Genomic DNA, 144,179 nt, shown 5'->3' with positions numbered 1-144,179 from the left:
CATAGAATAGTGGATCATGGAATCTACAGTGCAGAAGGAGGCCATTTGGCCCATCGAGCCGGCACCGACAACAATCCCACCCAGATCCTGTCCTATCTCCGTAACCCCACATATTTACTCTCCTAATCTCCCTGACATTAAGATACAATTCATTATGGCCAATCAACCTAACCCACACATCTTTGGACTGTGGGAGGAAACCGGAGCGCCCAGAGGAAACCCATAAGGACACGGGGAGAATGTGCAAACTCCACACAGACAGTCACCTGAAGCCAGAATTGAACCTGGGTCCCTGATGCTGTGAGGCAGCCGCCCCGAGGAAGCAGGAACAAGCAAGACATGTCAGCAACACGACACATGTATCAGATTGACCAAAACAATGGGGCACTGAAGCTGGCATACAGGTTAGCTGTAAGATCACTTTAACCACCTAGTATGGTCCAGGTCAGGGCATCTCCAATTCCTTTGTAATATCAGGCAGGAAGCTTAGGTTAAATGATTCTCAGTTAAACCATCTGGCAATTTGGTGAGACAGGGTCCCACTTCAATAGAATTCTAGGTATTGTGTAATCTGACCCGTATTAAAGGGGAAGATCCTTTAAGGAATTGTGGAACTAAGGGCGGCACGGTAGCACAGTGGTTCGCACTGCTGCTTCACAGCTCCAGGGAGCTGGGTTCGATTCCCGGCTTGGGTCACTGTCTGTGTGGGGTTTGCACATTCTCCTCGTGTCTGCGTGGGTTTCCGCCGGGTGCTCCGGTTTCCTCCCACAGTCCAAAGATGTTCGGGTTAGGTTGATTGGCCATGCTAAAAAATTGCCCTTAGTGTCCTGGGATGCGTAGTTTAGAGGGATTAGTGGGTAAATATGTAGGGATATGGGCGTAGGGCCTGGGTGGGATTGTGGTCGGTGCAGACTCGATGGGCCGAATGGCCTCTTTCTGCGCTGTAGGGTTTCTAAGATTCTAAGAACTTCTTTTGGACATGTGACAGATGGATGAAGAGGGATACATAAGAGCGGGTAGTGGACATCATGTAGTTGGAGCTCACAAGACTATTGGAAGTCCAACATCTATGGAAGCCAAGCTTAAACACATTGGATCTGCAGGGGATCAAATGCGTGAGTCAAGTTATAACTGTAATAGTTATGACAGTGAAGGAGGAATAGCTCGCATTTGGACAATGCTCTCAAGCCTGAGCTATAAGGAATAATTTAATTGAGTTTCACTTGCTGAAAACGTTCTGCCAATTTTATGCCAGATAGTGTCAAAATAATTTTATGAAGTCGACTGGCATTAATGTAGGACAACTTCAAAATATTCTGCCTATTTGCTAAGTGAAATTAACTTCATTTAAGATCTCTATCACAATCTAAGGAGAAACGTTTGTTCTATCAGTTGTGTGGGAATGAAATACTGGTGCCAAACCCTTTGCGTCAATGGCATGTACTAACAATACATTTCCTTGCTCTACACTGCCATTCATTCTTGGTATTAATGTTAAATTTGAGAAAGGAAAATGTTATTCAAATATATTATTCATTCTCCTATGAATATCATTGACAGAAATTTCCATCCCAAGTATATGTTATTAAGAATATAAGGGTAATCACCAAAAAATGGAAGAAAATGTTCAGGCAAGGAGAGTGTGCTAGACACCTAAACAAAAAGACTGAATGTATTTTTTTCAGAGACCTGGGTAGGTCTTTCTGCAGATACCTAATGGTATTTGCTAGCAAATAAACCTGTTGGACTTTTACCTGGTGTTGTTAAAACTGTTACTGTGTTCACCCCAGTCCAATGCCGGCATCTCCATATTAGGTCTTCCTGTACAGCGAACCAAAGGGAAGAAGGACCTGCACACTCCCCTTCGATGGTGGCCTTGCAAGGGGTTCACAAGGCATGCAAAGTTTGGTGAGCCAAAGGTAGGGGAGTCTAAAACTAGAGGGCATAGGTTTAAGGTAAGAGGAGAGAGATACAAAAGGGTCCAGAGAGGCAATTCTGTCACTCGGTGGGTGGTGAGTGTCTGGCACGAGCGGCCAGAGGCAGTAATAGAGGAGGCTACAGTTTTGTCTTTTAAAAAACATTTGGACAGTTTTAAAGTTTAAAGTTTATTTATTCATCACAAATAAGGCTTACATTAACACTGCAATAAAGTTACTGTGAAATTCCCCTAGTCGCCACACTCCGGCACCTGTTCAGGTCAATGCACCGAACCAACACGTCTTTCAGATTGTGGAAGGAAACCGGAGCACCGGAGGAAACCCACGCAGACACAGGGAGAACGTGCAAACTCCACACAGACAGTAACCCAAGCCGGAAATTGAACGCGGGTCGCTGGAGCTGTGAGGCAGCAGTGCTAACCACTGTGCCACCGTGCCGCAAGGGTTAGTTACATGGATGAGATGGGTATAGAGGGATATGGACCAAATGGGGGCAATTGGGACTAGCTTAGTGGTAAAAACTGGGCAGCATGGACAAGTTGGGCCAAAGAGCCTGTTTCCATGCTGTAAACCTCTATGGCTCTAAGTTGGAGGACATTGTAGATTCTCCTCTGTTGAATGGGGCCCACTTGCCTATCCCCGCAACTCAATCCCCAATCCCCAACCCCGGACCCTATGCAATTTACGCCCACTCCCATTGATCACACAAACTACAGTAGAGCCAGTAGAGATGGTTTCAGCATAACCATTGGGATCATAGCCTGGGGACGCTTGGGCACAATCTTTCCTATTAAATTCAGACTGAACAGTGAACCTTTGAAGGTGCCTGACATCAGACAGCTTGTAACAAAATGTAACCGCTGACAGTGTCAGATATATGTTAAAATGAAATGTATGATGACTAAAAGAACCTAATTATCTCAACTAGGCTTCACAATTAACGTGATATCGTCCTAGTTATAAATCAAAGCATGCTCTGAATTCAGGATCTCTTTTATCCAAAGAAATGTCTGTAGCATCATAATTAATAAATGCGATGCAGCATAAGTTATAAATCAGCCACTCAATTTCATTTTTCAGCATCTTGTTGTTCTTTTTTTAAAAAAAGTCAGTGAACATATTTGCTCTTCTGTAAATGTGTTTTGAAAAAATGTATTAAAGGGCATTACTAAAGGCAACGCAATGTTATTTCTTCATAAAGAACAAGAATTTAGGTGCAGCCTGAAGCGACGCTAATAAAAATAGTTTACTTATACAATTGCACGGGATCACTCCTTATCTAATTATGCCACAATTCACTTGACAAGTGGATACCATACTGCAATTAATCCCTAATTAACTGCTCCAAGCTAAATCTGTGTTCTTGCATCCATACACAAGTAGGAGATGGTATTATTGAAACTTATATCTATTCTAGGTAGAGATACTTTAGTCGTGGCATATACTGTTGGATCGCAATCAAGAAGGTTACGGAGTTAGTATTTTGAACCAAGCATAGATGAACACACATAGGGGTGAATTTTACCATCTCGTCTGCCATGGGAATCAGAACATAGGGGCAAAACATGGAAAGTTCCGTTGACATCAGGCGGGATTTTCCGGTTTCGGGACAAGCAAGGCCGGAAAATCCTGCCTATAGTCCTTTTCCCAGGGTAGGGGAATTAAAAACTGGAGGGCATAGGTTGAAGGTGAGAGGAGAAAGATTTAAAAGGGACCTGAGGGGCAACTTCTTCACGCAGAGGGTGGTGCGTATATGGAATGAGCTGCCAGAGAAAGTGGTTGAGGCAGGTACAATAGCAACATTTAAAAAGCATTTTCGATAAGTACACAGATGGGAAAGGTTTAGACTGCAGGGGTCTCCAAACTACGGCCCGCAGGCCACATCCGGCCCGCAGCGGGCCACATCCAGCCCCCAGTTTGGAGACCGCTTCTTTTGTTAAACAACAGTAATCGTTAGTGCGAAATGTTACTTGTCTCTATCCGTGTTGGTCATTTAGGTTTGCTATACGTATCCCAACAAAGTATTCCTGCTCAGTGAGAATCCCGGCATCTTTATGATAAATGTTGTCCAGCAGTAGTTATGGGTTGGAATTCAGAACATGGTAAACGCAATGACGTAATTCAGCGGCCTCCAAACTGTGGGCCGGATGTGGCCCGCGGGCCGTAGTTTGGAGACCCCTGGTTTAGAAGGATATGGGCCAAATGCGGGCAATTGGGACTAGCAAGGAGGGCATCATGGTTAGCATGGACTGGTTGGGCCAAAGGGCCTGTTTCTGTGCTTTATTGCTCTATGACTCTAAGACTCTATAGCATTTGTACTTGGTTGTCGCCTGAGGTATGTTGCATTATAATCTGGCTCCATTGTTAATCCATCCTGGGATGCTAATCTTGATTATCTCACCTTGTTTCCATATTTGGAAATTTTCTGCATTGCTGATACAAGGGTGATTTGGGTGCTTTAGCTGAAAAGTACTTACACAACAGATAACTATGGAGATTTATAACAGAAATTGTAATGTCAGAGCCAGATACAGATAAATTGGACAAGAAGATGTGAAAGTAAAACACTGCGAAAATTGAGTTGATTGACTGTGAAAATGCCATAAGGTCTGCTAACTCTATTAGATTCAATTCTTTGCCTTGATAATCATATTTGCTCTATGCTGGATAAATAATTGGAGAGGGTGGTTGGAAAAACTGCGGTGCGAATCTTCAAGTAGGCACTGTTGTGTGAATCACCATTGCTGATTTCAGAGTCCTGGAAAGCTTATAATCTGTGAGTGCAGGATAGCAATTGACATGTTCGGCAGGGTGGAGGGAAAAATATCTGTCACTTTCATCTTGCACTCAGTACAGTTCCAAGCCAAGCAAGTCAATGGACTTGACGAATACCCACCACATCACATCTACTCATGCCGCATCGTGTAAGAGTGGTTGGCTGTCAGTCCTTTACAAGATTGCACCTTCAGGAGAGCCACAAGGTTTTTAGCACTCAAATCAGACCTCCATGTTTTCAACAGGAGTACAAAGGTTTGTGTAGCTGCAGCTTATAATTTATTCAAATGGTAATCTTAAAATACCGGCAGCAAAGATTCATACATAGAATTACATTGAATACATTGGACAAAACCAGGGCATTCAGCCAGCTAAATCTGTGCTAGCGTTTAGAATGGGACGGCGTGGTGCAACAGTGGTTAGCACTGCTGCCTCACAATGCCAGGGACCTGGGTTCGGTTCCTGGCCTGGGTCACTGTCTGTGCATGTTCTCCCCATATCTGCGTGGGTTTCCTCCCACAGTCTGACAAGACATGCTGGTTAGATGCATTGGCCATGCTAAAGTCTCCCTCAGTGTCCCCAAACAGGCGCCAGATTGTGGCGACTAGGGGATTTTTACAGTAACTTCATTGCAGTGTTAATATAAGCCTACTTATGACACTAAAAAAGCTTTTAAACTTTATAATCCAAATGGGTTTCTTCCCATTCCATCTGTCTCACCTGTTCTCTTTTCTCTCTTGCCCTTGTATAGTTTCTTTTAGAAAGCATCCAAGCTATTTTCCTCAACCACTTCCCGCGGTAGTGACCTCCATATTCTAACCAGCTGGAGCAAAGACATTTCTCCTTCTTTCTCTATCTGAATGAATAGTCGCTATCTTATTTATGAACCCTAGTTTTGGATTAAAACGCAAGTGGAAGCATTCTCTCCATATCTACCCTGCCCAACCTATTTCTAATTTTAAATACCTCTATCAGGTCATTGCTAAGTCTTCTATTTCTTAGAAAAAAATAGCCCAAACCTGTTTAATCTTTCTCAATAGCTGTAATCTCTCACTCCCAGTACCATTCCTATAAATCTTTTTGCCCTTTCTGTGACGCTTCAATGTCCTTTTTTAATTCTATGGAGACCAGAAGTGTGCAGGGTTTTCTAAGTGCAGTCCGACCAGCATCATTTATAAGTTTCACGTGACTTCAAGACTTTTGAATTTTATTTCCCTGAAATAAATCCCAGTGCTCTGTTCGCATCTTTAATTTCTTTGCCCACCTGTAAAGCTGCTTTTACTGATTTGTTCACCCGCATCCCAAAGTCCCTTTGCTTTTCTATCCCAATCCAGGCTCTTATTTTCTAAGGTATGTGTCCCTGCACTGAAAGCTGAGTACCATAAATATTTGAATTATAAGAGAATCGGGGGACATGGCAGCACACAAGCTTTACGCTGCCCACTCACTTACATGATTGAGATGCGCAGCCAGCACTAAGCACGCTGTTGAACGACTGCACACTTGAGTAGGAAATGGAAAAGCTTGAGGGGCCAGGAAGAATTCCAGCTAGCCTGTGCTACTTATAGCAAGCGAACAGTTCTTAAAGGCGCAGAAGCTGGCTTAAGCCGATACTGGAGTTCATTGCAGTAGTGACTTGGATCTGGAAAAGACAAGGGAATGAGACAACTCGGCAGAGAGTGGGCTCCAAGGTTCTCTGATGGAACACTGGTGGTCTTGGTGCAGTTGCTAGACAAGGAAGAACAAAGATCGATACAACGCAGCAACAGGTCCTTTGGCCCACCAAGCCTACACGATTCTTAATCCTTATTTAGACCCACTACTTATTGCCCATACATGGTTTCTATCCCTCTGTTCGCCTCCTGTTCATGTGTCTATCAGTAAGAAGTCTCACAACACCAGGTTAAAGTCCAACAGGTTTATTTGGAATCATGAGCTTTCGGAGGGCTGCCCCTTCAATCAGGATGGTGTTGTGAGACTTCTTACTGTGCCTACCCCAGTCCAATGCCAGCATCTCCACATTGTGTCTATCACGATGAGTCTTGAACATTGCTAACAGGCCTGCTTCCACCACTTACACTGGCAGTGCATTCCAGGCACCCACCACCCTCTGTGTGAAAAACTTTCCCAGCATGTCTCCCCTAAACTTTCCCCTCTCACTTTGAACCTGTGCCCTCTTATAGTTGACCTTTCCATCCTGGGAAACTCCTGGACAGGAGAACAGAGATCGTCTATTTTCGTGGGAGCAAGAATCCCTTCAGACAAACTCCGGGGCGATAATGGGAGCAGATAATCAGCACAAGGTCCAGACCATAGCCCCAAGAATACTGTGCTGAAGGAGTTGTAGTGTCCTCACAAATGATCAAGAATTGTGAATGCTGCTTCAAATGGCATATTCCATGAAGTGCACCACTACCCTCAATGCACCAAACCACAATCACTCACATACCAACAATCTTCATCAATCATGACTCAAATTTCACATTCACATTTTTACCTCATCCAATCACGGCAGCACTGTGGCACAGTGGTTAGTATTGCTGCCTCACAGTGCCAAGGACCCAGGTTCAATTCCGGCCTCGGGTGACTGTCTTTCTCCCGTGTCTGCATAGGTTTGCTCCGGGTGCTCCTGTTTCCTCCCACACTCCAAAGATGTGCAGGTCAGGTGGATTGGCCATACTAAATTGCCCCTTAGTGTCAGGGGGATTAGCAGAGTAAATACGTGGGATTATGGGGATAGGGCCTGGGTGGGATTGGTGTTGGTGGAGGCTCGATGGGCCGAATGGCCTTCTTCTGCACTTTAGAGATTCTATGATTCTATACTCTATGAATCACACTTAGCACTGTGGCAAGCCTTATTACTTATATACTCAGCTAGGTAGTTAACCCATGGCAACGCACCATTGTTATGATCCCAGCTGATATTATTACTGAACAATGTCAGATCCCAGATTGGAACCTGGCTTGACCACTCATATTTCTTTCAAACTGTGGAGGACATTTATTGAACACATTCACAAGAGTCTGCTGCTGACTTATTAACAGAAAGATAAAACATTTACTAAACAAGAAACATTGGCCGAAATCTTCCGTCCTCATTCGCGGCTGGGATGTTCCAGTGTCGCTGAGAATTAATGGAGTTTTGGCTGGAACGCCAAATTTTCCATTCTCGCTCACAACGGATCCCGGCACAGAAGAGACAGGAGAATTCCGCCCGTTAACTATATTACCCCAGACAACAACAAGGTTGGAAAAATTTCAACAGACACCAACAAAATCTTTCACAAACTCACGCTATTCCTTTTATCCCAGCAATATCCTTACAGCCCTCAGTGAAGAGATTTCCACACCAAGAGTGAAATCAGTTCAGTTGCAAAGATTTTAAATTTTAAGTTTATTTATTAGTGTCACAAGTAGGCTTGCATTAACACTGCAATGAAGTTACTGTGAAAATCCCCTAGTCGCCACATTCCGGCGCCTGTTCGGGTACACTGAGGGAAAATTTAGCATGGCCAATGCACTTAACCTGCACATCCTTCAGACTGTGGGAGGAAACTGGAGCACCCAAAGGAAATCTACATAGACATGGGGAGAATGTGCAGACTCCGCACAGACAGTGACCCAAGCTGGGAATCAAACCCGGGTCCCTGGCACTATGAGGCAGCAATGCTAACTACAGTACCACTGTGCATGCAAGTTCAAAGGATAGTTGCAGCAGAGAAATTACTGTTTTAGCACTATTGAGGGATTAACATAGATAAATGTTTTGAAAGTTATTAAGCAAGATACTGAAGCACTGCTCTATAATCTCTTACTTCAGTTCAGCAAAGGAGAGCTCCCAAAGGCAAAACCTCCCTACCTACCTTTGACATTTCAGCTAATAAAATCGGGCTTCCAGTTTGCGACCAGCTGAACGGATTATGGTCTGGGCAGCATATCATCAGGATCAATCAGCTTGATAATAAATCCTTAATTATTTATTTAAATAAGATGGTGGGCTTCCAATTTTGGTGCTTGCTTGTCCCCACCCCGTATTATGAGGATGAGTTCAGGGATGGTGGGAAGTTAGTGGGGTGGATGCCTATCCGATTTATTCTTTTTGTCCTGACCACATCAAACACACCAATTGAGGGTACAGAAAATTCAGTTTCAAACACACCAATTGAGGGTATATAAAATTCAGCTCTATGTTTTCAATCTCTTTGTCTATGCCTATGCACAGTAAAAAGTCTCACAACGCCAGGTAAAAGTCCAACAGGTTTATTTGGAATCACGAGCTTTTGGAGTGCTGCTCCTTCATCATGTGATGTAGGAGCAGCACTCCGAAAGCTTGTGATTCCAAATAGCCCTGTTGCACTTTAACCTGGTGTTGTGAGACTTATTACGGTGCCCACCCCAGTCCAACGCCAACATCTCCACATTATGCCTCTGCAGTACACAGCAAATCTAGTGCTGAACTTACACTTCCGCATTCCCCTGTGACCTTCATGTATCTTCTGGAGAAGTGCATCGCTTTTGGCCATGATAATTCTGGATCCAGCTAGCAGAGCAATGTCTTCGAGTGAGGTCATCTCTGACAGACCAATATTGCCATATTGTTTGCTGTGTTTGCTGTATCTTCAGTAAGAAGTCTCACAACACCAGGTTAAAGTCCAACCGGTTTATTTGGTAGCACAAGCCACAAGCTTTCAGAGCGCTGCTCCTTCATCAGGTGAGTGGGAGTTCTGTTCACAAACAGGGCATATAAAGACACAAACTTAATTTACAAAATAATGGTTGGAATGCGAGTTTTTACAGGTAGCTGATAGCCAAGTTCCGCACACATGAAGACGGCCTCAACTGGGATCTTGGGTTCATGTCACACGATCTGTAACTCCCATGACTTGCCTGGGCTTGCAAAATCTCACTAACTGTCCTGGCTGGAGACAATACACATCTCTTTAACCTGTGCTTAACCCTCTCTCCACTCACATTGTCTGTACCTTTAAGACTTGATTACCCGTAAAGACTCGCATTCCAACTATTATTTTGTAAATTGAGTTTGTGTCTTTATATATCCTGTTTGTGAACAGAACTCCCACTCACCTGATGAAGGAGCAACGCTCCGAAAGCTTGTGGCTTGTGCTACCAAATAAACCTGTTGGACTTTAACCTGGTGTTGTGAGACATCTTACTGTGCTTACCCCAGTCCAATGCTGGCATCTCTACATCTTTGCTGTATCTTACCAGGCCATCCCTGGATTACTTTCTAAAAGAGCATCTGTAACTCCTCAACCTTGCTGGACTCCTCTTTAATTTGACTCATTCACTCGCTGATGGATCTTTATATCTAGATCATCTATCTTGTGTTTCTCCTGCGGCAACAACCAAAATATTTGCCAGCACCATTCCTCTTCCTGACTTGTCTTTTAGTGTGAAATTGTAATTGACAATTAGAAGCCTCAAGAGTAACCTCTGTAGTTTTGCTGCTGCTTTACACAGATTATTTTGTAGATATATGGAACTTTTGATGTCCATACCTGACTGTCAAAATCTCACCTTCTATTAAAGTTTAAATTTTATTTATTAGAGTCACAATTGGCTTACATTAAAATTGCAATGAAGTTACTGTGAAAACGTCTGATTCAGCTGAGGTTAGAGCTTTGGATGCGAAGGCTATTGGCTTGTACCAGGGCAGCTCCGAGTCTACTTGCTGTCATAGCATGACGAGGGGAGATTGTGGCGTAGTGGTATTTTCACTGGACTAGTAATCCAGAGACCCAAGATAATATTCTGGGGACCCAGATTCAGTAAAAATCTAGCGTGGACAGTTCAATGGTGACCCATTAATGTTGTAAAAACCCAGCTGGTGTGCTATGTCTTTTAGGGAAAGAAATCTGCCATCCTTACCTGGTCTGGCCTACATGTGACTCCAGACCCAGAAAATTCTTATATGGCCTAGCATCCATTTAGTTCAAGAGCAATTGGGGATGCGCAATAAATGCGGCCCAACAGGGGACAGGCATAAATAAAACAAACTTGTCTCCTGGCATATCATCATTCTGAGTTTTGGGTTAAAAACCTTATAAAATGGCAGCCATGTTTATTCACAGATCAACAGTGGCTGTAGTTCACTCTTTGTGTTGCAACTTGGAATATACGCAGATCTGACCATCTTCCTTCATCACCTTTTTCTATTCATTCGTGGGACATGGATGTCGCTGCCTGGCCAGCATTTATTGCCCGTCCCTAGTTGCCCTTGGAGGGTAGTTGCTGTGAGTCTGAAGTCACATGTGGACCAGACCAGGTAAGGACAGCAGATTTCCTTCCCTAAAGGACATTAGTGAACCAGATAGGTTTTTCCCGACAATCGACAATGGTTTCATGGTCATCAGCAGATTCTTAATTCCAGATTTTATTTATTGAATTCAAATTCCACTATCTGCCATGACGGGATTCGAACCCGGGTCCCCAGAATATTAATCCAGAGTTTCTGATTAATAATCTAGCAATAATAGCACTAGGCCATTGCCTCCCGCAGGTTTACAGTGTGCTCTGACAAATGCGGTATGAAAGAACTTATATATTGGATTAAAGCAAACTTCTCAACTCTCTCTTTTCTCTTGGGGCTTCCAACTCAGAAATAGCCATGATTCTTTCAGAGGCTGGCTTGATCCCATCATGTGTGTACACCATTGTGAAAGAACTGGCATTCTGTCACTTTCACAATGCATTTGCCTGCATTTAGCTTAATTTTTAATACCTGCCATGTTTGTACAAGAGAAAGACCAGTTTGAATTGATTCTGATACACATGACTCTCTTGTGCAGCATGAAAAATGGTCCCTTGGAAAACTTACACATAGTTAGTTCCTAGCTCTTTACAGATATTAACAGATAATATTCTGCTCACCGCGCTATCAGAAGGACATGGAGAGAGGGCAGAAAAGGTTTACCAGATGTTGACTGGTTTGGAGGGTATTAGCTATGAGGAGAGATTGAACAAACTGGGATTGTTCTCCCTGGAAAGACAGAGGCTGAGGGGCGACCTGATAGAAGTTTATAAAATTATGAGGGGAATGGATAGGGTGAACAGTTGGAAGATTTTTCCCAGGGCAGTAACGACAATTACAAGGGGGCACAAGTTCAAGATAAGGAGGGAAAGGTTTAGTGAAGATGTGTGGGGCAAGTGTTTTACACAGAGGGTGGTGTGGACCTGGAATGCATTGCCAAGTGAGGTGGTTGAGGCAGTTACATTAGCGGCAGTTAACACTTATCTGGATAGACACATGAACAGACGGGGAAGAGAGTGATATAAGTGGTTGGTCCAGATAGGACAACGTGATCGGCACAGGCTTGGAGGGCCGAAGGGCTTGTTCCTGCGCTGTACTGTTCTTTGTTCTTTTTTCTTTGTTCTAATACAACAATATATAACATCTAATATGTAGTGCAAACTTCCAACGCAGAGGCCGAAAACCTCCGACCTAATTCACGGCTGGGATTCTCCGGTGCTGCTAAAAGTGAATAGAATTTTGGCTGGAATGCCAAATTCTCCGTTCTCACTTGCAGTGGGACGGCCATGGATACAATCGGAGAATCCCACCCAAAGTAAATGACGAAGTTAGTATCTATCTAATTGGCCAAATTACGTAAAAGTGTTTCCTTGCACACCGACTCAGCTGACTCAAAATGCTGCTCCCAGATGTTCTGTTGCCACAGCTCAGCCCGAGCTAAAATTTGTTTTAAGATGGATAAAATTTGTCACATATGCGACTGAAGAATTCAATTATCAGTTGGCGCCAGAATTCCGATTTGCAATCATGTAAGTGTGACATTAGAAATCTTATCCACCGCACCACCCTGCATCAAACCCTTTAAATCAGATAGCATTTTATCTCGGCTCCTCACAAAAGCACAATATGAGGCTTTCAGGATCCCAAAGCACATTCCTCACACCATTCAAGCAAAAGTATCGTAATTGGTTGTCCTGAGTGCCTGTCTAAAAATTATTTACACACAGCCCTGAAACTCCCCTATCATTTCTTCAATTATTTATGACATAATTTGATTCATTGATGCCTTCAGAACAAATCCAAACTGTCTCGTACTCATTTTAAAACACAACTGTGCTTCTGCGAGTTATTTGGAGACAGATTTCACAAGGATAGGGAACAAAAGGCCAATCTGTCCTCCTCCAGATGCAATGAGTATTAAAGGTTACGTATTTATTCCCACACCCCTCACGATATAACCATATTTTAATTAATTTAAAAATGACAGGCTGTGCATTCACATCATTCTGCCTTCTTGGCAGCTTCACCAGTTCAAAGTCAACTAATCACACATCTTGCTTACTTGTAATTTTACACCAGATAATTTTTAAATGCCTTTCCTGCCACTGTATCTTTGCAGGACTGATTGTGTTTTCTGCTCCATTTTGTTTTGCTGCTGGGAATTTCTGTGAATGTTTCTCTACACATGTCTCCTTCCTAAACATTGAAACTTTTAAACTGTTTAAGATGAAAATAAGCCCTTGTTTTTGGCATAATCATGAGCTCCAAATTCAGAGGGGATCGTGAAATAAAAAGGTACATTTGACTGACCAGGGCCAATTTTTCACTCACTGCTTGGGGCAAATGTTGATTTTCTTCAATTTGTGACAGCAAGTCAGCAGCCCATTTTACTTCAATTTTACAACAGGTTCAATTCCGGCCTTGGGTCACTGTCTGTGCGGAGTCTGCACATTCTCCCCGTGTCTGCGTGGGTTTCCTCCAGGTGCTCCGGTTTCCTCCCACAGTCCTAAAATGCACGTTTTAGGTTGATTGGCCATGTTAAATTGCCCCTTAGTGTTAGAGGGATTAGAAGGATCAATACATGACATTATGGGGCTAGGGCATGGATGGGATTGTTGTCAATGGCCTCCTTCTGCTCTGTAGGGGTTCTTTGATTCTATGGATGATCTGATACTTCCTTTCCTAATTTGATTTAGTTGGAAATAAAAATTTGGAGAGATATAAAACACGATACTGACCCACTATCAATCATCTTACACAATCACATGTTCAACTCCCTTGCATGGTAAACTACAAAGCGGATTTCATTCCATGATAGAACCTGTCCAATCTTAATTTCCACTGGAAATTATAATGGTGTGCTCGAACAGTTGGGCAAACCATTGTGACAGCTTACTGGCTAATCAGTGAAAGTGAAAATCGCACCCTTCAGTGGTCCTGACTTGATTTGAATTTGATTTGATTTATTATTGTCACATATATTCACATACAGTGCAAAAGTATTATTTCTTGCGCGCTATACGGACAAAGCATACCGTTCATAGAGAAGGAAATGAGAGAGTGCATAATGTAGTGTTACAGTCAGAGCTAGGGTGTAGAGAAAGATCAACTTAATGCAAGGTAAGTCCATTCAAAAGTCTGATGGCAGCAGGGAAGAAGCTGTTTTTGAGTCGGTTGGTACGTGACCTCAGACTTTTGCATCTTTTTCCCGACGGAAGAAGGTGGAAGAAAGAATATCCAGGGTGCGTGGAGTCTTTGATTATGCTGGCTGATTTGCCGAGACAGCGGGGAAGTGTAGATAGAGTCAATGGATGGGAGGCTGGTTTGCATGATGGATTGGGCTATGTTCATGACCTTTTATCGATCCTTGCGTTTTTGGGCAGAGCAGGAGCCATACCAAGCTGTGTTACAATCAGAAAGAATGCTTTCGAGGGTGCATCTGTAAAAGTTGGTGAAAGTCGTAGCTGACATGCCAAATTTCCTTAGTCTTCTGAGAAAGTAGAGGCGTTGGTGGGCTAATGTAACTATAGTGTCGGCATGGGGGGACCAGGACAGGTTGTTGGTGATCTGGACACCTAAACACTTGAAGCTCTCAACCTTTCTACTTCATCCCTGTTGATGTAGACAGGGGCATGTTCTCCTTTACGCTTCCTGAAGTCGATGAGAATCTCCTTAGTTTTGTTGACATTGAGGGAGAGATTATTGTTGCTGCACCAGTTCACCAGATTCTCTATCTCATTCCTGTGCTCTGTCTCACCATTGATTGAGATCCAACCCATTATGGTGGTGTTGTCAGCAAACTTGAAAATCGAGTTGGAGGGGAATTTGGCCACACAGTCATAGGTGTATAAGGAGTATAGTAGGGGGCTGAGAACACAGCCTTGTGGACACAATGCAACAGGTGGAAAATAAAGGTTAAAAAGAAAAGAGTAAAGGTTATTAGAAAAATACATTTTGGAACATGAGATAGATTCCTTCTCTGCTGTATATTTGCTCTAAATGGAAATTTAGCATTAGTTGAACTTCTGCCAATCCCAGATGCCCATCCAGGGAAGATGATGTCTTTCAGAACCATAGAATCCCCTCAGTACAGAAGGAGGCCATTCAGCCCTCGAGTGTCCGAAAGAACATCCTACCCTGGCGCACACATCTCCCCCCTTCCCGTCCTATCCCCGTAACCCCACACATTTACCATGCTTAATCCACCTAACCTACACATCTTTGGATACTAGGGGGCAACTTTACCGTAGACAATCCACCTAACCTGCACATCTTTGGACTGTGGGAGGAAACTGGAGCACCCAGAGGAAACACACGCGGAAATGGGGAAATCGTGCAAATTCGACACAGACAGTCACTCAATGGTTGGAATTGAACCCAGGTCCCTGGCGCTGTGAGGCAGCAGTGCTAATCACTGTGCCACCGTGCCACCGATTTGTTGGTTACTTGCAATGACATTTTAAACAGAAGTAAAAATACACTTACGATTACAGCAATTTACCCAACTGAGAGAGAAAACCCTGTTTATTCTCAATCCAAGTATTCACTGTAATTAAGATATTTCTGTAAATTGTTGATAAGATGAAATGAAGCCTAAAATCTGTAAAGCACAATAAAAAAGTATTTGTTCTTAGAAATATGCTATTGTACTTATATTTTAATCCCTTACATGTACCTTGAGAATTAAGTGACATTGTCAATTCACTATTTATTATAACATAAATCATGCATTACTGCATTACATGGAGGAAATGTTATTTGTGAGAAATCTATAGCGATGAATAATGTATATGTATTTGTGGATTTTTATGATCTGTACCAAATACTACATAAATAGATTAAATCAAGGCCCTCAGGATAGAGATAATACAGATGGGGGCAAACATTCCTAATCAACTGTGAGTCCCAAATTTGAGTTCAAATGCAATTTTTGGATGGGAAGAATAAAGAATTTGGGTCAGCTGAAAAACTCAAAGAATTATCAACACAGAACTTATATTGCAAACAACACTGTCTATAAACCTTCCTTGTGTGTGAGCCATCATTATATGTAGTGATGAAGAAAAAGTAAGATATACAATGCTTTATCACACATCGGTGTATATTCCAAGTCACAACACAAACTGTGAAGTGCAACCACTGTTGATCTATGGATAAACATGGCAGCCATTTTATAAGGTTTTTTCCCCCAAATGTCATAAAATAAACAACCAGTTAATTTATCCTTGATCCTGTGCTGTAGTTTTTTTTGTTCTTTGTTCTTTCTTTGTTCTTTGTTCTTTGGCAGTAGTTTAGGGATGACTTGACTGACAGTCTTTTACATCACCTGATTAGCTTAAAATTCACTTCAAAGGATGAACATGGACATCCCTTCCTCTCGATTGGCTATATTGCATTTCCATTATTTCAATATTTTTTATTTCAAATTTCTAACAATCTTTTCAGGATTCTTTTTCTTTGCTCGAAAATTGATTGAGGCTGCTTATTTTTTTCATTCATGGGATTTGGGCCTCACTGGCTGGTCCAGTATTTACGACCCATCCTTTTTTAAAATTCATTTATGTAACATGGGCGTCACTGGCTGGCCAGCATTTATTGTCCATCCCTTGTTGCCCGAGGGCAATGGAGAGTTAACCACATTGCTGTGGCTCTCCTGTAGGACAGACCAGGTAAGGACAGCAGATTTCCTTCCCTAAAGGAACATTAGCTGAGTTTCTGGATTAATAGTCCAGTGAAAATACCACTAGGCCATCGCTTCCCTCAGTGCAATTAAGAGTCAACCATATTGCTGTGGTCACATGTAGGCCAGACCAGGTAAGAATGGCAGATTTTCTTCCCTCAGGGACATTAGTGAATAAGTTGGGTTTTTATGACAATCGACAATCGTTTCGTGGTCATCAGTAGACATCTAATTCTAGATTTTCATTGAATTCATATTTCACCATCTGCTGTGGCCGGATTCGAACTTTGGTCCCCAGAGTATTACCCTGGGTCTCTAGATTATTAATCCAATGACAATACCACTATGCCACTGCCTCCCTTATGGCACTCGAACAGAAGGTGACCAATCCACCATGGACTGCACCTCTATGAAAAGGCTCTCTGGATTAAATTAAGGCGATTTCACCCCCTTGCCCCCATCATGCTCCTTTATCTTCTGTTAGAAGTGGAGGGCATAATGTGAATTGGAGAATCAATAGCCAAGACCTGAAAATATGCATTGAAAACTTTGTTCAGTGTGAGGCGTGATGTGAAGAATAAACTGCCAGCAGGTTAGCATGCATCTTTTTTTTAATGAGGGTATTATTTGCTGGGATATATTCCTGAGTTAATACTGGTCTCTATAATGGTGTCCTACATTTCATACAAGACTGAAGGAAGTGTTATATCGAACACAAATATTCATGTAAGACACACTTATTTGGATTTCTATTACAACAATATGATTTTGTCACTTGTGTGGCACTTTTATAACCAATTTACTTGTTTTTCTGGATATACAACTGTGCACCCTGGTGACTTTCATTCTTTGTATTTTATTTAAAAATATTCATTTTAATTAGGTAAGCAAGGAGATGCGTGAAGATATTTTTTAACAAGCCAGTGCGTGAGACAGCTTGATTACTTAATTGTATAAACATGCAAAACAAATTCAAGCCATTATATTTTTTTAAACAAATGACTCAGCAATTCTTCAGATTTTTCTGACAAACAAACAGTAAGAAAGATACCTTTGCCAGTGAGCTAATACTCAAAGAATTCACTGCTGTCAAGAAAGAAACTAACATATATAACTCGCACAAGAAATAGCTTCAGAATTAGACCAAATGGCCTATCAAATCTGTTCTGTCACCCAATATGATCATGGCAGATTCTGGACTTCAACTTCATTTTCCCACCATTCTTCCCATATCTTTTAATTCCCTGAGACCAAAAACCTGTCTATCCTAGCCTTAAGTGTATTCAAAGATGGAACATCCACAAATCCCTGGGGTAACGAATTCCAAAAATTCACAACCCTTTGTGTGAAGTAGTTTCTTCTCATCTCAGTCCTAAATAATTGGCCCCTTATCCTGAGACTCTGTCCCCTGTGTGTTAGGTTCCCCGACAAGTAGAAATTACCTCTCAGCATCTACAAATCAAGTCTCCTGTGTAGGTTTCACTGAGATTGCCTCTCGTTCTTCGAAACTCCAGAACGTTTAAACCCAATTTACTCAGCCTCTCGTTAGAGGCCAAACCCCTCATCCCTGTTTCCTCAGAAAGAACTCTTCAAAGTTGCAGATACGAAAATACAACAAAACTTACTCCAACTTATAAATCAAAGAAAAGGTTTAATAAAGAAACATCATTACTCCAAACTTGGGGCCTTGCCCTAGGCCACTTCAAGCTTGCCACAATTCTACACAGGTTCCTATTTACAGTGAATCAGCTGGTCAGCTGACTATTACATCACTCCGTAATTGGTTCCATGGTTTACTCAGTCAGCTGACTCTTACATCTTGTTCCCATTGGTCACATTACATCCAATACAAAGTTGTCACCGGTTACATACTAATAATTCCAGGGGCCAATTTAGTCAACATTCATTGTACTGCTTCCAATGCAAGTACATCCTTTCTTAAATATGGAGACCAAAACTGCACACAGTATTCCAGATGTGGTCTCACCAAAACCCTGTAAAACTGTAAAGATTTATTTATTCTTGTACTTGCTATAAAATAAATAAAATTAAAATAAAAAAATGCTGGAAAAGCTCAGCAGGTCTGACAGCATCTGTGTAGAAAGAAGCAGAGTTAACATTTTGTGCCCAATATGTTCTCTTCGGAACACTCCTTGCAATAAAGACCAACATTCCATTTTCCTTTTTACTTGCTTGCAGCAGTTGCATGCTCACATTCTGCTTTTCTTGCATAAGCACAGCCAAGTCTCTTTGAACATCATCACTTACAAGTTTCGCACCTTTAAATAATATTCGGCTTTTTTATTCTTACGACCAAAGTGAATAACTTCACACTTCACCACATCTCTCTGCCATCTTGTTGCCCACTTATTTAACCTGGCTATATATATATATAATATATATATACATATATCATTGCAGCCCTTGTGTCCTCCCCACAGCTTATCTTTCAACTTAGCTTGGTAACATCAGCAAACTTTGTTACTGTCTCTTCACTTAATTCATTAATATAAATTATAAATTGCAGAGGCTCCAGCACTGATCCTTGCAATACTCCACCATTCACTGCCTGCCAACTTGAAAAAAACCCTGGGTATTCCCACTCTCCGCTTTCTATCCATTAACCAATCCTCTGTCCGTGCTAAAATATTACCCCAATTCCATGAGCCCTTATCGTACCTATTTCCCTTTTGTGTGGCACCTTGTGGAATTTCCTTTGGAAAACTAGGTATAATGCATCGACTAATTTTCCTTTATCTACCCCATCAGTTACATCCTCATAAATCTTTTAAGAAATTTGTAAAACAGGATTTCCCTTTAGTAGCACCATTTTGACTTTTTCTAATCATTCTATGCTTTTCTAAGTGGACTGTTAAGACTTCCTTAATAATAGCTTCCAGCATTTTCCCAACAACTAATGTTAGGCTAAGAGACATGTAGTTCCACTGCTTTCATTCTCTCTCTTCTTGACATTTGCCAACTTCCAACCTATTTGGATTGTCTCCAAATCTAAGGAATTTTGGAAAATCATAGCTGGCGCATTCACTATTGCTGCAGCTTTCCATTTTAAAACCCTAGGGTGCAGGCAATCAGGTGTTGGGGATTTGTCAAATTTTGGTCCAATAAGTTCTTCAATATTTCTTATACGGTGGTGCTACTTTTTTCTTTCCTCACTTTTTTAACTCCCAGGTTACCATCGGGCAGCACAGTGGTTAGCACTGCTGCCTCACAGTGCCAAGGACCCGGGTTCGATTCCCGGCTTGGGCAACTGTCCATGCGGAGTCTGCAGGTTTTCCCCGTGTCTGTGTGGGTTTCCTCTGGGTGCTCCAGTTTCCTCCCACAGTCTGAAAGATGTGCTGGTTAGGTGCATTGGCCGTTGGCCAATTGGCCTAAAGTCTCCCCCAGTGTACCCGAATAGGCTTTGGCGACTAGGGGATTTTCACAGTAACTTCATTGCAGTGTTAATGTAAGCCTGCTTGTGACACCAATAAATAAACAAATATATTTCTGGTATGAAACTTCTGAATTCTACTGTGAAGACAGATGCAAAATATTTGTTCAATGCCTCCGCCATTTCTTCATTCCTCCTGATAATTTCTTCTGTCTCTGCATCTAAGCATCTAACGTTTAATTTAGCTACTCTCTTACTTCTGTGAAAGCTCTTACAATCTGTTTTTATATTTCTGGCGAGTTTCCTCTCATAATCTAAGCTTAAAGAAAACCAATTACATCGGTATGAGGGGAGAGCTGGCTACAGTTAATTGGGTAAACAATTAACGTTTTGGTGGCCTTCTGCTTGTTTCTAAAATTCTCCCAATCCTCAGACTTGCTACTATTCTTTGCAACATTAAAAGCTGTGGCTGGATGGGCAACAGCGATGGCAACAGCGATGGCAACAGCGATGGCAACAGTGACAACAAGAATCAAGCACGCTAGGAATTTTAGCCATGTTGTGTTAAACACAGATGCAGGTCAGAGTAGGCTGCAGCAAGTCGTGACCTGTCCTGTGAGATGTGACCTGACACTTCCTGCGTTGACCAAATAAGGATGGTTGTTTGGATTGATGCTAGACATGCCAGAGCCATTGATTCCATATATGGTGAGGCTATGTAATTCACATGCAGCTTGGTATAAATATTTGGGAGTTGTTTACGAGTAACTCCATTAGCTATAATCGAACATTGTGATCAGTTTCCAGTGGTATCATTGGCTCAGTGCCAGAGAACTATCTGGAAGAACGTGCGATGTTTAGGATAAACAAAGTATTTTCATTCTTTTTCCTCAGCGGAAACTCAAGACTCGCATTCACAACATATGCCCTGAAAAACAAAGGAACCACGAGGAAGATTCATACCCAAAGCAAACCTGGCCAGTTCGCTCAAGCGGGTAATATTTGCTTCAGTCAAAACTTAAAGTTTAAAGAGTTAGGGTTAGAGTTAAATGGGTTAAAAAGGTTGAAGTTAAATGTATTAAAGTGAGTGAGTTGAAGTAGCTGTTGCGATTAATGTGGGTTTATGTTGAGTATTGACACCCAACATTTTAAATAAAGAGAAAGGTTATGCTTAAGTAAAATCTGAGGCGACTCTCCATTCTTTGGTTGGTCACACAAAGGGAAAATATCTAAGGAAAAAGTTTAAGTTTCCAGCTGGATAATAAATCTTTTCTTTTCACCTAATACAATCTGCGTGAACCACTTAAATGCTGAGTTTTTGTCTTTCAGTGGAATGTATTTTTGTTGAATATTTTGGATTATTTCTTTCAATGTTTCCCATTGTTCATTTACCTCCATATCTTTTAGACTGTTTACCCAATTAACCGTAGCCAGCTCTCCCCTCATACCGATGTAATTGGCTTTCTTTAAGCTTAAGATTCTTGTTTGTGATTGGAGATGTCACTTTCAAATTTAACATTGAATTCAGTGGTATTCTGATCACTACGTCCAGTGGATCTTTTACTATGACATTAGTAATTAACCCTGCTTCATTACATAATCTTAGATCTGAGATAGCTTTATCCTCAGTCAGTTCCACAATGGATTGCTCCAAGAAACTGTCACAAAGCTGTCTTCAAACTCATCTTCTAGACTATTGTTACCAAACTGATTGTCATAAGAACATAAGAAATAGGAGCAGGACTAGGCCATCTAGCCCCTCGAGCCTGCCCCGCCATTCAATAAGATCATGGCTGATCTGAAGTGGATCAGTTCCACTTACCCGCCTGATCCCCATAACCCCTAATTCCCTTACCGATCAGGAATCCATCTATCCGTGATTTAAACATATCCAGTCTTTATGAAGATTAAGATCCCCCACAATTATGACATTTCCTTTGCTACAAGCGCCATTAATTTCTTATTGAATGTTCTGCCCAACATACAACTCCATTTAGGAAACCTATAAACTACCACATTCTTTGTTATTCCTAACTTCCACCCATGCTGATTTTACTTCAAGATTTTCTGAGGAAAGATCCTTTCTCACTAATGTCCTAACGTTTTCCTTAATTAGGGCTACCCCTCCTCCTTTGCCATTCTGACCATCTATCCGAAACATTGTGTACACTGGAATATTTATTTCCCAACCTTGATCGCCTTCTTCCCTGCTGCTGTCAGACTTTTGAATGGACCTACCTCGCATTAAGTTGATCTTTCTCTACACCCTAGCTATGACTGTAGCACTACATTCTGCACTCTCTCCTTTCCTTATCTATGAACAGTATGTTTTGCCTGTATAGTGCGCAAGAAACAATACATTTCACTGCATACCAATACATGTGACAATAATAAATCAAATCAAAAATCAAATCAAATCAAATCAAATTAAAAGTGAATTTCTTTCAGCTGGCAGACATCAGATGGGCAGCTGATCACTCGGAGTTATGCAAGGCCTGGTATTGGGGTAACTCTCCCTCCCTGTGTGTGAAGTGTTTGCCTTCCAGTGATCAGATGAGATCGGAAAATCATGAGGCTTTTATAAATGACTCTGCTTTATTCTATACAAACTCAAACCCCAAGTGTACTGTGCCACCCTACTGCTCCTGCGCTAGTTACAATTTCAGAATCAAAACTCATTCTGTTATCATGGATATGTGTGAAAGATAGAACCATTGAGGTACAGTTATCATGGGGACAACTACAGGTTTGATTCAATTATATCACATATTTAAATGTTGTGTGGAATATCTAATTAATTTTGTGATTAACTAAATTTTTGTGGAGCAGTTCAGTTAATTTTAAAGCCTATTTATTAGTGTCACAAGTAGGCTTACATTAACACTGAAGTTTCTGTGAAAATCCCCTAGTCGCCACACTCCGGCACCTGTTCAGGTACACTGAGGGAGAATTTAGCATCACTAATGCACCTAACCAGCACATCTTTGGATTGTGTGAGGAAACCGGAGCACCTGGAGGAAACCCACGCAGACAAGGGGAGAACATGCAGACTCCGCACAGACAGCGACCCAAGCCATTAAATCCCTACAGTGCAGAAGGAGGCCCATTGAGTCTGCACCGACCACAATCTCACCCAGGCCCTATCCCCATAATGCCATGCATTTACCCTAGCTCGTCCCCCTGACATTAACGGGCCAATTTAGCATGGCCAATCCACCTGACCTGCCCATCTTTGGACTGTGGGAGGAAACCGGAGCACCTGGAGGAAACCCACACAAACATGGGGAGAACGTGCAAACTCCGCACAGATAGTGACCCAAACAGGGAATCAAACCTGGGTCCCTGGCACTGTGAAGCAGCAGTGTTAACCATTGTGCCACCGTGCCAATATTTTTTTGGGGTTCTGGCTGCAGTAGAGACAGCCAGAAGTACATCCACAGTTATAACCCAAAAGATTGGTCTCATAACAGATCTAACATGAAATATTTCCTGCATTAATGAAACTGAGTTATTCTTCCTTCAGTTATCCTGAGAGAAGGAAAAGCAGGAAGTGTTTTTGAATGTCAGCTGAACAGCTGATCACTGATTCAGGAGCCTCACATGCCTGGTGTGATTCACATTTTTTTGAGTAAGTGGTTGAAGGGGCGGCACAGTGGCACAGTGGTTAGCACTGCTGCCTCACAGCGCCAGGAACCTGGGTTCGATTCCCGGCTTGGGTCACTGTCCGTGTGGAGTTTGCACATTCTCCCCGTGTCTGCGTGGGTTTCCTCCGGGTGCTCTGATTTCCTCCCACAGTCCAAAGATGTGCAGGTTAGGTTGATTGGCCATGCTAAATTGAGCCTAGTGTCAGGCAATTAGCAAGGTGAATATGTGGGGTTACAGGAATAGGTGGGATTGTGGTCGGTGCAGACTCGATGGGCTGAATGGCCTCCTTCTGCACTGTAGTGAATCATCTCAGTAGAACTGTCGGTGCTGGCGGGAAACACACCGGTTTCCCTGCTGGTAGCAGCACTTGGAATTGATCTGGGAGAATTGCAGCCAATGAGAATATCATAGAAATCCTACAGTACAGAAAGAGGCCATTCGGCCCATCGAGTCTGCACCGACCACAATCCCACCCAGGCCCTACCCCCATATCCCTACATATTTTACCCGCTAGTCCCTCTAATCTACGCATCCCAGGACACTAAGGGGCAATTTTAGCATGGCCAATCAACCTAACCCGCACATCTTTGAACTGTGGGAGGAAACCGGAGCACCCGGAGGAAACCCACACAGACACGAGGAGAATGTGCAAACTCCACACAGACAGTGACCCAAGCCGGGAATCGAACCCAGGTCCCTGGAGCTGTGAAGCAGCAGTGCTAACCACTGTGCTACCGTGCCGCCCACTTAACTAGTTCATCCTCATTGGGTAGTTTATAATGTGATTGTTGAAAACACTGCTTTACTGATATCAGAAGTTTGCATAAACTGAATTGTCTTAATCAATGACACTTTAATTGTGAATTGATGTTGATGAATTTGCAGTAAATGGAAGCAGCTGCTTGGACTGTAGAAATGTTGCCAGTTGATGACTAGACAAAAGGTAGTTTTGTACTAAGAATACCAGACCGTCAGAAACTTAGAGCCATAGAATCCCCACAGTGCAGAAAGAGGCCATCCGGCCCATCGACTCTGTACCAACTCTCCGAGAGAGCATCCCACTCCGGGCAAGACCCGTTCATTTAGCATGGGCAATCCACCTAACCTGCACATCTTTGGACAGTGGGAGGAAACCAGAGCACCCGGAGGAAACCCACACAGACACAGGGAGGATGTGCAAACTCCACACAGACAGTCATCCAAGGCCAGAATCAAATCTGGGTCTATGGCACTGTGAGGCAGCAGTGCTAACCATTGTGGCATCGTGCTGCCGAAATTTATTCAATGTGATTTAAATAAACACTTAATCAGCGCTCCTAATTATTTAGATTGCTATTTTGGAAAAATTAGTAAAATGATTTGCAACTTGTCAAATACTGAACTTTAAGACAAGGTTCTTTTACGTAATGGAAAATCTGTGCAGCAGTGAAGGTATTTTGCATTCATGCTCACCATAATTTTGCTGTGGCTGAAGTACGTAACATTTATTTGAAGAAAATATTTTGTTTATAGAATATCACATTGCTGTTGCCAACAACTCATACACTGTGACACAGTTCAGTGTTGCATGTACTCATGCTTCGGTTAAGATTTAACCATCTGGCCTCACTACGGGGTGTGCGAGAACTATTTGTTAAATGAAATCAATAAGCTGGCTACAAGGCACACTCAGGATACAGGAATCATAGAGATAGAGAGAGGAGGTCATTCGGTCCACTGAGTCCACTCCTGCCCTTTTCAGAATAATCCAGTCAGTCTCATTCCCTCCCACTCTATCCTGTGGGCCTGCAAGTTTATTTCCTACAAGTACCCATCCAATTTCCTTTTGAAATTAATGGTCACTTCTCCTTCCACCATCCTGACAGGTAGTGTGATCCAGGTCTTCAGCACTTGCTGCATAAAGAAAGTCCTCCCAAATTCTCCCCTGCATCCAAGACATAAATCTGTGCCTCTGAGACCATCAGTTAATGGAAACATCTTATGTCTACCATAGCTAAATTGTCATAATCTTGCACATGTCAAATCTCTGCTTAATATCATTTGCTCTAGGGAGAAGAATCCAGCTTCTCCATCCCTGGAACTCTTCTGGTAAGTCTCCCCTGCACCCTCTCAAGGGTTCTAATACCCTATGGCAACTAATCTGAACTTCACATAGGCTCAACGTAACGCCCCTACCTTTGTATTCAATACCTCAATTTATGAAGCCCAAGATTCCATATACTTTGCTAATTACTCTCTTAATATGTCCTACCACCCTCAAACATCCGTGCACATGCACTCCCAGGTCTTTCTGTTCCTGCACATGTTTTGGACAAGTGCCACTGAGTGTCTATTGCCTCTCTCTATCTCTGCTGTCAAAATGCATCATCAAAATGCTGTCTATTCTGATAGCCTATCTTTTGTCCTATTGCAATCAATTAGTGTTATCTTCACTGCTTGCCACATCTTCAAATTTGATATAATCAGCAAATTTTGAAATCATTGTGGTAAATGTTCTGATCTAGCAGGTGGTAAGTGCAAACCAAGTCCCAAGGAGGGAATCTTGACAAGCCACCAGAACTGTTTTCTATTTGTATAGTGCCATGAGAAAATATGTATACTGAAATCAGGAGCCACAAATTCCAATAAATGGTTGGATATTTTAAATATTGAAATCCAAGTATTTATTAACAAATAGAGATGAAAAGCTAAACACACAAGATTACATTTACACAGTTAAAATTAGTCCTGCAGAATATTTCCCCAAAACGTTCTCAATGGTTCGCCTCACAAATAAACACCCTTTCGGCAACAGTCCTTATAGATATTTAATTTATTAAATTCCTGTAATATTACCACAAGGTACAACCACTGTTGCTGTAGGGGAAATATTTCCCTGGACTTTTCTCTGTCTCCCACTTAACTGTTGAAATTCAGGGCATTAAACCAAAACCTTGCTTTCTGGAACAATTAGACACATCTCTGGGGTGGCTGAAGGCTGCTCACTTCACTTCTTCACGGTTCAATCTCAGCACAGAGTGCTGAACTCTGCACTCTTCAGGATATCTTACATAGCCGTGTCTTAACACAGCTTCCAACCTCTCTTTGAATATGTTGTTTTTCTTTTATCTTTTCCCGTTGTCCTTATCCTTCTTTCCCAGGATATAGAATATTTTATGTTCACTTTATGGCCACTACCTTTCGGTAAAATCAAATTTAATAGCTTTGCCTTATTTATTTATGATTGCTTCTAAGTTGTAAATCTCTTCTTGCCTCGCTTTGAAACTCAACAGTTAGAAGCCTCAGTCCTCACATATCTCCTTATGCAAATTTCTATCCACGTTGTGTTTACTTGGAGAACGTCAAACTTGGCCCTTTCACATTTAAAATGCCTGCCTTTCACACGTAGTTCCTTTGATGCCCTCATATTTGTGGATACTCAACCCCCAGTTTAATTAGTCACACACATACGCACACACACATGTACACCCTACAATCCTGCTTCACAGAATAACATTGTAGACCCCGGAAATATAAAAACGTAACTGTTTCTTCACATAAGTATGGATCCAATATTTAGCTTCTCCATTAAAGAGGGAAAGTGTGGTTGACCAGTAAAAATCACAGAAAGAAAATTAAGGAAGTGCTTTGAGGTTATCAGTTAGAACTGAATGCATACCTAAAAATATCTGTGCAAAACCTTTAAATATATTATGCATCTATAGTGAGACATTTCAAGGGCATTGTTGCAGTTTGAGCTTTTCCCCAACTTTTCTCATGTTTATCATTACACCATGGCTTTCATAATTAAACCATATTTCTTATAAATCAAAAGATGCATTTTTGCACTCTGTGCGTAGGTTAGTGTATGCCAGTTCTGACAATAATGATAAATTGCAGTAAGTTGCTTCATGGGGAAATTACATGAGATTGCCCACCACATTATTCCATTAGCTCAATAGTTCGAAAAAAAATCTAGGTTACAGAATACAAACAAAAATTATTTGTTTGGATTTATTTATAAAATAAAGTATAAGATCAAGCTACTAGCATAAGAAGTTTAGTGATTTGAAATGTAAGGATAGTGGGAATGATTCTCCCATCCCGTTGTGCTGATATTTTAATGCAGCAGGCCGGGAGACTTAAGCATGGCCGGATTAGTGCAATTCCCACTGGATGTCGAGCCCCATGCACATCTCCCAGCATAGGATTTCCAGTGCCGTCAGATCCACACCGGGAATAGGTGCAGAGCTGCACTATCTATGCAGGGCTTCATTTAAAAATATTTTAAACATAATCAGCGAGCCCAGGACTTTAGTCTCTGGGCCCATTAGCCTCTCCACCTTCCCCCCAACCCCCCTCCTCCCACCCCTACCCCTCTCCCCCACCAGGAGTATGTCACTCCAGCGAGGTTTACAGTAGCTCCCCACTAACAGGGAGCTGGCTGCCCAACCCCACTGAGGTGAAGTGGAGGCAATCGGGGCCTCTCAGAGAGTCGGGTGCCGGGGAGGTGCCCCTGGGCATTGCCACCCAGGCAGTGCAAGCCTGGGCCCCCTGGCACTGCTCAAAGGGCAAAGTGCCAATGCCCAGGTGATACCTTGGGGGCATGGGGCAGTGCCAAGTGGCAGCGCCTAATGGGGGCAGGGCCTGATGGGGTGCGGCCATTTATTTTTATTCATTCACGGGTCATGGGCATCGCTGGCTGGCCAGCATTTATTGCCCATCCCTAATTGCCTTTAGAGGGCAGTTGAGAGTCAACCACATTGCTGTGGATCTGGAGTCACATGTAGGCCAGACCAGGTAAGTACGGCAGATTTTCTTCCCTAAAGGACATTAGTGAACCAGATGGGATTTTCCAACAAATGACAATGGTTTCATGATCATCAGTAGATTCTTAATTCCAGGTTTTTTTTTATTGAATTTAAATTCCACCATCTAGCGTGGTGGGATTCGACTTCGGATCCCCGGACCATTAGCTGAGTTTCTGGACTAATAATCTAACGAGAATACCACTTGGCCATCGCCACCCCGATCTCTCAGGGCCAGAAGGGATGGGGCCTTATCGGGTGGGGTGGGGGGGGGGGATCCCGCTGCCACTCTGCAGTTGGGATCGGTGGGGGACAGAGGGAGGCCAGTGATTGGGGCTGGCCATTGGGGTGGGGGGTAGCCTGTTGAGGGGGATGTTGCGGGGGGGGGGGGGGGGGGGGTGTTGGCATTGCGGTGGGGTGTCAGAACCACTGGGGGAGGGAATTGGGGAGGGTGGGAGATCAGGGCTGTGGGGATGGAGGGGTCGAGGCTGGGCCTGGACTTGCGTCGGGGGCCAGCGATCAGGCCGTGGGCGTGCCAGAGGGCCGGCATTGCGGAGTCACAGGGCTGGCCAGCAATCGGGAGGTTGGCAGACAGGGGCTACTGCGCATGTACCGATCTCAGCGCTGACAGATCGGCGCATGCGCAGTGGTCCACTCAGCGCTATGCTGCCGTCCTCTCCAGCAGGACCCTGGTTTCTGGAGTGACTTATGATAGTGCACTCAGCAGTGCACAGTGTGTGGGAAATTCTTCTCTGAACTTCCACTGAAAAAAACCAACATGAATTACTCCAATTTTCACGCAAAATTTGACACTTAGAATTCTTTTGGGAGAATCGCCCCCAGTATCTGTAATTCTAACAGCAATTCACTACCTTCTGAGAAACACATGAATGGATCGTAACTATCACAAGGGACCAGCAGAGAGGGCAAGATGGCAAGAGCCCAATAATGCCAATGACACCTTGAATATGCAGTTCGCCATCTCTGATGATCAACTGGCAGCTAAACCGGTTTATGTAAGGAGTGGAACAATCACTCAATGGGTGACAGTGAGCCACATTATTCTTGAGGACCGAGAAGGACAAGGGGGAGGAGGGGGTGTCGGCACTGCGGGGCGGGGGGGGGGGGGGGGGGGGGGGGGAGGCAGCTGAAGTTGGGGTGGGGTGGGATTGGTGGGGGAGGGAGGGACAAAACAAAATCATTTTAGACCAATATTCTCGGTGGGTATGAGGAAGAGACTCCAACCTTCATTGAACAAATTATCTGCAGCACACACACTGCCCAGAAAGCTTCCAAAGCTGTACATGAGGGGTCTTCAATTTTGCATAGCCTGATGAGGCTGAACAGACTAGGAAGTTGATTACTTTGATCAGGTGGCACGGTGGTGCAGTGCTTAGGCTTAAAATGGAGGTGAGAGTAAATTATTTTAACCAGAGAATTATAGAATCCCTACAGTGCAGATGGAGGCCATTTGGCCCATTGAGTTTGCATTCCATTTCCATTCTGTCAAGGCCCCTTCATTATTTTATGTTCCTCAATTAAATCTTCCCTCAGCCTCCTCTATCTCAAAGTTAAAAACCCCATCATATCGAATCTTGAAGCTTGGCAGGGTTTTGAAAAAATAGAGTAAGAGAATAAAGCAGTAATATGAAGCTTATGGGTTCCGTGAGAATCTTTGCAGGCAAGAAGAAAAGCCAGTGGCAAAACAAGCGGTTTTAGAAAGCATTTCTACTTTCTAGGAAAGGTTAGAAACTTGGGGGAAAAGATTCAGTGTCAGAAAATGGGGCCAGACAGAATCGGTGTGGTGAAAGGAGGAAGCACTTAACAGAGCATGAACTGATTATATCAACAATGAACTCTTTGTCTTGGAGCTGTCAGTAAAAAAAAGTTTCTAGCAGCTAATGGACAATCTGTTCCTTGTGTATACAAACCTCAGCTAATCCCCTCTTTGATCTGCTCTAGACCTGTCAATCCAAGCAGGACTAAAATGTGTCAGAGCTGCTGGGGCTCATTCAAGCCAGAAAGGGGGATCTCCCCAGTGAAATTGAATACTCCTGTCAATCAAAAATTTTCAGAAAGTGTTTCAGAGCAGCTGGGGATTATGAGAGAAATCAAATGGATCTCTCTAATGAAATTGACAGTTTCTGTCACTCAAGCATTTCAAAGAGTTTTCAGAGCAGCTGGGACTTATGAGAGTAAGTAAGGGGACCTCCCTATTGAAAGTGAATGCTCCTGTCAATGAAAGCACTTCAAAGAAGTCTGGTAACACCTGAGGATGCTGAAATCAACCAAGGGCAACCCCTACTATAGAATAGAGTGCTGCTGTGATTTTGAAGGCTTCCAGGTGTTCAAAAGGCATTAAGATATGTGAGACTAGGCCACTTCAAAGGTTTTACAGAACACAATCATAAAGAATTTTACCAGAATGGAGCCTGAAATCATCATCCGATGAGGGATTTCCATGTTTTTCAGGGCAACAACATACACGCATGTGCATGTACACGCATGCACACGCACGCGCACGCACACACACACACACACACACACACACACACACACACACACACTCCACACCACTACCTTGGCTCCCTGTCCTGGCAAACGTCACTCCTCCACATATCCACCAACTAGCAACAACCCACAAAATGACAGCAAAAGTTTGCAATGGCCCCCACCTGCCATTTCATGCAAAGTACAGCTCCCATCAAGAAGAGCGATCTGAAAAAATTCTCCCACACAGGACTTCAATACAAATTCTACCTGGAAAAATGAATGGGAATCATTGGACATGACAAAGAAAGATCAGGTCTCAAACCCAACTCAACAACTGCCTGCTTTCAACCTTCCAAGGAAAGAGTGGTCCACCCTCAACAGGTTCAGGATCAGCCACGACCCCTGCTTGGCCAATCTCCACAGATAGGGCATGAATGCCAGCTCCTTACATGCCCATGAGAGAGAGGGCAAACATCATAGAAGAGTGTCCAATCCACAGACACAGCAGTGGCCGAACGGCACTCAACACAGCAGACCGGAAGATAATGCTTGTGATGCGCGATTAAATCACTCGGGAGGCTAGATCATACTCGGGAAATAAAGGCTTTTATTACTAACAAGAATGGAGCATACTATACACAATACAATCCCAGACTAAAGGGTCACCAGGCAGTGCAGTGACCTTTATACTCCTCCAGGTAGGCGGAGCCAACTGGAGTGTACCACAGAACAATATCAACAGGTAGAACACCCCCAACCCTAACCCCAACAGTGACAACAGTAACATATCTACAAGTACCCATAGTGCTGACCATCTATGGTTCAGTACTCATAGTGGTAACCAACTATGGTTCACCACAGCTTGGCTTAGGGACTTTGCATTCGCTAAGTAAATAAATAGATCAAAGACTCCAAGAGCATCTTTAGGTTATACGTGTAGTTTTGCTTTTGTGGTTCAGGCAATTTTTTTGCAGTGTGGCAGTCTTAGGTTTGCTTGACTGCTTCACACATTTCCTCTTACACACTGGGCTTCAGAACTGATTCTGATTCCGTGGAGTTAGGTTCACGATCATCTTCTAATTCCATTGCTTCAGCCATTAAAATAAATTGATCCTGCTTGCTTTTTTGTAGAAGTGGCATTTATCACTTTCCACTGACTGATTGTTTTCTGCGTTCCATTTTGAAATGTAATGAAAACAGAACAGCCTCCATTTTGACCTGTTATTTAACATTATTTAAAGAGAAATGTTGACGTTGATCACATACATCACACCTCAAAATGTACTCAGAAGAAGCAAAAAAATCAGGTGTAGGAAGTTAATGATTGATTGAAGTAGCTCATTAACTGAATGTAATCAAAAAAACAACTCCGATTCACTTGTAGGAAAGACTAACATTAATGAGCTTAAATCAAAAAACTAACCAATCAAATCTTTTTTTAAACTCAGCAATCTGCATCAGCAACCACCATGAAAAGTACCAAAAGAATCACTCAAACAATTTTTTCAAATGGTTATTGTCTATCGTTTTCTAATTCAACTTACTAAATTCAACTAGAAGTGAATGCCTATTATGCAGCAAATGCATAAAAAAATGACTGCTTACTGAAAAGAAAATTATTGAGCTTTCCTCTGTAGCACAGTGGTTAGCATTGCGGCCTCATAGCGCCAGGGACCCGGGTTCGATTCCCAGCTTGGGTCCTTAGAATCCCTACAGTGCAGAAGGAGGCCATTCAGCCCTTCGAACCTACACCAACAACAATCCCAAACAGGCCCCACCCCTGTATTTACCCCTCGCATTTACCCTGCTAATCCAATTGACAATAAGGGGCAATTTAGCATGGCCAATCAACCTAATCCGCACATCTTTGGACTGTGGGTGGAAACCAGAGGACCCGGAGAAAACCCACGCAGATACGGGGAAATGTGCAGATTCCACATAGACAGTCACCCTGAGGCTGGAATCAAACCCGGGTCCCTGGCGCTATGAGGCAGCAGTGCTAACCAATGTGCCACTGTGCCGCCTACTCCTATCTGTGCGGAGTCTGCATGCTGTCCCCATGTCTGCGTGGTTTCCTCCCATAATCCTAAAGACGTGCTGGTTAGGTGCATTGGCCCTGCTAAATTCTCCCTCAGTGTACACGAATAGGTGCCGAGTGTGGCGACGGGGGGACTTTCACAGTAACTTCATTGCAATGTTAATGTAAGCCTACTTGTGACACTACTGAATAAATGAATTACAATACAGTTAAAGACCTTTTGCTCTCAAAGGCCTGCTCCTTCATCTGGTTCTTGGGGTTTGAGTTTTGCTTCTGGCCTGCAGCATACACATTTTCCCTGGCTTTTGATGTTGGGTTGTCCAACAGCAAGTTCTGTCACCGCAAGAGAGAAATGTGCCGTAAGATTTGCAGCTTTTACACTGTTCTCACGCAACTACAAACCCCATTCTGTAGCTTTATTGATTGCTGCCCCACTATACTTCAACATGCTAAAAGATGTGTGCACTTTCATTGCAAGATGTCATTCAGTGTCTTTTCCCAAACTAATTGCCTCACTTGGCTAGCTATTTCAGCAGTGTTCTTTGTGGAAGGGTTGGTGTGGCACAAAGGTTCTGTGGTGCCACCAGTTGATCTGGATAATGTGTTGAGTCGATATCTCAATTGGTTACATTTTGCTGTAAAATCAGCCCTCTGCAGAACCAATTGCAGGTCAGCAATTCAAGACACAAAATGAAGGTAATTTCTAAAACTCACTGCTGCAAAATAAATTCCGTTAACTACCAAGTTAAGGACATTGGTGACTCCAGGACACTAGTGTCCTAACCTTGTGACACAATTCAGCCTTATTTTACTCCTCGTCATGTCACTGAAGCTTCTGCAAAGTTCTGATGAAGTTGAAGCAAAGTTGAAATAATTTAGGGGCGGCACAGTGGCATTTCTGCCTCATAATGCCAGGGACACAGGTTCAATTCCGGCTTGGGTCACTGTCTGTGTGGAGTTTGCATATTCTCCCCCTGTCTGCGTGGGTTTCCTCCGGGTGCTCCGGTTTCCTCTCACACTCCAATGATGTGTGGGTCAGGTGCATTGGCCATGTTGAATTGCCCCTTAGTGTCAGGGGGACTAGCTAGGGTAAATGCACGGGGCTATGCAGATAGGGCCTGGGTGAGATTGTGGTCGGTGCAGACTCGATGGGCCTAATGGCCTCCTTCTGCACTGTATGATTCTATGACATCTATGAACTGGATTCAGCAAGGCAATGTAACAACTAACGGAGGAGATTTTAGGAGTGATTTGCACAGTAGGAGCAAATGATAAAACCTCTGTCTGCTGCTATGATACAGTTTCAGCAACTGTACACAGAGAGACGGCTTAATATTCAGGATCAAACATTACCAGCACAGCAGTTGAACGTCTATCAGACAAAAAGAGCTAGGATTGCCTCAAAAGTGGACGAGTCTGAAATTCTCCTGTTTTCACGCTCGTTCAGCATTTGGACTTTATTTGGTATGTTCGGCCCCCTTAAGCTTTGAGAGCAGGATCACATAGAATGATCTGAGGATATTTGGAATACTTCCAAACCTGAAAGTTACGGATATGAATATCAACAAGAAAGTTAACAAAATCTTCCATACTGAAACAATTATTCATCAGACTGGATAACACATTCAGCATCAAATTCAAAAGTACACTATTTTTAAAACAAAATCATTTTCCTTTTAAGCAGACTAACAATTTTGTTATAATAGCAGACATAGGCACCTATTTTAATCCCCTTTTGTCAAGTGAGAAGGAGAGGCGATGGCCCAGTAGTATTATCACTAGACTATTAATTCAGAAACTCAGGTAATTGTTCTGGGGACCCGGGTTTGAATCCCACCATGGCAGATGACAGAATTTGAATTCAATAAAAAAATATCTGGAATTAAGAATCTACCGATGACAGTGAAACCATTGTCAATTGTCGGAAAAACCCATCTGATTCACGAATGTCCTTTAGGGAAGGAAATCTGCCATCCTTACCTGGTCTGGCCTACATGTGACTCCAGAGCCACAGCAATGTGGTTGACTCTCAACTGCCCTCGGGCAACTTGGGATGGGCAATAAATGCTGGCCAATCAGCGACGCCCATGTCCCGCGAATGAATAAAAAAAATTAGATCTCCCACAGGGCCTTCAAACATCCGGAGGAAATGGCCGAGAAAGATGATGATTTCTCTTTAGAGGCAGTTATTCATTCTGAGGTTGCACTTGTACAGGGTCATTTGACCATGCACCAGCTCAAACTTCATTGGGACTGATAAGGAAGATAGTTTGGTTTTCACCTGATAATTTACACATCACAAGTAAGCAAGAGCAGTTGGAGGAGACAGGGACAGCAATGCACAATCCGTATGGGCTCCAAAATACAGATAATGTCAACCAAAAGCAGTCACAGTAGGGATCTGAGCAGCTTGCCTCTACCTCTGCTGAAACAACAGGGATTGCATCCTGCTGAAGTATTAGGACAAGAAACAGTAAAGATTTGTAGTTGCACAAGATGTTTTAATTTCATCTACCAGTGTCACAAATACCCTTACACTAACACTGTGATTAAATTACTGTGAGAATCCTCTAGCCGCCACACTCCGGCGCCTGTTCGGGTACACTGAGAGACAATTTAGCATGGCCAATGCACCTAACCAGCACGTCTTTTGGACTGTGAGAGGAAACCGGAGCACCCAGAGGAAACACACACAGATACGGGGAGAATGTGCAGCCTCTGCACAGACAGTGACTCAAGCTGGGAATCGAACCTGGCGCAGTGAGGCAGCAGTGCTAACCACTGTGCCGCCGTGTCGCGTATTACACAATGTTAGATTGTTAAGTCTCTGTTTCATTTTTAAGCCACGTCAATAATTGTTTACACCACTTTTCCTTCTTGTCCATTTTTGTCTGCTCCCTGACAAGTGGCCTTTATACTGGTGGTGACTGGTAAGACATGATTTAAAGCCAAGCAGTGCGTCACTGTGAAAGAGGTCCTTGTGTTAGGGGAAAGCTGGATTTAGCATGTTGCTGCCAGATGGATGCACTTAGGCAGGACTCTGCAACCTGTGGCTCTGGAGCTGCACACAGCTCTTTAACATCTTGTGGCCCCACAGTTGGATTGCAATATCATGAAGACAGACCAAGAAAATCAAGACAAGAGCCGTGTTTTTATTAAGAGAATAAAAGGCTTATTATTGTGCTGTGGTTTACAGTTCCAAATGATTATTTAAGCAATAAAACATAATTGTGTTCAAAATTAACCTGTTTGAGTGGCTGAGCTACACCATAGTAATAAATAATACCTTTGGTTCGAGGAACAGATTTTATGATTGCTACCATTATTATTTCTAATATAGCTGAGATAAATTATTCGGAATTTGCTACTGGAAGCATTTTTTTTAATCAAGAGAATCAATAGACACAAAGATTTTCCTGATTCTATGCATCTTAAGTTAAAGTTCGTTTTAAAGGTGGCTCTGCTGGCAATATTATAGAAAAAGACATCAAAAAATGTGATAATTCAGAGTTGGATCCATTTAGAAACATAGAAAATAGGAGCAGGAGTAGGCCATTTGGCCCTTCGAGCCTGCTTTGCCATTTATCTTGATCATGGCTGATCATTGAATCCAATATCTTGACTCCTCCCCCTTTCCCCCATGTCCCTCGATCCTTTTATGCCCCAAGAGCTATATCTGATTTCTTCCTGAAATCAGACAATGTTTTGGCCTCAACTACTTTCTGTGGTAGTGATTTAGGCGGCATGGTGGCACAGTGATTAGCACTGCTGCATCACAGCGCCAGGGGCCCGGGTTCAATTTCAGCCTCGGGTCACTGTCTGTGTGGTGTTTGCAAATTCTCCCCGTGTCTGCATGGGTTTCCTCCCACAATCCAAAGATATGCAGGTTAGGTTGATTGATCTTAGTGTCAGGGGATTAGTAGGGTTAATATGTGGGGTTATGGGAACAGGGCCTGGGTGGGATTGTGGTTGGTGCAGATTCGATGGGCCGAATGGCCTCCTTCTGCACTGTAGGAATTCTATGATTCTATGAATTCTACAGGTTCACCATTCTCTAGGTGAAGAAATTTCTCCTCACATCAGTCCTAAAAGGTTTGCCTCTTATCCTCAAACTATGACCCCCAGTTCTGGACTCCCCCACCATTGGGAACATTCTTTCTCAATCTACCCTGTCTAATCCTGTTAGAATTTTATAAGTTTCTGTGAAATCCTGTCTCACTCTTCTAAACTCCAATGAATATCATCCCAGGAATTAGCCTTGTCAACCTTCGCTGTACTCCCAGTGAGTCCATGTATTTAATTTATCATGTGTGCAATTTCTGCATCCAGAGAAAAATGGCAAGTTGCCACATACTTGGTTCAGAAATACCAAATTTTCATCTTGTACTTTTATTTCAGGCATTGCCTTTAAAAGGTTCATCAGTTTTTTAAAAAGGCTGCCTCTGCTCTGGTGAAGCCTAACTGAACCTTGCTGTTTTACGGAGGCACCCAAGGCTGGTTACTTCCATAGAATATCTGCTAATTGGTATTGATAGGTTAAGTAAGTGAGCAAAAAGTTGGCAAATGAAGTATAATGTGGGAAAACGTCAAGTTGTTCATTTTGGAAAGGAGGACAGAGAATGGAGAACTGGAGAAAAACTGTAGAAAATTGCAACACAAAGGGGGTACTTGTGCACGGAACACAGAAAGTGAGCACACAGGTGTGGCAGGTAATCAGGAAGGTTAATGGAGTGTTGGCCCTTATTTCAAGGGGGTTGGAGTATAACAGTAGGGAAATCTTGCTGCAACTGTACAAGGTACTAGTGAGACCACATCTGGAGAACTGTGAGCAGTTTTGGTCCCTTTATTTAAGGAAAGATATTGTGGGCGATTTTCCCAAAAGAATTCTGTGCCGAATTTCAGGGAGCGGGACCGAGGGAGCATAGACTATTTTCTAAATGGGGAACGGCTTTGGAAATCTGAAGCACAAAGGGACTTGGGAGTCCTGGTTCAGGACTCTCTTAAGGTTAACATGCAGGTTCAGTTGGTAGTTAAGATGGCAAATTCAATGTTAGTGTTCATTTCCAGAGGGCTAGAATACAACAGCAGGATGTACTGCTGAGGCTGTGTAAGACTCTGGTCAGACCCCATTTGGAACATTATGAGCAGTTTTGGGCCCCATACCTAAGGAAGGATGTGCTGGCCTTGGAGGTGGTCCAGAGGAGGTTCACAAGAATGATCCCAGGAATGAAGGGTTTGTCATATGAGGAGCAGTTGAGGAGTCGGAGCCTATACTCAATGGAGTTTAGAAGGATGAGGGGGGGGAATCTAAGTGAAACTTACAGAATACTGAGAGGCCTACATAGGGTGGATGTGGAAAGGATATTTCCACTAGTGGGAGAGACTAGAACTCGAGGGCACTACCTCACAGTGAAGTACACTCCTTTAAAACTGAGATGAGGAGGAATTTCTTCAGCCAGAGGGTGGTGAATCTATGGAACTCATTGCCACAGAAAGCTGTGGAGGCCAGGTCACTGAGTGTCTTTAAGACAGAGATAGATAGGTTCTTGATCAATAAGGGGATCAAGGGTTATGGGGAGAAGGCAAGAAAATGGGGATAAGAATCATATCAGCCATGATTGAATGGCGGAGCAGACTCAATGGGCCAAATGGCCTAATTCTGCTCCTATGTCTTATGATCTTATGATCTATTCTCGCTGGAGAGGCCGACAGCAGAGCACTGTCAGTGCCAAGATCAGTGCATGCGCACTGGCCCCGCACTCTCGGCCTCCCGATCATTGGCCATTCCCACGACCCCTCATCGCTGGCTCTCCGACTCCCCCATGTCCCGATTTCTGGCTCCCCGTACATGTCCGGGCTAGCCTCAACTCCTTCCCCCCCCCCCGGCACCCCTGGCCCGCCTCGATCTCCACCGCCCACCCCCCCCCAACCCGGCAGCCCCGACCTCCTGATCCCCCCTCCATCCCCCCAATCCCCACCAGCAGCCCCGATTCCCCCCCCTTCACGTAGCCTCAATCCCCCCCCAACAGGCCAAGCCTCCCTCCCCACCCTGATGCCCAGCCCTGATTACTGGCCTCCCTCCCTTTGCCCTCTGCTCGCGATCCCAATGCAGAGTGGCAGCGAGATCCCCCACCCCCACCCATCTCCCCCCAGAGGACATACCCTCCCCCATCAGACCCTGACCCATTAGGCCCCTTCCAATTGGCACTGCCCCATACCTGATGGGCAGTGCAAGGTGCCCCCTGAGCATTGGCACTTTGCCCCTTGGGCAGTGCCAGGCTGGCAATGCCCAGGGGGCACCCCCCATTTACCCCTGACCCTCTGGGGGCCTTGATGGCCTCCCTTCACTCCAGCACGGTCAGGCTGCCAGCTCGCTTGAAGCGGGGAGCTGGAGTGAAACACTCCTGGCCGTTGGGGTGGGGGGTTGCTAGCGGGCCCGGAGATTTCAGTCCCGGGCCCGCTAATTGAATGTAGATAACATTTGAATTAGGATTTGAATAATTTATTCAGCTCTGTGCCAATTTCTGGTGTGGAGCTGACGGCACCGGAAATCCGTCTGCCGGAGACTCGTGGAGGCCGTGACGTCCAGCGGAGAGCCCGCTAAATGGCCTCTGCTTGAATCTTCCAGCCTTCTGCGCTACAAAAGTAGCACAGCGGGCTGGGAAAATCGCCCCCATTATTTCACTGGAGGCAATTCACAGAATGTTCACTGGGATGATCCTGGTATGGAGGGATTGTCTTATGATGAAAAGTTGAACAGTTTGGGATTCTCCTCATTGGAATTTAGAAGGTTGAGAGGTGATCTCATTGAAACATACAGGATTCTTCAGGGGCTTGACAGGATAAATGCTGAGAAGATGCTTCCCCCTCATGGGAGAGTCTAGGACCAGAGGACACAGTCTCAGAATAAGGGGGCACCAATTTAAGGATGAGATGAGGAGGAATTTCTTCTCTCAGAGGGTTGTGAGTCTTAGGAATGCCTTCCGACCGAGAGCTGTGGGGGCAGATTCATTGTGCATATTTAAGGCTGAGATAGATAGATTTTTGATCAGTATGGGAATCTAGGGTTACAGGGAAAGGCAGGAAAGCGGACATGAGGAATATTGAATCAGCCATGATCCTAATGAACGACCTACTCCTGTTGCTATTTCTTATGGTCTTACGGTCTAACTCATATTGTGCATCCTTGCATGAATTTAATCCCGATTGGGACCATTATAAGATTGGTTTCCAAAGACCTTTTGTCCAGGGCTCCACTGAGGATTTTTGCGGGATTTCTCAAGCAGCTTCTCACAAATGTATTCAAGAGGCTGCAGACACTCTATTTAGCAAGGTGCACAATTACAGCCAGTTCTCCAAACATGGGGATCAGGCGGGTAAGTGGTACTGATCCACGTCAGATCAGCCATGATCTTATTGAATGGCGGGGCAGGCTCGAGGGGGAAGATGGCCTACTCCTGCTCCTATTTCTTATGTTCTTATGTTCTTATGAAGCAGCCAGGTTGCCAGAGCAGTGGGATTTGCAGCAATCTCTAGATTCCCACAGGTACAGGATGTCAGTGACTGCACTCATGTGTCCTTAAGAGCTCCCTGGGAATAGCTGGTACAATTTGACAACATGAAAGGTTTCCACTCTCCCAATTTTCAGCTGGATTGCAACCACCTGATTTACATAATGCAGGATAAACGCAAAATACTGCGGATGCTGGAATAATGCAGGTATGTGCAACATACTCTGGAAGCTCTGACTCATACATCTTGAGTCACTCGCAGATGCCACAGGTCTTCAAAGGTGCTCAGTACATCCAGAGTTGGCTTATGGTGTCAAAGACTATCCACCAGGTGAGGCTCGTAGACCGACTTCTGCCATAACGGGGGTAAAGGATGTCCTGTCGTGGCCTCTTAGCATCCAAAGGTGCCCCCAGTGCATTGTTGCTGAACCAGGGATAGTAGGTTTCTTTGCTTCCTGGGCCATAACTCACCACAACCAGTCTCAGGCTGCAGAGAGTGAATGATGTGCGCAGGTGTGGTTTATATATAGCACCCGGAAAGATGATCCGATAAGGTCACGGTTGGGCAGACGAGTCCCAGCCTACCCCTCTGCAAGAATTGATATCCTTAATGTTCATGCATATATAATGAGCTGAAAAGCAGACAATCTGGTCCAGAAACATGTCACACCAGCCTGCTGACACTGCACTTAGTCTCCGGAATGGAAAAAAAAATCTTCCCCAAGATTCTATAAAGCAGTTTGATAACAGAGAGGCAGTGGGGAGGTCGAGAGAGGTTCTAAAGTAAAGTTTATTTATTAGTCACAAATAAGGCTTACATTAACACTGCAATGAAGTTACTGTCAAATTCCTCCTAGTCCCCATAGTCCGACATCCATTCTGGTCAATGCACCTAACCAGCACGTCTTTCAGAATGTGGGAGGAAACCGGAGCACCCAGAGGAAACCCACGCAGATATGGGGAGAATGTGCAAACTCCACACAGACAGCGACCCAAGCTGGGAATCGAACCTGCGTCCCTGGTGCTGTGAGGCAGCAGTGCTAACCACTGTGCCACCATGCCGCCCCCGTGAAGTAGAGGAGGGTATCATCACTACAAATATTGAACTTAATATCACGTATTTGGAATAAGTTTTCCAGGAACATTTTTGCTTCAAACAAATAACCTAAGTTCCTGTGGCAACTTTTAAACAACATAGTCTTTGAGGCATGAAGGGGTCTCCTTTCTTGAAAGTGAGTAGGTGCTGATTGTTCTGTTCAGCTTGTTTGGTTTCAGTTTGAGCGAGTGCCGCCAGTACAGAATACTGAGCTTTAGGATTAGTGAAATCCTCAGCTCCTTCTGAATAATGAATAGTCACAGCATTTGGATCAGTGTGCCATGCTGTAGGTATTGGGATTATTAGATCAAAGAGATAGATATCAATCATGCCTTGAAACCGATGTGCATGATTTTGGAAGTTCAGTCAGTAGTTTGGCAAATATGGAGATCAGAACTTCTGAGCTGTGAACACTGTTGTAAACTACATGTGCATAAAGGAATTGTTGAACAGCCCACATAATGTTGTGAATGTGGCATTCACAATCTGCATAGAAATGTCTTTCGGCTTATCTATACTGTTGAATCCTTCAGAGAATTCACGATAGAAAGCACCCTCCGGTGTTGGTATATTGATGCTTTGTCATGCTGAAGATATCCAGTGAGTTGCAGTGATTGAGCTTTGTGTAGAATGTGTTGACAACAAGGCAGTAAAACAGGTCAGTGTATTCAGCAGGCCACAAGAGGAAAAAGTTGATCAGATGACAGTCACATGGGCCTGTGCTGCCATTGGATCTGTGCAGAATGTGTTAATCCAAATATTACAGCAGAAACCCAGAGGGGTGATTTTAAATTTGCTCGCTCAGCAGATACAAGGGCGGACAGTTAAAATTGTCTGGAAGACATAATTGCCTGTACTTCCTTCCCACAATTTTCAATCTTTACCTGTTCTCATACAAAGTGGCGAGGATTAGTGGGAAGCCAGAGGATTGGGAAGCCTTTAAGAGTGATCAGAGGTTAACTAAAGAAGCAATAAGAGGGGAGAAGATGAAATATGAGTGTAAGCTAGCTAGTAATATAAAAGAAGATAGGAAGAATTTTTTTTCAATATATAAAAGGTAAGAGAGAGGCAAAAATAGCCATTGGACCACTGGAAAATGAGGCTGGAGAAGTAATAATAGGAAACAAAGAAACGGCAGAGGAACTGAATAGTTACTTTGCATCAGTCTTCATGATGGAGGACACCAATGGGATGCCAGAGCTCCAGGAGAATCAGGGGGCACAGATGAGTGTAGTGACCATCACTAAGGAGAAGGTTCTGGGGAAACTGAAAGGTGTGAAGGTGGATAAGTCACCTGGACTGGATGCACTACACCCCAGGGTTCTAAAAGAGATAGCTGAGGAAATTGTGGAGACATTGGTGGTGTTCTTTCAGCAATCACTGGAGGCAGGGAAGGTCCCAGAAGACTGGAAAGTAGCTAGTGTAACTGTTTAAGAAGGGAGGGAGGCAGTAGATGGGAAATTGTAGGCTGGTTAGCCTGACTTCAGTCATTGGCAAGATTTTAGTGTCCATTATTAAAGATGAGATCGCGGAGTACTTGGAAGTGCATGATAAAATAGGACTGAGTCAGCACGGCTTCTTCAAGGGGAGGTCATGTCTGGCAAATCTGTTAGAGTTCTTTGAGGAGGTAACAAGGAAGTTAGATAAAGAAGAACCAGTGGATGTGATTTATTTAGATTTCCAAAAGGCCTTTGACAAGGGTGCCCATCGGAGACTGTTAAATAAGCTAAGAGGGGGCAGGAGGAGGACTTCCTTGTGAACTTGCTCCTGACGCTGGCAAAGCTTGCTACAAACAGGTCCAGGCAGTTGGCGACCGAGGGGGTCATCCGACCTGACTGTCTGCCCCTCTAGCACGGCTATATATGTCCCTGGAGAGGGAGCATGCAGTGTCCGAGGGCACCGTTAATGCCTCCATGCCTGCTGGGTACCTGCAGGGATTGGAGTGCATTATTGACCCCTTTAATCACATTTTAATTTGATGTTTTAAGTTTCCTTTCCACTTTGTCTTTTGTTTCAGGCGGTTCCCCTCTTTTTGAGAGCTGCCCCTTTTAATTTGTCCCTCAATTAATTTGATTTAGTTTATTTGGTTGACCAAAAAGATTGGTCATAATTGCCTGCCCAATCAGGGAGCCCCACCTTTATATAAATATGAGAGTGTCAGGTTTAATGGTACACCTGATTTTGACCTTGTAACTGAAGCACTTGAGGAGTGGAATTGAGTGTGCAAATAAAGGGAATCTGCTGAAGTAACACTGGCCTCTGAGGAGTTATTTCAGAAGCCACTCTGGCCTTCCCTCCTGATGAAGCTAGCAGTAAGAAGAGTTGGGGCCAAAGTAGGCCCAAAGATCTTGATTGAGACTTTCCTGAAATCCACTTTCCACAAGTTACCTGATTGCAAGGAACCATTTTATTTGCTTCCTTGCTTCTTCTTCCCTTTAGTTTCAGCCAGTCAAATGACCAGGGAGGCTATGATGATGAGGCCTGGGGGTTAAAATCTTCCAGGGTTGATGTTCACCTTGGTCCCATCCACTCAACTCTCATGCTTTAAAATCTAATTTTAACTTTGTCTTTGTTCCAACAAGAAGCCATGTGGCAATTATGACACTTGCAATAATAAGACTTCTACTACAAATAACTAATTAAGATAAACAACACAATTTGTTCTCACAAATTGTGGATATTTTTGGAGGAAGAATGAAGGACTTCGCTACGTTATGCAGGCTTTGCTATTGGTTTCAGTCTGTTCCACACATTTATACATCCAAGTAATACAATACTGCTGAGTAATGGGGACTCAAGATGGTTCCTCAGAGATCAAGCAGGTAATTTAAATCTAACCTATGTGGTGGAAATTGGGCAGGTTTGGGTTGACCACCCATTTTACATCCCGCTTGATTTTATACTCCAATGAAAAGTAAAACTGGGCAGTGTATAAAATAGCTGTCCAATTGATATATCCACCTCCTACCAGGTTATGTTAGAATTAGCCCCAAAGCTCTTCAGCCTAATACTATGACAACCACCAAGAATATTTACACAGCTTAGACTGTGAGGCGCTTACAGTCATAAAGACAATTACTAAATTTATACGATAGACATCTTGAAGAAATCCTTCAAATGCTCGGCTAAATGGTGGGACATACTACAGAGGAGCCTGATCAGATTTCTAAGATAATCATTGTCCACTGCATACTGTTCAAGTTTGCTATGAAATAGGTGCAGAAAGAAAAAGGCCAGGTTCATAGCAGGATTCTGACAATGATCCAGAAGATATTTGAACTGAAACACCTTGTAGTCAGCAAAGGCACACATTGGCATTCATAGGTAAGAACTTCATTTAAGTTTCAGTGCTAACTAATGAAATAAGTCCAGGAACCAATTACACTATGCAGCAGCCCAAGGCAGCTGCCCCTACATTTAATTGTATACTAACTTACAATGAATGATCATCATCAGATCTAATGTTCCTTAACACTGCATCATTAGAAATAAATTTCCTGGACACCACTAAAAGAAATTGTAGCCAAATTTAATACCTTAGAAGTAATGAGCGCATGTATTATTGTGTTTAATCCCACAGTTCTCCTAGGTATGATGTGTTTTTCAGAACTTAACCTGATGTCTCTTCAAGTGGGAAGGGTAAGTAAACTGGATACTGAGTCACAGAGAAAGCTTCTTTGTATTGAGGTGTGAGAGTTCCAATGACTAATGGCCCTTAGAGAACAAAGATATCCTCATCGGTCTTAAATGGTCTTATTTTTAAACAATTTCCCCTAGTTTTAGTCTCTCCCACAAGGGGAAACACCCTTTCAGTATCCACCTAATCAAGTCCCATCAGGATCCTATATGTCTCAATAAGGTCACCTCACATTCTTCTAAATTCCTGTATACAGGCCCAGCCTGTTCAACCTTTCCTCATAGGATAGCTCCCCACAACCGAGGTGTCAGTCCAATGAACCTTCCCTGAACTACTTCAAAAATCTTTATATTCTTTCTTAAATAATGAGAATGAAACTGTGCAGAGTGCTCTGATGTGGTCTCACCAACGCCCTGTACTATTGTGACAAAATATGGCAACATCTTGGGAAATGGCAGTCTCAATCATTGCCGCTAGATTCTACTTCAGTATGTCCAGTAATGTGCATGGGAAGCAGAGCTTTTGAAACCCTACAAAATAGCTCTCTACATCCAAAACCCCTTGATGATTGAAGTCCAAGACCCCTTTAGTAGTAATATCAGCATTCATGAGAGATACTGCTAGAATGCAAAGCATCAGTGTAACTTTGGAACTTACAGAAGTTGCCATGCATTCCACCATGAACTGCAGTTCAGTTAAATGGTCCAAGATGACTGCATACATGTGGACTCAATGTGGTACTTTGCACAATCTCAAGTAGAAACATAGAACATTTATGCACAGATATCTTTTTAAATGAAGGTCCTATGAGGTGCAAACCACAACGTTGTACAACTGAGAAAGGAACACCAAGTAGTGAGATTACAGAATGAGACTATCTTACCAGGAATAAAAAAAGAGATTTTAAGAGCCTTTATAGGTACATAAAGAAAGTAGCTAAAGTAAAGATTGATTTCTTTAGAAGCAGAGACAAGAGACATTATCACTGGAAATAAGGAAATGACAGAAACATTGTACAGATATTTTGTGTGGTTCTTCACAGAAGACACAGGTTACATATCAGAAATAGAGGGCAACCTTGGGCAGCACAATATCAGCAGCTGAAAAAGTACTGGAGAAACTTAAGGAATTAAATTCTGACAAATTCCTCGGATCTGGTGGGTTATATCTTAGGACTCCAAAAGGGTTAGCTGTGGAGATAGTTAGTGCACTGGTTATGGTTTCTTCAAAATTCTCCAGATTGTGGAACAGACCTAGCAGATTGGAAGGTAGCAAATGTGAAACCATTATTCAAGAAAGGAGAGAAAAAGCAAACATGGAACTACAGGCCTGTTGGCCAGACATCAGTCATTGGGAAAGTGCTGGAATCTATTATTAAAGAAGTCTTAACAATGCATTTATAAAATCATTGCATGATCAAAGTCTGATCATACACTAATACGGAAAGGGTGTTTCCCCTTGTGGCAGAGACCGGAACTAGGGGACACTGTTTAAAAATAATATCATTTAAGACCGAGATTATGATATTTTTGTTCTCCTGAGGGTCAGAGAGGTGACACGGTGGCACAGTTGTTAGCACTGCTGCCTCATAGCTCCAGGGACCCAGGTTCAATTTCGGCCTTGGGTGACTGTGTAGAGTTTGCACATTCTCCCCGTGTTTGCGTGGGTCTCCTTGAGGTGCTCTGGTTTCCTCCGTCCAAAGAAGTATAGATTAGATGGATTGGTCATGTTAAATTGCCCCTTGGTGTCCCAAGGTGTGTAGGTTAGGGGGATTGGTGTGTTAACTACATGGGGTTACAGGGATAGGGCCCGATTGGAATGCCCAAGGGTCATGGCTTTCTGAAGATACTTAACAGATTATGGGGTAGCCACAGGATCTCAATTACAATGAAAAATTGTCTTCTGCAAGTCTTTATGTGGTTGGTGACAATGTATGGCTCTCAAAGCTGGATCATCAAAAGTGACGAGGCTCCAATAAACGCATTTGAAATGAAAGGACTCAAATGGATATTAATGCTACTTGTGAGACATCCTCTCACCAGTGTGTGGTGAAGGATAATAAATAAAGATGCTGCTCAGACCCTGGGGTGATTACTGACTTTGTCCTTCCACGTTTCTTGTATACTCTCAGGATATGAGCCTTTTTCAATAGCATTTTGAGGGTTCAGAGTTCAAGGGTCACCAGTAGTATGATTGCCTTGTTCTACTAGCAAAGAATCAATAGTGAAATGCAGAAATCTGAAAATCATACCACATAAATGCCCACTCCACATCTTAGCAAATGTGTGTGAGTAAATGAATATGTATCACGCAGCTAAGTATTTTTGGGAACTTGCTTTATCAATTCATCTCGATAATAGTTCCAGCTTTCAGTTAAAAGGTTGTCCTGCTGGAATATTGGCAGGCAAGTGAAATTCAGAGAGTTTGTAAAGTTCAGAATTTTATATGGAGCTTCAATCAGTGTAATAAGTTGTGGAGTGTTTCTTTTTAGCATGTCCACATATCTTGGTTGGATAGGCTGGCATATTTTTGAATGCTGGCAAACTTCATCCCCTTCTGTTGGGGCTCTTCAGGTAGTTGGACATTAGATGAGCTTGTGCCTTCATCGCCTGGCATTATTGTAGAAGACTTTGCATTTGATCACTGCCAAGTAAGTGTACAATGAGTGCATGTACATTTGACGGTATAATGGCAGGTGTGGACCTCTGGTCATGATCTAAAACTAGATAAGGAAGCTCATGGAGAAAATCATTGATGGAAACTTGATGGATAAGCATTTGAAAAGGATGATGAGAATTTTGAAATTGTTCCACTGTGGAAAGGAAGACAAAAACAGAGCTAAGGTGATAGGAGTTCAAGAGAGTTTCAAATAAGCTGGAAAAACAGAAAGTTGAAGAGGAGAGTTTGGGAGAAATTCTGCCTGGAGGACAACTGTTTCTGCACACTATGGAAGATAGAGGTAGACAAAAACTTGCAAAAGAAGAAAGTTGTATAATTTTGCTGCAAAGACAGGGAAACTACCCAAACTTAGCTCTCCATTGACTCCGACAATGAAGAAAGCTGACAGATCCCTCACCCTGTTGACTGAGTGACGTTTTGCCTGTGTTAAAGGCACCATGTGCAAATACAGTGAACACTGAAAGGTTATGGCACCCAATTTGGGCATCAGAATTATGGAGCCAGACAAATATTTCTTGTATAAAAGCAAAATACTGCGGATGCTGGAATCTGAAACAAAAACAGAAAATGCTGGAAAATCTCAGCAGATCTGACAGCATCTGCGGAGAGAGAATAGAGTCAATGTTTTGAGTCTAGATGACCCTTCAGAGCTGACAATGGATCATCTGGATCGAAGAGTTGGCTCTATTCTCTCCCAGTAAGAGTTTTAACAACACCAGGTTAAAGTCCAACAGGTTTATTTGGTAGCAAATACCATTAGCTTTCGGAGCGCTGCTCCTTTGTCAGATGGAAATGTGCTCTCAAACAGTGCACAGAGACACAAAATCAAGTTACAAAATACTGATTAGAATGTGAATCCCTACAGCCAACCAGATCTTAAAGATACAATGTGGGTGGGGGGAGCATTCAGCACAGGTTAAAGAGATGTGTATTGTCTCCAGACAGGACAGCCCAGTCCAACGCTGTCAGACCTGCTGAGATTTTCCAGCATTTTCTGCAAATCTTTCTTGTACTGTACTTCCCTCCACTTAGTGGGTGCTTTAATACCTGTTGACAAAAATAACATATTGCAGTTTTATGATGCCTTCCTTCACCTCAGGATGTCCCAAAACACTTTACAGCCAATTAAGTACGATTGGAAGCGCAAAACTGCAGACATTGGAAATTTGAAATAAGTACTCAGCATGTCTGATGTCAGCGATAGCTAAAGAAACAGAACAAAGAACAAAGAACAATACAGCACAGGAACAGGCCCTTCGGCCCTCCAAGCCCGCGCCGCTCCCCGGTCCAGGATTGAATCCTGAATCCAGGATCCCCGCCCAATTTTCCAGCCTATCTACATACCAATATCCTATCCACCGAGCTGTCCCTCACAGCTACGATGCTTTGTTCATTACAACCTATTAACTTACCCCCACCCCCCCATTCCAGACCATGTGATCTCCAGGGAGAGGCGAAAACCCAGAGTGAAAAACCCCAGGGCCAATATGGGGAAAAAAAATCTGGGAAATTCCTCTCCGACCCCCTGAGGCGATCGAAACGAGTCCAGGAGATCACAATGGCCCTGATCACAAAATGCTTCCCAACCCTAGTCATTTCCACTTCCACGAACACCATATGAATTCCCTGCCCCCGAGACAGGTTCCCAACTATCCGCAGTCTCACTCTGTACTGGCACCAGCAAGATGATCATAGAATGAAGCCTTGAAACGAGAAACCAGGAACAATTAGCCCGCGCCGCTCCCTGGTCCAAACTAGACCACTCTTTTGTATCCCTCCATTCCCACTCCGTTCATATAGCTGTCTAGATAAGTCTTAAACGTTCCCAGTGTGTCCGCCTCCACCACCTTGCCCGGCAACCCATTCCAGGCCCCCACGACCCTCTGTGTAAAATATGTCCTTCTGATATCTGTGTTAAACCTCCCCCCCTTCACCTTGAACCTATGACCCCTCGTGAACGTCACCACCGACCCGGGGAAAAGCTTCCCACCGTTCACCCTATCTATGCCTTTCATAATTTTATACACCTCTATTAAGTCTCCCCTCATCCTCCGTCTTTCCAAGGAGAACAACCCCAGTTTCCCCAATCTCTCCTCATAACCAAGCCCCTCCATACCAGGCAACATCCTGGTAAAAGTTAAAGTTTAAGAGTTAAAGTTTCACATCCATGACCCTCTCCCAGAATTAGTCTGAGTGTCTTGGAGCTGAAAGGTTAAGTACTTTTTAGAAGCTTGATCACCATTGCATTTCAGGAACACATCAGCCAATTTGCCCTCAACAAATTCCCACACGAACAGCAAAGAGAATAAAATAAAAACAGAAAATACTGGATAAATTCAGCAGATCTGGCAGCATCCGTGGAGAGAAACAGAGCTAACGCTTCAGATCTAAATAAACCTTCTGCAGAATATTGGCACAGTGGTTAGCACTACTGCCCCACAGCGCCAGGGACTTGGGTTCGATTCTCGGCTTGGATCATTGTGTGGAGTTTGCACGTTCTCCCCGTGTCTGCGTGGGTTTCCTCCCACAGTCTGAAAGACGTGCTGGTTAGGTGGATTGGCCGTGCTAAATTCTCCCTCAGTGTACCCAAACAGACGCCGGAATGTGGCAACTAGGGGATTTTCACAGTAACTTCATTGCAGTGTTAATGTAAGCCTACTTGCGACACTAATAAATAAACTTAAAATAACATCTTTATTTTGTTTGTTGGTTTGGGGATGAATATTGGTCAAGACATAGAGTGGGGAAGAGTTTTCTCCATCCTTCTTCAAAAGAAAATAGCAGAATTAAATCTTCCAATGGCATCAACTTCACCTGCTCTCCGCCCTCTGGAAGATTGGCAACTGGCGGTTCGGCCGCAATCGGCCATTGCCGGAGACCGATGGAGGTGGAGGTACTTGGCGATATCCAGACACTGATGGAGATGGTGGCGCTCGGCTGCCTCCGGACACCGATGGAGGCGCTCGGCTGCCTCCGGACACCGATGGAGGCGCTCGGCTGTTCCTGGACACCGGTGGTGGCGCTCGGCTGTCTCCGGACACCGATGGAGGCGCTCGGCTGTTCCCGGACACCGATGGTGGCGCTCGGCTGTCTCCGGAGCCAGGGGCGGGAGGGGGGGAGTGAAGGAAACGACACGAGGCGCCATTTTGTGTGTTCACTGTCGACGGCAGTTGGTTCCTAAACCTCTGGTAATCCGGCAATGGACGGGTAAGTATCGTTAAGCATTGGAGGAGAAGGAGAGAAAAAAAATGCACGTATATTAAGAAAAAACTCGGCTAGCTGATGCAGTAGAGTTAATTCGCTGCTCGGGGCGACCTGTTATGAGGGGGAGAGGAATGTCTGTAAATAGCGAGCACGATGTTTTTAACATTGATGTGAATGTCTGGCGTGAGCTTGAATGGCGGGAATTGTTTACCGGGAAAGGCTTTGTCCTCCCCACTCCTCAGTGAAGGAGGGAAAGCAATAAAAACCCGGGAGGGAGTCAAGCGGCAGTGGCTGTCCGGCTCATTGTCCGCGGACAGGGCAGGGCCGGGCTCCCTCGGACATTGACCATCGCCTCCCTCTCCTCGGCTCAGACACCGAGTCAGGCCAAGGCCAGACGCTGGGGAGAACCGGCGATGGTTCCCTCTCCCTCTGTGTGTGATCTTTGTTCAATAAACAAACATTACATTACCTTCCATCAATTAAAAGGACTCCTACCCTGCTTATAAACTGACACCCCCAATCCCCTTTCCACCACCTTGTTTTAATAATAAAATACAATCAGCACAGAGCATGGGATGAAGAGTTAATGGGGGGAGGGGAGTGGAGTGATATTGAGAGGGCGCCAGCAGGCATATGGAGACGGCTCTTTTCAGCAATGGCAGAGCGCCAGGTTGTGCAGTCAGCAAATTCTGCTTTTTTTTTATAAATATAAAAGCCACCGTCCACACTTTACTTGACGCGGCATCGTTTTATATTAAACTAAAGTGATGGACGAATCAAGCCGTGCGGGACCAAATTCCGACTCTGCGATAACACCTCTTTTTCTTGCCCTTGCAGCATTCTCACTGATGTTACAGTTGGCATAAAGGTAGGTATCAAAAATAATTGTTTGGGTATATTTATAATCCCCCCCCCCCCCCCCCCCGATATGCTGGACACGTGCAAGGGAGCAAAAATCAAGCGGAAAAAATTGAAGTGGACTTGCGAATTGAGACCTCTCTGGTTCTGTATACCCCCGCGATGCACATACATCTCTTATCTCTGCCCATTAAACCAGGTCACTGATTATTGGCCCCGAATTTAATTTGGCAGTTCATAAGATCCTGGGGAATTTTGCATCTGTTGAAACTGAAGGGCTTGGGTTATTTGCTGTCATCAGCGATTGGGATACAATCCTCTGTAAAACCAGCATTTGGGACTCAAGCTGAGAGAATACCCATAGAATCAGTTAAATTTGTTTGGCGATTAAGCTGAATTTGGGTAACTGCTATTAAAACAGAGTTGAGGAGAAACTACTTCTCCCGGAGGGTTGTGAATCTGTGGAATTCTCCACCCCAAAGTGTGGTGGATGCTGGGACAGTGAGCAAATTTAAGGAGGAGTTAGACATTTTTTAATTGGTAATGCGTTAAAGGGTTATTGGGGAGAAGACTGATAAATGGGAATAAGGAGCATATCATAGAATCCTTACGGTGCAGAAGGAGGCTATTTGGCCCATTAAGTCTACCTACCACAATCCCACCCAGGCCCTATTCCAGTAACCCCACACATTTACCCTGCTAATCCCCCTAACACTAGGGTCAATTTACCATGGCCAATCAACCTAACCTGCACATCTTTGGACTGTGGGAGGAAACCGGAGCACCCAGAGGAAATCCATGCAGACACAGAGAATGTGCAAACTCCACACAGACAGTGACTTGAATCGGAATTAATATCGGCCATGACCAAATGGTGGAACAGACTCAGTGGGCCGAATGGCCTAATTCTGCTCCTGTATCTTATGAACATGATGTGAGAGTTTCATCCAGCTTGGCACTTTGTTGATCTTATTCTGGTTCCAGCACATGTTCTGGTTCTAATGGTTAGAATTAAAAGCACATAATAAAACAGCACATTTGGTCCATTGCACTCCGATGGGGATTGAGCCGGGGTGGGATTGCTGTCAGTGCAGACTCGATGGGCCAAATGGCCTCCTCCTGCACTGTAGGGATTCTGATTGTGTTTGAAAGATATCCAATTAATCCCACTCACTCCCCATGTTTTTCTCCCAAGTTCTAAATCTTTTCTCTTCAAACATTTATTCAATTGTCTTTTGAATGTTACTATTTAATCTGATTTCATCACCCTTTTCAGCCAGTGGATCCAAGATCACAACAACTCGATCGTTTTTAAAAAAAGTTTCGCTATGTTGGTTCTGATTATCTTATCAAATCTGTGCCCTCTGATTCCTGATCCTTTTGCCACTGGAACATTTTTCCTTATTCAATCAAAATAATTCAGTTTTGACTGCCTTAATGTTCTCCACTCTCAGAACAATCCCAGCTTCTCCGAACTCTCCACATAGCTGAAATCCCTTATTCCTTGTACTGTCCTAGCAAGTTGCCTCTGTACCCTCTCCAAGACCTGGACATCCTTCCTCAGTGTAATGGTACAACTGAGTCCTAACCGGTATTTTGGGTTTAACATAACTTCCACGTTTCTGCACTCAATCCTCCATTAATAAAGCCAAATGCCCCACATGCTTTTTTAACAGTCTTCTCACTTATCCTACCATCTTAAAAGAATTTGTGTATTAACATCCCTGGGTGTTTCTGTCCTTCATACTTGATAAAGTTGTACCAAATTTATTCACATTATTAAATTCAAGTTGAAATGAAAGCAAAATACTGTGGATGCTGGAATTGGAAACAAAAACTGAGAAAGCTGAAAAAACTTAGCTGGTCCTGCAGCATCTGTAGAGAGAGAAAGCAGAGTTAATGTTTCGATTCTGCATGATCCTTCTCCAGAACTAAAGTTAATCCAAAACATTCTTCCCTCTCTTTAATTCTGAAGAAGGGTCATGCAGACTCAAAATCTGCTGAGTTTTCCAGCTTTCTCTGTTTTTATATTAAATTCAAGCTAGTCTGAACAGATACTTCTGAACAATGTGCAGTAAGCATACACAGTTGCAAAATCAAGGTTTTATCTGTTTCTAATACTGTTGTTCGCCTGGTGAAGCCAATGCTAATAAAATGCATATTTTCTATTTTGCACTCCTTTTTTTTCAAATTACAAATATTGTTTCTTTGAGATATAATACTGGGGTCCAAAGAGTAACTTCCCATGGACTGAGGCAAAAGCAGTAGAAGGTTACAGGCCAGTGTTTAAGTCATTGTGCATAAGGCCGGAATCATAATGAATGATGTGGAGAACTGTGAGTCACCACACTCTTATTCTGTGTGATATATTCAACAATTTAATAATTGGTTTAGGGATAAATTATTCTAGATGGGAATAATCTGGGTTTATCACATGGGCTATTGTGCAAAATTACATGGCATCTTGCTAGTTATGTGTTTACATAAATCTTGCATAACAAAGGAAATAAACTACTGTGTATATTAGCGTTTTACAGATTTTTTTGTTCATTTGACATTTGTTCATATGACCATCTTTAAAGCCAGGAAGGATGGGAACAGGCTCCTGTAGTGCAAAAGAAAACCCTGCGTTGGTCTTTTGGGCTGAATGAACTGTTTTCCTGCTGTAAACACTATGTAAAGTAATATGAAAACAAAATAATTGCTAGAAAATTTCTGACATTTTAAATTATTATAAGCTTTCATTTGCAGCGAAGGCATCAAGCTCTCATTGAAAGTTGGAATTCCAAGAAAGTAATTCATGCCTGATGTTATACCTTATTTATCTCCTGCCGCTGCTTCATATCAAGGTGTTTTGGCGATTAAAGACCAATTGCCACCTTGCAAAACACACTTGCATAAACCACCTGTCTTATGTGCAGTCTCCAGAGCTGATAGGCACCTCATTTGCCGGATGGTGTTGTTGCTGTAGTTGTAATTGCAGTTGACAACAGTATGCTACTAAAATGTTTCCTAATAATCATCTCTTCCTTCAATAACTTTATGGAACTGGACGAACAAACCTAGATTCATAAGAGACTACAGTTAAATAATGTTAGTTTGCACACATTAGTAGCCTGAACAGCTGCTTTTGGAAAGATGTATTTTGTTTTTTTTCCCCGTCTGTTCCTGTACTAGCAAAAATAAGAGAAAAGCATGTTTTGCTAGTTAGTGGGCTGATTAGTGGACAAGTCCCAAAATTACAGGGGTAACTTCTGTGATTCAGCAACTTCTGTGATTCAGCAAACAAATGAATGCATCCCATGATAAAGATGTTATCCTATTTATTTGACTGACCAATCTTAGCATTGTTTTTGAGAGCTTTGATGTCTATATTTAGTTCAGACCTAAAACATGACTATTCCCTATTCCTTTATACCTACCTTTCACATGAAATAAATTCTCTTATAGATTAGTTTCTTGGTATGTATGATGTAAACTTCATCATTTTGTTTGGACTATTATACGCTTGCCTTTTAGCCAAATAGCTCATATCACTACTGAGTATTGCATTCAATCCATGTTGGTGCAATACTGAAAGAATGCAGCAGTGTTGGAGCTGCCTTCTTTTGGATGAGACATTAAAAGATCCTAGGGCTTTATTTGAGGAAAACAAAGAGAGCTCTGTAGTGTCCTGGCTAACATTTATTTCATTGCATTTTGTGCAAACTAGCCATGGCATTTTACTACAGCACAAAAGTGATTATACATCAGAAGTACTTTGGCAGGGAAATTTGTTGGGATATTCCAGTGTCATGAAAGGCACTATATAAATGTAAGTTTTTTTTCTAAATGGGAGTTTCATGGTTTCCTATGCTAAATCAAGCACCAGTTTTAGTTGGAATTTGCTATTCGCTGCGCTGATTTCCTTATTTATGTATAATGTGTTGCGTAATCTAATACTGAGAATTCTCAGAAGACTGGTTGTTTTCCATTGGTGCTGTTGTTTTGTTCGTTGAATTGTATAAGTTTTAAATTGGTGTCAAACCAGTATTTTCTCAGGATTTTTTTAATACGGTAATTGGAAGTTTTGCCTTAAAATTCTCTCCATTTGGACAGCTACACTTGATTTTTAAAATATCTAATTTAATTGTATTGACGTTCTCATAACTTGATTAAGCTGTTTGTCACATTGACTAGGTATATACTTGATCTCGTATTTCTATTTGAATTGACTAAAACAGTAACTTTGCTTAGGTTGTAAGCTATTCCCTCGCTGCAGAATGCTTACATTTTGACGGCTTTTGTTTCAGATTCCCTGGTCTCGCGTACCATTATGGGGATGGGCACTTCCTCCATGCACAGTATGAATAGTATTTAAATTGTTTATGTGAGGGAGTTAAATTGCAGAAACATCACAGCTGCATTTGAGTTTAGAAATTTGACCTGATCAGCATTTTTCATCACCTTTATAAACTTAAAATGATATTAAGATCATTATGATGTTGCAGTGCCTGAAAGATTTTAAAGTAAGTAATTTTGGTATTTGATTTTACTAATTTAATCAATCAAATCTTTGGAATAATTAAAAAGAGCTGGTATGATCTGATAGAATGGCATAAAGGAACACTCCCAGTGGCTTAATGCTTAAATATATTGTTGTGATGGGACGTTCCCTGAACTTCGGTGTGATGATGCGGGTGCTTCTGTTGAGTTATTGCCCTTGGTTGATGACAAGATCTGGCAGAATTCTTGCCTAATCCTGATCAATGCCCATTACATCTCCTGGCAGGCAGGTCTACATACAAATCCTTTAGACAAAAGGATTGACTCAGCTTCAATGCTTACTATGGCCAAATAGCACACAAACTCACTACCTAACCTTGTTGTACGCTTGAGCAAGGTAATGTAGGGCTGCCAGTGCACAATGAAAATACAAAAGCAGAGAAGAAAATGTCGTTAAAATAAAGATATTTGAGGAATAAAAGTAAAAATTGTGGTATCACAAAATGCTGCTTTCCTGTTTTATTAAATCAGCAAAGTAATAGAGATATTGAATGCCTGAAGCTTATAGTCTAACCCTAATGATTACAGAAGTCACTGCTTAAAATCAAAACCAAAAGATGAAGATTGACACAGACTTAAAGCTTTACTAAGTTTGCTGAAATGATTCATTTAAAAGTAAAGCAGTGCACCAATTTTTATTGTAGCCTTGAGCTTTGCTAGTACTGTTAAATTGTGAGAGAATTCTGTAACAACTTCAAACGCTGTAGAAAATTGCCAGAATAGGAAATGAACAACCTAAAAGTGCGCAAGAAAGATAAAACAATATCTGCTCTTAATTTCTAAAAGCTTTGTCATGAATAGAAATTAATTCATTTTTGATACTGCGATATTAATATCACAGTGACACAACTTAGCCATATGAACCAAATTATTTAGCATGTATTTAAGTATTGGAATCTTGCTGAAGTTTTACTACATGGCATCCTGAATCTCGTATTTTTTAACACACATCTCCAGTCCTGGTTCTTAGGCTTTTGGAACTGAATTGGTGTGGGGGGGGGGGTAATTTTTGAAATTTAATCTTCCATTTGCAGGCCACAGTACTAAGAAGCCTAATTAAGCTCTATTGCACTAGCTTCACAATTAATCATTTAATGCAATTCTCTACTAGCACTTTACTTTGCTAATTCCCCTCAGTTTTTCCTTTCTATATTTATGGTGATAAAATAACTAAAATTATAAATTAGTGCAAATAGGGGAGAGGCAGTAAGTTTAAAGCTGAACGACTGCATTATTGTTTCAGGTGACAGCTTAAGATACCTACTTCTTCAAGGGAGTAATATTCATCATGACATCTGTTTGAAATTAATGCATTTTTAATTGCTTAGTTCGTTTTGGATGCTTTCTTCTAGATATTTGTACTATGCACTGTCACCCAAAACAGTTGGTAGGCTCATTGATTTGATGCGCAAGTAGGAAAGGCTGATTCGCCTATTTTTTCTTCTCTGCCAAGTTTAGATTAGAAAGTAATTTTTTCAGTGTTGTGACTAGCTGATTATCTGTAATATTCAAATGTTGATTTCCTATTTCCTGGCAATTGAAGGCTTGTCTATTGCTCAACTGTTAAGGTCTGTTGTATAATGATTAGCCTGCATTTTTAAAAGCCATATCTCCCTCATAAGTTTATTTCAGGATTAAATGAAAGGAATCACATTTTAGTGTATCTTCAGTATAGGTGCCAAAATCTTGCTGTTGTTTATGCTTGCGGGATCTTATGGTCACAGTGATGGTGCTGTGGGCTTCCCAGCAGGAGGGGTGCATTTATTGGGAAACCCTGTTGGCGATGGCGGGATCGTAAGATCTCACCGCCGTGAAACCCTACCCAAGATTTTCTAATAGGCTTATGCTCCTGAAACATTTGCACTGAATTTGTTGGTAAACAGTACATGTTGTGCTTATTGGTCAATTTGCAACTTTAGTGAAAACTTCCTGTTTGGATTTTACTTGTGCATCACACATCAAATTAGTTTGTTTCTAAAGAACGTGGCAACATTTTCATTTGATTTTGGTTGCTATATTTTTTGTTTTCAAAAATTACCTTTGGCTGAAAATTCCTCTTTCTAGCTCAATCCACATGTTCTTATTTGTGTTCAAATTTTGTAATATTGTTTTATTTGACTTGGCTTAATGGGCCTCTGCACCAAAAATTTGTATACCAATCTAATGGTAATTTTTAAAATACAGCTCTGGCTTTCCTATTTGTATACCCTGAATTGGGACCCCAGGTTGAACAACCTTTTTAAAATATGTTTTATAAATTCAGTTTTAACCATTAATACCAAACTGCATGAAATAGCATTTTTAATGGCATTTTGACAAAATTTAGTCTGTGTTTTAGTGATGCTACTATAAGTATAATTTAAACCAAGTCCAACAGTTAGCTGAGGTTAATGAATGTCCTCCGAGCAGATATTGATGTGCTTTTATCTCGAGGTTGTGTTGGAACTTTTTAAATTGTGTCTTTTTGTTATTTTTAGAGCATTTATTTTCCTATCTAAGGTTATTGGTTGCACATGCATTTAGGGCAGGCATAAGTTATGAAAAGGGCAGCAGAAATTAAATCTGATCAATTCACGCTATATGGAAACCTCTTAAATACAGATTTTTCAAACTTAAGTGGCACAGACTATTGTTTATAAGGAGATATCTGTGGTCCTCTAATTTTGGTCTCTTGTGCATTCCCAGTTTTAATTGATGGCCCCTGCCTTCAGTTGACTGGGCCCAACCTTTGGAATTCCCACTCACCCACCACTGCTTATTTACCTTGATTTCCTCCTTTAAGGCACTTAAAAACCTACCTCTTTGAGGAAGCTTTGGTCATTTCAACTCTTACCTCCTTCTGTGACTATGCCATACTTGTTTCATAATGCTCCTGTTGCAATCTCATTTATGTTGAGTCCAGAGTAATATTTGTACATGTACATTATCCAAAATCTGGTTGTCCAAAAAGTGTCTGAACACCAGACATCTTTGATAACTCACCTGTTTTGCAGGTGTCGTAACAGCAGGTAGTACACACATTGAGGCAGGTGCCGGTTTTAAAAGAAGCACTCCGGGCCGTACCTCAAACAAGCATTAGTGTTTTTGCATCTACCAATAAGAGGCCTGATGTCTGTTTTGTTATCTGCCCTCCCTTTATGTAATTGGTTTGCCCTGCATGCAGCCACCAAGAATGACACCGTGTTGTGTGCTGCTACCACCGTACTTTCAAACTCATCTAACAACTCCAGACTGGGAGACCATAGGGCGCTGTGTACTCTATTGTGCTCTTCCACAATCTGTAACTTAACAGCGGAGCATATGCCTCATTCTGCCTTAACCAAGCCAGGGGATCAACCTTGGTTCAATGAAGAGTTTAGAAGACCATACCGGGAGCAGCACCAGACATACTTAAAAATAAGGTATTAATCTGGTGAAGCTACAATATAGGACTACATCCGTGTCAAACAGCATAAGCAGCAAGTGATAAACATAGCTAAGTCATTCTGCAACCAAACGGTCAGATTTAAGCTAAGCAGTCCTGCCATGTCCAGTGTCGATTGGTGGTGGACAATTAAATAACTCACTGGAGGAGGAGGAGGAGGCATCACAAATACCCCATCTTCAATGAAGTGCAAGCACAGCACATCTGTACAAAAGATGAGGCTGAAGCATTTCTACAATGTTCAGTCAGAAGTATCAAGTGGATGATCCATCACAACCTCCTCTGCACGTCATAAGAACTAGGAGCAGGAATAGGCCTCGAGCCTGCTCCACCATTCAATAAGATTATGGCTGATTTTTTTTTTGTGGACTTGCTTCCATTTACCCGTCCACTCACCATAACCCTTAATTCCTGTACTGTTCAAAAATTTATCCTTGTGTTAAAAACATTCAGTGAGGTAGCCTCAATTGCTTCACTGGGCAGGGAATTCCACAGATTCACAACCTTTGGATGAAGAAGTTCCTCCTCAACTCACTCCTAAATCTGCTCCCCCTTATTTTGAGGCCATGCCCCCTCGTTCTAATTTCACCTGCCAGTGGATGCCAGTCTTCAGTAAATGCAATTCACTCCACGTGATATCAAGAAATGGCTGATGGCACTGGATGCTGCAAAGGCTTTGGATCCTGAAAATATTCTTGCAGCAGTAGTGATGACTTGTGCTTCAGAACTTGCCACACCCCAAACTAAACTGTTCTAAAACAGTTACAATGCTGGCATCTACCCAGCATTGCCTGCGTATGTTCTGTCTGCAAAAAGCAGGACACACCCAAGCCGGCCAATTACCACTCCATCTGCCTACTCGCACCACCAGCGAAGTGATGGACAGTGTCGTCAGCAGTGCTTTCCAGTGGCTCTTGCTTAGCATGAACCTGCTCATTGATGCTCAGTTTGGATTACACCAAGGCACTCAGTTCCTGACTTCATTGCAGCCTTGGTTCAAACAAGGACAGAAGAGCTGAACTCCAGAAGCGATAGTGACTGCACTTGACATCAAGGCTGCATTTGATCAAGTGTGGCATCGAGGAGCTGCAGCAGAGCTGGAGTCAATGGGACGTGGGGAAAACTCTTTGCTGCTTGAAGTCATAACTAGCACGAAGATGGTTGGGTTGTTGGAGAGTCAGTCATCTCAGTTCCAGGACATCACTGCAAGAGTTCCTCAAGTTGATGTCCTAAGCTCAATCATCTTAAGCTGCTTAAGCAATTACCATCTTTCCATCATAAGGCCAGAAGCGGGGACTTCATTGAATATTGCACCATGTTCAGCACCATTTGTGACTCCTCAGAGACTGAAACAGCCCATTTCCAAATGCAGCAGGGCTTGGCCTGATCAGTAATATTTGCGCCACGCATGTGCCAGGCAATATGGGTATGCCTACATCACATGGACTGCAGCGGTTCAAGGCAGCTCACCGCCACTTTGTCAAGGCAATTAGGGATGAGCAATAAATGCTGGCCGAGCCCACATCCCATGATTTTTTAAAAGTCGCAGGCTTTCAAGGGAACACTGCCAGCTCTACCAGAAAGGTAGAACAATTACAAAACCAGGAGGTGAAGGAATGCATAGATCACTGTTGGTCACTGGTTTCCCCCTCTGTTACGCTCAGTTTTTGCTTGACGTGCCTATTTTTCATTTTCACAACAACTTTATATCATATCTCAATTACATTTGTGCTATGGATGAATTGTATGGAGGAAAATTGAAATTTATTCAGATTTGTGGCGTAGAAATTATTGGGGGCTGTACTTGGGCAAAGTATTTTCAGTCAGTTTGTAGTTCTAGTTGGGGAAAAGGAAGTAAATATAGCTTTTCAAAATGTTAACTATATTGTGTTTACAAAATATTTTCTATGTTTAAGTACACGCAATGCTTAATATTTCCATTCACATTTCTCGAGTTGTTGATGCTAATGGGTTTTGGGTTTTCTACTTTAGAGTTTATCGACCAATAGGTAAGTGTTAGGAATGACACTTCAAAAATCCCAACGCACAAGATCTAAATATGTGCGAGCAGCGAATAAAAACACTAACTGAATTCTGGAGCATTGAAGCTTGAATTGCCATGGATTGTGCGTCATTGCTTAGAGAAGTTGATTTCACGTCTTCTGAACTGAAACGCTAAAGCAACAAGGCCTCAGAGCGATGTTTTTGAATATTAGTTGTGGCTTTATTGTAATAAGCTAAGCTAGAAAATTAACACTGCTAAGGACACATGGTAACCTAGTTAGGTTTGTATATCAGATGGAAATATTACTATTGGATAAATAAATTTCTTTATAGGGCCCTATAGAGTTCAAGTGACCAGCAAGATTTTATTTTAGATGTTCATTCTATGCAGTGTCAATATGGTAGCACAATTATTTTTCTTAAGAGGAAAGCATGCACCTTTATCTCTAGTGGCAACAGTTAGCAATTTTGAGTAGGGGACACTAGACTCCTTTTAAATAAGGCTTAGGTTAAAATAACCTTTTGTATCATAACTCTTGATTGTGGAGTTTTAAAGAATTGGTACAGTTGAATTCATTTTATCACTGATTCTTGTCTGTTTGCTTAAGTTGTCCCACAGATTTCACAGTAAGTGGCGGCAGTTGGGAGCGGCGGCAATCGGTGTAAAATCAGAGCCATCCGCCTGCCAGCGGCTCAGATAAAGGCTGCAAAATACCCGGCCGGTCTTAATAAAGCGTCTCGTGTGATTATTTAGTGTTTTTAACGTGAAAGGGAATGGATGATGAGGGAGTTTGGTGGGGAGCTGGCTCCATGTTTGCCTGGGACTGGCGGCATGCCCACATTTACTTGGATAGACCCGCTCTCTTTACTCTGCAGTGAATTTTCCGGATTAAAATTCACCTTGAACCGAAGCTGATGGCAGTGAGAGGAGGTGTGGATGTTGGCCGCTCACACACATGGAGTTGGGCCCTCAGGTTGCTGCAGCATGAAGGATAAGCACTTCTCAATCCTGCCTCTCACTGTGTGTGTAAAACAAAAAGGGAATAATTCAACCAGGATAAACCCAGGATCTTCCAGTCCTGTATTACAGAAAGCCAGTGGAGGAATAATCTCACCCTGCCATTGTGAAATGATATTTTGAGGCTATGGTTGACCTGAATTGTTGTCTTTATCCTGAACTGCTTTCAGAGTGGCTCTACTTTCAGTATGTAGAGGACATAAATGAGATGTATAACACTATAGCCATCAGAATGAGGCTACGGTTATGGGTAATACAATGGTTAGCACTGCTGCCTCATAGCGCCAGGGACCCTAGTTCAATTCCGGCCTCGGTCACTGTGTGGAATTTGTACATTTTTCCCCGTGTCTGAGTAGGTTTCCTCCGGGTGCTCCGCCTCCTGCAGGGGCGGCACGGTAGCACAATAGTTAGCACTGCTGCTTCACAGCTCCAGGGACCTGGGTTCGATTCCCGGCTTGGGTCACTGTCTGTGTGGAGTTTGCACATTCTCCTCGTGTCTGCGTGCGTTTCCTCCGGGTGCTCCGGTTTCCTCCCACAGTCCAAAGATGTGCGGGTTAGGTTGATTGGCCATGCTAAAATTGCCCCTTAGTGTCCTGGGATGCGTAGATTAGAGGGATTAGTAGGTAAAATATGTAGGGATATGGGGGTAGGGCCTGGGTGGGATTGTGGTCGGTGCAGACTCGATGGGCCGAATGGCCTCTTTCTGCACTGTAGGGGTTTCTATGATTTCCATAAATTTGTGATGATTGTAACTTTGCTTGACAGTAATATGATGATGCATTTTAATCGCATTGACTTCCAGAAGCCATTTTGACAAATCAGTTCATGAGAGCATTAATCTGAATATACCTGAATAGTTTTAATAAAATTATGACTTTTCTCTTTTGTTCCTGCAGCGGGGATCTGACGAACTTTCTGGCACCATTCTCAGTAGCTCAAACTCTACCATGAGCAGTGTGGTTGTAACTGGTAGGTTATCCACAGTTTAGAACAGTAGTTCTTTGTTATAACTCTTGTATTAAAATATAAGCATATTAAGTACACACTACTGAATGATGATCTGGTGCTTCCCTACAGGGTGGGATGGTTGTGTAAAGGTGATGTATTTTCATTTTCTAGTTTCACTGATATCATCAGGAATGGCATTCGCTTACATTTTTTTTCAGTCAGTGTACAGCCATCTTAGTTGATGAATGACATGAGGGAGAAAAATTGCAGAATTTACTCTCCAGGATAAATCCAGAAACCCTACTTCATAATTGAAAGGCAGTGTTTGTTTTTTCTAAAGCATTTTGTATGTCAGTTTGAAATGGAACATTTCCTGAATTTTCTCCCTGGAATTTCAAGCATGGGCAATTGCTGAGATGATGGTTGACCGTCTTGCATTTAACTGAGCCTTTAAAGGTGTGTAAAACAGACAAGAATCCCCCCCACCTCTGTGTTCTCTGCCATCTCACACGACTTCAAATCAAATAGCCAGTGGCGTTGAAATACCCAATGCAGTAGGCCTACAGCACAGTCAAAAGAAATCACCTACTTGACTTGTAAAAAGTAATGCCACGATAAACTTAATTATTGAAAATAACTGATCTTTAAATGTCCTTAATATTTAACACTGCTATTTAATTGTAACCGGTTCAATCTTAACAATCAGTGTTGAAAATTATTATCGTTGAATCATTTAGCTACAGAAACTAGTTGAATTTGCGATCAAACCTCTGGAGGTTTTTCAACTTTCGATTTGATAGTCATAACCACTGAAATCTTGAGTTAATCCAGCAGATAATTTATGGAAATCTGCAATATGACAGCATTGTGCATGGGCGATCAATAAATTCATTGTTTGGTGTGTAGTTGAAAGGGGAAAGAGTAAACAGCAACTAAGGATATTTTATATTGAGGGTTGTTCCAAATTTCTTGGCAAGGCCTCTGTTTCACTGCAGTACAGTTCCCAAGATGATCACCTCAGGCAGTCATGGCAGTTATTAATAAATGTGCTTTCTATTGATTGAAATAATATTTGTAATTCATAATTTATAAACTAGCTGAGCTAGCTGTTGCCCTATAGAGGTTCCTCCAATTTCTGTTGATAAGGATCAAGCAAATCTGAATTATGCATATGGGGATGTCCCTAGTGTAATAGGTGATCACCTGTAAAGGGCTTGGATACATGGAGATGGAAACAGAATGGATCACATGATTTTAAAATGAAGGCAGTGGTGCACACATTCTTTGCTCCAAGAGCAGAGGACTCTTTCTGCGTCTGAATCAGCTCACCAAGGGTGCCTGAATTTCATACTCTTTGCCCAACACACTTGGGTGAGAGAAGGCAATATCCAGATGGGCTCAGTCACCTCATGATTTGCCACTTCCAGGAGGAAAATCTACTCGCAAATGCTTCAGTGAATTTTCAACCGTTGTGGGTGGAAGATGATCTTTGCAGGCAACAGCTCCTATATTTCATCGAAATGTGTACACACCATTCAACGACTCAGTCAGAGCACAGCTGCCCCCACCCCCCCAACTATCATTAACCTTCCAAAATCACTTTTTTTGGAGGGTTCATCTGAACATGGAAATGTTATGATTTACAACCTGGTTATTGGAAAGCAACAGCTGTCAACAGGATTTCCCATGATTGTTGGTAGTAAAAACTTTGATCAGTTCCTGTAGGGTGCACACAAGTTTGTCTTGCAGCACAAAGTGAAAACGTGTTCTTGTCAGGATCTACAAAGTTGATTAGCCTAGATTGGGTGATGTAATCCAGGTTTTAAAATTCACAGATGCAATCCATCTGGATCAGATGTTTTATCCTTTTTGATTAGTTATTTATTTCAAATGTGGTTAAATCATTCCTGCTTTCATCTTCTACTATCAAGGCTTCCTGATTTGTCATAATGAATTCTGAAGCAAAATAATTGCTTAATATTTGTGATTTTTGCTATTGCTGTCTAATTTTTATCCTGTCTATTCATTAGTGGCCATATTCCCTTCCTTATTTTACTGTGTTTAGAATATTTCTTCGTCCACTTCCCTCCAGCTATTAGATTGCCATAGACTATCTCTATTAGTGTGATTTATTCTTTTATCTCGATCCACGTACATTCTGTTTTATTGTTGGTCGTTTCACATTTTTCTGCTTATTATCTCAAATAAGTACAGCTATTCTACATCCTGTTTTTCTCATTCCATCTTTTCTTATTGTGCTGCATCCTGCAATGTTTAATTTCTAGTTCAATTTTTCTGTAGCCAAGTCTTAGTAAGTCCCATTATATCTTGCAAAATTATAGACACTGCGTAGCTGTTTTGAATAATTTTAAGATTACTTTCTCAATGTTTTAAGCATATTTTTACACTGCTATTTTATAACTAATTATTCCCTGACCATTTATGTCTTCTCTTAATTTAACCTGACACATGCTCATCTTTCCCTTTTTTGTTAACATATTTAGGCATTTAATTTTTTGTAGATGCCCCTCCTGGCTTAACTGTTTTAAAACCTCGCTGTCTCCCTATTCATCCTTTTCTGCTAGTACGCTGATCCTATTCTGGTTTAGATAGAAACCTTCCCACTGGTACAGCTCCTTCTTATCTCAATACTGGTGTCGATTTTCCGTGAAAACTAGCTCTTTCCCATTGGAGCCCTTTAGCCACATGGTAATTCTCCTGATTTGTCAGTCTGTCTCCGTTTGCGTGTGGCTCGTTTAAATAATCCAGAAATGATTGACCTCAAAGTTCTACTTTTTAATTTAACTCCTGACATCCTCTCAGCAGCAGCAGCACCAACCCCCCTCCCCCCATTCACCGTCATGTCACGTCCCCTATCATTTCTATTATGCATTCTCCATCAGGCAACCTTTTAAAGTGCATTATGGTTGTTGCTGTTAGTTTCAAGACAAAATCAACTGATGGAATGTTTGCAACTAGTACTCTAGCAAATGGTATGCAGTCAATCTTGCATGTTTAATCCAAAGCACAAGGATATACTAATTTTGTTGTTAAAGTATGATCTGTGAAGGGATTTATTTAAATAAAGGCTTTGAAATATTGATCACGTTCTAAAGCTGGACTTTTATTTTCATATGGTTCAGCAGTCTAACGAGGAATTTAAGACTTTATTGTCATAGATTTTGTTAATTTGGTTAAGCCATCTTGGGATCCTGGCAGTGCCAGCCTGGCATCATGGACTGTCCACCGGGCAGTGCTAAAGGGACAGAGTGGGGCTGATGGTGAGGTGGGGGCTGCACACTCGGCAATTGGGGATTGCGAACAGTTAGTGCGCTGGGAGATCAGCGCATCCACAATTGCGCCCTCTGGCAGTCAGCAACCGGCTTCCCACATGAATAGACTCCACTCACTCCCCTGACTAATGGGAATCACATTTTGCCTAATTTTTTTCTCTAAGATGGTGTAAGGTCATGTAGAAGAGCTCGCCCAACAAAATGGGCACGATTCTCTTGGTAGGATCGTCCCATAATCTTTGGGTATTGAGTTGCATCTCCATGTCGAGTCCAATTTTCCCCTGCCTTCTCACTTCGCTTTACCTGAACATTGCAATTGGTCTTGACTCTCCTGCCCTTGGTGATTACTTAAGAACAAAAAAGAGACAGGCTATTCAACCCCTGGAGTCTGATTTGCTACTTGTAAATTCTAGCTGAATTTGTACATCAATTCCAATAATCCCCGTTGGTTGTGTAATCTTTACTCCTGGTCCAACGAAAATCTTGCCCATCTCATTTTTGAAATTTTCAATTGATTTGCCATCAGCTGTTTTTTGGAGGGGAAGAGATCCAGATTTCCACTACTTTGTGTGAAGAAGTGCATCCTGACATCACCTCTGAACAACCTAGCTCCAATTTCAGCATTATGTTCCCTTGAACATAGAATCCCAACAGTGCAGAAGGGGGCCATCCCACCTAACCTACGCATCTTTTGACATGAAGGGGCAGTTTACTGTGGCCAATCCACCTAGCCTGCACATCCTTTCCGCTGTTGCGGACTTCCACCAGAGGAATTAATTTATCTCCACTAACTAATAATTATTTTGTGTTTCCTGAACTCTTAAGTAGCTACTGATTTCTTCTTGATAGATCTCCATTTTTCTCTCTCTCCCGCACACCACCTTCACCAGAAATTAAATTTTCATACTTAACTCAATGTTCGTAGAAAGATTTGCTCATTGCATGCTTAATGCGAACTAGCATGCAACCCTTGATGTCATTGGGGAAAAGAGAGTTAACTGAAGATTGCTCAGTAGTGTGGTTATTTAATTGTTTTGAATTAAAATCAATTCTTTCAGATTGCAAATAACCAGTTTTGGTTGCGGGGGTAATGTTGGTGTTGGATGTAGATTCCTATGTTGTGGCTTTAGTTTGAAAGAGTCATAAAGTAAGGAAATAATTTTTAAAATACTTAGTATTTTATGTACTGAATTCTGTAAATGATCAGCACTTCCTGTCTGTACCAGTTGACCTCTTGCTGTTTTTTTTGTTAAGTTTTCTATCAACTCTTTCTATTTAAGTTTTTTGGTCATGTTTATACTGGAACATATCACACCACTGTATAATCTGACCAATATTTTGTCATGTTTTCTGGAGATAAAGACAATTGTTGCTGTTTTCCCATCAGTAGTTCAAAATTCTAATATCCAAAATTAGGATTTAACTAAAATATAAGCTAATTCTTTAAGACCTCATCCTTTTCCCTAAGCCTTGAATTGCAGAAAATATTTGCTCAGTGCTACAATGCCATGAACTGATTTTTGAATGCCCAATCTGACAATGCAACTAATTTGCCTGCATTCAACATTCCATTAGTTAGACTATGCTTTTTAGATTCTAGCAATTTCTACTTTTCAAAATCACTTCAGAAAATCCAGACCTTTTTCATGTGACAACAGATTTTTGTTGCTGTTTTTAAACTTGAGCAAATGTTGCATTTTATTATGTTCTTCAGCTAATGGCAATGACAGTAAGAAATTCAAAGGTGACGATAAGATGATTGGTGCACCATCCCGTGTTCTACATATTAGGAAACTGCCCAGTGAAGTCATGGAAACTGAGGTCATAGCTTTGGGCTTGCCATTTGGAAAGGTTACCAACATTCTGATGCTGAAAGGGAAAAACCAGGTATGTACAATCTGGAATAGATTCCTGGTGGGTGTAATGGTTTGAAGCTAATGTGTCTAGCGCTGCAGTTGATACTTTAATTAGGATGCTAAATGTGAGTACTGTTCACCATGTTCTGAACTTTTATTTTTAATAGATAGCTACTTTAAAGTACTCCCCGTTATTTGCAAAAAGCTTTTAACAGTTGAAATGTAAAGTACATTAAATTACATTAAATATTTCCTTTTCTATCTCTGGAAAAATTGGTATGAGCATGCTCAACTGTACCAAGTGTTTGAGCTTACCTTTAATGGTGTGGTGACATTTAACCAGATTCAAAAGCTTTCTACTCTTGTCTAATCATTTACCTGTTCAAATATTTCCATTCCCTTTCCTAGTAGATGTTAGAGGATTACAGCATTTGCACTTGCTCATTAGTGAAAAGAGTTTGATAACCTCAGCGTTTTCTCTATAATTAGGAGAAAAATGTGCTGCTAACATTCAGATGACTGCTATTTGGCACTGAATGATGGATTTGGAAATAAAATACAATGCTGACGGTATAAAGGAGATCGGTCAGCGCCTTTATCATAAGAAACAAGTCAGTGTTCTGGTTTTATACCCTTCTGCTCAAGCTGGGAATTTGAATAAGTTGTGACTGGAAAATGACACTTAACAAGAGTCTTAATGCTTAGCTTGCCAACGTATGTGGAAATGGTTGGAAATATGTGGGCTGTACATTTTCATTAGCCTCAAGACCCATAGCTGAGTATCACTATCATAACTTTTCACACCAAGTTAAATGGAATACTACTTGGGTTGTTCTGATGATCAAATATTTTAATATAATTGTTAAAGTTTCATAATTAAGCATGCCTTTTAATAACATGTTGTGTTTTAGACACGTTACTACTTTTCAGTATATACCCAAATCTAAATGCATCAGAAAATTGAGTTCATCTAGTTCCATACAAGCAGCATGAAGCAACCAATACATTTTTTAGTTTCTGTGTTTTTCCATCTCAAGAATTAATACTTTGACGAATACCTGGTCATTTTTTTTTTGTAATTTCTTGTGTGTGCTCTCTCTAGCCACTAAAGCCAAATTCTGAAGCCTTCAATGAGCTTAATTATCTCTTGTTTAGCGGGCAGTTTCTGAAGATTAATCCTTGCCATATTTTGAAGGAGGATTTATGATGGGCATTGTTCGATCGCCAATAATTCCCTAATACTTTCACAGGTTTTTAATGTGTAAAAGATTCAGAAGAGGAGACAATTAGAAGGCTGTGAAACGATGTAATACCTATTGAAATTAGTGATAGAAGCAGAAACCATGTTGACGTTTAAAAATAGGTTAGAGACTAGTTGAAGGACAGTGTGATAAAGGAATATGGGGATAAAGCAGGCCCATGGGATTAGGATGACTGCTTACGTGGAGACTAGACACTAACATGGACCAGTTAGGCGTATAGTCTCTCTTTGTCTTGTATTTCCATGTGATTCTATGAAAATGGTACATAAAATTAAACTTCTGCAATTTAAGACAGGTAGCAAATTTAGTGATATGCAGTATTTCAATCAATGTATCTATATTGTGATACTTAATTTTTTATATGGTACATATTGCAACTGCTTGTATTAAATTAAAATATTCTATTCGTTCTGTTGTCCAGTGGTCCACAATCTATATTTGTATAGCACCTTTAACATAAAACATCCAAAGGCATTTCACAAGAGTATGATGAAGCAAAATTTGACAGTGAGCCCCATAAAAGATAACTAGGGCAGATGGTTAAAGATTTGGTCAAAGAGGACTACAATATAGTTTCAAATCAGGATGGTGTGTGACTTGGAGGGAACTTGCAGAAAGGGAGCTCGCAAGTTTGGAAGGAACTGTCGAAGCAGCCTTGGTGAGTTGCTGCAATGAATGTAGTAAATTGTACTGATGCTGCAGTGCACTGGTGATGGAGGGAATGAATGTTTAAGATGGTGGATGGGGTGTGATCAAGTGTGCTGCTTTGTCATGGATGGAACCATTGGACCTACACTCATTCATTCTAGCAAATAGACAGTATTCTGTCACATTCTTGACTTGTCTCTTGTAGTTGATGGACGGACTTTGGGGATTTGGAGCTGAATTACTGCAGCCTTCCCAGCCTTTGACCTGTTCTTGCATCCAGAGTATATGTATATGGCTGGTTCAATTTCTCGTCAATGGTAACTCCCAGGGTGGTGTTGGTGGGGGAATCAGCAATAGTAATACTAATGAATGTCCAAGGGAAAAAGTTATATTTTCTATTGTTGAAGATGGTTATTTACTGACATTTGGGTGATGTGAATGTAACTTGTCACTTATCAGCCCAAGCTTGAATGTTGTCTTGGTCTTGCTAGATGTGGACATGGGCACCTTCAGTATCTGAGGAGTCATAATTGATGTAATCAGTGAAAATCTGTACTTTATGGAATTGTAGCAGAAGGCAGCCATTCGGCCCATCATGTTCATATTGTTTTCCGAATGAGCAATTCACTTTTTGCCATTCGCCTGCCTTCTCCCCATAACCCTGCACATTCTTCCATTTAAGGTAACAGTCTAATTGCCTTTCGAATGCTCCGATTGAACCTGCCTCCACCACATTCTGAGGCAATGCATTCCAGACTTTAACCATTGAAGTTGTGTGTGAAAGTGTTTTTTCTTGTATTGCTTTTGTTTCTTTTGCCAATTACTTGTAATCTGTGCCCTCTCATTTCCAATCCTTTCACGAGTGAGAACAGTTTCTCCTTATCTAATCTGTCCATACCCCTCATGAGTTTGAATACTTCTATGAAATCTCGAGCCTTTTCAAAGAAAAGGATTCCAACTTCTCCAGTCTGTTTTTAATAACTGAAGTTCCTCGTCCCTGGAATCATTCATTTCTGATGCTCTCACACCCTCCTTGAAGTGCAGTGCCAGAATGGGCAAAATACTGCAGCTGAGTCCGAAAGTGTCTTGTACAAGTTCAACGTAATCGCCTTTCTTTTATAATCTGCCTATTTATCACCTCGGGTACTGTGTGCTTTATTAACTGCACTTCCCTATCACCAAAGTTAAACTGACTGGCCTGTAGTTGCTGCGCTTATTTTTACATTTTCAACAAAGGAATGGCGTTGGTTATTCTCCAGTTCTCTGCCACTACCCTCAGTCGGGAAGACTGAGAAATTATGGCCAGTGCCTCTGCAATTTCCATTCTCACTTTTCAGTATCTTTGAATGCATTTCATCTGGTCTTGGTGACTCATCCAATTTATTTTAAGTAAGTCAGCCTATCCAAACCCACTTCCTGATCAAATGTAAACTGTTCTATTGTTTGAATTGCCTCCTCTTTCACCATGGCCTGGGTAGTAAGATCTTGGTAAAGCCAGGTGCAAAGTATTCATTTAATACCTCAGCTGTTGCCTCTTCCTCCATCACTTTTTGGTTTCTCATTGACCCTACTCCTTTTACCACCATTTTACTATTTATGTGCCTACAGAAGACTTCAAGGAAAATGGTCCCAACTTCTCCAGTCTATTTTTATACCCATTTATGCTGCCTGTCAGTCTCTTTTTGTACTCTCTTTTTGATTCCCTAATTTGCTGCCACACACACACACCCCGGCACCAATTCTCAATTGCATTTTCTAGCTAACATCAGTTCCAAGCACACTTTTTCTTCCTGATTTCCATCCCTTTTGTGATTCAGGGATCTCTGGCTTTGTTTGTCCCACCTTTCCCTTCTGAGCGAATATACCATGACTATGCCCAAACTGTCTTCCCTTTGAAGATCGTCCATTGTTCAGCTACCTTTTCTCCTGCCAACCTTTGACTCCAATTTGTTCGCCCCAGGTCCGTTAGTGGCTTTCACCCATTTAATTATTCTTACTCTGGATTGTTCATTGTCCTTTTCCTTAACCAGCCTAAACCATATGATACAATGACCACTGTCCCCTAAATGTTCTCCTACTGATCCTTGTTCCACTTGGCCTGCCTCATTCCCAAAATGTGGAGATGCCGGCGTTGGACTGGGGTAAACGCAGTAAGAAGTTTAACAACACCAGGTTAAAGTCCAACAGATTTATTTGGTAGCAAAAGCCACAAGCTTTCGGAGCCATAAGCCCCTTCTTCAGGTGAGTGGAAATTCTGTTCACAAACGGGGCATATAAAGACACACATTCAATTTACAGAATAATGGTTGGAATGCGAATACTTACAGCTAATCAAGTCTTTAAGATACAAACAATACGAGTGGAGAGAGCATTAAGACAGGCTAAAGAGATGTGTATTGTCTCCAGGTGATGTCTCCAGACAGGAGACAATACACATCTCTTTAATCTGTCTTAATGTTCTCTCCACTCACATTGTTTGTATCTTAAAGACTTGATTAGCTGTAAGTATTCGCATTCCAATCATTATTCTGTAAATTGAGTTTGTGTCTTTATATGCCTTGTTTGTGGCTTTTGCTACCAAATGTACCTGTTGGACTTTAACCTGGTGTTGTTAAACTTCTTACTGTCATTCCCAAGAACCAGAACTGCAGTGCCTCCTTTCTCGTTGGCCTGGAAACATGCTGCTGTTGTTGAAAATTTTCCTGAATACACTCCCAGAATATTTCCTCTTTGCCCTTTGCAATACTACTATCCTGTCTATTTTTGAATAAGTAAAGTCCTCCATTACAATTGCTCTATAATTTTTGCACTTCGCTGCAATTTCTTTACTAATTTGTTCCTCTACATTCTTTCCGCTATTTTGAGGCCTATAGACGACACTGAGCAATATAATTTCATCAGTTTTGTTCCTTGACTTTAGCCAAATAGATTCTGTTCTTGACACCTCTGGGATGTTGTCTTTCTCAAACATTGCAAATCTCTCAATCAATATTGCCAACTCTCCTTTTTCCTTAATTTCCTATCTTTACTGAACACTTTGTATCTAGGAATATTTAACAGCCCTGCCCTTTAAGCCAGCTCCCTGTTATACCCACAACATGTTTCCACATGAAAACCTGTGCCTGTAACTCACTAATCTTATTTACTACACTCTGTGCATTCATAAACATGCACAGTAAGCACGATTTATACTTTTCCTTTCTTCCTTAACTTTTTCTTATCCTAGTGCTATCTATCACAACCAATATTCTATGCACCATGGTATTCTTCTCTGGCATTACCTCCTGAATCCTACATCCCTACCACGTTAATTTAAGCCCTCCCCCGTTAATTTAAGCCCTCCCCCGTAGCACCAGTAAAATGCCCACTGGGAACTCAGTCCTAGCTCTATTTGGGTGCAATGCATGCAGCCTGTACAGATCCAATCTTCCTCAGAACCACTCCAATGTCCCAGGAATCTGAAGCCCCCTCTCCTGTGCAATCTTTCCAGCCACACATTCATCTGCTTTATCCTCCTTTTTCTGTACTAATTTGGGTGTCGTACTGGGTGTAATCTGGAGATTACTAATTTTGAGGTCCTCCTTGCTGATTTCCTACCTAGCTCCCTAAATGCTGACTGCAGGACCATGTCCCTCTTTCTGCCTTTGTCTTTTGTACCAACATAGACCACGACTGCTGGCTGTTCACCCTCTTTCCTCAGGGTGCACTGCAGCTGTGCAGTTACATCCTTAACCCTACTGACCTTTTGGAGGGAAGGTCATTGATGAAGCAGCTGAGAATGGGGGCCTAGGACTTGGCCTAAGAAACTCTTGCTGCATTGCTGGGGCTGAGATGACCCACAACAAGCAATGTTGTCCTTTTATGCTAGGTATGACTCCAGCCAGTGGAGGGTTTTCCTCATAATTCCCAATTGCTTCAGTTTCACTCAGGCTCCTTGATTCCACACTTGGGGAAAATGCCGCCTTGATATCCAGGATTCTTGTCTCCCCTGGATGGCCAAGGTGGTAGAAGGTGGGTGGTCACAATGGAGTGTGTTGGAATAGTCAAGTCTAGAGGTAAGAGGCATGGATGAGGGTTTTAGCACTAGATATGCCGAGGCGGAGTTGGGCGATAATAGCAAATCGAAAAGCAGAATGCTACAGTTCCTGGAAATCTGAATAAAAAGAAAATCCTGGAAATGCTCGGTCAGAGCTATCATTTCAGTTGATGATCTTTCGTCAGAACTATAAAAAGTTAGATTTGCAGGTTTTGAGCAATGAGGGATAAGGACAAAAGGAAGATCAATGATGGGGTGGGAGACAGGAGAGATTGAATGGCAGAAGAGTTGCTAAAGAAAAGAAGTGCTGAGAGCAGGTTAACTATTCTTTGAAAATGAAAATAAGAGAAAAGTTGAAACCTGCAAAGCAAAGGAGTTCAGGGTCTGAAATTGTTCAGCTCATCGTTGAGTCTGGAAGGCTGTGATGTGCCTAATCGGTGTTCTTCAGGCTTGCATTGAGCTTCCCAAGAACAGTACAGCAGGTCTATCACAGAAATGTCAGTTTGGGAGCAAGGTGCAGAATTAAATGACATGGCACTGGAAGCTCAGGTTCATGCTTGTGAACTGATCGGAGATATTCTGCAAATCAGTTGCCCAGTCTGCATTTGGTTTTCCTAGTGTGAAGGAGACTGCATTGTGAACAGCTAATACAGTAAACTAAATTGGAAGAAATACATGTAAATCTCTGTTTCTGCAGGTTTGTGAGATGACAATGAGTTCAAGGATTATGAAGGGAAGTTGAAGGTGTGGTTGTTGTTTGCAAGGATCTTGGCATTATGGGTTCATAATTTGACAAGAGGAATAATGATGGCAGATTTTAAAGAGAAGGGGACAGAACTACCTGAAAAAAGAAAACTCAACATTATCAACCAAAAAGGGGACCATGCAGTAAAGTTGAATGTTTAGCAGTTCAGTCGGAACAAGGTCAGGATAGCAGGAGGTTCTTGAACATGTGCTCTGAGGAGACATCGGGGCAAAGAGAGAAACTAGAGGACAATGCAAGTCCAAGCCTAAAGCAGGAGAATCTTTAGAAGCAGTTTGACTTAATAGGCTCTAGGGGATGGGAGGAAGAGCAGAGGCAGCTGATGTACAGGAAAGGGATAGAGAATCTGGTGAACTGGTACAACGACAATAATCTCTCCCTCAATGTCAGCAAAACAAAGGAGATAATCATCGACTTCAGGAAGCATAGTGGAGGTCATGCTCCTGTCTACATCAATGGGGATGAAATGGTTGAGAGCTTCAAGTTTCTGAGTGTCCAAATCGGCAACATCCTGAACTGGTCCCTCCACGCTGACGGTATAGTTAAGATGGGCCACCAACTCTTCTACTTTCTCAGGAAACTAAGGAAATTTGGCATGTCTGCTACGACTCTCTCCAAATTTTACAGATGCACCATAGAAAGCATTCTTTCTGGTTGTACCACAACTTGGTATGGCTCCTGCCCTGTCTAAGACGGCAAGAAACAACAAAGGGTCATGAACGAAGCCCAGTCCATCACTCAAACCAGCCTCCTATCCATTGACCCTTGTCTACACTTCCCACTACCTTGGAAAAACAACCAGCATAGTCAAGTACCCCACGCACCCCGGACATTCTTCCACCTGCTTCTGCTGGGAAAAAGATACAAAAATATGAAATCATTCTTCTAAATTTTCTGCCCCATGCCATAAATCTATGCCTCCTGGTTATTGGCTCCTTTACTAAGGGGAAAAGTTTCTTCCTACCTACCCTATCTATGTCCCTCATCATTTTGTGCACCTCAATCATGTCTCCCCTCAGTGTTCTCTGCACTCCAGTCTCCTTTAGCTGAAAGCTCCAGCACAGGCAACACCCTGATGAATCTCCTCTGCACCCTTTCTGATGCAATCACATCCTTCCTGTACTGTGGTGACCAGAACTGCAGACAGTACTGTAGCTGTGGCCTATCAAACATTTTATACAGTTCTATCATACCTCCCTGCTCCTATATTCTATGCCTCAGCTAAGTATCCCACATGCCTTTTTGACCATCTTGTCTATCTGTTCTGTTGCCTTTAGGGTCCTTTGGACATGCACTCCAAGGTCCCTCAGGTCCTCTACTTCCCACTGTCCTGTTGTTCATCGTGTTATTCCCTTGCCTTGATTGTCCTTCCTTCCCAGGTATCAGACAATGAACCTTCTCGGAATTACTTCTAAAGCATTTAAGTTCTTCCTTAAATAAGATCAAAATTGTGGTTCCATCAATGCCCTGTAGCAAAAATTTATTATTCCATTCCCCCAACAACATTCTTTTTGCCTTCTAATCACTTGCCATACCTGCATTCTAGCTTTTTGTAATTCTTGTACCAGGACATAGATCCCTCTGAACTTCGAGTTCTGCAATCTCTCTTAATTTAAATAATATGCTCATTTTCTATTTTTGCCAAAGTGGGCAAATTCACATTTTCCCACATTATACTGCAGGTGTCAATATTTTGCCCAATTATTTACCGATCCATGTCCCGTTGCAGAATCCCCTTCACAACTTGGTTTCCTACCTATCTTTGTATATCTATATATGATATCTATAGATATATCTATATATCATAAATTCGGTCCCTTCATCCAAATCAGTAATATAAATTGTAAATAATTGACACCTCAGCACTGATCCCTGTGGCACTCCAATCATTGTATCTTGTCAACTGAAAAATGACCCATTAATCCTTGCATGATACCAGTCGGCGCTCTGGTCTGGTTGGTGTTAGAATGTGCCACTGATGCTCGGATCCAGTCGTTCTCAGTGGCACCCCTCTTTCTGATTCTGGATCCCTTGATTGGACCTGAAGTGCCTTTGAGAAAATGGCGCCCCATAAGGCCACTGGCAATTCTGGCTGGGTTTGCTGGGTGTCCTTCAAGAGGCATATGAAATCCATGAATTTGGAAGGATCTCTGAGCCACCACTAAATTTTGCTGAACTTGGATGATAAGCTTTAAGTGGTTCATTAATGAGCCTAATTAGACAGTGGCAAAATCCCTGTTTCAGCTCATTCCTGCCGCTGACGTAATGTGGGTAGTTTTGCTGTTGGCCGGAATGGGATGCGCAACCTCCCTGGTGATTAATCAGCCAATGGTGCAAACATTTGGAAACCTTTTCTGTGTGACTAATGTCAATAGACGTACTTGGTAAATATGCCACATGAACTTCCTTTGAATATGTTCTAAGGAATTAATTTGTGACTAAAAGTAAACGGGCAACGGTAGGATGCACAAAGATCTGGATTCTAATATGTTGTAGTGAGAAAATGTGAATTTCTGTTACTTTACTGTTCAGTTATTGCAAACATACTTTCCTTGTGTAGCTTTGCAAGATGGTAAGTAAAAGATGAGCACTTGTCAAATGCAGAGTAACACGGGACATGGTCACCAGTGTTTCAATACACAATTGCTTGGAACTGAATGGTCCAAAGAACTGGTTTAAAATATGATCTTTAACATTTGATAGCTTTGTGCAGAAGTATAATATATCTGTGTGGGAATTGAAGATGACAACCAGCAATCCTCATTGAGAATTAGAGCATAAGACATAGTGGCCAGGTGAGTTGGCAAGGTGGATACAAAACTGGCTCGGTCAAAGAAGACAGAGGGCAGCAGTGGAAGGGTGCATTTCTGAATGGAGGGCTGTGACAAGTGGTGTTCCTCAGGGGTCAGTGCTGGGACCTTTGCTGTTTGTAATATATATAAATGATTTGGAGGAAAATATAACTGGATTGATTAGTAAGTTTGCGGATTGGTGGATTTGCGGATAGCAATGAGGACCATCAGAGGATACAGCAGGATATAGATCAGTTAGAGAAATGGCAGATGGAGTTTAATCCTGACAAATATGAGGTAATGCATTTTGGAAGGTTTAATACAGATGGGAAATATACAGTAAATGGCAGAACCCTTAAGAGTATTGATAGGCAAAGGGATCTGGGTGTACAGGTACACAGGTCACTGAAAGTGGCAATGCAGGTGGAGAAGGTAGTCAAGAAGGCATATGGCATGCTTGCCTTCATCGGCTGGGGTATTAAGTTTAAAAATTGGCAAGTCATGTTGCAGCTTCGTAGAACCTTAGTTAGGCTGCACTTGGAATATAGTGTTCAATTCTGGTCACCACACTACAAGAAGGATGTGGAGGCTTTGGAGAAGGTACAGAAAAGATTTACCAGGATGTTGCCCAGTATGGAGGGCATTAGCTATGAGGAGAGGCTGGAGAAACTTGGTTTGTTCTCACTGGAGCGATGGAGGTTGAGGGGAGACCTGATAGAAGTCTACAAGATTTGAGAGGCATGGACAGAGTGGATAGTCAGAAGCTTTTTCCCAGGGTGAAAGAGTCAATTACTAGGGGGCATAGGTTTAAGGTGCGAGGGGCAAGGTTTAAAGGAGATGTACGGGGCAGATTTTTTACACAGAGTAATGGGTGCCTGGAACTCGTTGCCAGGGGAGGTAGTGGAAGCGGATACTTTTAAGGGGCGTCTTGACAAGTACATGAATAGAATGGGAATAGAGGGGTATGGTCCCTGGAAGGGTAGGGGGTTTTGGTTAAATCGGGCAGCATGGTCGGTGCAAGCTTGGAGGGCCGAAGGGCCTGTTCTTGTGCTGTAATTTTCTTTTGTTCTTTGTATAGGAGCAGAATTAGGCTACTCAGCCCAGCAAATGTGCTCCACCATTCAATCATGGCTGATATTTTTCTCATCCCCATTCTCCTGCCCTTTCCCCATAACCCCGACCCCCTTATTGATCAAGAACCTAACTATCTCTGTCTTAAAGACACTCAATGACCTGGCCTCCACAGCCTTCTGCGGCAAAGAGTTCCATAGATTCACCACTCTAACTGAAGAAATTCCTCCTCATCTCTGTTTTAAAGAAACGTCCCTTTAGCCTGAGGTTGTGCCCTCTGATTCCAGTTTTTCCTACTAATGGAAACATCCTCTCCACGTCCACTCTATCCAGGCCTCTCAGTATCTTGTAAGTTTCAATAAGATCCCCCCCCCCCCCCCCTCGTCCTCCTAAACTCCAATGAGTACAGACCCAGAGTCCTCAACAGTTCCTCATGCGACAAGCTCTTCATTCTAGGAATCATTCTTGTGAACCTCCTCTGGACTCTTTCCAAGGCCAGCACATCCTTCCTTAGATATGGGGCCCAAAACTGCTCACAATACTCCAAATGGGGTCTGACCAGAGCCTTATACAGCCTCAGAAGTATATCCCTGCTCTTATATTCTAGCCCTCTCGATATGAGTGCTAACATTGCATTTGCCTTCCTAACTGCTGACTGAGCCTGTACGTTAACCATAAGAGAATCTTGAACAATGACTCCCAAGTCCCTTTGTGTTTCTGATTTCCTAAGCAATTTCCCATTTAGAAAATAGTCTGTGCTTCCATTCCTCCTTCCAAAGTGCATGACCTCACACTTTTCCACATTGTGTTCCATCTGCCACTTCTTTGCCCACTCTCCTAATCTGTCCGAATCCTTCTGCAGCCCCCCTGCTTCCTCAATACTACCTGTCCCTCTACATATCTTTGTATCATCTGCAAACTTAGTAACAGTGCCTTCAGTTCCTTCCTCTAAATCATGTATATTGTGAAAAGTTGTGGTCCCAGCACTGACCCCTGAGGCACACCAGTAGTCACCGGCTGCCATCCTGAAAAAGACCCCTTTACCCCCACTCTCTGCCTTCTGCCAGTCAGCCAATCCTCTCTCCATGCCATGGGCACTTAACTTATTTAACAGTCTCCTATGCGGCACCTTGTCCCTGTTGTAAGAATTTAATTCTTACAACATTGGAAGTTAATAATTATAAACAGTGTGCTTTACTCTGAAACAGGTGTTGCTAAAGTATTAGTTTGATGACATTGTCTAAAAGTTTGAATTGCCATGTTTTAACTACTCACTACTTAGTGTGCTTTCTGTGTGCTGCTCCAGGCTTTCTTGGAAATGGCTTCTGAAGAGGCAGCTATCACCATGGTGAATTACTATACTGCTGTAACGCCTCATCTTCGGAACCAGCCGATCTATATCCAGTACTCAAACCATAAAGAATTAAAGACAGACAATGCTTTAAACCAGGTTGTTATTTAGTTCATTGATTGTGAAAATGCTGTATGTTCATACCATTTCACTCGTCTGATCTCTTTTATTGGAATTATGCGTTTGAAATTTGGGACTTGAATGGATGTCTGATGATTTTTAAACATCTAATGCTTCTATTCCTAAATTTGAATGCTGAAGTATTTTAGCTTCAAACATTACTGACTGGTGACTATAGTGTTGCAAAGGAAATCAATAATGTGGTCGTTTCAAATACGTGGAGTGTATACTTTTTTTGAAATTTCAGCCCAGACCAATATCTATTAATCATTGATTAGATCATCTCTCATTCTGAACTCCTAGAGGGCATAGGGCTAATTTACTTGGCCCCTTGTGGTAGGTTAAACCCCTTATTTCAGAACCAATCTAAGGAGCCTTTGTCGTATAGCTTCTAATGCAAATATATCATTCCTGAGAGTTGGAGACCAAAGCCCTTTACAATCGTAGCAAGAATTCCTGTTCTTGTACTCCAATCTCCTTGCAATAAAGGCCAACATACCATTTGCCTTCCTTAATGCCTCCTGTACCTATATGCTAACGTTGTGATCCTTCTAAAAGCCTCTCTGAACATCAATGTTTCTCTGTTTTGCATCTTTTTCAAAAATATCCTGCTTTTCTCTTCTTATTACCAAAATGAATAACACTCAAACTTCCCCACGTTATGCTTCACTTGGCATCCTGTTGCCTACTTGCTTAATGTTTTTATTTTTTTTAGCATTTTTGTGTTCTCGGAGCTTACCTTCCCATTTAACTTTGCACAGTAAGCAAGCTTGGATACTTTACTCGCAGTCTCTGTTTAAGTCATTAATATAGATTATTAATAGTTGATCCTTGTGACACTCCAGTAGCCTGCCAACTTGAAAATGCCATTTATCCCTACTGTCTGCTTTGTAACCATTAAACAATCCTCTCTCCATGCTAATATTCTACACCATGAACCTTTATCTTGGATTTTAACCTTTTCAGTGGCACCATATCAATAATTTATTATGCGCAGTTAAATTTAAAATTCTGCTAAATTGAATTAATAATGTAAATAACATCCTAGTTGGAATTTAATGCTTAAGACTTGGCAAACTGTTTGACTTCTAATTAGATTGAATTTTTTAAAACTGGCACACACGGTGGCACAGTAGTTAGCATTGTTGTCTCAAAGCGCCGGGGACCCAGGTTCATTTCTGGCCTTAGGTGACCGTGTGGAATTTGCATGTTCTCACTCTGTATGTGTGGGTTTCCTCCAGGTGCTCTGATTTTTTTCCCACAGTCCCAAGATGTGTAGTTAGGTGGATTGGCTGCTAAGTTGCCTCTTAGTGTCCCAAGATGTGTAGGATAGGGGGATTAGTGGGGTAAATACGTGTGGTTATGGGGATAGGGCTAGGTAAGGGTGCTCTGTCGAAGACTCAATGGGCTGAATGATGCCCCTGCCCCCACCACCACCACCTTAAAAAACAAAAGTCCTTCCGTAATTTGGGCAAAATAAAAATGATTTCATAGAATCCCTACAATGCAGAAGGAGGTCATTCGGCCCATCGAGTCTGCACCGACAACAATCCCACCCAGGTCCTATCCCTGTAACCCCATATATTTACCCTGCTAATCCCCCTGACACTATTGGACAATTTAGCATGGCCAATCCACCTAACGCGCACATTTTTCGTGTGTGGGAGGAAATGGGAGCACCTGGAGGAAACCCATGCAGACACAGTGGGTGGGGGGACGACTTGCAAACTCCGCACAGACAGTGACCCAAGCCGGAAATTGAACCCAGGCCCCTGGCGCCGTGAGGCAACAGTGCTAACCACTGTGCCACCATGCTGGATTTGATGGTCAGTTTAAAAATATATATTCTGAAATAATACTTTAAAGCAAAATTGGGGTGAAATGGGAAAACTAATTTGTCTGTTACTGCTTTCAGCGTGCCCAGGCAGTTCTTCAAGCCGTAACTGCTGTGCAGACAGCAAGTACCCCGCTTACCGGAACTACAGTCAGCGAGAGTGCAGTGACGCCAGCACAGAGCCCAGTACTCAGAGTAATTATTGACAACATGTACTATCCGGTCACTCTGGATGTACTTTATCAGGTATGTTTATGCTTCACATGGCTTTGTGTAGATTGTAACTTATTTTGATGGACAATAATTGAATATTTTTGTTCTTTTTAAAGATTTTTTCCAAGTTTGGGCCAGTATTGAAAATCATTACTTTTACAAAGAATAATCAATTTCAAGCTCTACTGCAATATTCTGATCCCATGAATGCACAACAAGCAAAACTGGTAAGTGGGCACAGCTGAAACTTTGTTATATCTGCATATCTGTTTAAAATTAATTTATTTAGTGTCACAAATAGGCTTACATTAACATTGCAATGAAGTTACTGTGAAAATCCCCTAGTCGCCACAGTCAAGCGCCTGTTCGGGCACACTGAGGGAGAATTTGGCATGGCCAAAGCACCGAACCAGCATGTCTTTCGGACTGTTGGGGGAAACCTACGCAGACACGGGGAGAATGGCACGGTAGCACAGTGGTTAGCATTGCTGCTTCACAGCTCAGGGTCCTGGGTTCGATTCCCAGCTCGGGTCACTGTCTGTGTGGAGTTTGCACATTCTCCTCGTGTCTGCGTGGGTTTCCTCCGGGTGCTCCGGTTTCCTCCCACAGTCCAAAGATGTGCGGGTTAGGTTGATTGGCCAGGTTAAAAATTGCCCCTTAGAGTCCTGAGATGCGTAGGTTAGAGGGATTAGCGGGTAAATATGTGGGGGTAGGGCCTGGGTGGGATTGTGGTCGGTGCAGACTCGATGGGCCGAATGGCCTCCTTCTGCACTGTAGGGTTTCTATGATTTCTTTCTATGATTCTATGAATGTGCAGACTCCGCGCAGACAATGACCCAAGCCGGGAATCTAACCTGGGTCCCTGGCGCTGTGAGGCAGCAGTGCTAACTGCTGTGCCACCATGCTGCCCACGTCCCTTGCAAAGATGGGCAAATGGGTTTCAGTGGAACAAGATTATGGCTATAGGTTTCAGGGGATGGTTTTTGCACTTAAAGGGGATCTTTGGCTAGTTGGTCTGGTTGAGGCCAGTGCTGAATTTAGTATGTTTACGTAGCTGCTTATTTTTGAAGGTAAAATGTTACAGCCGATGGAATGTCATGCATTTAATGTCCAGAAATCAAAATTAACATTCTTGTTTTGGTTCCAAACAACGTGAATATAAATTTTGACGTGAACTGTTACGACAGGGATTAGAGGAGTATGTATTTTATCTAGCCCACTGCTCCAACGCGCTATTAGTTTAAATGTCAGTAATTTACTCACCAAAATGTCCAATTATCTATCTTTGCTGCTGTTGGACCCAGCATTAAAGAGACTTTAACCAGGCTTCTTTCAATAAACTCAATGGTTGATTTATTGTTAAACAAAACTTATTTTTTAAAACAAGTTGCAAGAACCGGTTAACACAATTGCAATTTGCAAGTATAACCATCTATCCCTTTTTGAAAATCCCCCAACACAAAAGGCAACTTTTCACTTTCTCAGTTCAGCTCCAACTTTTAACCAGTTCTTGTTTATTCATCAGTTAAAATAATTACTGTGCAAACAAAAACTCCAAATTATGCAATGTATTTCCAAATTTTAAAAGAAAAATAGTTGTGAAGCTATTGTATTCCCAATAGAACATACAATATATCAAATCATTATCAACACGTATAAAGATGTACAACTGAGATTACTTCAGCATCTTACTTTCTTAAGCAAACTCAAAAAGCTGGTCACCAAGTTTCCCAAATCATGCCTGTACTTTGCATGTACTTTCTTCCAACTCAGTTTGCCACGGAACTATAAAGTTTTGCATCAAATACTCGACAGGTCAGGCAGTTTCTTTAGAGATAAATCGAGTTAAGTCAAGTCGGGGGGGACGGGGGGGGGACCTTCATCAGAACTGTAAAAAGTTAAAAATATACTTTGTGCAAGTAAAGAGGCAGGATTTAAGCGTGTTCAGAGGCAAGGAAAGAGGTTGGAAGTGGGGTAAAGGGGGAAGGTCTGTGTTAGGGTGGAAGGCACAAGAGTAATGACGTGATGGGGCAAAGCACAGAGAGATACTATTGGAACAAGTAAAGAAACAAAAGATGGGTTTAGAGCTCTATTCCCTCGCCATGCAGCAGTTCAGTTATTGTTACAGCCACACACATACTGATGGTTAAGTGCCGCCACTAGCCCATGAGCAAAGAACTGGTAGATTCTCCCAGGACACGGGGAATTAACAGATGAGAGCCAAGTCTGACATGATTAATCAGGTGGCATTAACAGCTGGAATTCACTCATCAGTTCCTGGAGCCTGAAGCTATCACTCAACGTTGCGGCCCACTCGTCAATCCTTCCGTTTGGTGCATCTCTCCCACTCATCGTCCGTCATGATCCTCTTGCTTGCAGCTCCTCATACTGGGGAATTCTTGTCTGGGAAAATTTGATATTAGACAATTATAAAATTAGTTTTCCAGGACCAGATAATTTATTCAGCTGTAGATTTTTATCCATTTACAGGATGTCATGTGTCACTGGTACAGTCAGCATTTATTGTGTAATTGCTCTTGAGAGGGTGGTAGTGAGCTGACTTCTTGAATAGCTAATAGCTACCAGCCTCCCATCTATTGACTGTCTATACTTCCCGCTGCCTCGGCAAAGCAGTCAGCATAATTAGGGACCCCACGCACACTGGACACTCTTCCATCTTTTTCCTTCGGGAAAAATATACAAAAGTCTGAGGTCACATCCCAACCGACTTGAACAGCTTCTTCCCTGCTGCTGTCAGACTTTTGAATGGACTTGCCTTGCATTAAGTTGATCTTTCTCTACACCTTAGCTATGACTGTAACACTACATTCTGCACTGTCTTGTTTCCTTCTCTATGAACGGTATGTTTTGTCTGTATAGTGCGCAAGAAACAATACTTTTCACTATGTTAACACGTGACAATAAATTAAATTTTAAAAATAGGTTAGTTCAGAGGGCAAATAAAAGTCAACCATGTTGCTGTGGATATGGTGTCACATGCAGGTTAGACTTGGTAACAGTGGCAAGTTTTCTTTCCTTGAGGACATTGGGGAACCAGATGGATTTCTGTGACAATCTGATAGTGTCATGGTCGTCCCGACTGATGCTAGCTTTATATTCCAGATTTATATTTCAGTTGAATTTAAATTCCCCAGCAGCCAACATGGGATTTTAACTCCTGCCTCCTGATCATTAGTCCTGGCTTCTGGATTACTAATCCAATTTCACAACCACCATAGCCCTCTAAATTATGAGCTAGAGTACTATCATTAACAAGTGGTAAGCTATTCTGAGGTTTTTAAGTGATTTTAACAACTGCAAAATAAAGGGATGGTTCTCATAAGTTCATTGATTCCTAAAGATTGCCATCTGCAGAAAATTCATGTTTACATGCTTAATTATGAGGAGTAGACCATTCAGCCCCCCGAGCCTGCTCCAACATTCAATAAGATCATGGATGATCTGATTGTGGCCTCAGCTCCACTTTCCTTCCCACTCCTCCTACCATTTGACTCCCTTATTGATCAAGAATATCTAATGTAGCCATAAAAATGTTCAATGGCCCTGCCTCCATCACTCTGGGACAGAGATTTCCAAAGACTCATGGCCTTTAGAGAGCGAAAAAAAATCTTGCTGTCTTAAATGGGAGACCCCTTATTTTAAAGCTGTTTCCCTTAATTCTAGTCTCACCCACAGGATAAATACCCTTCCAGCGCTCACCTTGCCAAGTCCTCTCAGGATTTTGTGTGTTTCAATAAGATCACCTTTCATTCTTCTAAATCCTAACCCTTTTCTCTTAGGATAGGAAAACCCCCTCCTCCAGAGTCCATTGATTGAAACTTCTCTGAACTGCTTGTAATGCAATTATGTCCTTTCTTGAAAAGGGTAACCAAAACTCTAGATATGACTCACCAATATCCTATATAACATGTTATTGTTGTATACCTTGTAGCAAAACATCCCTACTTTTATATTGTTTCCCTTCCAATAAATGACAACATTCTATTTGCCTTCCTAATTATTTGCTGAACCTGCATGCTAACTTTTTTATGACTCATATGCCAGGACACACATCCCTCTCTACCTTGAGTTCTGCAATCTCTCCCTATTTAAGTAATATGCTGCTTTTTAAATTCTTCTTGCCAAATTGGACAAGTTCACTTTCCCTCATTTTTTTCCATTCACTTAACCTATTTATGTTTCTTTACAAAATTCTTATCTCCTCTTCACAGCTTACTTTCCTACCTATCTGTGTGTTATCAGCAAATTTAGCAACCATACGTTCAATCCCTTCATTAATATAGATTGTAGATGATTGAGGCCCCAGCACTTTCTGTGGCACATCAATCGTTATATCTCGCCAACCAAAAATGCCCCATTTATGCCTACTGTTGGCTAATCGATCCTCTATCCATGTTAATATGTTATCCCCTGCACCATAAGCTCTTATTTTGTGTTGTCACCTTGGATGTGGCACCATATTAAATACCTCCTGGGAATTTTAAGTACGCCACATCCACAAGTTCCCCTTTATCCACATTGCTTGTCACCTGAAAGAACTCTTAATAAATTTGTCAAACATGACTTCTGTTAGGGGTTGAAGTGCAGATTGAACAGAATCAAATCAAGAGTTGAAAGGGTTATATCATGAAGACGGATTGCATAGATTAAGCTTGTATTCCTTTGAGTAAAGATTCATGGTTGATCTAATTGAGATGTTTAAGAAAAATATTGTGTTTGAATTGGGTAGGTAGAGAGCAACTGTTTGCTCTGTTGGGGGAATCCGGAAAGGTTGGCATAAACTCAAAACTAGAGCTGGACCTTGAGGCATCATGTCGGTAAGGACTTCTTCAGACAAGGGGTAATGGAAATCTGAACCTGTTTCTCCCATTCTTCTTCCCGTATGTCCCTTGCACTCTCCACCCACCACACATGCATGCACAGGTGCCGCGCGTGCGCACACCAAAGAAACCTTTCAAAACTGAGTTGTGTTTGGGTACAAAGGGACCTGTGCATGCATGTGTGGTGGGTAGAGGGGGCACAGGACATGCGGGAAGAAGAATGGGGAATGCAGGAGAAACAGGTTCAGATTCCCATTACCCCTTGTTTGAAGAAGTCCTCACCGACATGATGCCTCAAGGTCCAGCTCTAGTTTTGAGTTTATGCTTTTGGTGTCCAAGCCTCGTCTTGTGCCTAGATGTGTTTCATTCCTGAACAGCACCAGTGAAGAGTGGCTTCTCCAAATGTCAAAAAGTAAAGAATTGGGGCATAGGCATTTTTTGTATGTTTACCTGTAAGGTTTGGCCATGAATCTCTTCTGGTGAACGGAATTGTAACCCTACCAATAAATTAGATATATGTGGAATAATGAAAATATACAAATGAAATTTCTGCGTGGACATAGGTTTTATGGTATTCTTGTTGTGTGATATATGAAGGCTACAGTTTAGGCATTCTGGGGTGCCCTACTTTGCAACTTAAGTTATTCCAAAATTTTTCTCATCCACTTCTGTAGCGAATGGAAATATGGACTGTTATTACTTACAACATGTATTATTAAAGAAAATGAAAGTAATCAAATGAATCACTCCCTCAACTGAACTACTTTGGTCATTTAAAAGCTGTTTTATAGTTCAAGTTTGATTGGCTTTTGAGTGTGATTTGTTTTGCCAGTAATGGATGTGAAAAGGCATTTGAAAAAGTTGTGATGAGCTCTACAATTTGCCTGAGGAATTGGAAGTTCTGCTGGATGAAAATAACATTGGAGCATCAAGCTAAAGAGGAAGAAGTAATGTTAGTTGGAGAGGCTTTAAAATAACTTGAACTAGAACTGAAAAAGTGTGAACAAGATGTGGCAAAGCAGAGGGCAACAGTGTTCCAAGCCCATGATGCAAAATTAAAGAAAGCAGTTTTAAAATAAATTTAGAAAGCTGGGTCCACTGTTCACACTGCAGAACTACACGAAAAAAACAACTTTTTCATGACTGCAAATTGGAACTTCAGGAAGAAGCAGCAACGGTTGCTAAAGCTGAATTGGGAAAGTATAGAGCTCCTTGGAATAAAGGAAAAACAAGAAATCAATAGAATTTTTGAGCTAAATGAAAAGAATTATCAAGTTGCCTCAGCTGAAATTTGAAATAAATTCAATAATTTCTTAAAGCAGCTAAAGAGGGCTTTACGCAGCAGAAAAATTAGATGCTTGCCCCAAAGAACAGTCAGCTCATGAAGAATTTGCAGTTGAACATGCTCCAAATCTGAAAAGAGAGATCAGTTCCAGATGCATGTCTGGCTAAAGGACTTGGGCGTTGAAAACCATACTCATGTGGAAACAAAATGGGGATCAGGAACTAGAATCTGAACAGAACGGTTCAGAGTATGGCTTTGAAAGGGGATAGCACGGAGATCAGCAACAAAGCAAATCTTGATGATTGCTTAGTTGTCTGACTTCAAAGAGCAGTGGAAATTGCTGAATCCAGAAGGCAAGAAGCCATCTGGCTAGAATTATCTCCTTGGGTTCTGGTTCATACCAATCGGCACTCAGGAGTCAAATGGACCATCAGCAAACAATGATGTTGTTGTTCATAAGATTAACCAGACCAAACAAATTTCAAGTCATTTGGATCCCAAACACTGTACCAATGCTACTGGGCCATACTTCAAAGCTCTGCTTTGCCACATCTTGTTCACACTTTTTCAGTTCTTTTTTCGTGATGAGGAAGAACATATGAATAGTGCACCAAGGGATCCACGTCGTGGAAAAGGAGGAAACCAAGGACGATTGTTACAAATATAACTAAATAATGAATTCAGCTGATCGAATCTGAGAATGCTTTCAACAAGAATGTCAGCAGTTCGAGGTAGAGCTAGAGGAAACATGCAGGCAGTTTCAGCACGTAGTTCATGAACGCAAAATAGATATACAACAGCTTAATGAAGAACATCCAAGAACTGAAGATAATGCAACATAAAAAGGGAATTTTTGTGAAAAGAATGAAAGAAAACAAATCAACTAGCAGTAAAACAATCTCTTGTTCGCAGAAAAATTGGAGCTGCAAGAATTCATGGAAGTTGAATTGTGAATCCTAATCTTCGCGTTCATTCAGTTTTGTTATTGGTTAAACCCCTTTGGTTTCGTAAATATCATATGTCTAACAGTGGAATACGAAAAATAAAGCAACCGATTTAGTAAACAAACTATTTTGTTAAAATGTTTATGATAAGAACTTGCTGTATTTAAGTGTTGTAAAGAATGTGGTAGAATTCAACATTCAGTTTGAGAAATGTAGGTCCAAAATTAGTGTATTGAAGGCAATTGCAGAGACATGAAGACAGAATTGGCTAAAATGGATAGGGAAAATAGGTTAAAAGGTAAGATGGTAGAAAAGTAGTTGCAGAGATTTAAGATATATTTCATAAATCCAAAGAAAGACTGAGGTGGATGTACCAGCTTGGGCTAACTAAGGAAGTTAAGGATGGTATCAGATTGAAGGAAAAGGTTCACAATGTTATGAAAGATTAGTGGTAAGTCGGAAGATTGGGAACATTTTAGAAACCAGCACCGGGTGAGAAAAGCATAAAAGAGGGAGAAATTGGAGTGTGAGGGAAGACAGAAAAATGAGAACAAGAAATATCAAACATACAGTAAAAGCTTTTAAAGCATCTAAAAAGAGATAAAATAAGCATTGGCCCCTAAGGATGAGACTGGAATTAATGGGCAACAAGAAAATGATAGAACTTGAACAAGTATTTTGTATCTGTGTTTATAGAAGAAGGCACACACATCATCCCAAGAATAGCAGAAAGAAGCAAAAGGGAGAGGGGCACTTATAACAATCAAAATCACTAGAGAGCAAGTACTAGAAAAACTATTGGAACTGAAGGCTAACGAGTCCCCTGGATCTGATGCCCTGCATACTAGGGTCTTCAAATGTGCAAAGATGGTCAATGCATTGTTGTAATCTGCAAAATCTCCTAGATTCTGGAAAGGTCCCAGTGGATTGGGAAACCGCAAAATGTAACAACTCTACTCAGGAAAGGAGAGTTGGAGGTAACAGGAAACTGAAGGCCAGTTACCCTAATATCACAGTCATTGGAAAAATGCTGGAATTCATTATTAAGGAAGTAGTAAAGAAAAATCATAATGCGTCAGGCAGAGGCAACATGGATTTGTGAAAGAAAAATATTTGACAAATTTGTTAGAGTTCTTAGAGGATGTCAAAAGGAGGGTGGATAAAGGGTAAAGTTTTATCTATTAGTCACAAGTAGGCTTACATTCACACTGCAATGAAGTTACTGTGAAAATCCTCCTAGTCTCCACATTCCGGCGCCTGTTTGGAACTGGTAGGTGTGATCTATTTGGATTGCCAAAAGACACAGAGTAAGGTGACATAAAATTCTTTGGAATTCTCTTCTCGAGAGAGCATTGGAGGCTGGGTCATTAATATGGGAGGAAATTGTGGCATAGTGGTAATGTAATTGTCCGAATAATCGCGAGGCCCAGGTTAATGTTCTTAGGAAATGGGAAATGATGATACAAAAATGGGTAGGAAAGCTAGTTGGAAGGATAAGTTTAAGTTTTAAGTTTATTAGTGTCACAAGTAGACTTACATTAAGACTGCAATGAAGTTACTGTGAAAATCCCCTAGTCGCCACACTCTGGCGCCTGTTTGGGTACATTGAGGGAGAGTTTAGCATGGCCAATGCATCTAACCAGCTTGTCTTTCGGACTGTGGGAGAAAACCGGAGCACCCTGAGGAAAGCCACATTTACACAGGGAGAACATGCAGACTCCGCACAGACAGTGACCTAAGCCAGGAATTGAGCCCTAGTCTCTGGCGCTGTGAGGCAGCAGTGCTAACCACTGCGCCACTGATACCAAGAGTCTGCAAAGGGATGTGGACAAGTTAAGTGAGTGGACAAAAATTTGGTAGATTGTGTATAAAAAGGGGAAAATGAGAGGTTGTCCACTGTGGCAGGAAAAATAGAAAAGCAGAAAATTATTTAAATGGACAGACACTGCAGAATGCTGCAGGTCAGAGGGATTTGGGTGTGCTTGTATATGAAGCACAAAAACTTACTAAGCATATTCAAGTAATTAGTCAAATAGGATTTTGGCCTTCGTTGCAAGGGGATTGAGTTTCAAAGTAGGAAAATTTTGTACAACTATGCAGGACGTTGGCAAGATAGCACCTAGAATACTGTGTAGTTTTGGTTACTTTACTTCAGGAGGGATATACTTCCATTGGAAAGAGTTCTGAGGTTCATAGGCTGGTTCCCGAGATGAAGGATTGTCATGAAGATAGGTGGAGTACGTTGTGTCTATGCTCGTTGGAATTTAGTAGAATGAGAGGTGATCTAATGGAAATATATAGGAATCTGGAGGCGCTTGACAGAGTAGTTAAAGGTGTTTCCCCTCGTGGGGAATCTAGACTTAGGGGGCATAGTTTCACGACCAGAAGTCTCCCATTTAAGACAGAGATGAGGAATTTCTATCATAAGGATGTTAGTTTTTAGAATTCTTTTCCCCAGTGAGCACTGGAAGCTGGGTTGCTCAATATATTGGAGGCTGAGTTAGACAGATGTTTGATCGAAAAAAGGATCAGGGGTTTTGGGGGAGGCAAGAAGTTGAGGTGCAGGCAGGAAAGTGGAGTTAAGGCCACAATCAGATCAGCTTATTGAAAAGTGCAGCCTCAAGCAGCCAAATACTGCTATTTGTTTTGATGCCGATTAACTTTAGAATTAGAAATGTAATAGGTCCTAAGCCAGTGGTTCCCAAAGGGTGCGGCTTGCCACACTGGTGTGGCGAGGGAGGATGGCAAGTGTGGCGGCAAGATTCAAGGACAATCAAAGAAACATTTAAACATGGATAGATATTTTTCCAAAATACATTGTTTTATACTTTCTGGATGTCCCACGATCATATTATGAAGTAGTTAGTTGTGTTCTGTGTTATGAATCAAGCACTGCTAGGAGTTGTTTTTTTTTGTTTTTGAATGTATTTCTTATCAATAAAAAATTTTGTGTGGCGCGAGCAAATTTTTATTCCGAAAGTGCGGCCCAGTGAAAAAAGCTTGGGAACCACTCCTAAGCAAATGAAATGGAGGAGGGTAGAAAAGAAACGAGGGAAGATCTGCGATAGATGGGAAGACAGATTAAATGACTGACAGAGGAGTTGGTGACGAGTGGCAAACCGGTGTTGTAATCGGATAAATACAGAAACAAAAGATGTGGATGGCTATGATAAATAGTTGCCCTGCAAAAGCAAGACTGAAGAATGCAAAGAGAAATGAAACAAAATGGTTACAATCTGAAATTGTTGAACTCAAGTGTTTTTGAGTCCAGAAAGCTGTAAAGTGTCCAAATGGAAGATGAGGTACTTCATTGGAACACTCGAGTAAGCCAAGGACAGAGTTGGTCAGCTTGAGAGAAAGGTGGAGAATTAAAAAGATTGGCAATCTAGAGCCCAGGGTCATGCGTGTTCCACAAAGTGACCACCCAATTTGTGATTGATCTCTGCAGTGTAGAGCAGATTGCATTGTGAACAATGAATACAGTATACTAAATTGAAAGAACTACACACAAATGTTTTCACCAGAAGGAGTGTTTGGAGCCATGGATAGTGAGCAGAGAGGAGGGAAAGATGTTGCATCTCTTCTACTTGCATCGATCTATATATACCATGCTTGGAATAATTAAGGCTTGAACCAGGCTTAAAGCAGGATGCTGAGGAGGTAATGGCCCTTCACAAATGTTGAAACAGGGGCAGTAGATGTGTTTGGTGGTGACACCACACTGAAGGCTTCACACTAGAGACAGGAAATGGCAAATGCTGATCCATTGAATGTTGAGATTAGTGGGTGGAAGGTGAGTGAGGGTTGGGAATTCATAACATGGAACTGAGAGGGAGGGAAAACATAAATTCTCATGAGATATTTATTTGGAAATGAATGAGCTGGTCTCCCCTAATCAATATATTGATCACAATGTAACAAAACTGATGTAAAATGATCCATGATGGTATCTTTAGCAAAGCACCATTTTCTTGCCCTTTTCTAATCATTTGCTTGTATAATGTCATTCTACTCCAAAAATAATTAATGAAGGAGCGTTTACGTCAGAACATATTATTTCAATAGAAGTAATTCATTCTAACTTTTCCCCAAATTTAACTGTCAAAATGGAACACATGACTAGTTTTTAAAAAGAAGTCTTGTCTTTTATAGTTGTATTGAAGATTACAAAAGAATTGTTAAAAGTATGATAGATTATTGTATCCCTCTGACAAAACACTTGTATACTTTTGATTCTTCATCTACTGATTAGCCATTTTAATTAATTTTTACAGGCCCTGGATGGTCAGAACATTTATAATGCTTGCTGTACCCTTCGGATTGATTTTTCGAAATTGGTGAATTTAAATGTGAAATACAATAATGATAAAAGTCGTGACTACACCCGTCCAGACCTTCCGTCAGGAGATGGACAATCATCTATGGATCCTGCCATTGCTGCAGCATTTGCTAAGGAAAGCTCCCTTCTTGGTAGGAAAAAATAGTTGAATAATTTAGCTGTCGTTTTTCAGATATTTTTCATAAACTGTAAGTTGTACTTTATGAGCTGTAACTTCCTCAGAGTGGCATTCAGCAGCAGATTGCCACGACTTAACTATGCTAAAATTCTTAAGTCCAGACTCAGGCCGAGTGATATTCAAGCAGTACAGCAGGTCCCAGATTCCAGCACCGAAATCAAAACGTATGCAGCAAATAAGGATACGCCCCCTTTTTATGGCAAAGCAGGTGATTTTAAATGTCCTCCTAAAAATAAAAAGCCGGGTAGCAGGGAAGTGTCTCAGGTAAGTGAATGAGATTTGGGAGGACATGGGTTTATGGGAGAGTTTTGCGGGGGGAGGAGGGGAGAATTGCACATTGGGGCAGTTGGGCAGGGTCCCATGGGTGATTGGGGGTGCCCTGTGTAGGGCTCGGTCTGGGTCTTTAAAATAGAAGTGTGTTATAAAGTGAAAGGCGGATAAATGTACTCTGACTAACTTGACCAGTTTGCAGTGGCCCTTTTTAACTCTGGCGTATTATACGGTGAGATAGACAAAGGGGACGAGTCAAGTGAAGGTCCAACTTTATTGAACACTATCAAGGAAAAACAATATCAGACTTTACTGTTGTACTTTAATTAAACTCTATCAATCTCTTCACAGGACTCTTCAGTAAACAGTCTTAAATCTCGTAATCTAGTAAATCTAGTAAACAGTTTTAAATCTACATTAGCAATCTACTTCTGACATACTTCCGAGGATTTGCTGCACCCTATCCACAGGTCCCTATCACTATTTGAACTCTTGGAATGGATATTACTAGCCTTGTCAGGCATTAAGGCTGAGCAGGTTGTTCCTCGGTCTTTGAGGGTTGGCTGATGTTTCAGGATCTGCTGTCGTAAATTTGGGCTCCACCTCTCGTCCAAGGCTGGTTCTGGTCTTTGGGTCATCTCACAGGGGTGGTCTTCTGAGTCTGGTCACTGATGATGCTTGCCACGCGGTAGAAGGAGCTGCTCAGCTGCCAGTTGAAGGTGCTCTCTGGCGATAGCATTGAAGAAGTTGCAAAAGCAGAGAGTTGGACTTCCAACTCTTTTATCCCTCTCTTTGTACCCTCCTCGAAGATTTGTGCCTGTGTCCAATACTAGCATTGGGCAGAAGCTCGAAGATCCCATGAGGTGACTATTTTCCACATTTGGAGATTGCAGAATGTGGTTTTAAACCTTCAACTATCAAGCTGTTCTTGTCATGCTATGCCTCTGGCCTCCGGCTGAACTGGGTGCCACCAAGTCTGCCTAACATTGTTTACACCTCCAGTGTTAGAAGAATGTGGCCATTACCGTGGTCAGGGCGGCATGGTAGCACAGTGGTTAGCACTGCTGCCTCACAGCGCCAGGGATCCAGGTTTGATTCCTGGCTTGGGTCGCTGTCTGTGTGGAGTTTGCGCATTCTCTCTGTGTCCGCGTGGGTTTCCTCCGGGTGTTCCGGTTTCCTCCCACACTCCAAAGTTGTGCAGGTTAGGTGGATTGGCCATGCTAAATTGCCCCTTAGTGTGAGGGGGACTAGTAGTGTAAATATTGGGATTACAGTGGATAGGACCTGGGTGCGATTGTGGTCGGTGTAGTCTCGATGGACTGAATGGCCGCCTCCTGCACTGTTGGTATTCTGTGATTAGTACCTGGCCAGGCACTTCCAGGCCTGTGGCTTCGATGGGAAGTTGATTGTCAAAGGCCTGGCTGCATGAATACTGTCTGTTCCAGCTCTGAAGTTTGAAAGTTGCAGAGCCCAGCTAGATTTAAATTTGGCTTCCACGTTTCAAGTTTTTATCTATGCGCATGAAAAATATTTATTTCTGCAACAATCCTGGAAGTCATTGGTCACCTGACCGCAAGTGTTTTTGTATTCCAACTCTTTCAGAGTAACTATTAATGTATCACTGGCAGAACCATCTGAATTTCGTGAGTTAAATTGCTTTGTTGGATGGTTCCCAGTGCAGCGTAATTGTCCAGGGGAAGTTTGCACTTCTGGCAGGGTAGACCCTTACCTGGGAACATACGAGAGAGATTCCCAAGCGCATCTTTATGGTACCCTCCAAATCCAGAACTGGGGAGCCAGTAATAATGACAATGTGTCTTTGACAAAAAACTTTTGACTACTTTTTAGAGCTACATTTCTATAATTTAACTCCTTACCTTTTTTCCCAAATTAGCCTCCACTTCACCATCATGAATATTTGTATCTAATTATTTGTCCAAGGTGATAACTTTTATTGGCAGCAAATATCCAAAAAATTGCACACGTACTAGGACTGGAATCGGTTAGCTTGAAGATGACTTCATTAAATTGATGTTAAAGAGCAAAGAAAAGTACAGCATAGAAAAAGGCCCTTTGGCCCTCCAAGCCTGCGCCGATCACGATGCCCTAACTAACCTAAAAAAAAACTGCCTTTACTCGGTCCGTATCCCGCTATTCCCTCCCTATCTATGTACCCAGCCAGATGCCTCTTAAATGTTGCTAATGTGCCTGCTTCCACCATCACCTCTGGCAGTGTGTTCCAGGTACCCACCACTCTGTGAAAAACCTCCCCCCGCACATCCCTCTTGAAGAAGAACCTGTGCCCCCTTGTAATTGACACTTCCACCCTGGGAAAAACCTCTGTCTATGCCTCTCATAATTATGTAGACCTCTATCAGGCCTCCCCTCAGCCTCTGTCTTTTCAATGAAAACAATCCTATTTTATTCAACCTCTCCGCATAGTCAACACTCTCGAGGCCAGGCAATATCCTGGTGAACCTCCTTTGCGTGTCTCCAAAGCTTCCACATCCTTCTGGTAGTGTGGTGACCAAAACTGCGTGCAATGTTGCATTTCTTTTTGGGATATTAGGCTTGTATAGGATATTGTCATACGTTCTCTACCGCTTGTACAAGTTCAGAGAGTGGAGAAACAAGAGATGTTTGCTTCACACTTTATTTAATCAAAACAAATGATAAAATGTAACCTCCTGTATACATGAGATACCTATGATGCCTGCATCAGGGGATATCTTTCCTGCATATGCATATGCTAGCCTTTGAGTTGTTTCAAGATTTCCTCTTTATTGAAAGAAACAAAATATTTGTATTTCTATAGCACTTTTTTTTGACAGTCTCTGTAAATTTCAAAGCACTCAAAAAGTCAGTGAAGTACTACGACCGTTAGTTTGTTCCCTGTCAGCTTCAGGTTCTCCAGCCATGACGCGATACCTTTAACCCTGGCACTGGGCAAGAAACACAATCTTTGGAACTCTTGTTGTAGCTACAGAGAACAGTATCTCTTCCCCTGACTATACTGTCCCCTTTCGCTACCACATTCCTCCTCGTTCCACTCACTTGAATGGCCTCCTATAACATGGTGCAACGATGAGTTTACCCAACCATTCGCTGCACAAAAGAAAGCCATTCAGCCCATTACACACATGCTGGCTCTTTGGAAGAGTTGTCACATTAGTCCTGCTCTCCTGCACCTTCCATATAACAAAAAAATATAACGTTTCAGGTCAGAAACCTTTAATCAGATCCATACAGGTAGAAGTGATCTTTTTTCAGTTGGTCAAAGTCAAGGACTCGGGCACCTATATCGGTACACCCTAGATCTCAATATTTGCTTGGCTTTCAATCATACCCTTCTGCCTCTGCCCATAAGGGCCTGATGGCTTTCCAATGTCTGAAGCCTGGACTCCAGTTAAACAAGCCTTTTGAGTCAATGTTCCTCCACAAATCTAGTTGTCTGGGATTGCAGTTCTCTCCCCAAACGCTCACCTGCTGCAGTTGGAGCACAGTGTTGGTGCTGCCATGTCTAGCTAACCTTATTTATTTATTTGATTTTGTGAATACATTTTTGGAAATCATTTGAGGAAATGTATGATTAGAAAAGATAATGCACAAGGATTTTTGTTGCACTCCATTTGAAGGGTGTGAAACATGCCCAAAGATATGAATCAGAATTGTTAAAGTTCTTGAGTTATTGTTCTATTCCATTCTTGACTAATTTTTAAAAGGAGATTTACAGTGAATCAAAGCATGTTGACTTGTGTACATTGATGATGTATGGGTGTTGATACTGTATCTTTGCAGATTTTATGACTACTGATTAGTTTATCATTACAGATCTCCATTGTTTGGAGCTCTTTATTCAGCATGTGTTTTCCTCAGAATTCACTATTTGGGCAAAAATAATTAAAGCCAGAACGCAGAAATCTTTTTGGCCAAGATTGTCAGATCAAGCCGAAAATGGGGTGCAGTGCTGCACCTTGTCAGCTTGGATCTTGTTTCTCTCTCTTGTGGGGACCTTAAATTGTATTCAATTGGAATTTGAATTTGGGTTTTGGAGCAAGCAAGGAATGGATTCATGTCTGCCCAGTCCAGTCTGAGCATTGGCTTTGTAACTTAAAGAATGGAGTAAAAAAAATTAAAGGGTGCAATGTTGGTCTGATTCTTTATAAATTATCTTAGGTGCAGCCCTTCTGGAAGTGCATTTTTTAGTAACTTGAAGGGAAGTTAACTCAGGTCAGAACATATTTATTAAGGACAAGTAAGAATGGATAGCAAGCTGGCCAGAAAAAAAACGTTTTGGGTTTAAAGATAGTTCGTACTCAGGCTGGCAAAATATGGGAAGTGGTATTTGAGGATAGCTAGTGTAACTCCACTATTTTAAAAAGGGAGGTAGAGAGAAAACAGGCAATTGTAGGCCAGTAAGCCTGAAGCCGGTAGTGGGAAAAATTCTAGAGTCCATTATCTAAGGTCATTTGGAAAACATTGGTGGGATCGGACAGAGTCAGAAAGGAAAATCATGCTTGACATAGCTACTGGAATTTTTTGAAGATGTAACTAGTAGAGTTGATGAGGTGGAGCCAGTGGATGTAGTTTATTTGGACTTTCGCAAGGCTTTCAACAAGGTCCCACATAAGCGATTTGCATGTAAAATTAAAGCACATGGGATTGGGGCTGGTTTATGGAGATGGAATGAAAAATGGTGGGGAAAGAGTAGGAGTAAACAGGTTTTTGTGGCAGGCAGTGACTAGTGGCGTACCACAAGGATCAATGCTAGGATCCCAGCTATTCAGAATGTATTTGAATGATTTAGATGAGGTAACTAAAATGTAATATCTCCAAATTTGCAGATGAGACAAAGCTGGGTGGGTGGGTGAGCTGTGAGGAGGATGCAAAGAAGCTTCAGTGTGATTGGGACAATCTGAGTGGGTGGGCAAATGCATGATAGAAATGATGTGGATAAATGCTATAGATTGAGAGAGGGAAATGTGCAACGAGACCTGGATGTCCTTGTACACCAGTTGGTGAAAGTAAGCATGCAGGTGCAGCAGGCAGTGAAGAAGGCACATGGTATTTTGGCCTTCATACTGAGAGGATTTGAGTACAGGAGCAGGAATGACTTGCTGTTATAGAGGGCCTTGGTGAGTCCGCACTTGGAAAACTGGGTGCAGTTTTGATCTCCTTGTATGAGGAAAGATGTTCTTCCCATGGGAGGGAGTGCAGCAAAGGTTTACCAGACTGATTCCTGGGATGGTGGGACTGGCGTATGAGGAGAGATGGAGTCATTTGGGATTATATTCGCTAATGTTTAGAAAAATGAGGGAGGATCTCATAGAAACCCATAAAATTCTATCAGGACTGGACAGGGTAGATGCAGGAAGGATCTTCCCGGTGGCAGGGAAGTCTAGAACCAGAGGTCACAGTCTGAGGGTACGGGGTAAACCATTTAGGACTGAGATGAGAGATTTCTTCACCCAGAGTGGTAAGCCTGCAGAATGTTCTACCACAGAAAGCAGTTGAGGCCAAAACATTGTTCTCATGAAGGAGTTAGATATAGCTCTTGAGGCTAAAGGGATCAAAGGTTTATGGTGGAATGTATATTTAAGGTATCCCCTTATGGGGTCAAGTTGGCCTCGTTGAGAAGTTTCACTTCTATGTGAGATCTACCATTCTGTATCATATATTTATAAGGACTTAGTTTTTTTTAAATAACGTTGGCCATGTTAATTTATAATAGCATGCTTTCGGTATTGTACACTATTATGTAGATTGCACAGACAAATGGAGTTAATTTTTGGTTGCCTTCTATTTGTTAGGCACTCCTGGAGGAATGATGTCTGGCCCATACAGTGGAGGATCTGGGTTTCCAAGTTCGTTAAGCTTTGCACAGACTGCAGGTTAGAGTTGCAATAGTGACATTAATAAGCCTGCATTTAAAATTTAGGGTTTTTTTTTCTGCAACATAGTCTTGTTGGTAAGACTGACATATTGATTAGATAAATGAAAAGGACAGTTGGCTTGGTAAACTTTCATAACGCAGCCTTGCTAAAATTCTGCATGTGGTTGAGCATTGTTTTTAACTTCAGCTGTTAATACAGGTCACTTATCTAAAGGAATTGCAATACACTACTTGTCTAGCATCTTCATTGCTAGGAACAACAGTATCTTGAATGTGGATGTTGAGCAGTAGAGAGACTGCTGATAGCGATAATAGCCACCTTGTTTGTAATAAATTGAGCCTCTTTTACAGTTGATTTTTTCTTTCGCACCAGATTCTACTTCTAGCTGCTCTTGTTTATGTCGACCATACTGTCTTTACCAGTAAAGAACTTGGAGTGTTTTTAGGGCAATGTATGTGCAGTCCCACTGTCACCAGTCAATTGAATTTTGATAAATATCCACTCTGATATCTTTTCTTGCCATTAGTTTTTATTTACCCTCCATGACTGGGAACAGGAACTCATTCGTGAGCTGAAGTTTCGCAGGTACCACCTATCTCATCCGAGTGGCCTTACTCATGCATGATCTTCAGTAGTAAATATTAGCAGTCTGTTTGTCCATCGGAGCTTTAGGGACAAACCAAACCAGTTTGCACCCAACATACATAAACCATGTTCAGTAGCAGTTCCTGCCAATTTTCTATTACCTTTCTTGGGGTCACTGAGACCAACTGTAGCACCTCAGTCGTTGCTTCATTCGGTACATTTGGAGATCAAAAAATGGAATTTTATTGTTAGGTGAATAAACTTGCTCCAAACCTCTGATCAAAACAGTTATAACAGTTCCTTTGTTATATGGTGGAAAATCTTAGCAGGTCTGACAGCATCTGGGGGGAGAGAATAGAGCCAGTGTTTCGGGTCCAGATGACCCTTCATCTGGCTCTATTCTCTCCCCACAGATGCTGCCAGACCTGCTAAGATTTTCCAACATTTTCTGTTTTTGTTTCAGATTCCAGCATCCGCAGTATTTTGCTTTTGCCTTTGTTATGTGGAGTGTTTTCTTTCGAGTGGAATTAGTATTAGTTTATTATAAAATATTTGATCTTCTGTTACAGCTGTTCCAGGATCCTTGAGCCCATTGGCTATGCCCGGTGCTGCTGCTGCAGCGGCTGCAGCAGCTGCAGGGCGTGTGGCAATGTCTGGAGTTGCTTCTGCCAACCACAGTGTTCTTTTGGTTAGCAATCTAAATGATGAGGTAATTATTTGTTTTTTTTTATAAATCTTCTGTTTGCAGAGCAAGTTGGTTTCGTTCATTGTTCTAACATTTGTTTGTCTTCATCATCCATTGTCTTGTTGTTTTCTGTATTCACTGCTGTATATCATGGTCCACTGACTAAATTTCCTGTAAGTTTATAAACAAAATTTATATGATTAACTGAATGCATGATGTTCATAAATGTTATTAGCAATAGCAAAAATGCGGGTTAAAAATAATGGACGGGATTTTAAAGTACTTCCTGCCAGTGGGAGCTTTGGTCTCCCTGAAGTCAACCCCCACCACGAGTTCTCTAATGGCGGCACGGGTGAGGAATGTAAATCATCAACTTCAGCAGGACCAGAAAATCCAGCCAATGGATGAAGGCAAGTCGCTGTGCCTAGGAAAACCCAGTACAAGCTACAGTTTTGGGAATTAATCTTGGCAAATATGGAAGGAGTACCTCACCTACGTCCTTTTGAGTAAATATTGGGGAATTGAGGGTGCCTCCAGTCTACCTTGTGCTGTATAGATAATTGGTCATTCTAAAGTTGATGAGTTAATCATACATTCTAGGACTTGGGTTGAGTGTATAGTGACATGTTATCTGTTGTTCATTGTCTTTTTCACAAGAAAATTGAGCAAACTTGTTAGTCTCATTAATAATCATGAAACTACAGGATTGTCGTAGAACCCCACCTAATTCACTAACACCCTTCAGGGAAGGAATCTGTCCTCCTGCCTATTCTGGCCTGCATTATGACTAGATCCACCAGAATATGATCGACTCTTAATTGCGATCTGAAATGGCCTAGCAGACCACTCAGTTGTGTCAAACAATTGAAAAATAGAATGAGAAAATCAGACTGAGCACCCAGTTTCAACCCTCAGCATCAGAAATGATGGTGCTGCATGGAAGTGGAAGTTCATTATGATCATCTCACTCTCTAGAAGACACACCCTACCCACTTGCCCATGCAAAGTCCTCCTCATTAACATCTGAGGACGTGTGCTAAAATTGGGAGCGCTGTCCCACAGTCCACTGGTATAGTTATATTCACTAAATCAGACCTTTTAGCTAATGTCCCAGACCATAGATCACCATTCCTACCTTCATCTCGTTCCTCTGCAGTGGCAATACATTGGTATAGTAATTAAGGGAGTCCTCAGATTGACGCCACATCTCATGATGTCTCATGGCATTGGGTCAAACACAGGCAAGAAAACATTCTGCTGATTGCTACCTACTATCCATCCTCACCTGATGAATCAGTGTACACCTCAAGTTAAACATCATTTGGAAAAAGCACCGAGGGTAACAAAGGCACAAGTGTATTCTGAGGGACACTAAAATCCCCAACCATCAAGAGCGGCTCAGTAGCGCCACTGCTGACCAAGTCTTGAAAATTATTTCTGCCAGACTGGGCATTCGGTGGTGAGAGAACCAACCTTTAACAATTTACCTGTAACCAATACATCTGTCCACGACAGTATTGGTAGGGGTGAAAATGGAAATGAAGGTGCGTTTTCAAATTGAGAACACCCTCCATCGTGTTGTGTGATGCCACCACTGTGTTAAATGGAAGAGTCTCGATAGATCTAGCAGCTCAAACCTGGACATTCATATCCTCGCATATCCTTCACTACCATTACCATCAAGCCAGTGGACCAACGTTGGTTCAATGAGGAGTGTAGACGAGCATGCCAGGAACAGTACCATGCATAGTTAAAATGAAGTTGTAACCTGGTGTAGATATAACATAGGACCATGTGCACATTATGCAGAAGTACTACAGTCAGGAGTGAGTAGCGGAAATAGTGTGCTTTTGAAAGAGGTAAATGATCCCACTGCCAATGGATCAAATGAAAACTTTGCAGTCCTCTCACTTTCAATCATGAATGGTGGCGAGCAATAATGGAATGAGAAGGTTCCTCAGTGATTGCAAAGCTGTCAGTTCAGAAGACAGGCACACTTGCAACTATCATCAACCTGAATTGCTGAATGAGTGATCCATTTGGCTTCCTGAGGACCCGATCGTCACATGCCAATTTTCAACTAATTTGATTAATTGCATGTGATATCAAGAAATGGCTAACGGTTGTGGGACCTGAAAATATTCCAGATGTACTATACAGCTGCAACACCTGCATCTACCCAACAATGTGGAAAAATGCCCAGCCATCTCCTGTCCACAAGAGTATAAGCCTAGCACAAAGGAAAATTATTATGGTTGATGGAGGCCAATCATCTCAGTACAAAGATATTGCTGCAGGAACTCCTCAGGATAGTGTGCTAGGACCTACCATCATCTTCACCTGCTTCAGCTGTGAACTTCCCTATAACATAATGTCGGAAGTAGAGATGTTTGCTGATGGTTGCACTGTTCATTATCACTTGCGCCTCATACTGAAAAGTACTGTGCCTGCATGAATCAAGACCTAGGCGACATTCAAGTTTAACTGGAATGTGGCATGTAACATTGGCACCACACAAATGCCAGGCAGTGATCAACTCCTAACAAGAATAAACCTAACCATTGGCATTTCAGTGGCATTACTACTGGTTGCTGTTGACAAGAAACTTAACTGGACCAGCCATATTAGTCTGGGCTGCAAGAGCGGGTCAGAGGCTGGGAATTCGAGTTCTCAAAGCCTGTCCACCATCAACAAGGCACAAGTCAGCAGTGTAATGGAATACACTCCCCTTGCCTGGAGGAGTGCAGCTCCAACAATACTGAAAAGGCTTGACACTACACAAGATAAAGCAGACCGCTTGTTTCGCACCTCATCCACAGTCTTAGACCTTCACTCCCTCCACCACCGGCACACAGTGACAGCAGCATGTAGCATTTACAAGATGCACTGTAGGAAGTCTCCAACCCTCCTTTGACGGCACGGTGGCATAGTGGTTAGTACTGCTGCCTCACAGCGCCAGAGACTCTGGTTCAATTCCGGCCTCGGGTCATTGTGTGGAGTTTGCACATTCTCCCTGTGTCTGCGTGGGTTTCCTCCGGGTGCTCCAGTTATCTCCCACAGTCCAAAGATGTGCGGGTTATGTTGATTGGCCATGTTAAATTGACCCTTGTGTCAAGAGATTAGCAGGGTAAATATGTGGGGTTACAGGAATAGGGCTGGGTGAGATTGTGGTCAGTGCAGACTCAGTGGGCTGAATGGCCTCCTGCACTGTAGGGATTCTATGATTCCAAACGTACAATCCCCACCACCTCGTTCATGGGTAGCAGACACATGGGAACACTGCTATCTGCAGGTTTCATCCCAAGCCACGCACCATCCTGACTCAAAATTATATTACTGCTGCTTCATTGTCACTGGGTCAATATCCTGGAACCTCTGGCAGCACTGTGGGTATCTCTACACTAGATGGACTGTAGTGATTGGAAGAAGGCGGTTCATCATTGCCTTGAGACCAATTAGGGCTTGACAATAAATGCTGGTCCAGCCAGCGATGAGCTCAACCCGACAGCAAATTAAAAAGGGCATGGAAATGGCAAATTCTTTTAAATATTGGTGAGATCAGCCATGATCGTATTGAATGGCGAAGCAGGCACGAGGGGCTGTCTACTGCAGCTTGTAGTTATTTTCTTATGTAATGAGGTGATGTATTTTGGTAACTGGAATAAGGAGTCCATCTGCATTTGGAAAATGGAAGATGTAAATGGTGTGCAGGGGACAATTTTGAAGTTTGCAGATGTCACAAAATTGTAAACTATGAGGAAGACTGGTGAATTTCAGCAGGACATAAACAATTTGGTGGAATGGGCATATAGGTGACAGATGAGAAGTGTGAGGTGCTGCATTTTGGTAGGAAGAACATGGAAAGACAATATAAAATAGGGGGTGCAGGAGCAGAGGGATCTGAGTGTATTTGTGCATAGATCATTAAAGATAGCTGGACAGGTGAAGAGCAGTTAATAAAACATATAGTATCCTGGGCTTTTACGAATAGGGGCATAGAATACAAGAGCTAGGAGGTAAGGCACTAGTTAGACCTCAAAAAGGAACAGAAAATGCTGAATAAACTCAGATTTGTGGAGTAAAGGTCTCACATTGTTTGACTTTCTAAATCTTCTAGTTGGACCTCAGCTGGAGTATTGTGTACAATTTTGGATGTCACACTATTGAAAAGATCAGAACACATTGGAGAGAGTGCATAAGAAGTTCACAAAAATGGTAACAGGGATGAGAAATTTCAGCTATGAAGATAGATTAGAGAGATTAGAACTGTTCTCTTTGCAAAGAAGGTGGCAGGGAAGATTTGATAGGGTGTTCAAAATTATTAGGGGGCTGGACAGAGTAGATAGGAGAAACTATTCCTGCGTGTAAAATGATTGAGAAGAGAGAGCACAGAATTAAAGTGATTTGCAAAAGAAGCAAATGTGATGTGAGAAAAAACCTTTTCACAGAGCAAGTGGTTCGGATCTGGAGTGCACTGGTTGGAAATGTGGTGGAAGTAACTGTCGCCAAGGTGGCATTAGATGATCATTTGAATAGAGACAATGTGCAGGGTTATAGAGAAAAAGCAGAAGAATGGCACTTAAGTTATAAATAATGCTCATTTAGAGACAACAGACCAAATGGCTGCCTTCTACACCATAACGATTCTGTGATTCTGATTTAAAGGCTTCTAGGGGTATGTTTCCACAAATCCATAAGAAGTGAAATTGATTTCCAGGGGAGCATTGAAGTCAGACTCTGCCTGGAGTACTGTAGTTGAAATATAGTTCTTCTCTCCATATTACAAAAAGGTTGCAAAGGCACTTGAGAGAGCACGAGAACAATTGCAAGGATAATACTAGAACTGAGAGGGTACAGTTAACAAGACTGAACAATCTGGGGCTCTTTCCTGAGAGAGACTGGAATCCTTGTCACATGGAGTAGTTGAGGTGTTTGCCATATATTGCTTCCACTTATATGCATCAAGGTACATGATGTACAATTGAATAGAAGGATATGTTGATGGGTGAAATTATGAAAATTTGAGAGGATGCCAACGCTGGTGTAGACCAGATAACAACCTGTTTCTTTGCTGTAAAATTCTATGCAATTCTGTGAAATCTTATTGCTTAGCTACCATGCTTGCATATGTTACGTTTACCATGAAATTTTGCTTCATGTAAACTTTGCTTTGATGCCTTTCCCTTAAAGGTTCTCTCCAAAGCAAAACTTTACCTACTCTTCGTAATATTTTTTCCCCTTGCAAACCTTGGTTATGTTGTAGCTAAACATACATGTTCTTGTTCTTGTACTGTGCAAATCTTTGTATTATATAAAACGCTGGTTCTTGGGCTTTGTCTTCAAATGATCTACTTATATTCTATTTTCATTTTGGCTTCAGCAAAAGCTGGTATGAAATGTGGCTTGTATCAGAGCACTTCACAGGAGAAGTTGCCCGTGGTTCTGTTTTCATTTATAAAATTCAATTTAACTTCTGTATAGATTTCAATCTTGGAAAGCCATTTGGTAACATTTGATAATTTTCTTCATGCTGTACATCTGCATGCTGTTAAGTGTAATTTTTGAAATAGTGTGCCTCTCTGACATTTATTTGCCTACATTTCATACCTTACCATGACTATGCAGTTAACTTCCAAGTTCAAGGTTTATTTGTGCATGATTTGTGTTTTTTACTTTCTCATTTAATATGAAGTATTGTAATTCTTTGATATAAATGTATTTTGCCCATGTTTTTTTTTGTCTTGGGTGACGACATTCAACACTATTTTCTTGTAAAGTACATGAACCAGCCATTTTCTGACCAAATTCCTGCATTTCCTGTGTACTGACCTATATATTTATTTTTGTTTTGTTTCCCTCTCCTTGTTTTCTTCTGCATTGCTCCACCCCTACCCATCCCATCCCTCTTTCTTACCCTGTGTGTTTATTTCACATTTCCCAACCCTCCCCAATACCAATCCTCTTTCTGTCCCATTCCCTACCTCTTTCCTGTGTTCATGCTTTTGTGCTTGAACAAATGTTCCTCGGACCAACTTGCCCCAATTAACTGCCTTGAACCATGATCCATGACCACTTCACCATTCTACGGGAACCACCCTTCGTTATGGATGATCTGTTCATCTCCGCTCTTCCTCGATTCTTCTCTCTTCCTGTCTTACGCTGCTTGCTCTTCTCTCCTTCTAAAGATGGTTACGCCCCAAAGTCTGTTTACCCTCTTCGGTATGTTATCGTTAGCACTATACTTTTTATTATTGATTTAAAAGTTTTCACCTGAATTCTTATTTGTAGCTAGCAATTCGGCTTATAGATAAGTAGATAATCTTCTGCTACTTTTTCTTTTGCTGTAATTCTCTCCATAGATGCTATTTTATTTATAGTAATGCATGCTAAAAATTATTTTGCATGTTCTTTAGTATCACTTCACATTAGCTTTGAGGGATTTTACCAGGATTTTTCTCTTCAGATAATCACTATGCTAAATCTTGATTTGTTGTGCTCATTTTGGATGTCAAAACTTTGTTCACATTGATGTCTGATCTGAATGTTTCATTGATCTGTCAGTAATTTTGTTAGTTTGTCAAATTTACTACATGCATAACTTCTATTTTTCTTCACTATTCCACTCTGCAAAAGGTGTTTATGGTGATGTGCAGCGTGTGAAGATTTTGTACAATAAAAAAGACAGTGCTCTTGTGCAAATGACTGATGTCAACCAGGCACAACTGGGTAAGATTCTGTATGCATTTGTCCACAGTCTTCTAAGTTTTTGTCCTTAGAAAATGCATTGTCCTTGAAAAAATTTTTTTTAAGTTGAGCCTTTATTTGTTAGCCATGAGCCACTTGAATGGGCAGAAAATGTATGGAAAGATTATCCGTGTCACACTGTCCAAACACCAGACAGTACAGCTACCTCGAGAGGGCCTAGATGACCAGGGATTGACAAAAGATTTCACCAATTCTCCACTCCATCGTTTCAAAAAACCTGGATCAAAGAATTTCCAGAATATATTTCCTCCCTCTGCTACTCTCCATCTTTCAAATATTCCGTAAGTAACCCATTCAAGGGTAATGCATGTTTTATCAATAAATTAACTTAAGCTGGTTTTTGTGATGGAAACATTTTAATAATGTCCTAATTAATATGTTTTCACAGACCTTTGACTACAGAAGAAAATCTCAAGATACTTTTTACAAATACTGGTGGCAAAGTGAAAGGTTTTAAGTTTTTCCAGTAAGTATTTTTCTGTGAATGTAATTGGTACGTTCATACTTCTTCAGCAGTACTTTTTCTGATTGATATTTGGCATTTCTTCCGCCATGAATAGTTGCCATTCTGTGCTGAGCAACGAACTGTCTCCATTCACCATGGACATCCTCCAAATGAAAGGTGGTGTTATGGGTAGTCACGTGGGTCCTAGCAGTGCCTGGACTTTTTATGGGATATTATAGAACATTTCTTGTTCCAGTCCTATTCAATGGCGTCGCCTGTTCTGATGCTTGATAGAAATATTCAACCACCTTTGCTTCCTATTTCCATCCTGCTGCCAGTTTTACTTGGTCATTCTTTGACCCTTCCCTTCCTTGACTTTGTCTATTTACAACAATAGGCTATCAACTGATATTCGTTATAAGCCCACTGATTTTCGCAACTACCTTGGATCCACCTCTTCCCACTTACACCCCATAAGGACTCCATTCTATCCTCCCTGTTCCTCTGTCCTCATCACATCTGTTCCGATGATATAACATTCCACACCAGTGTCTGTTCTTTCTAGAACTGAGGATTCCCCCAACTGTGGTTGAGATACTCCTTGACCATGTGCACCACATTTTCTACTCTTATCCATTGCCCTCCCTCCAAGAACCATGACAGGGTTCCTCTTCCTCACCTTACAATCCAGCAGCCTCCATATTCAACAGATCTTTTTCTGCTATTTCCACCACCTCCAGCATGATAGTACCACCAAACACATCTTTCTCTCCCTTTCAGCAATCTGAAGGGACTGTTCCCTATAATACTTTGGTCCATTCCGCAATCATCCCTAACATCCCGTCCCCTTCCTATGGTGCCTTTTCATGCCAGTACATTTTCATCGTCCAAGTCCCAAAACATTCCTTCCAGGTGAAGCAGCAATTTGCCTGCACTTTGGTGCGCACAATGCATTCTCCCCTGCATTGGGACAACTGAATGCAGATTGGGTGACTGCTGGACCGTCCAGGCACCTCCATTTGGTCCACAGATGTGACCCTGAGCTTCTGATGGCCTGTCATTTTAATTCTTCATCTGGATGAGTGCAGCTCTAACAACACTCAAGAAGCACAACACCATTCGAGACAAAGCAGCAACCTTGATCAGCATCACAGCCACCATACTGTTCCTCCACCACCGATGCACAGTGACAGTAATGTATATCATTTATTAGATGCACTGCAGCAAATTGCCGAGCAGCAGCTTCCAAATCGCGACCATTACCATCTAGAAGGATAAGGGCAGCATACACTTGGAGACACTTGCAAGTTCCCTTCCAAGTCACACGCCATTGCTCTTCTTTCAATGTTACTGGATTAAACTCCCTTCCTGGGCGCTGAGTACAACTTCAACGATATCAAAATGCTGGGGCTGTTTCCACTTGGCAGAGAAGGATAAGAAATTTAATAGAGGAATTTGCATTTCTGAAAGGTTTAGATAGAGAATAGGAGTAAAACAATTTCCTCTAGCTCAGGGACCAATTACAAGGGGGTCGCAAAGACCTTAGCGAGGAGCTTGAGAGAAATCTTTGCATGGAGCAATGTAGGAGGATGGAATGTTCTATATGGTTAAAACATGAAAAGTTTTATTTTTTAGGTAAAGGACTTTCCATTTTAAAGTTAGCACACGATTTAGAATCCACCTTAAATTCATTGGAACAGTCAGGCTTCAAAATATTTTACATATTTAGCTGTGTCATATGTATGAGATTCAAATAAATTATTCCTGTGAGGGTTTAAGATCATGATTTGTAATGCACTGAATAAAGTGGTATTGCTCAAACAAGCAAATGTAGCTATAGTTTTTCCCATTTTAGTGCACTGCCTAATTCCATACTTTTGTTCCAGAAGAGATCACAAAATGGCGCTGCTGCAAATGTGTTCTGTGGAGGAAGCTATCCAGGCACTGATTGATCTTCACAACTATGATCTTGGCGAAAACCATCATCTGAGAGTCTCCTTCTCCAAATCAACTATCTGAAAATGCCCAGAGAGAGCTTACAGTTCAATTATTTGATTTTGATTTTGTGGTTATTTGTAGACTTGTTTCAGGAAGGTGGGACCAGAGTTTAGCAATTCCAGCTATTGTCATTCCTTCATATATACATTTGTGATACTAAAATTTGGAGGATGAGCAATCACTAGAAGGGGGCAGAAGAAAGTCATTCAGCTGCTGATTGGGATGAAAGTTCGGAACATTCTTATGTTGAAGTTTTTTTTCCAGAGAATTCATTCATTTTTAGTTTTGGGGGATTTGAATAATCTCTGTGTCTTTTTATTTAGTAGAAAAATCTGAAGAGCAATGTGCCTTAAAAGTTGAAAAACTTATATTAATACAAGTGAATATACTATGAACGTGAAGCTGGGGCCTTCTTTTGGGCACATGGTTGGAGAATTTAAGTAATAGTTGGAAGTATTGTGTAAATGTTAGCACTAAGTTACAGTCTTGCTTGTTGCTGAATATACATTTTGTAGATGTTTGGAGTTGACATTGCAAATTGCTTATGTGCATTTCTATTACCATCTTTAGTTTGTAATTAAGGACTGAAATGGCTGTGGATTTTTGAGCATGTGCAGTCAAGTCTAGTTAGTTAATGAAATTGGTGCATGTGTCATAGAAAGGCAAAAGAAAAATGCTCCAAAATAAGGAGCAAAAGGAATAGTTTTGTGGCAGTTTTCTAGAATGGACAACCAGGTGGGACCAAAGTTTATGTGCCTTTAGTCTTAATTTACCTTGCATTGTAATATTCAGTTTTAATAAACCTCTTCAAGATATTTTGTATTTGAACAGAAACAGACTTTAATATAACAGTTCTGTATCTTCAAATAAGAGGAATTGTTTGAGTAGAGTTCATCACTTGAAGAAAGTCCAACGATTACAAGTGTTGTCAAATTTATGTAGTTTAATGGCCAGGAACTTTTCAGATCTATGTATTAGCATAAATCATATACATAGAATCTCTGGACTATGTAGCAAAAAAGGTCATATATATTTTCTATATTAGTTACGTTTTTACATCTTGATCTCTAGCAATGTAAATCTCAGTATAGTTTGAAAAAGGCACAATTAAAATTAATTTTCTAACAAAATTGGGATGTTTGATGGTTGTGTTGACTTTGATTTTTTTCCTGTGTACTCTGTTCGCTTGCTGTAGCATGCCTAATAAATACTTCTGTAGCTCTATCCACCTCTTCTGTCTTTCTGTACTGCTTTTCCTCACTTCCCTTGTTTGTCTTCACCTCATTAAGCTTCTGACTTCATGGTTAATACTCTTTAGGCTGGGAAAATTATGTACACCCTTCTTTCTGTAACTTGACCATTATGCAGTTGGGGTGCAAGTACTCCAAATTTCTTTACCTTACTTCCACTTTGCGCGCACACATATAAAGCTTGGACCAATGCAGTATTGATAATTAACCTTGTAATTGAATACCTATTAGAATCTCTTGCAAAAACGTAAATTTTTTATCTGAAACAGATCCATTTTTGAAGTTTCTTTGGAAAGAAACTTGGTTTAAATAACTTCTGGTTCATCTCAATCACACTAGTTTATTTTAGTAATTGCCAGTACCTCATGAATCTTAAAAGTAGTTTTAAAAACAAGTTTGATAGATTTATGCTGCATTACCAATTTCTATATTGATTTTTCAAAATTTGGCACATAAGAATCTGTGATAGTGCAAAAGCAGACTGGTTGTATGCATGTAAAAATCAAGTTAGTACTAGTATTTTTAATAGCATCAAGCTGCAACTTGAAAGACTTGAGAGTTGGAGCTTGAATGTAATGCAACTATTCTGGAGTCTATTTTTAAGAACCTTTGAACATTTTAAAACATGCATTCGTTTACAGTCTGAAAAATTTAAATCCAGATTAGTGACATTGAGAATGAATTGGGAAATGTCCTGAGTTCCATGATAAATGTTTTCGAAGATGGCAAAAAGTAAAAGTTTTTGCAGGTAAGTAGTTTTTTAAGTGGTCATCTTAAATTGCACATTTTAGCAATTAGCAAAAGTCAGCATTTCTTTGCCCAAAGTTAACATTCCAAGGAGCCCTTTGGACTTTGGAAATATATTCAAAACAATCGTTGCAGTAATTTAATGCAAGTTTGTTAATGCAGAAAATCTATGATGGACAGAAAGAAATCCGGTGACCTCATGAGTTACCAGTTAAAATTAGCACTTTAAAAACAAGCTATGTGTATGCCCATTCAGGAGACTAAAAATGTTTGCAGCCATCCTCAAGGCTCTTGTTGTCATTCTGAAACTGAGCTTATAACTGACAGGATGGCATTCTGTACATCATGGTATCAGTGCTCTTATTGTACATCAGGCAGTTAAATAGTGTAGCTACACTTATGAAAAAAGACCTGATTTTGTATGTAATTTAAATCAATTACCTGCACTGAAAATTTGGTAATTTAGAATTTTCAAAGTATAATTTTTTGAGATTTTTCATAAATATTGATTAATTTAAACAGAAATGAGTACGCTAAAGCTGTTTTACGTAGATAGTGAGGGAACACTAAACAGTTTATATTACTATGATAACATTCTGAAATTGATTTCACCAAACATGTTACAGGCACACAGTTTTAGATGATAGAACTTCAGAACCCTAAATGTATGTTTGCGCTGCAAAGAGTTCAGCTTTTCTCAAGTTAAATACATCCTAGAATTTCAGCTTGTAAATGCCACTATATTAGTGATAACCTTGTATTCTGAAGAATTAACTAAAATATTTTCATCTTTCCATTGTGCTAGCCAAAAATGAGTGATATCAGAGCCTGCAAAATTGGACACTTTTTTAAGACACTTTATTTTTGCATCCCTCCCACATTAAGTGACCCGCAGCTAGAAGTAGCATTGCTGGCAGAAAAAGTGTGCCTTGTCCCTTGTCCAAAAATCACACTTACTGAACCATTTTTCACCTCACCATGCCAATTGCACTAAATTGCCAAGAGATGTCTGGTTTATGGCAGTGCTTAATTAAGAGCAGCTTGGGATATTAATCAATGCCCACTTAAAACTAATGCTGAGATTTCTCTAATTTACAGTTTTATACCTTTCAGTTTGGGCTGACGTTTGAGCAAATATTCAGTTCATAACCTACTGCATAGCTCTGCATCGTTCAGTCCATGTGCCAAGATTAAAAATATCTTTCATCTCAATAACTTGAGAAGCTGGTTGTGCTATTTGTGCACATAATGCAGGCAAACTTGTCATCATGTTCCCAATTGCCATAATTTCCAAAACATTTTTGGTTTTAAAAGCTGAACTCAAACGCAAGGTTAGCACATCAAGAAACCTTTTAGGAAATAGACTTATACTTGAATTGACATAACAGTACAAATGATTGTGAAATTCAATTTTGTCATCACATTTAATGGCTCATTTGTAAGTAATCTTCTAATCTCATCTACTCTTGCTGTTTCCATTTCATCTAAATGCAGCCCTTCAGGATCTTGCCTATTTCTCATTTCCAATTCTGCGTTTTGCTACTAATTCTCTAATTAATTGTGTTATGCCCTGGCACGTGCATTTGTGAGCAAAACTTGTTCAGACACACAGAAATTGTCCAGAAGAAGAATGTTCGTGGAAAGTGAGAAATGCATCTACAAGCAGTCAACGACTGGACAAGAAAATCAGTGGTAATAGCTTTACAATCGATGCAAAGGAACCTACCATGGCAGCTGAACAGTTGTGGCAGTAGTTTTTATTGAGTAAATTTCTGTTGACTTTGGTCCAAAAAGTTAAATTAAGATATTTTATATTTGAAGTAAAAGCTTTTTATAAAATTTAATGTGTGCCAAGATGCAATTCTTGTCATGTGGAAAACAAAAAATGCATTGGGAAAGATTGGTTGAAAGGTGTTTTCATCAAGAAACCTTATTTGGGCCCATCTTTCAAAAGGAAAACATACTGGGTGTTTTAAAACGAGATGAAAAATGTTCAGGTGTTAAGTTACCTTCACTTGATTGGGTCAGGCAATTTAATATTCAATTTTTTGTCACTTTTTAAATAATTTTTAAGATGATGTTCCATACTACTTGTTGCTGTTAACTTACCCCAATCCAAAGAAACCAATAGTAACGACTTGCGTGAGAATGTATGAGCAATTTATCTTCTGTAAAACCGAGTCATGTAGCCACTTGCATGCATTGTCTGGACTCAAAGTAACCCATCTTTTCCCTTTGAATCTGATCTATGAAGATTTTTTTTGTAGTCACTACATTTAACAACATTAAAGGACAAAGCAAAAGCTGAAAAGTTGCATTGCAATAACGTTGCAGACATTTTGATTCTATTAGAAATGCAAACAGAAATAGCCCTGGTGTAAGTTAGGATACAGGCAGTAGAGCAGTGTTACCGAGGTGGAAATAATGATCTTGGTGATGAGTGGTGAAGTACAGATGGATGTTGTAAGTATGTACAGGGCTAACTACCATATGTACAACTGAATTCTTAGAGCTGAACTTGTACCCAAAAAATGAAAAACTGCCAATAACAAAACTCACGTTGACAATTTTTAGTTTGCCACTCAATATTGCTGATTTAGCACCAATTGTGCGTAACCCCAAAGTTGAGCAAGCTGCTGAAGCTGGAAGATTGCAATCAGTCCAGGAAAATATGGCACCATCCCTATAATGAGTCGGAACAGAAGATGCATCTTTTCCAGAATATTTTAAAAGAACCCTTGGTAACAATTTGTTACAAGACCTGGAACTGTACTTCGATGTATTGCCAGAACAAGAGTATATGTGCTCAGAGAAATTTGTTTTTATTGCTGTGATGATATCCTGTTAAAGCAACAGGAGCAAATGAATGGATTCAACCATCACTCTTGTGCTCACTGATTTACATTGATCCCCAGTCTGGCAGTACCTCAATACTAAAATTCTTATCTTTGTTTTCAAATCCTTCCAGGGAGTTGGTGCAGACCCAATGGGCTGAATGGCCTACTGCACTGTAGGGGATTCTATGCTGTTGGAGGCAGGTTCGATTGAGGTATTCATGAGGGAATTGGATTGCCATCTGAAAAGAATGCAAAGTTAAGGGGATAAGGCAGGGGAGTGGGAACAGAGAGGCAGTGCAGACTCAATGGGTCAAATGGCCACCTCCTGCACTGTAAAATGCTATGACAGTGTGTCAATAGCCAACTTAAGACACAAGTTAAGGTAGATCTATGAATAAATAGAATCATAATTTTAAAATTAAAATATTAAACACCTAAAACACATTCCTGTGTAGTTAAGAAATGTATAACTTCAGTTGTCACTGGTACTAGCTTTTAATAAGCACAGTAAATTGTGATGTACAGAGAAATCATGCTGTTATTTTAAATCATAAATAACTGGCAGGAAATGTTGAACCAATTGATTGAGTTCTCTGACGAGGTAACGTGCTGTGAATAAAGGGGAGCCTGTAAACTTGCTGTTTGGATTTCCAAAAGGCATTTGATAAGGTGCCAACTACAAAGAGTATTGCAGAAAATAGAAGTTCATTGTTAAGCAGGTAACATGATAGCATGTATAGAAGATGGACAGGTTGACAGAAAATAATGATGTGGAGATGCCGGCGTTGGACTGGGGTAAACACAATAAAAGTTTTAACAACACCAGGTTAAAGTCCAACAGGTTTATTTGGTAGCAAATGCCATTAGCTTTCGGAGCGCTGCTCCTTCGTCAGATGGAGTGGATATCTGCTCTCAAACAGGGCATACAGAGACACAAAATCAAGTTACAGAATACTGATCAGAATGCGAATCTTTACAGCTGATCAGGTCTTCAAGATACAGACAATGAGTGGAGGGAGCATTAGGCACAGGTTAAAGAAATGTGTACTGTCTCCAGTCAGGACTGTCTGGAGACTACACATTTCTTTAACCTGTGCCTAATGCTCCCTCCACTCACATTGTCTGTATCTTTAAGACCTGATCAGCTGTAAAGATTCGCATTCTAATCGGTATTCTGTAACTTGATTTTGTGTCTCTGTATGCACTGTTTGAGAGCAGATATCCACTCCATCTGACGAAGGAGCAGCGCTCTGAAAGCTAATGGCATTTGCTACCAAATAAACCTTGTTGGACTTTAACCTGGTGTTGTTAAAACTCTTAGTGAGCAGAGAATAATGCATGTATAGGTCTTTTTCTGATTGGCAGGATGAGTAAAGTTCCTCAGGGGTCTGTTTTAGGGCCTCAACCTTTTACAATTTATGTCAATGATTTAGATTAGGGGAGCGAGGACATGGTAGCAAAATTTGCAGATTTCACAAAGGTAGGAAAGTATGTTATGAAGTGGACATAAGGAGGTTGAAGACATAAGTTGAGTAAGTGGGCAAAAATCTGATAGATGGAGTACAATGTGGGGAAATGTGAAATTGTTTGCTGAGGTAGGAATTTAAAAAAACATTACTTAAGCAGAGAATAACTGCAGAATTCTGAGGTGCAGAGGGAACTAATTTGGCACTCATAGTTTGCAGGTACAGCAATTAATTACGAAGGCTAATGAAATGCTCTTTATTGCAGAAGGAATTGAACATAAAAGAATCTTGTGCTTCAGCTCCAGAGGGTAATGGTGAGGCCACATCTCAAATATTGTGTGAAGTTTTGATCTTATTTAAGGAAGGATATAAGTATATCAGAGGAGGCCTACTAGATTGATAATTGCAATGTAGGTTGTCTTATGAGGCAAGATTCGACAGACTTGTTTCCCCTAGAGTTTAGAAAAGTGAGGAGTGAATTGATTGAGGTATATAAATGTTCTTGACAAGGTAGATGTGGAACGGATATTTCTTGTGCACGATTTCAAAACTAGCAGGCACTGTTTTAAAATTAGGGGTCGCCCTTTTAGGACAGAGATGAGGGCAACACGGTGGCAACATGGTGAGCACTGCTGCCTCACAGCGCCAGGGACCTGGATTTGATTCTGACCTTGAGTGACCGTGGAATTTGCACATTCTCCCCGTGTTTGTGTGGTGAGGTTTGCGTGGTGAAAAATCTATGTATGCTTAGCTCTGTTTGCTTCAGTCTGTGCAAAGACTTCATTTTAAGATATTTCTGCCTATGCAATTGCTTTTAAATACTAGAGTGTAGGGGTTAACTAACATTGCTAACTTGACTACATTTTAAAACTCCAAAGGCATGCTGAGTTAGCTAAAAATTGACTCCATTCCTGAAGGGTACAGAGCACAGTAAGAAGTCTTGCAACACCAGGTTAAGGTCCAACAAGTTTATTTGGTAGCACGAGCCATCGGAGCGCTGCCCCTTCATCAGGTGATGAAGGCTCATCTGATGAAGGGGCAGCTCTCCGAAAACTCGTGCTACCAAATAAACCTGTTGGACCTTAACCTGGTGTTGTGAGACTTCTTACTGTGCCTACCCCAATCCAACGCTGGCATCTCCACAACATGGGTACATAGCAGGCAAACAAGTTTTAGAACAAAGAAAATTACAGCACAGGAATAGGCCCTTCGACCCTCCAAGCCTGCACCGACCATGCTGCCCGACTGAACTAAAAAGAAAAGCTGCAAGACTTGTTTTTCTAGACAGACAGCTTGTGAAGGACACTTACAATAACGAGATAAGGGTTTGAGATAAATTGTGGATTTTGGTGTGTTTTCAGTTCAGTGTGACCAGAGCAGGGACTGGCTTGCTTAGAAGCCAGTCTCCAAGTTTGCTTTTTCTTTTCTGCTTCTGTCATGTTAATTTAATTTTAAGTTCATTTAAAAATCCGTACCAGTGCTGTCCCCTCGTCTGTTCAAAGGAATGAATGGACCCAACATGTGGGTTTCCTACGGGTGCTACGGTTTCCTCCCACTGTCCAAAGATGTACAAGTTAGGTGGATTGGCCATGGTAAATTGCCCCTTTGTGTCAAAAGATGTGTAGGTTAGGTGGATTGGCCATGGTAAATGCACTGGGTTATGGGGATAGGGCGGAGGGGAGGGCCTGGGTGGGATGCTCTTTCATAGAGTTGCTGCAGACTTGATGGGTCAAATGGCCTCATTCTGCATTGTAGAGAATTTAAGGTTGTGTGACTTTTGAACTCTGTTGCAGTAAGTGGTTGAATATTTTTAAGGCAGTGGTAGATACATTCTTGCTAGGCAATGGAATCAGAAGGGTAGATGGGAATATAGAATTCGAAACAAACATCAGCCAAAATCGTATTCAGTAACACAGCAGGCTCAAGGGGACAAGGTCTACTCTTCTATATGTTTATAATGAAATGAAGTCATGCTGAGCACAATTTATCAACAGAAATATGCCATTTGCGTTGGCTTTTCCCACATTTTTTCCAATGGTTCTGCTCTAGACTTGGCAGTTACAATCAACTCTGGCATTAAAGTCCCCCAGAAGGATGACTTGTTGTCTTTTGGGGTGTCAATGAGGACTCTATTAAGGTAAGAATCATCTTCACGGTCTCAATGGACAGGGCACAAGTGCTGATGATGGTGGCAGATTTGTAACTATTGACTCGTAAGGTTCGAAGCCCTGCCCCTGTCGCCAATCCTCTGTCACCACAGGACTTGTTGATAGACCCCGGTAGAAGGTAGCACGTGATATCATTTAACATGGCGACCTTGGGATGCCATCATCCCATGATTTTGATGGGGCAGTGGTCAGATTTCGGTGACGTGGCAAACCACAATGTCTGGGGCCACCGTGTCACTACAGCTATCTTCCTCTTCCATGGCCAGTGAGACATAATTTTCCTTCACCAATTCTGCCATTGTGGATGTTTTGGAATATTATGATACGGTAATTTTAACAATAAAGCCTTATTTTCAAAAGTTACCCATTAGAGAAATTTGAGTCAAAAATAATTAGGTGACACCAGATGCCAGCAAATGTTTGTGAGACAAAAAGTTGATCTTTCTCTACACCCTTGCTGAGACACTACATTCTGCACTCTCGTTTCCTTCGAAGAATGGTATGTTTGGTCTGTATAGAGTGCACAAAACTATTTTTCACTGTATACTAATACATGTGACAAATCAAAAATAAAAATGTTCTGGAATTGGAACAAAATTTAGTCAACAGAACAATTCGGAGAATACTTTTATAAACTGTGTCCTCACAAAGTATAATATGTAGGTGCACCTTTAACTGAATTCTAGTCCTTTCCCATGGAACTCTGTACGTGATCCACTCAACTAAAAATAATTTCTGTGTTGATGCTGCTGTTGGTGAGAAAATTAACTGCTTTTAGACAGGGAGATTGAATGCCTGACTCATACCAGAGCTGCAATATGATGACAAGTCTCTAGAATTTATCAAGTGCAACCTTAATTTTAGAATTGATTTTGGAGGTAATTATCAGATTTAACAACCTTAAAATCAGAAGACTTAATTATTAAGCAGGCTTTTTTGAGCTCTTTAAATTGATCTGTTGTTACTGTGACCTTTTTTAAACTAGTAGAAGTTTGCTGCACCATAAATGCATCGGTCGTGAGGCGCTTTGGGAACAGGATAATGGGTCGTATATATGCAAGATCTTTAATACAAGTTCGTAAACATATGAAAAATGATTGGAGGTAGCATTAGCTTTCTGAATCTCAGCAAACAGGTGCCACATTATCTAGTTAAGAAATGGTTCTTGGGCAGTACACAACTGTATTGAAGTTAATTTACTGTATAAATTACAAAAATAAATGCCTATCAAATGTAAACCTGTTTCTCTGCCTCCATTTCTAAATGACCATTTCCTTAGGCTTTGGGGATCGAAGTGCAAATATAAAGTGCTTTCTTTTAGTTTCAGAGTAAAACCCTCGATCTGTGATTGTGGCAGAATCAACAAGTATCCCTTTCCACTGAGTATGATTGTTGGCCGTTATTTTAGGCTGCATTTATTGAGGAAACCATCAAGAGATTTTATAGGGCATTTGAAAGCCAGCATCAATTGTCTTGGAACCTGTAAGATTATTTTAAGAGAGCATCTGCACAGGTGGTGCTTGGATCAATATAATGTAGAAGAGGATTAGAATTTTTGCTTTGTATTTTTCAATGTAGGTGTCCCTTGTTACCTTAGAAGAGGTCCTGTTGGATAAGTACTCGGGGAGAAGTTTGATATAACATGAAAGATGCCGAAGTGAAAAAGGAAACTGTAATTGTGACCTTGTTGATAGAGAATACAATTGCAGTTTGTGCTATTTTTTTATTGATGAATAGTAATTAGCAAATTTGTATTTTTAAAAATAAAAAGATAAAATTGATAAATTTCTTTCAAAACTTCAAGTGGTACTTTAAGTCTTCTCCTTTGTGATGCTCCTTATAACCTATCACTTTGGTCAAGCTTTTGGTCATCGGTCCTTATATTTCCTTAGGCAGCTTGAGTCCAATTTCTTTAATAACGCAAACAAGAACAGAAAATGCTGGAAAACCTCAGCAGGTCTGACAGCATCTGTGGAGAGAGAACAGCTAATATTTCAAGCCAGGATTTGACTCAAAACATTAGCTCTATTCTTTCTCCACAGATGTTGTCAAACCTGCTGAGATTTTCCAGCCTTTCCTGTTTTTGCTTCAGATTCCAACATCTGCAGTAATTTGCTTTTATTTCTTTAATAGCACTCCTGGGATGTTTTATTACTTTAAAGGCACCATATAAATGGAGATTTGAAAAAAAAATTGAAAGTGAGAATTGCTTCAGGACTAAAATAACAGGTTCACATAAGGGTGGCAAATCTGATATTGGGCATGATGTGGGTTTGTTTGCAGAAGTCTGAATTATTTAGAACACCACAGAAACTTGGCCCTGGACATGGCAACCTTGATGAAGAAGACATAGGCAGAATAAATGACAGAAGGGTGGTGAGTGTAGTTGCTCTCAACAACAAGGCAACATTCCATTGAGACTTGTGCCAAGAAGCTGCAACAGAATACAGAGGTGGCACAGTGGTTAGCTCTGCTACCTCAAAGCACCAGGGACCCAGGTTTGATTCCCGGCTTGGGTCACTGTCTGTGCAGAGTCTGCACATTCTCCCCATGTCTGCACCTGTCCTCCAGGTGTTTCTGTTTCCTCCCACAGACTGAAAGATGTGCTGGTTAGGTGCACTGGCTATGCTAAATCTCCCTCGGTGTACACGAACAGACTCCGGAGTGTGGGGGATTTTCACAGTAACTTCATTGCAGTGTTAATGTAAGCCTTGTGACACTAATAAATAAACTTGAGGTCACTGGGAGTCAGAAAATGATTCGGTGGCTGCGTTCACTCTGATGCATGAAAGATTATGGGTTGTTAGTCGTTTTTCATTGCAACCCAGAGTGTCACAAGCATTCTGCCTGGCCTAAACCTCATCAGTTGCTTCATCAATGACCTTCCATTACAAGATCAGGCTCTCCCTTAATGGTTCAAAAGTGTTCAGTCGCAATCTCACAGATACTGAAGTAATCCATTCTAGCTCCTGTGGAATCTGGATAATATGCAGGTTTTGGCTGACAAGTGGCATGTGACTCTTGTGACACAAAGGTGCCAGCTAATGATTATCTAGCAGATTCAGCCATTTATTATTATTTTTATTCATTCTTGGGACATGGGCATCGCTGGCTGGCCAGCATTTATTGCCCATTCCTAGTTGCCCTTGTTCAAAGGGCAGTTGAGAGTCAACGACATTGCTGTGGCTCTGGAGTCACATGTCGGCCAGACCAAGTAAGGATGCCAGATTCCCTTCCCTAAAGGACATCAGTGAACCAGATGGGGTTTTTCCCGACAATCGGCAATGGTTTCATGGTCAGCAGAAGATCCTTAATTCCAGATTTATTCATTCAAATTCCACCATCTGCCGTGGCGGGATTAGAACCTGGGTTCTAATTCCGCAGAACATGAGCTCAGTTTCTGGATTAACAGTCTAGTGATAATACCACTAGGCCATCAGCTCTCCTTGCTGTTTCAAGCTGAGGTAAATCCAGGACTTTCAATCACAACATCACTGCTGAATCGACATCATGGGAGTGACTTCTGAGCAGAACTTAACTGCACATCATATCAATGCTGGTGACATTAGCAGGCCTGAAGCTGTGTTCTATGTCACAAGTAGCTCAGCTTGCAGCCTCATTACCATCTACAAGACTAGGCTGGGGAGTCAAATGGAATATTCTATGAAAACCTGTATGAATGCACATCCTGAATACTCCACCATCCTGTAATGAGTATTTGTCACTGTACATTCATTGTCACTGGGTTATTATCTTAAATTCCCAATCAAGACTGGTGTAATAATCCATCACTTAAAAGACTGCAGCAATCTAAAGAGCTGGTTCACTCGTCTTGACAGCTGCTCCTTGTCTAGTGTCACCCAAGAGGTAAGAAGTCATTTCAAAAATCTCATTAAATCATGAGCTGCAGGAGTACAGACTAACAACGGCAAAAAGAAATTGATAAGAATGCCCAACACTTTCCCCCCCCCCCCTCGTGACTCGTGAGAGGTTGGTGTTGGCAGGTTGATTTTGCGTTTCACTGCACCCACCCCAATATCACCCCATCACCATCTGAAGTAAAATGGATACGTAATTAACACTTACTTTGGGACAGTCCCTCTAACCTTACTGCAATCTCCCTCTCAACAGGAATGATGGTAAAAATGTACAGAAACTTATGCCACAAGCAAACTAATGGACACTGTCAAGATGGTCCTGCGTGTTATCAGGTGTTGGCTTTGCGACCAGTGGACTGTGAGAATGTTTCTGGTGGATAATCCGAAAGAGATATGGACTACAGTGCTATTCTCAAGACTGCACTTGAAGCTTACTTACCACATAATATATTGCAGATATGATTTGGGAGTATTTGGAGCAGGGTGAAAAAGAAGAGTTTCAGAAGAAAAGCACTAACTTTGATTTTGGGAACCTTTGGCTTCTCAATTCATGTTACCTCAGCCTGAAACTTTAGATAGCCTCATTGTTTGTTGTGGTTTGATTGGTATGTATTGCAATACATAGTCGAGTGCCAATGCATTGGGTTAGTAAAGAATGCCACTATGCTCTGGAACACTTACTCAATCAGCACGTCTACCACAAAAATCCTGAGTGGTTGAGGCAACTCCTTTGGTAATTGACATCTTGTTTGGCAGTTGAAAAATGCATTACGCATCATTGGAGCTGGGGTGACACAGTGGCACAACGGTTAGCATTGCTGCCTCACAGTGCCAGGGACCCGGGTTCAATTCCCGGCTTGGGTCACTGTCTGTGTGGAGTTTGCGTGGGTTTCCTCCAGGTGCTCCGGTTTCCTCCAAAGATGCGCAGGTGAGGTGGATTGGCCATGCTGAATTGCCCCTTAGTGTCCCAAGATGCTAGTTTAGATAGATTAGCCATGGTAAATGTGCGGGGCTGCAGAGATAGAGCGGGGGAGACGACCTGGGTAAAATACTCTATCAAAGAGTCGGTGCAGACTCGATGGGCCGAATGGCCTCTTCTGCGCTGTAAGGATTCTATTATTCTATAATTAAACAATAACCTCCTAAAATATAACATCAACTTGAAAGTCTTGCTGCAGAGATCTTGATCTCCCAACATGATCAAAAAATGAGCTCCCAATCAGGGGCATTATTCAAAATAGGAGCTCACTCCAATTACCCTTTGAACCAGTGGTTCCCAATCAGTGTGCCATGCTGTACTCTGAAGAACCCCCAAGTGTGCCACAAGAAAAGATTCAAAATGATTCAAAATTCATGCAATTAAACTAAAATATCTTCACCTCTCTGCTTGGCATCTCCAAGACCTGACGAATCTTGGGTCTCCCGTGCATGTGTTGGCTGGGAAGGAGTCACACGTATGTGGTTTAGGGTTTTTATGTTGGTCAGGCCCATGCGCGTGACCAGTGGGACTTGGAAATGAAGTCAAAAGTCCCATTCACCTGCAAGAAAGCTAAAACTCAAAAAGATTGCATGGGAACTTGAGGTGGCATGGTGGCACAGTGGTTAGCAGTGTTGCTTCTCAACGCCAGGGGCCCAGGTTCAATTCCGGCTTCGGGTCGCTGTCTGAGTGGAGTTTGCATGTTCTCCCCATGACTGCATGGATTTCCTCCGGGTGCTCTGGTTTCCTCCCACAGTCCAAAGGTGTGTGGGTTAGGTTGATTGGCCATGCTAAATTGCCCCTTTGTGTCAGGGGATTAGCAGGGTAAATACGTGGGGTTATGGGAATAGGGCCTGGGTGGGATTGTTGTCGGTGCGGGCTCAATGGGTCAAATGGCCTCATTCTGCCCTGTAGGGATTCTATGATTCTAAAAATCCTGGGAGAAGTGAGAGAGACAGAGAGAGGTAAAAGAAAAAACAGGTGAGAGAACAGGGAGAATTTAAAATGAAGTTCCCAGGAAGGAAAGAAGACAGAGAAGATAGGAGGTCTGCCTCAATTTGTTTTTTATAGTATAGAGGTGTGCCATAAAAGGTTGGGAACCACTGCTTTAAAGCCTAGTAAAGTCAGGACTCAGCACAGAGAGTCATAGAATCCCTACAGTGCCGAAGGAGACCATTCGGCCCATCAAGTCTGCACCAACCACAATCCCATCCAGGCCCTATCCCCCCATAACTCTATGCATTTATTCTAGCTAGTCTCCCTGACACTAAGGGGCAATTTAGCATGGCCAATCCACCTAACCCGCACATCTTTGGACTGTGGGGGGAAACTGGAGCATCCGGAGGAAACCACACAGACATGGGGAGAACATGCAAACTCCACACAGTCACCCGAGGCCAGAATCGAACCTGGGTCCCTGGCGCTGTGAGGCAGCAGTGCTAACCACAGTGCCACCCCAAGGTTGGAGATTTTTTTTTTGCATCATACTCATTTCATGTTAAACCTGTGTGAAGATCCAATATTTGTCCCATTCTACCCATTGCATAATGTAAAAAGCATTTTGTTTCAAATGTTACATTTTGAGGAATGAGAACTTTCCTGACAGAAAAATTTATGAATTTAATTCACCCTGTCGTCCATGTCATGTTGCAAATTCTGCGAGAATGGGTTCTCAACTAAGAATTTAACCTTGTGGAAAATTTTCACAAGTTTCCAGATGAAGGTGCAAAACCCCAGCTGCTCATTGTCCTCTGTTCCTCTGGGCATAGAATCATAGAAACCCTACAGTGCAGAAGGAGGCCATTCGGCCCATCGAGTCTGCACCGACCACAATCCCACCCAGGCCCTACCCCCACATATTTTACCCACTAATCCCTCTAACCTACGCATCCCAGGACTCTAAGGGGCAATTTTTTTTAACCTGGCCAATCAACCTAACCCGCACATCCTTGGACTGTGGGAGGAAACCGGAGCACCCAGAGGAAACCCACGCAGACACGAGGAGAATGTGCAAACTCCGCACAGACAGTGACCCGAGCCAGGAATCGAACCCGGGACCCTGGAGCTGTGAAGCAGCAGTGCTAACCACTGTGCTACCATGCCACCCTATAAATGTGTTACAAACGTATCTTCGGCCATCCCAGGAATCAGTCTGGTAACCCTTTGCTGTACTCTCTCTATAGTAAGGACATCTTTCCTCCGATAAGGACCCAAAACTGCACACAATACTCCAGGTGTGACCTCACCAATGCCCTGTATACATGGGACCATCAAGGTGAAAGTCATTAAAGGCAATTAACAAATCAATCCAGTGTATCGAAAAGAGCATAGCTTGTTTAGTTCAGCATTGAAAAGTTGCAGTGTTAGGGTTTTTTATTACTGGAAAATGATTGAGTGAAGGGGGTACGTGAAGTAGAAATAAAGTTTTAAACAGGGTCAATGAAAGGTGGATGAAGACAGAGAAATCAGCACATAGAAACTAGAAGCAGAAGGAAGCTATTTGGCCCCTCAAGGCTGCTCTGCCATTTATTATGATCGTGGCTGATCATCAAATTCAATATCCTGATCCCGCCTTCCCCCACATATTCCTTGATCCCATAAGCTCCTGGAGAATTATCTAATTTCTTCCTGAAATCTCTCAACATTTTGACCTCAACTTCTTTCTGTGGTACTGAATGCCACACATTCACCACCCTCTGGGTGAAGAAATTTCTCCTCACCTCAGTCCTAAAAGGTTTACCCTTATTCTGAAACTATGACCCCTTGTTCTGGGCTCCCCCACCATTGAGAACATTATTTCTGAATCTACCGTGCCTAATCCTGTTAGAATTTTATAAGTTTCTATGAGATCCCCTCTCACTCTTCCGAACTTGAGTGAATATAATCCTAACCGATTTAGTCTCCCCTCATATGACAGACCTGCCATCCCAGGAATCAGTCTGGTAACCCTTTGCTGTACTCCCTCTATAGTAAGGACATCTTTCCTCCGATAAGGACCCAAAACTGCACACAATACTCCAGGTGTGACCTCACCAATGCCCTGTATATTTGCAGCAAAATATCCCTATTCCTATACTCAAATCCTCTCGCTATGAAGGCCAACATACCATTTCACTTCATTACTGCCTGCTGCACCTGCGCGCTTACTTTCAGCGACTGATGCATGAGGACACCAAAAAGTCTCGCTGAGTATCCACCTCACTCAATTTGCGCCCATTCAAATAATAATCTGTCTCCCTATTATTGCTACCAAAGTGGATAACCTCACATTTATCCACATTATACTGCATCTGCCATGCATGTGCCCACACACTCAGCCTGTCCAAATCACGCTGAAGCATCTCTGCATCCTCCTCACAGCTCACAAAGCACATATTTGGCAGTATAGCTAGCTGGAGAAATAATTTAAATATATATTGTGACCTATGGAGTACTAGAATATAGTGTATTCCTCCCATCTTGACCATAACACTGTTTAGTAGTCAACTAAATGTTTGTGGGTTCTCTTAATGTGAAATGTAGCTTTTAATCTTTTTAAAGATTTTTTTGTTTATTTTGGTGGACGTATTTGGAAAAATCTATGTTTGTATCTTCAAAAATTTCAGATGTGTTAAGATTCTCCCGTTCCTTTTGACAGATAGGAGAATAAGATAGTTTACAGTCAAGATTGACGTCATCTCGTGTGACTTTAGGCCAAGTTGTAATTTGCGTAACTGATTGCAAATACTGCCCATGAAGTCAGGGTTGGAAGGATGAATGGAGGCATTGATTTTGCTAGTTATAAGTGATGCGCCAGGGACAGGTTAACTCCTGGTCAAATTGAGATTCAATGATGAAAGGAGAGAGTTTATTAGTCCTTCACTGTTTGTGGTTGAGGCAGTTTGTTAAACGATGGTTCTGGTTGTTCTTGGAAATGCTGCTTAGGAATTTTTGAAGTCTCCTTCAGAACTTCTCAGTCTGTTGACCCCAGAATGATATGAGCTGCTGAGCAGACTGAAGAGCCTTATCTACCCTTGACGTCGCTGTCCAGATGCTTGGCACTATTTGTGATCTTCCACACCATCGGCTTATTTTTAACTTGCCAGTTAAACCATAGCTGGGGGATTTGAAATCAGTGTTACCTTCTCCTAGTTAGGCTGCCAATACACAATGGTTAGCACTGCTGTCTCACAGCACCAGGGACTCAGGTTCAATTCGGGCCTTGGGTGACTGTCTGCCTGGAGTTTGCATGTTTTCCCCATGTCTGCCTGGGTTTGCACCGGGTGCTCCAGTTTCCTCCCACAGTCCAAAGATGTACAGGTTATGGGGATTGGCCATGCTAAATTGCTCCTTAGCGTCCAAAGATGTGTAGATCAGGGGTATTAGCCATGGTGAATGCATGGGGTTGCCGAGACAGGACAGAGGGGAGGGCATGGGTAGGATGCTCTTCTGGAGAGTGGGTGCAGACTCGCTGGGCCTTTTGGCCTCTTTCTGCACTGTAGGTAGTCTATGGTTCTATAGAAGGTTTACAGCAGAAGAAGAGGCTACTTGGCCCATCATGTCTGCACCGGCCAATAAATGACCCATTCAGTCTAATCCTTTTAAATGAGTTGAGGCTTTCTGCCTCTACTACCTTTCACACAGTGAGTTCCAGACACCCCACAACCCACTGGGTGAAAACATTTTTCCTCATCTCCCCTCCAAACTTTCTACCGAGTACTTTAAGTCTTAGTCACTGACCTCCCTGCCAAGGTAAACTGGATCTTCCCATCCTCTCTATCCAGGCCCCTTACACAATACTGTGTACATCTCAATCAAATCTCCCCTCAGCCTCCTCTGTTCCAATGAGAACAACCCCAGTCTTTCCAATCTTTCCTCATTGCTGCAATTTTCCAGTCCTGGCAACATCCTCGTAAATCTCCTCTATACTGTCGCTCAATGAACTGAACACAGTCCTCAAGTTGTAGCCTAACTAATGATTCATACAGTTCCAGTATAATCTCCCCACTCTTATATTCTATACCTCGGCTAACAAATGAAAGGATTCCAGATGCTTTCTTCACCATGTTGTCAATCTGTCCAGCTGTCTGCAGGGATATGTGGACCTTCACTCCAAAGTTCCTCACTTCCTCTGTACCTTGCAGTATTCTCACATTTATTGTGCATTCCTTTGCCTTGTTTGACCGACCCAAAAGTGTATCACTTCACATTTCTCTGGGTTGAATCCATTTGTCAATTTTCTGCCCACCTGACCAGTCCATTGATATCTTCCCACTGTCCTCCTTGCTATCTACGGCGTAGCCAATTTTTGTGTCATCTGCAAACCTCCTAATCATAACCCCTACATTTATGCCTAAATGGTTCATATAGACCACAAAAAGCAAGGGAACTGAGTACTGAACCCTGCAGAACCCCCACTGCAAACAACCTTCCAGTCACAACACCCCCAACAATTACCCTTTGTTTCCTGCCGCTGGGCCAATTTTGTTTCCAGCTTTCTACATTTCCCTGGATCCCATGGGCTTTTATTTTTGTAATTGGTCTGCCACGTGGAACCTTGTCAAAAGCCTTGCTTACATCCATGTAGATCTCATCGACTGCAGTACCACCATCAATCCTCCTTGAACCTCAAAAATTTCAATCAAGTTAGTCAGACATGATCTTTCTTTAACATCCATGCAGACTACCAGAGTTAATCTGTGCCTTTTTAAGTGGCAGGTTGTCCTACCTCTCAGAATTGATTCCAATAATTTACCTACTACTGAGGTTAGACTGATTGGTAATTTTTCCCAGTCTATCTCTTTTTAAACAAAGGTACAACACTAACAGTCCTCCAATCCTCCAGCACCACACCTGTGTCCAGTGAGAATCGGAAAATGATGGTTAGACTTTTAGCTATTTACTCTCTGACTCCTTTTAACAGCCTGGAGTACATTTCACCCAGTGTGGTGATTTATCCACTTTCAAAAATACTAATCCCACTAATACTTCCCCTCTTTTTATATTTATCACATCCAACACATGATACCTTGACTATATCTGTACCACCCCCTCTTTTGTGAAGACAGATACAAAGTATTCATTAAGAACCTGTGGTAAACCACTGTTAAGTTATTGCCTGTGTGTATGTGTGACATGCCTGGACACGCCCCTGCCGGCCCTGCCTGAGACTCCTCCCCCCCCCCGGGTCCAGGTATAAGGGTGACTGCTCCCAACCCCCCTGCCTCAGTCGCCGGACCAGTTCATCAGCATGGGTGTGCTCCAAGTCTTTTGTGAATAAAAGCCTGTTTGTTCTTGCATACAAACTAGTCATCGCTTAATTGATAGTGCATCAGAACCATACCAGCATCTTCTGCCTCTACATACAGGTTACCATTTTGGTCTTTTCTGGGCATTCTCTTTCCTTAGTTATCCTATTAGTCTTAATGTAATAATAAAATATTTTTGGCAAGCAAAATCAAGATACTCCCAATGTTCTTTCATGCCCTTCCTATGCTGCCCTAATTTTCTTTTAAATGTACTTTCTGTACTCCTCTTGGCTTTGGATGGTCAGAGCTTTTTTCCCAGGGTAGAAATGTCAACTACTATGGGACATAGGTTTAGGGTAAAAAGGGGAAAGTTTAAAGGAGATGTGAGAGGCAAGTGTTTTGCACAGAGGGTTGAATGCGCTGCCAGAGCAGGTGGTAGAAGCAGTTACAATAGCAATATTTAAGAGGCACCTTGACAGATACATGAAAAGGCAGGGAATAGAGGGATACAGACCGCGTAGAGGCAAAAGTTATTTAGTGTGGAAAGGCATCATGTGTCAGCACAGGCCTGGTGCGCTGAAGGGCCTGTTCCTGTGCTGTACTGCTCTATGCTCTTTGTTCTGTAGTACTGAGTTCTCAGCTGACGGACCGACGCTGATGAGCCCTAGCAACTTGGAACTGTCCGGTTTAAAGGTGTCAAACACCTGTCTTCACACTTCTGATGTGGAGATGCCGGCGTTGGACTGGGGTAAACACAGTAAGAAGTTTAACAACACCAGGTTAAAGTCCAACAGGTTTATTTGGTAGCAAAAGCCACACTCGAAAGCTTGTGTGGCTTTTGCTACCAAATAAACCTGTTGGACTTTAACCTGGTGTTGTTAAACTTCTTACTGTGTTCACACTTCTGTCCAGAGTTCTAAACAAGGATCAACAGGTGGGGCCGAGCGGTAAGAGCTTGTCTCGGAAAGGTTATTTGTGACACTGACCATATGGGACTTTATGTGAATGAAATGTATCTCAACTCACTTCGCCAACCCAGTCTTTCCTAACCCTTTGACCTCCACAAATCTCAGAATAAGTGTTAGCGAGGGATAATAAACCCTAATTGGGAGAGGAGGTTGGGTGGGGGAGTGGGTGGAGGTGGGAATGTCTTGCATTGGAGAAATTTGTCTTTGGAAAATGGGCACAATGGACAACGTAGGAACAGGAGTTTTAGTCGCTCGCACATGTTCCACCTCTAACAGAATCCCTACAGTGCAGAAGGAGGCCATCGAGCCTGTACCCACAACAATCCCACCCAGGCCCTATCCCCATAACCCCACATATTTACCCCGCTAATCCCCCTGGCACTAAGGGGCAATTCAGCATGGCCAATCCACCTAACCTGCACATCTTTGGAACTGTGGGAGGAAACCAGGGGCACCCGGAGGAAACCCACGCAGACACGGGGAGAACATGCAGGCTCCACACAGACATCAGCCCAAGGTTGAAATGAACCTGTGTCCCTGGTGCTGTGAGGCAGCAGTGCTAACCACTGTGCCATCAAGCTTCCCTTTTAATGAGATCATGTCTGATCTGTAGGCTAACACCATATACATGCATAGCCTTTTGCCCACCTGATTCTGTCTCTCACAATAGGAAAAAATAAGTCACACAACACCAGGTTAAAGTCCAACAGGTTTATGTGGGCAGCACGGTGGCACAATGGTTATCGCTGCTGCCTCACAGCACCAGGGACCTGGGTTCGATTCCTGGTTTGGGTCACTGTCCGTGTAGAGTCTGCACATTCTCCCCGTGTCTGCCTGGGTTTCCTCCAGGTGCTCCGGTTTCCTCCCACAGTCCAAAGATGTGCGGGTTAGGTGGATTGGCCATGCTAAATTGCCCCTTCGTGTCAGGGGGAACAAGCTGGGTAAATGCATGAGGTTATGTGGATAGGGCCTGAGTGGTATTGTGGTCGGTGCAGACGTGATGGGCCGAATGGCCTCCTTCTGCATTGTAGGATTCTATTCTATGATTGGGAATCACGAGTTTTCGGAGCGCTGCTCGTTCTTCAGGTGATTGATCTTACAGTGATGTTACTGTGCCCGCCCCAATCCAACGCCGGCATCTCCACATCATGGGAAATAAGACCAGGCTGTCGACTGGCTCTTCCTGTTTCATTGAAGACCAATTTCACTCCATGCAAATTAAATATGAGGCATTAAAATCAGTGATCACCTGGAGGTTCTTCTGAAAGCAGTTTCGTATTTTGTCAAATCAGTTGGAAATAAGATTGAGTGACATTTTTTTCCTCCTCCTGCACTGTGCATGACAGAAAATCTTACCACCCCTCTTTTTAAAAAAAAAATTCTCCTCTCAAACAGAATCTGACAAAGTGTCAGGAAGTTAATTGCTAAAAGCTTATTTCTCCAAGGTTTCTCAATTCAAGTATTTGTGTTTAGCTATACGGACAGTTCGAAGATGCTGTCCATTATTAAGGCCATAAATACTGGCAGTGTCTTACGGAATGATTATACTGGGATTTATCATGCTTTGTGTGAAACGTTTCCAGCACCTTGGAATGCTGTTCCAGAAACTTCACCGGTTATTACATCACCGCAATAAGATTATCTTATTGTGTTCCACTTCTGACATTGTCGACTGATTTTATCTTAGTTATTGGTAAAGTCAAACTTGGTGTTCTCCATGTAAACCTCCAATTGCCAGCATTGCTTTGGAGAGATGGTGACTCAGAGTGTTGAAAATATCTTGAGAAAAACAGTGATTCATGCAGTTCCCCTAGTTGATCTCATAGGTTTAAAATAGACTGAAAAAAACTCTAAACCTCATTCATCAGTTGAAAATATTTTATTTCAGAAATGCGTTGCAACCAATGTTTGTTCTTCCATGCATTCTTCTCATCCATCTTAAACCTGCTGGTACATTGCTTCTTGCCTGCAGATTCATAGAATCCTGACAGTCCAGAATGAGGCCATTCGGCCCATTGAGTCTACACTGACAACAATCCCACTCAGGCCCTATCCCCTGAACCCCACTTATTTACCCTGCTAATCCCCCAGACACTTAAGGGACAATTTTGCGCGGCCAATCAATCTAACCTGCACATCTTTGGGAGGAGACCGGAGCACCCGGAGGAAACCCACGCAGACACAGGGAGAACGTGCAGACTCTGCACAGACAGTGACCCAAGGCTAGAATTGAAGCCAGGTCCCTGGCACTGCGAGGCAGCAGTGCTAACTACTGTGCCACTGTGCCACCCCACGTTAACTCTTTTGTTCAAATGCGCATTCAGAATTAATGTATTAATTTGTATTTGGAATTCAACATAGAAATATTCTTTCTTACCAATCTGAAAACAGCTTTTCTAATTTGAAATGGTATTCTTGAAGTGTTATTGCTCGAGTCAATGCACAGTAACAGTACTGATAGTGGAAATAAACTTGCCTTGTTTTTTGAATTGCACAACTTTATGGTAAAACTAAAACACCGAGATAACTGGAAACCTGAAATGAAAACCGAAAATGTTAGAAATACTCTGAAGATCAGACGAGGGGTGCCACAGTTATACAGTGGTTAGCAGTGCTGTCTCACAGCGCCAGAGACCCGGTTTCAATTCCGGCCACGTGGGTTTCCTTCGGGTGCTCCAGTTTCCTCCCACAGTCCAAAAGACGTGCTGGTTAGGTGCATTGGCCATACCAAATTCTCCCTCAGTGTCATAGAGTCATAGAGGTTTACAGCATGGAAATAGGCCCTTTGGCCCAACTTGTCCATGCCGCCCCTTTTCTTTTAACCACTAAGCTAGTCCCAATTTCCTACATTTGGCCCATATCCCTCTGTACCCATCTTACCCATGTAACTGTCTAAAAGCTTTTTAAAAGACAAAATTGTACCCACCTCTACTACTACCTCTGGCAGCTTGTTCCAGGCACTCGCCACCCTCTGTGTGAAAAAATTGCCCCTCTGGACACTTTTGTATCTCTCCCCACTCACCTTAAACCAATGTCCTCTAGTTTTAGACTTCCCTACCTTTGGGAAAAGATATTGACTATCCAGCTGATCTATGCCCCTCATTATTTTATAGACCTTTATAAGATCACCCCTCAGCCTTCTACGCTCCAGAGAAAAAAGTCCCAGTCTATCCAGCCTCTCCTCATAACTCAAACCATCAAGTCCTGGTAGCATCCTAGTAAATATTTTCTGCACTCTTTCTAGTTTAATAATATCCTTTCTATAATAGGGTGACCAGAACTGTACACAATATTCCAAGTGTGGCCTTACCAATGTCTTGTACAACCTCAACAAGACATCCCAACTCCTGTATTCAATGTTCTGACCGATGAAACCAAGCATGTTGAATGCCTTCTTCACCATTCTGTCCACCTGTGACTCCACTTTCAAGGAGCTATGAACCTGTACCCCTAGATCCCTTTGTTCTGTAACTCTCCCCAACATCCTACCATTAACTGAGTAAGTCATGCCCTGGTTCAATCTACCAAAATGCACCACCTCACATTTATCTAAATTAAACTCCATCTGCCATTCGTCAGCCCACTGGCCCAATTGATCAAGATCCCATTGCAATCGGAGATAACTTTCTTCACTGTCCACTATGCCACCAATCTTGGTGTCATCTGCAAACTTACTAACTATGCCTCCTATATTCTCATCGAAATCATTGATATAAATGACAAATAACAGTGGACCCAGCACTGATCCCTGAGGCACACTGCTGGTCACAGGCCTCCAGTTTGAAAAACAACTCTCTACAACCACCCTCTGGCTTCTGTCAAGAAGTCAATTTTGTATCCATTTAGATACCCCACCCTGCATCCCGTGAGATTTAACCTTATGCAACAACCTACCATGCGGTACCTTGTCAAAGGCCTTGCTAAAGACCATGTGGACAACATCAACTGCACTGCCCTCATCTACCTTCTTGGTTACCCCTTAAAAAGCTTAGTCAAATTTGTGAGACATGATTTTCCACTCACAAAGCCATGCTGACTGTCCCTAATCAGTCCTTGCGTCTCTAAATGCCTGTAGATCCTGTCTCTCAAAATACCTTCTAACAACTTATCCACAACAGATGTGAGGCTCACTGGCCTGTAGTTCCCAGGCTTTTCCCTGCAGCCCTTTTTAAACAAAGGCACAACATTTGCCACTCTCCAATCTACAGGCACCTTACCCGTGACTATAGATGATTCAAATATCTCGGCTAGGGGACTCGCAATTTCCTCCCTAGCCTCCCACAATGTCTTGGGATACACTTCATCAGGTCCTGGGGATTTATCTACCTTGATGCACTTTAAGACTTCCAACACCTCTTTCTCTGTAATATGTACACTCCTCAAGACATCACTATTTATTTCCCTAAGTTCCCTAACATCCATGCTTTTCTCAACAGTAAATACTGATGAGAAATATTCATTTAGTATCTCACCCATCTCTTGTGGATCCAGACATAGATGACCTTGTTGATCCTTAAGAGACCCTTTTCTCTCCCTTGTTACTGTTTTGCCCTTTATGTATTTGTAGAAGCTCTTTGGATTCTCCTTTGCCTTATCTGCCAGAGCAATCTCGTGTCCCTTTTTTGCCTTCCTGATTTCTCTCTTAACTCTGCTCCCACACCCCCATACTCTTCAAGGGATTCACTTGACCCCAGCTGCCTATGCATGTCATGTGCCTCTTTCTTCTTCTTGACCAGGGCCTCAATATCCCGAGTCATCCAGGTTCCCTACTTCTTCACTCTAAGAGGAATGTGCTTACCCTGAATCCTGGTTAATACTTTTGAAAGTCTCCCATTTATCAAATGTCCCTTTGCCTTCCCACAGTCTCCCCCAATTAACTTTTGAAAGTTCCTGCCCGATACCATCAAAATCGGCCTTGCTCCAATTTAGAATTTTAACTTTTTGGCCAGACCTATCATTCTCCATAGCTATCTTAAAACTAATAGAATTATGGTCACTGTTCCCAAAATGATCCCTCACTAACACTTCTGTCACCTGCCCTTCCTTATTACCCAAGAGGAGGTCAAGTTTTGCCCCCTCTCTAGTCGGGCCATCCACATACTGAATGAGAAATTCCTCCTGAATAACTCAACAAATTTTTTTCCATCCAACCCTCTAATACTATGACTGTCCCAGTCAGTGTACCCGAACAGGTGCCGGAATGTGGCGACTAGGGATTTTCACAGTAACTTCATTGCAATGTTGATGTAAGCCTACTTGTGACACTAATAAAATAAATTTAAAACTTAAACTTAACTTAAAGCTGTGGGCAACACAGGAACCCCTCAACACTGAGTGATATCAAGTGTTTTTCATAGATTCATTAGGCTACCACTTATACCCCATTCTTAAATCTAATTGGTCTTATTAATGTGTCATAAATTCAAAAGCTGAGTGAGCATTTGAATGAAATTGTTGTTAAACATTATTATAGCGGAATGTAAATTATCTGACAGTTCATCTGTTTAGTACTATTTTGCTGTCCCATTTATTTTGCTTAATTTGAATTATTGACATATTTGATTGTTTTCATGCAAGAATTTTAAATGATCCATAAAAAAGCTCTATATTAGAGATTTTGTACGCTTATGGTAATATCTAAGTGATAATGATAAGACTTTGGAGAGTCAGAGAAAGCAATAGGGAAGGGCTTGCCTATTGCCTTTTAAATTCTGGAACAGTGATGAGCATGATTGCCGGAGCTGTGCTTCACTTGCACTGAATAAAAGAAGCTCTCGAAAACAAGGTACGAACAATGTGTTGGGCACGTTCTCCCTTTGCGTGCTCGGGTTTCCTCCGGATGCTCCAGTTTCCTCCCAGTTCCTCCACTGTTGTGTGGGTTAGGTGGATTGGCCATGCAAAATTGCCCCTTAAGTGTCAGGGGGATTAACAGGGTAAATACATGGGGTTACGGGGATAGGGCCCGGATGGGATTGTTGTCGGTGCAGGCTCGATAGGTTGAATGGCCTCCTTCTGCACTGTAGGGATTCTATGATTCTATGAATCTGTCCAAGATGTGAGATCAGCAAAGAATAATTGAGTGTGGAGGTGACAAACGCATGCATATGGGTTTGAACAGAGAAGGCAGTCAGGTAGAAGTAGAGATGGAAATAGTCCCCGCTTGTTAAGGATAGGATGTGGGGTTTAAAGTACTGTTGAGGGTTGAATAGGGTGGCAAAGTTGCAAACTGCCTTATTCTGCTTGAGTGAGTGGTCAGGGAATGGGAAGAGTCTGTGGCACATGGATTGTGTTTGTTGAAGATGATGACTTTGGCTTTTCCCATATTGAGTTGTTGCAACTTATTCATGACTGACAGCAGGACAAAAGCAGTCATATGCAGTGTGCAATTTTGGAGTCCTTATTTGAGAAAGGATATCCTTGGTACTATAGAGGGAATGCAGCGAAGATTTACCTGCCTGATTCCTGGATTGGCAGGTCTGACATATGAGGAAAGACTAAATCAGTTAGGATTATACTAATTGGAGTTTAGAAGAGTAAGAGGGGATCTCATAGAAACTTATAAAATTCTAACAGGATTAGACAGGATAGATTCAGAAAGAATATTCCCAATGGTGGGGGAGTCCAGAACTAGGGGTCATAGTTTGAGGATAAGGGGCAAATCTTTAAGGACTGAGGTGAGTGTGGTGAATGTGTGGAATTCAGTACCATAGAAAATAACTGAGGCCAAAACATTGTGTGATTTCAAGAAGAAATTAGAAATAGCTCTTGGGGCTAAGGGGATCAAGAGATATGGTGGAGAAAGCAGGATCAGGATATTGAATTTGATGATCAAACATGATCAAAATCAATGGCGGAGCAGGCTCAAAGGGCCGAATGGCCTTCTCCTGCTTCTATTTTCTATGTTTCAATGAGAATTCATAAGCAATTAGAGCTAAGTATTATCGTTTTACCTTGTTGGAGATGTGCTGGCAGTGAACAAGATGTAAGGACAGTTCTATAAAACTCAGTGAGGAAGAAGAGATATTTAAAGAGAATGACTCGTATCATGAGAGACTGGACAGGAGTCACACTGGATGAGAATAAATGGACAATGTCAGAGGACAGAAATTGTGACATTAACATTGAGGGAACAGACTTTGGCACTCATGCAAGAGAGAAGCTTGAAAAGGCACATGGTGATCCAGGACAGGCACTGCAAATGTTCAAGGCTGGAGTGATCATTCTGCAGATCAAAGACAGTGCTGAGATCCATCACTACCAGAAACGATTGTGTCCTTGAAATCTTCCACTCCATCCTTGCCTAATTCCAAAGCACACATGGATTTCCAAGAGGCCTTGTGATGCAGTGGGTAGTGTCCCTATCTCTGAGTCCAACATTCCAGTTTGCTTTCCATCCCAGGACTTGATGGTCAAGGAAAGTGTATTAATAACACGCCAGATTGCCAACTTGCAAATTCTTCCAACACAATAAGAGTGGGAAAGATTCCTGGTCAGCCGTATGCTGGAAAGAAAATTGACCCACGACCATCACTACCTCCAGACTGCATGAATGTGAGTGTAAGTTTTAAGTTTATTTATTAGTGGCACAGGTAGGCTTATAATAACACTGCAATGAAGTTAATGTGAAAACATCTAGCCGCCACGCTCCAGCGCCTGTTCGGGTACACTGAGGGAGAATCTAGCATGGCCAAAGCACCTAACCAACACGTCTTTCGGACTGTGAGAGGAAACCGGAGCACCCGGAGGAAACCGACACAGACACAGGGAGAATGTGCAGACTCCACATAGTCACCCAAGTTTGGGGTTGAACCCGGGTTCCTGGTGCTATGAGGCAGCAGTGTAACTATTGTGCCACCATGCCGCTGATGTTGCCACATGCCACAAGTACTTGTTGCCATAGAAACTCGGCCTTCCTCGGTAATCTTCATCACGAAGATTAGGACACGCAGCCGCCCCTTGTTTCCTTTCCCTTTGAAACCAGTCGATGAAAGAACTTTTGAGGAGTCAATCAGCAGTTCACATCAGGCATTACTCTGTTAAGAGAAGATGCCAGAATGGTTTTCTTGCTGAGCACACTCATACAACCAACCGAGATTGAGCTCAAGAATGATGACTTCAGACACATTGGTTCTCAACCCAAGCTTGCTTGTTTGTAAGTACAGAAATTTGAGTAAATTACTTGCCTGAGAGCAGATTGTCTTGCTGTTCTTAATCAATCTCACAAAACTAAGTTGACCAGTTAATTTATCATCTTAGACATTTTCAAAATATGTTGCAAGTTACTGCACTGAATAAAGTCTTACTTATTCTCATTCCCTCATCCATGGTATCATCCTAGTGAATCTACGTAGCACCTAGTCCATGGATCCTAACCTTCTATAATGAGAATTCTCATGTTCCTGCAGCTGGGCTACAACCAAAGTCTTGTACAAATTGATCATTGCTCGCTTCTTTTTGTATTCATTGCTGTTTTATAAGACTTAATTTTCTCCAAGGAGGTGGGAAACAGGCGCCCAGTTTTGTTTTCGGGTCAAAAACCTGTCCTTGGTGGGAAATGAAAGTCCTGATTTTCACGGGCGTAAGCCCTTAATTAAAATGGAGATATGTTCCCTGTCTGCATGTAGTTGGTGGAGAGGAATGGAGGTGGGCCAGGTGAAGTAGGGATTGACTCAGAATTCCCCACAGCAGTCATCACCGAGGCTGCTCGCTGTTCCAGAGGGAGGTAGCTGCTGATTGTGCCAAAGTCAACCATGGTACCAAAGAGAAGCAAGATGTCACAGGACAACTGGAGGCCTGGTACCCAGGCCAGGGCTGCCCATCGCTTCATTGATACTGATCTGTAATGCTGGGAGCCATGAGAGAGGGGAGGGAGGTCCTCTTCCTCTAAGGTGGTTGAAGGAAGCCATCAGGGCACTGAGTGGGCCGCTAGGGTGCCTTCTTTCTGTATTCTGTACACTACTTTTCTCTCATTATATTGCATAAATGATAATTTTTTAAGTCAGATGTTTGTGACTTCTTTTATCGCCCTGTAAAGAGAAAATTTATCTAAGGTGCTGAAAGAGATAACAGGACCCACCATAGTAAGGGCAAATCCTCTGGGCAGATGTGATTCCATAGACCAGAAGACCATAAGAAATACGAACAACGAGTAGGCCATTCAGCCTCTTGAGCCTGTTCCACCATTCAACAAGATCATAGCTGATCCGACATTCCTTACGTCCACTTTCCTGCCCTTTCCCTGTAACCCTAGATTCCCTCACTGATAAAAATCTATATCTCAGCCTTAAATATACTCAAGGACTCTGCCCCCACAGCTCCCTGTGGCAAGGAGTTCCAAAGACTCTCAACCCTCTGAGAGAAGAAATTCCTCTTCATCTCAGTCTTAAATTAGCATCCCTTTATTCTGAGGCTGTGCCCTCTGGCTCTAAGCTCTCTCATGCGGGGAAGCATCTCAGCATTTACCCATAAATATTTATCAGCATATTCTAGGCTATGTCTGCTATGCCTGTGTTAGTAAAGGTATCTCAGTTGAAATGTTTCTGAATCAGCAGATTCCTGACATTTATGGCATCATCAGGAGCCCTTGAAGCCCTGTGCCCTGCCTGCCCATCCTGTCAGACAACATGGACAACTCTCTGTTCACTGCTATCTTCCTCTGCCTCCTCTTTCTCTTCTTGTCTCACCTCTTGCTCCTGCTCCTCCCAGGATGAGCTGTCTCCTTCCTGGATCTCAGCACCCTTGAGGACTACACCTCTCTGGTCCTTGTTATGGAGAGCACAGGTGACCATCACAATGACAGAGACTCTCACGAGAGCAATGTGGGTGGCATGGTGGCACAATGGTTAGCACTGCTGCCTCACAGCGCCAGGGACCTGGGTTCGATTCCCGGCTTGGGTCACTGTCTGTGTGGAGTTTGCACCTTCTCCCTGTGTCTGCGTGGGTTTCCTCCGGGTGCTCTGGTGTCTTCCCACAGTCTGAAAGGCGTGCTGGTTAGGTGCATTAACCCGAACAGGCGTCGGAGTGTGGCGACCAGGGGAATTTCACAGCAGCTTCATAGCAGTGTTAATGTAAGCCTTACTTGTGACTAATAAATAAATAAACTTTAACTATAAGAGGGTCATTGAGTTTGCCACCCAATTGGCCAAGGCAACAGAATCTCATTTTCAGGTTTGATGGTCTGCTCATTGGTTGATCTTCTGAGCAGGTAGCATTGGCTCTACGGAGTTTGTGTCTCTGTCTGGATCTAGATGGATGAGTAGCCCCTCTTTCCCGTGTCCTCTCGGGTCCACCTGCACACCTTGGGGGTTGGAGAGTAAATCTGAGGCATCATGGGCTGGCGGAGGATGAAGGAGCTGTGGCACCTGCCAGGAAAATGAGTGCACATTTGGAGGAAGACCAATTTATTGTTGAGGGATTGGAAGGCCTTCCTATTAATGAATGCGATTAGCCAGTTGCGAGGTGCCCTTCATGGCCTTCCACCTGAAGGAATCCAGTGATTGTGAAGAAACCCACTACCCTCTCTTCTTGAGAGACCACATCTGCCAGGAAATGATTTTACTGAGAGCTTTCTGGAGAATAGGGCACCAATGCCCTATGAGATGCCAAGGTGTGCTGCTATTTGTCAATTCTTTTTTGTATTCATTTGTGGGTCATGGGCATCACTAGTTGGCCAGCATTTATTGCCCATCCCTTGTTGCCCAAGGGCAATTGAGACATTGCTGTGTGGCTCTGGAGTCACATGTAGGCCAGACTGGGTAAGGACGGCAGATTTCCTTCCCTAAAGTTAAAATTTATTTATTAGTCACAGGTAGGCTTACATTAACAATGAAGTTACTGTGAAAATCCCCTAGTCGCCACAGTCTGGTGCCTATTCAGGTACACCGAGGGAGAATTTAGCATGGCCAATTCACCTAACCTGCACGTCTTTGGACTGTGGGAGGAAACCAGAGCACCCGGAGGAAACCCACACAGACACGGCGAGAACGTGCAAACTCCACACAGACAGTGACCCAAGCTGGGAATTGAACCCAGGTCCCTGGCACTATGAGGCAGCAATGTTAACCACTGTGCCACCATGCTGTCCTTAAAGGACATTAGTGAACCAGATGGGTTTTTCCAACATTTGACAATGGTTTCATGGTCATCAGTAGATTCTTAATGCCAGATTTTTAAAAAATTGAATTTCGATTCCACCATCAGCCGTGCTGGGATTCGAACCCAGGTCCCCAGAACATTAGCTGAGTTTCTGGATTAATAGTTGAGTGATGATACCACTAGGCCATTGCCACCAAGGTCTGCAATGTTGCATCCGTGAAGTCAAAATTGGAGAAGTTCAATGTCTCAGTTTGATGGCCACCAGCAGGGCATGGCGAGCTGTTCAACGAGGTGAGGGCACTCAAGTCTGAGGCCATCTGCCTGTTCAGCCCCAGTCTGTTGCGGCTCTATCGTTCGATAGGTACAACAGGTGATCAAGAAGGCAAATGGGATGGTGGCCTATATTGCGAGGGGGATAGAATATAAAAGCAGGGATGTCTTGATGCACCTGTACAGGGCATTGGTGAGGCCGCAGCTGGAATACTGTGTGCAGTATTGGTCCCCTTATATGAGGAAGGATATATTGGCCTTGGAGGGAGTGCAGAGAAGGTTCACCAGGTTGATACCGGAGATGAGGGGTTTGGATTATGAGGAGAGGCTGAGGAGATTGGGTTTGTACTCGTTGGAGTTTAGAAGGATGAGGGGGGATCTTATGGAGACTTATAAGATAATGCGGGGGCTGGATAGGGTGGAGGCGGAGAGATTCTTTCCACTTAGTAAGGAAGTTAAAACTAGAGGACACAGCCTCAAAATAAAGGGGGGTCGGTTTAAGACAGAGTTGAGGAGGAACTTCTTCTCCCAGAGGGTGGTGAATCTCTGGAATTCTCTGCCCACTGAGGTGGTGGAGGTTACCTCGCTGAATATGTTTAAAGCGCGGATGGATGGATTCCTGATCGGTAAGGGAATTAAGGGTTATGGGGATCAGGCGGGTAAGTGGTACTGATCCACGTCAGATCAGCCATGATCTTATTGAATGGCGGGGCAGGCTCGAGGGGCTAGATGGCCTACTCCTGCTCCTATTTCTTATGTTCTTATGTTCTTATCTCCAGATCCCTGCACCTTTGGTGGTAGATTCTCTGGTAAGTGTATGACCTCCTTTGCCTTCCTGTCACTCTCTCTCCTGCCCTGTCTTCCTACTGTTTGATGTTCTACCCTTCCT

At 42.1% G+C, this 144,179-nt stretch overlaps 1 protein-coding gene across 4 annotated transcripts; it reads left to right on the top strand.

The window, feature by feature from the left end:
- Positions 1-51,044: 51,044 nt before the first annotated feature.
- On the top strand, positions 51,045-112,633 carry ptbp2a (polypyrimidine tract binding protein 2a). Of its 4 annotated transcripts, none has more exons than XM_078218811.1 (15): positions 51,045-51,147; positions 51,982-52,012; positions 63,890-63,962; positions 68,949-69,121; positions 80,969-81,112; positions 83,049-83,213; positions 83,297-83,407; positions 94,525-94,720; positions 100,848-100,928; positions 102,086-102,225; positions 108,387-108,420; positions 108,835-108,927; positions 109,031-109,247; positions 109,355-109,432; positions 111,301-112,633. In XM_078218811.1, exons 1-15 carry the CDS (start codon positions 51,140-51,142, stop codon positions 111,428-111,430), a joined length of 1,674 nt encoding a protein of 557 aa, XP_078074937.1. In that variant the 5' UTR covers positions 51,045-51,139; the 3' UTR covers positions 111,431-112,633. The 4 variants fall into 4 exon arrangements, with proteins under 4 accessions (XP_078074937.1, XP_078074936.1, XP_078074939.1 ...); XM_078218810.1 differs by having other exon boundaries at positions 111,298-112,633; XM_078218813.1 differs by lacking the exon at positions 100,848-100,928.
- Positions 112,634-144,179: the final 31,546 nt, after the last annotated feature.

Source organism: Mustelus asterias, chromosome 8 (genome assembly GCF_964213995.1).
Source record: "Mustelus asterias chromosome 8, sMusAst1.hap1.1, whole genome shotgun sequence".
NCBI classification, from domain to species: domain Eukaryota; kingdom Metazoa; phylum Chordata; class Chondrichthyes; order Carcharhiniformes; family Triakidae; genus Mustelus; species Mustelus asterias.
Note: the sequence above shows the minus strand (reverse complement) of the source record. Positions and strands in the feature narration are given on the sequence as shown.

Bases quoted from the DNA above. Each gene is read 5' to 3' on its own strand.
- ptbp2a (XM_078218810.1), top strand. The intron at 63,963-68,948 runs GTAGGTTATCCA...TATGTTCTTCAG, and splicing joins GAGCAGTGTGGTTGTAACTG to CTAATGGCAATGACAGTAAG. The intron at 100,929-102,085 runs GTTAGAGTTGCA...CTTCTGTTACAG, and splicing joins AAGCTTTGCACAGACTGCAG to CTGTTCCAGGATCCTTGAGC.